The sequence below is a fragment of the Bufo bufo genome, chromosome 6 (genome assembly GCF_905171765.1).
Source record: "Bufo bufo chromosome 6, aBufBuf1.1, whole genome shotgun sequence".
Lineage (NCBI taxonomy): Eukaryota > Metazoa > Chordata > Amphibia > Anura > Bufonidae > Bufo > Bufo bufo.
The window spans coordinates 98,230,863-98,375,041 of record NC_053394.1 but is presented as its reverse complement, the minus strand read 5'-3'; the positions used below and the strand labels follow the sequence as shown (position 1 = coordinate 98,375,041).

The following is a 144,179-nucleotide window of genomic DNA, read 5'->3' as shown; positions in this document are numbered from 1 at the left end:
GGCGGACACAGACAGCAGAGGGCCCCTGTGCAAGGAATGTACAGTCGTGGCCAAAAGTTTTGAGAATTAGATAAATATTGGAAATTGGAAAAGTTGCTGCTTAAGTTTTTATAATAGCAATTTGCATATACGCCAGAATGTTATGAAGAGTGATCAGATGAATTGCATAGTCCTTCTTTGCCATGAAAATTAACTTAATCCCCAAAAAAACTTTCCACTGCATTTCATTGCTGTCATTAAAGGACCTGCTGAGGACAGCAAAGAAGCCACTTTTTTTCAAAAAAAACATCAGGGACAAATTTATCTTCTGCAGAAAGTATGGTGAATGGACTGCTGAGGACTGGGGCAAAGTCATATTCTCCGATGAAGCCTCTTTCCGATTGTTTGGGGCATCTGGAAAAAGGCTTGTCCGGAGAAGAAAAGGTGAGCGCTACCATCAGTCCTGTGTCATGCCAACAGTAAAGCATCCTGAGACCATTCATGTGTGGGGTTGCTTCTCATCCAAGGGAGTGGGCTCACTCACAATTTTGCCCAAAAAGCCATGAATAAAGAATGGTACCAAAACACCCTCCAACAGAAACTTCTTCCCACAATCTAACAACAGTTTGGTGAAGAACAATGCATTTTCCAGCACGATGGAGCACCGTGCCATAAGGCAAAAGTGATAACTAAGTGGCTCGGGGACCAAAACGTTGACATTTTGGGTCCATGGCCTGGAAACTCCCCAGATTTTAATCCCATTGAGAACTTGTGGTCAATCCTCAAGAGGTGGGTGGACAAACAAAAACCCACTAATTCTGACAAACTCCAAGAAGTGATTATGAAAGAATGGGTTGCTATCAGTCAGGAATTGGCCCAGAAGTTGATTGAGAGCATGCCCAGTCGAATTGCAGAGGTCCTGATAAAGAAGCGCCAACACTGCAAATACTGACTCTTTGCATAAATGTCATGTAATTGTCGATAAAAGCCTTTGAAACATATGAAGTGCGTGTAATTATATTTCACTACATCACAGAAACAACTGAAACAAAGATCTAAAAGCAGTTTAGCAGCAAACTTTGTGAAAACTAATATTTGTGTCATTCTCAAAACTTTTGGCCACGACTGTAGTTCTCCAATCTCTGGCCCTGACATACAGAAGTTATAATACAAATGTCACTAGTCACTGCAGAAACCCTCTATAGAAAAAATTATTGAAAATTATGGAAAAAATATATTTATTTTCAGTTATATTTCTCCAATCTCTGGCCCTGACACACAGAAAGTATTGGACAGATGTCACAAGTCACTGCTGACACCCTCTATAGAAAAATTATTGAAAAATATATTTATTTTCAGTTATATTTCTCCAATCTCTGGCACTGACACACAGAAGGTATTGGACAGATGTCACAAGTCACTGCTGATACCCTCCATATAAAAATTATTGAAAATGATTGAAAAAATATAGTAATTTTCAGTTATAGTTCTCCAATCTCTGTACCTGACACACAGAAGGTATAATACAGATGTCACTAGTCACTGTAGACACCCTTTATGAAATAAGTATTGAAAATGCTCGAAATACAAAACTGGTACTGTAGCTATAAAATACTGCCAGCCTGCCACCACACACACAATAGTCATTAAAAGGACTTTTGGGTCTTTGAAACGTTTTTCTACTGAATTGATTGCGATCAGACTCCCTACACTCTCTGTCCCTTCCGAAGCGCAACTCTCCCTGACTACAAATGAGCCGAACATGCATCATCGTGTTCTGGCCAGCCAATCACTGTAATGCCAGTAGCCAACATGGCTACTGGCATTACAGTGAGGGCAGTACTTACCTGCACATTTATTGGCTGCATAGCAGCCGCGAAATGTGCGAGGAGGAGACTCGAGCATGGCACTCGAGCACATTCGGTACTCGGCCGAGTATCGCCATGTGCCGAGCATAGCGATGCTCCAGCCGAACAGCAGTAATGACAGTTACACTTTAATTCTTTAAGCCTTGTTCACGTTTACTTTAATTTAGCTTTGATCATAACTATATTCAGTCATTTAAGTATGTTACTAGATGTATCGTCACCACTTGCACCACCTACATTTTTCTTCTTTTGTACACACACAGCTGAAAAACCCATTTAGTAGCTCAGCCTTTTCTTGATACCCAGTGACCATCTTTTTGTTAGCATTATTTAGGAAACTTTTTTTTTTTTTACATTTATATATTGAAAGAATTAGTAACACACCCTATTAATAAGGAGAATGATATATCCCAATTTCATTCATACATTTTCAGGAGAAATATCAGAAGAATGTCACAACATAGAATTCTAAGAAAAGATACTGAAGTTTTGCTCTTTCATGGGGAAATATCTTTCTTTTTACAGTGATATTTACACTTTGAAAAAGTTTGCTTTTTATATTTCTACTTTTTCTTAATCTAAGAATAGCATGCATTTCAGTGTGAATATTACTTAAAATGTAACCATATTTGTGTCTTCATAAAAGCCTAGAAACATATTCGCATGAACCCTCTCTCGCACTCATTAATGTTGGGGGTTGGGCACCAATAAATCTGTCATCAGTATATTGCCAATAATTGTATATAGGACCTTAAATTTCCAAAACCTTTTTCTGCGTATGGGATTCTGGCGTATGTTATATGAATAAGCAAGAAGACATTTGTTTTCAATGTTCAGGTGCATAAATCTAGATGACTCTGAAAAGTACATTATAGCTTTCAAAATCAACTGTACTCTGTGTGAGGTTGGAATTTAAATTCCAGTTTAATAATAGCTGTGCATTTTGGCCTGGGGTCAACTAGTATTATTTATACGAAAGTTTAGCAACCTTATCTGCACAAAAGAAATCTGAGAAATGCTGTAATATTTTAGCATTTTGCTTTTGGCAGTGTAGCTCCAGCAGACAAAAAAAAAAAGTTTAAACATTCATATTGTCACATGTGAAAGTATATTTCCTGTATCCACTTGTAGAGGCTGATGTATAATACAGAGGAAGGAAGATTGATACACTCGAAAGTCGCATTGCAGTATATCAGCCATTGCAAAATGTGCTTATGGGTCATCAGTATTAGTAGTAAGTGCATGCTGTATGTGATGTTCTACAATAACAAAGCTCCTTTTAGCTCAGGCAGTTAAATATGTAACAAATCATCATGCTTGTCAAGGAAATTTGTGCAACTGAAATAGATAACTCTTTGAAAACAGCTGTCTCTGTACATTTAGTAAAGACAAAGGGCTCATAGCATAAGACAGCAAAGGATAATAAATAGATTCAAGAGTAGCTCCTCCTAGGAGCAGCTTTAAATAGTGTATTAGGAAAGTATATAAACAGCATGCAGACCCATCAGAAGACACAGGCTGCAGTTTGCTTATTGGTCTGCAGGGCATCCATGGGGTGGTAAAAGTTCCTTATAGAGCATTGGCACACTCTTGCAATTAAAGACATAGGGGGCCACTTACTATACCGAAATACATCTAAATAAGGCATATTTCAGGCACAGATGGTGGCGCAATGGTTAGTTGCACCTCTATCTGTGACTTCGCCCTGCTCACTTTGTGTGTGCGTGGCACAGGCGGGGAAGGGGCAGGCCGGTAGGCCCATCTCATTTACCATTTTCTACGTCTAGTTTAGGCGTAGAAAATGGTCTAAATGTAAGACAGCTCGGAAGCTGTCTTACATTTAAAACTGACGCTACATGCGCCGTAGTTATGGAGAGGCTTGCGGATCCACCATCAACACAGGGCCTTTATTCAGACCGACGTCTAAAACGACAATCTTAATAAATGTGCCTGTCACAGCCACTATCTCTGGCTGTGACCTTCCGTCCTTGCTCGTTCGGCACTCCTCGCTGAAGTTTCGTTTCTGTGTGTTATTTGTGGTTCTGTATGGGTTAACTCCCCTGTGTTCCTATTAGGAGTTAATCCTCTGTCTGCTCCATGGGTGTGGCCTCTCTGCTGCACCCATGGAACCTGTATATAAGGCTGAGGTTTCCTCAGTTCTGGGTCAGCTCTCCTCGTGTGTGTTGTCTTGTCCTGCTCCTGGTTTGTACTCTCTCTCCCATGCTGCTGACCCATGGGATCCGTGTCTGTCTGTCTGTGCTCTGTGGGTTTCCCTACTTGTTCATTGACGTCCTCTTTCCTGTCTTTGTGTTATCTGTTCTGCCAGTTACTTTTTAGTTACCTTGTGTGTATTCGTGTCTCTGTTCAGCAAGCCCTTGCTGCACCTTTCTGTGCAGCAGAGTGTTATGCGCAAGGCCATGCAGTTTACTACTGGTGGAGCAAGTCCTTCTCTGCTCATTGCCACTCCTGCTCTCTTGCGTGAACTCCTGCTTGTATTTTTAGTTACCTTGTGTGTATTCATATGTCTCTGTTCAGCAAGCCCTTGCTGCAGCGCGCCTAGCTGCAGAGTGCTATGCGCAAGGCCACGCAGTATACTACTGGTGGAGCTAGTCCTTCTCTGCTCATTGTCACTCCTGTTTCCTTGCTATGTACTCCTGCTGTGTTATAAGTTGCCCTGTTTGTATTTGCCTGTCTGTTATGTATGCCTATGTGCCGTCGGTACCTTCTGGTACCTGTTGTCCATTCGTTCCTGCTGTCACTGTCTAGTTCACGCTCCAGAGTGGACCCTGGCAACTTCCTGCTGCAAAGTCTAACCCTACCATCTGGGGCCCTAGTGAATACCAGGAGTTGCTTAGTCACGCCCCTCTGGAGTATTACTAGACAGTGGCGCAGTGGGGGTTTTCTCCCACTGTGCTGACGGTACATAGAGCTCATGTTTTGTCTGTGCTGCCTTCCCTGGTTTTTGTTTGTGCAATAAACACCTGTGTGTCTGTACCTGATTTCCGTTTGTTTATTGCTTGACGACGCGGTGGTCTCTCCTGGGACCTCCTACTCGTGACAGTGCCTCTTAGTTTGCATCGGGTTAAGGGTCAACATTTGCCATATGCAGCAACCAATAGGGGGAGAACTGGGAGGAGAGGCAGTGATCGTAGTGGTAGCAGTTCACTGTGGCTGTCCTCACTCCAACGCTTCCTGGAGCCGTGCAGTGAATGGAGGGTGCAGCCTTTCATTCCTCAGGGCACATCCTGGACATTCTAGGGTTCCTGTCTGGTGTTAGGTGGGGTGCTCTTAATGTTAGGTAGATGGGTGCAAGGCAGGACTTCCTCATGGTGGCAGCAGTGCAGATGCTGGGTGAAATGCAATAAGGAGGCCAGTGTGAGGTAACAAGTCTAACAAGCTTTTTCGGGTAATGTTGGCAAATCACACTTGTAAGGAAAAGTTTAGTGCACCCATAATCCTACCAAGGTTGTATATATTAAAGCAGTCTGTATTAATAGCTATCTATGAGTCTCTGTAATGACCGGCGTCACGCACAGGGAGGGAAAAGGGAAAGCCCTGCCCAAGGGAGAGGGAAAGGTGGTGACCCCTGACTCACCTTGCGGCTGGCACCTGACTGCCCTGACGTCCCTAGACGGGTTCCTCACCCGTGCGGCGATCACGTGCCTAAACCCTGGCTTTCCCTAAAATGAGCCCTAGATAGTGAATGGGCTGGTGGGATCGCTAGTCCGCACCACTGACACTAAGAGAGAAACACCAAGGAGAGGACAGACAATGCAGACAAACATATAATCCCAGGTGGGCGACAACAGCAGACCACAAAGGCCCAACAGGGATCCGGAGGGTAGCGTTCTGGACCAACAACCAGAGAACGCAGCAACACAGCTCCAGAGGGTCAGAATAGAAGTCCAGGCAGGGAGCTCTATATCTGGCAACCAGAGAAGTGTGAGAGGGGAATATAAGGAGGTTGGGAGTGCTGGACACGGAACAGCTGAGGAGAAGGTGCTACGGATCCCCGAGTGAGCCAAAAAGGGTTGCAAAGCAAACCCAGAAAGCTACCATAAGGAAACAGCCCTATCTCACATAGAGCGCGCAGCCAACCGCTGCGACTTCCTGACCCCGGGTATAACGGAGTCAGGCGTGGTTCTTGACACCCTCGTGACAGTCTCTCTTTATTAAATCCAAACAACTCCACAAATTGACCAATTGTGCATAATTCCATTCTTATTAACTGTATGTCAATCTGGTGGGACCGCGCTGCTCCTCATTCACACAGAGCTTTTTTCCTCGAATGCAGGTATTCACTTAATCCGGCTCAAGACAGACACCTCTAGATTAAATCTCAGTATACTTCCACGCAGGTTGGAAAGCTCAGCATGTCATCTCTGTATGGTTCAGAACCGTCCACACCTCTATGCTGAGCCGCCGTGGGCTATCTGCAAGATGTCATAAACCGCACAATAGTGAGAGTACCACCAGCACAGTTAAAATCCTCCATTTTATTATACTCACAGAAAGAAAGTAATTTTTCAGCATGTCATTACAACAATGGTCTTTCGCACAGCCCGACCTGGGTTTCGCATGTAGCTTTGTCAGGGGCGAGAATCTGTAGTTCACAGTTGCAGGGTGCAGATCTTAGATCGAATGGCCAATCTGTCTCCAAAGTGTAGTAGGCATGAAAGCAATATACGTACCCTTTCCATAAACAGCAAAGTCCAAAACCATAGACTTGTGTTAACTTTGCTATCATGCACTGTCCTTTATCGTCCTAAACAGTCTGTGAATTTCTTTCTCTTTATCTCTAAAGTTTGTGATTTGTCATCAGCATATAGAGATGGAAAGTCAGAGGAGGCAGGTCCAGGTGATCTACTGCATCCCTTCACATGTACATAGGGAAATTTAAAGAGATTTTTATATTGATGGACTATCTTCAGGATAGGTCTTCAGTATCCAACTCCTTGCACCCCTACCGATAAACAGTTTGAAGAGACCACAGCACTCCGGTAAACATTATGACCCCTTCCTAAGCCTGTAACATCACATTTATCAGTCACATAACCAAGGTGCGGCTCAATCCCATTTAGGTTAATGGGGCAGATGTGGCGATATCAACCACAGCCTCTATCCACTCCATGCAGTGGTAATTGTCTGCCAGAATCCCAGCATAATTGCCGGGTAGTAGCTGGATCTCTGCCAGACCCCAGAGAGCTCTGGCAGGTTGTTTTCTGCAGTGTGAGCAAAACGCTTTCTTTAATTGACCCAGCTGTTAAAACCTTGTATCGAACAGGTCCAGCACTGGAACCATTCAATACACAGTGTGCACCAGTAAGTTCTCTTTAGAGATGAGTTACAATGCAACATGAATCAAATTTCCCAAAAGTTTCGGATTTCATTGAAGCCAAATAATGTATTAGGATTTGTCTGCTTAAAAAATGACAGCCATCATTTTACAGATCAGAGGAGAAATGACCATAGGCGGCAACTTGACAGATGTTATGGGCAGTGGGTGTGGACCCACTGTACCAAACAACCGGTTTAGCGTAGGGATTTTATAAAGCATAAAAAATCGGACAGTGCAGTATATTTTTAAACAGGCTGTTTGTTCCCAGTGGAAATCACCCGTTTACCCATAGGCATATATGTCAATGTCACTTTGACAACCTGAAAGTGGTTGGATACCATCCTAGAAAACTCCAGAGGGTCATACACAACTCTTCACAGCAATTAGGGCACTTTGAATTTGAAGCAAATTTATTTGTACTGAATCAAATCTGACAGCCAATTCAATCAAATTGGACCCCAAATAAATCTCAGGACATTTAGTCATCTCTAGTCCTCATATTTAAGAGGAACAAGCTTTACCTTCCCCTTGGCTGCAGAGTGACATTTTTTTTTACCTACTACAATTGCTACCTGGGTTCGGGGACAGCCAGAACCTCATAAATATGAGTACTCATTGGCGCACACTGTGAGTTGAACAGTCCCAGCGCTGGAACTGTTCATTACAAGATATTAGCAAAATGGCTGGCTCAGTTCAAGAAAATGACCCAGCATTTTGCTGAGGGCATCCGTCACTAATTTATGATGCCCTTAATTAGGGCAGCATAAAACTGCTGACAGTTTCCCTTTAAGATGAAACTGCTACAAAGCTACTGCACATTAACTCATCAGTGACAGACTGCGGACATCAGCGTGTCTGTCACTACTTTATGATGCCCTCAGAGAGGGCAGCATAACGGAGCTGACAGGTTCCCTTTCTAGAATTTGATGCTTGTCAGGCTAGTGCATAACTCTATAACTAGGGAATTATCTTGGAAAATCCACCTCTGACAATGTAGTCATTACAATGGATTCTATTGAACTAATAGATTCTACATTGTATCCATGTATAATATTTAATAACATAATAAAAACACTCATAAATTGATAAAACAACCCTTAACCATTCACATTGCTTGCCCCATCACCAAAAGATTATATATCATGCATCAAAATGACTGTGACAAACAGCAAACTCCAGTTTAATATTGATCTGTTGTCTGACTTTGCCACGTCAACTAAAAATGTAAGCATTGGAGTATTTTTGCACATTACATGTAATAGCACTAAGGCTGATTTCACATGAGAATAACGTAGTGGCATTTTCCCCTCTGCTATGACCCTAGATATCTATGAATCAGATACACTGGATGCAAACACCGAACTCATCGCAAACCAAAAATTACTACAAATGGTAAAACAGCAGCCTTAAAAATCAATGCAATAGCCTAACATTAAATATGTGTCTAGACAATAAGGGTTAAAAGACTTAAAAAAGGTTAGTAGTTAAAAAACAACAAAAAACTCTTAAAATATAAATTACTTTCTGCAATAGGAAACAGCCCTATGCACACGCACCACCAGGGAAACTATATTAAATGGAATGTGTGTCAAATGCATCTGTTTTATTGATGCTGTGCCAGGAGTGACAGCATTTAATGGTAAATGAGACCATTTTGCTAGGTGTTTATGTCCCTTTAAACCGCACGGCAATCACTGTGCATATAGAGTGCACACTGAGATGATGATGTGAGAACTGGCCCGAAATACTACATATTGAAGATTGTCAGCTGAGAGTAATTCATTCAATCTGTTCTCTCGATGAAACATGGGAAAACAAACCACATTTTACATTTCTAAGAGTAAAGAGAAAAAAAGCATGAATCCATCTAAAGCCTCATGGTAAAAAAAACAACCTAATTCTTATTGACAGAGATGAAATGTGAATCCAGAAATAGAAAATTTTTACTTCTTTTTTTAAAAATAATCAGCTCGTCTCCAGCATATTGTGCGCATTTACAAGCTATAATGTAGCAACAATGTGTTACATACATTTTTTAATCTTCAAAGAGCAGAAATATTATCTCTACCTGAAGGACACAGCTCTAGCTGGCGCACATACAATAAACTTCAGAAAGAGAAACACTTGATTCATAATTTGATTGTGAAGTGGGTGCCATAAATAGAGAACATCTTTGGTAGATGTACGATATTGTTTTTGGAGTGGCACATTTGAAAAAGAACATGATTAGCTCATATTCATCAAGATATGGTAAGCTCATATTTATCTGTCAATAATAAAATACAAATGTCTATCTTCCTGCAGAGCTTTAGGTAGTTTGCTGGTTATCGTCGGTACATAATGGCCTTAGAGGAACAGCTAATTTGGCCCATGCCTATAATAATGGGAACTTGTTGAGGTAGACTAAACAACTTTAGTCTAGCTATGGCAATATTAGAGAACCTGGATATCATAAAGGGGGTCTTATGCCCTCAACCCCCTCTATGAGACAGAATGAAGAACCTCTGTAATGGCAGCGCTCGCTCTGGCTGACCTGCTCTGTACATGCATTACATGGATGACAAATTATTTGAATGGGCACTAGTAATGTTGCATTTCCACTGCAGCTGTCTAGTACTAGCATTTCAGTCCTTAGGGTGGGTTTAAAAACAATGTTTTTTGGAAAAATACCATTGTGGTTTTTGATGCAGTTTATGTTGGCCAAAGTCAGAAGTGAATCCAGCAGGAAGGAGAAATAATCTTTTATATTTCCCATTCATTTTGAATGCACCTCTGTGTTTTCCTTTCCAACACAGGAGGAAAACGCTTTAGTTTTGGCCCCATTCATTGTCAAATGGGACAAAACTGAACAAACCGGAATGGAGAGCATCAGAATGCATTCCATTCTGGTTTGTTGCGTACCCATGCTGGACACAAAACTGCTGCAAGCAGCGTTTTTGTGTGTAGCATGGAAAACTCAAGATGATGGGTCCACGAGTCAGTGGTCTCAGATCCGTTTATTTTCCGGCATGTTCATTTTCGATATAATACAACCGGATATGTTCTGAACAGATGCAGACGGTTTTATTATACGTTTTGCTGTGGTTTTATGATATCAAAACCCGACAGCTAAAACGCATATGTGAAAGTAGCCTTACACAGCATGCCTGCCAATTTGAAGGTTTGTATTCATCCCCTGAATGTCATATTTTGTGGAGCCACCTGTTGCTGCAAGTACAGATGTAAACCAATTGAGGGTATGTCTCTATTAGCTTAACACATCTAGACACTGATTTTTGCCTTTTATTTCATGCAAAACCGGTAGATGGATGTTGCTCTACAGCAGTCTTCAAGTCATACCTCAGATTCTCAGTTGGAGTGAGGTCTGGATTTTGACTTGGCCATTTCAACTCATTTACATGTTTTCCCTAAAACCACTCTAGTTTGGCTTCCGACCCCACCACTCGACACAAACTGCCCTTACCAAAGTCACCAATAGAGATGGCTTCGCGGTTCGTCCGGCGGTCGTTTCGCGGTGAAGTTTGCTTGTTCGCAATTCGCCAAATAGGCGAACATATGGCGATGTCCGCCGCCGCCATATTCTTTTGCATTGTGCAAAAGTTTGACCCATGACACATCCATCAGGTGGGACAGGACAGCCAATTGAGACATTTCAGCACATGGACACACCCCCTACCCAATAAATAAACCCGATATGGCCACAATTTTACATTCAGTCTTTTGCCAGTGTAGGGAGAGGTTGCTGTGTCGAGCAGGGACAGACTGTTAGGGACACCAAACGCTAGCTAACAGGGCCACAAAATTCCTTTTAAGGACTGGTATAGATGTGCTATCGATAGGTGTGACATACAGAGGGGTGTGATATACTTATAATATACTTTCTAACATAGAAAGTATATTATACTACATTTATATTGTACAGCAGTTGTGTGCGGTTCTGTTGAGATACAGCAGCTATACAGAGGGACAAACGCTATTGGAGCAACTAATTGCAACTTATGTGATATGCCAGTTGCCCCCCAAAAAAACTGATTGAGGCAGGGATGTGATATACCTATAATATAATTTCTATATAGTGCATTTTTATTGTGCAGCAGTTGTGTGCGGTTCTGCTGAAATGCTGCAGCTATACAGAGGGACAAACGCTATTGGAACAACTAATTGCAATTGGTATGATATACCAGTTGCCCCCCCAAAAAACCGATTGAGGCAGGGGTGTGATATGCCTATAATATACTTTCTATATAGTACATTTGTATTGTGCAGCAGTTGTGTGCACGTCTGCTGAGATACCGCAGCTATATAGAGGGACAATCGCTATTGGAACAACTAATTGCAAATGGTGTGATATACCAGTTGCCCCCCCAAAAAACTGAGGTAGGGGTGTGATATGTCTATAATATACAGTCAGGTCCATAAATATTGGGACATCAACATAATTCTAACATTTTTGGCTCTATACACCACCACATGGATTTGAAATGAAACAAACAAGATGTGCTTTAACTGCAGACTGCCAGCTTTAATTTGAGGGTATTGACATCCAAATCAGGTGAACGGTGTACCAATTACAGCAGTTTGCATATATACCTCCCACTTGTTAAGTGACCAAAAGTAATGGGACAATTGGCTTCTCAGCTGTTCCGTGGACAGGTGTGTGTTATTCCCTCATTTTCCCAATTACAATGAGCAGATAAAAGGTCCAGAGTTCATTTCAAGTGTGCTATTTTCATTTGGAATCTGTTGCTGTCAACTCTCAAGATGAGATCCAAAGAGCTAGTATAAGGTTAATCCACGGCACTCCAATTCTTGTGCAATTTTTCTTTTGGACATTTTATTCTTTTTACAGATTATTATTAGATATATCAAGAGTGAATAATTAGTATATAGCCACATAATAGACATCCAGCGTCACACCTACTGCCCTGCCACTAAGACTCCGCTGAGGAAGGTCACACCAGACCGAAACGTCCAGGAATTATGATTTATGTGGCTATATACTAATTATTCACTCTGGATGTATAGAATAATAATCTGTAAACAGAATAAAATGTAAAAAATAAATTTGCATAAGAATTGGAGTGCCGTGGATTAACCTTATACTTTATCTACAACTCTCACGGGCACCCACATTGGATTCAAGGTGTGCGGAGTACACATTTCTTCAACGAGATGCAAAGAGCTTTCACTATCAGTGAAGCAAGCCATCATTAGGCTGAAAAAACAAAACAAACCCATCAGAGAGATAGCAAAAACATTAGGCGTGGCCAGAACAACTGTTTGGAACATTCTTAAAAAGAAGGAACGCAACTGTGAGCTCAGCAACACCAAAAGACCCGGAAGACCACGGAAAACAACTGTGGTGAATGATCGAATAATTATTTTCCTGGTGAAGAAAACACCCTTCACATGGCTAGATCAAGAACACTCTCCAGAAGGTAGGTGTATGTGTGTCAAAGTCAGCAATCAAGAGAAGACTTCCCCAGAGTAAATACAGAGGGTTCACCACAAGATGTAAACCATTGGTGAGCCTCAAAAACAGGAAGGCCAGATTAGAGTTTGCCAAACGACATCTAAAACAGCCTTCACAGTTCTAGAACAACATCCTATGGACAGATGAGACCAAGATGAACTTGTATCAGAGTGATGGGAAGAGAAGAGTATGGAGATGGAAAGGAACTGCTCATGATCCTAAGTATACCACCTCATCAGTGAAGCATGGTGGTGGTAGTGTCATGGCGTGGGCATGTATGGCTGCCAATGGAACTGGTTCTCTTGTATTTATTGATGATGTGACTGCTGACAAAAGCAGCAGGATGAATTCTGAAGTGTTTTGGGCAATATTATCTGCTCATATTCAGCCAAATGCTTCAGAACTCATTGGACGGCGCTTCACAGTGAAGATGGACAATGACCCAAAGCATACTGCAAAAGCAACCAAAGAGTTTTTTAAGGGAAAGAAGTGGAATGTTATGCAATGGCCAAGTCAATTACGTGACCTGAATCCGTTTGAGCATGCATTTCACTTGCTGAAGACAAAACTGAAGGTAAAATGCCCCAAGAACAAGCAGGAACTGAAGACAGTTGCAGTAGAGGCCTGGCAAAGCATCACCAGGGATGAAACCCATCGTCTGGTGATTCAGACCGGCGTTTCAGACTTCAGGCTGTAATTGACTGCAAAGGATTTGCAACCAAGTATTAAAAAGTGAAAGTTTGATTTATGATTATTATTCTGTCCCATTACTTTTGGTCCCTTAACAAGTGGGAGGTACATATACAAACTGTTGTAATTCCTACACCGTTCACCTGATTTGGATGTAAATACCCTCAAATTAAAGCTGACAGTCTGCAGTTAAAGCACATCTTGTTCGTTTCATTTCAAATCCATTGTGGTGGTGTATAGAGCCAAAAATGTTAGAATTGTGTCAATGTCCCAATATTTATGGACCTGACTGTAATTTCTATATAGTGCATTTGTATTGTGCAGCAGTTGTTTGAGGTTCTGCAACGATACCGCAGCTATACAGAGGGACAAACACTATTGGAACAACTAATTGCAACTGGTGTGATATACCAGTTGCCCCCCAAAAAAAATGATTGAGGCAGGAGTGTGATATACCTATAATATAATTTCTATATAGTGCATTTCTATTGTGCAGCAGTTTTGTGCAGTTTTGCTGAGATACCGCAGCTATGCAGAGGGACAAATGCTATTGGGACAACTAATTGCAAATGGTGTGATATACCAGTTGCTCCAAAAAAAACATTGAGGTAGGGGTGTGATATACCTATAATATACTTTCTATATAGTGCATTTGTATTGTGCAGCAGTTGTGTGCCGTTCTGCTGAGATACTGCAGCTATACAGAGAGACAAACGCTATTGGAACAACTAATTGCAACTGGTGTGATATACCTGTTGCCCCCCTAAAAAACTGATTGAGGCAGGGGTGTGATATACCTATAATATACTTTCTATATAGTGCATTTGTATTGTGCAGCAGTTGTGTGCCGTTCTGCTGAGATTGTGTGCCGTTCTGCTGCCCCCCCAAAAAACAGATTAAGGGGTTTGATATTGTCACAATCAGTGTGGGGAAAAAGCCCCACACTAAACACAGGAGGGAAGGATAACAGTAACTGGGCCTGGAAACTCGGAAGAAACAGGTCACCTCCTAAACAACCCTAATCCGGGCCCTAACCTCCTATCAATATGAATAGACCTTGAAGGTAGGAATATTAATATGCTGTATACCTAGGCCCTTATATCCCTATAAGGCCCTGGAATGAGGTTAGGACCAGAGATAACCCATTCCTCCCCAGATAGACAAATGGAAGTCTCTGTCTCAGGCCCATATACAAGCAAAAGGGAATATAACAAACACAAAACAATAAGAACAGACTAGACTTATCTGAAAGTAGAAAACTGGCAACTCCAGAAGCACCACAAAGTACAACCGACCAGCTAGTTAGAAGGCAGGAAGAAAATCTATACACCGCACCTCCAAAAGTGAGAAGCTGCTACTTATGGGAAAGGTAGTTTACAAACAAGCAACACCTGCAGCAAGGGGTGTGGCATTCATCAAAACACAGACACAATAAGATCCACAGTGAACTTGTCAATTTAACCCACAAGTTGCCAGTCTCTCCGATTTCCTGGTACCCGCCAAGGGAATTTCCGTGACAGTACCCCCCTTCTATCCGGGTGAGATCTATGAAAGGCATTCACTAAACGATTGGCATTAACGTCGGATATCGGCACCCACATCCTCTCCTCCGGTCCATAACCTCTCCAGTGGGCAAGATATTGAAGGGATCCACAGAGAATTCGAGAGTCAACTATTTTCGCGATCTCGAATTTCAAATTACTGTCCTCCATGACCCGAGCAGGTGGCAAGGAAGATGGCTGTAAAGGTTCCACATATTTTTTCAACAAAGACCTATGGAACACATTATGAATTTTCAGGGCCTGAGGAAGCTTAAGACGAAAAGCTACAGGGTTAATAATAGCCGTGATCTTATATGGGCCGATAAACCTTGGACCCAACTTCCAGGAAGGTACTTTCCACTTAATATTTCTTGTCGACAGCCACACAGAATCACCTACACTTAGGTCCAGACCATTCATACGTTCCCTATCAGCCACACGTTTATATTTGTTGCCCATATTTTTCAAGTTATTTAGAATTTTGTCGCCATATTGATGACAATGATGACGAAAAACGTTCTTCCTCAGGGATACCAAAAGTATTAGAACCAGAAAATGCACCAAACTGCGGGTGAAATAGGCCCCAGAAAACAGTGACTCACCAGTGGACTCTTGATTACGATTGTTTATGGCAAACTCTGCCAAAGACAAAAAGGAAGACCACTCCTCCTGGTTCTCAGATACAAAACATCTCAAGTAAGTCTCCAGACTCTGATTAGTGCGCTCCGTCTGTCCGTTCGACTGATGATGAAAAGCCGCAGAAAAAGAGAGTCGAATTCCCAGACGAGTACAGAACGCCTTCCAGAATCTGGAAACCAACTAAGTCCTATGATTTGAGACCACGTCAGAGGGAATGCTGTGAAGTTTCACAATGTTGTCAACAAATACCTGTGCAAGGGTTTTAGCATTAGGTAATAAAATGTACCATTTTACTATAGCGATCAACTACCACCAGAATAACTGTCTTCCCTGAAGAATTAGGTAGATCAGTGATAAAGTCCATGGTCTGGACAGAAAGGGTAATGGAAGTAAAGATCCAGAAGGTCGAGTATGTGTCACCTTGGCCAGTGTACAGGTAGTACAGGCTGACTCATAGTCCTTCACACACTTACGCCACCCTGGCCACCAGAATCTACGAGATATGAGGTTGGCAGTGGACCTACTCCCAGGATGTCCTGTAAGAACAGTACAATGATGTTCGTCCAACACCTTGTGACGCAATTCCGGTGGCACAAATAGTTTCCCAGAGGGACACGAGTCTGGTACGTCTCCCTGAGCCTCTAACACCTTCACCTTAATGTCAGGGTAGAGGGCAGATATCACCACCCCTTTAGACAGTATGGGACTCGGGTTTTCAAAATCACCACCTCCAGGGAAACTATGTGACATGGGGTCCGCCTTGACATTCTTAATCCCAGTACGATAGGTGATAGTGAAATTGAATCTGGTGAAAAACAGGGCCCATCTGGCTTGTCTTGGCCTCAGTCATTTCGCCGACTCCAGATAAGCCAGATTTTTGTGATCAGTGAATACCGTGATTGGATGAATCGCCCCTTCCAACCAATGACGCCATTCCTCAAAAGCCAATTTAATGGCCAGCAACTCTCTGTTACCCACATGACAATTTTTCTCAGTGGGGGATGTTTTTTTTTAGAGAAAAGTGCACATGGTCGCCATTTATCAGGTGATGGGCCCTGTGACAAAATTGGTCCTACCCCCATCTCGGATGCGTCCACTTCCACAATAAATGGTTGTGACACATCTGGCTGCACCAATATGGGAGCAGAAAAGAAGCATTCCTTAATTGCAGAAAAGGCTTGCTATGCCGAATCAGACCATACAAAGACATCCGTCCCTTTCTTAGTCATGTCTGTTAAGGGTTTAACTATTGTCAAATAATTTCTTAATAAATTTTCTGTAATAGTTGGTGAATCCTAAAAACCGCATAAGAGCCTTCAAATTTTCGGGTCGATCCCAGTCCAACACAGCATGGACTTTCTCAGGATCCATTCGAAAACCCGAAGATGACAGCACGTAGCCCAAGAACTGCACCTCGTGTACCGCAAAAACACATTTCTCTAATTTATTATCCCTTAGAATCTGCAACACCTGTCTCACATGATTCTGATGTGGTTCCATGGCAGGATAATAAATAAGAATGTCATCCAAATACACGATTACAAACCTCCCCACCAGGTGATGCAAGATGTCATTCACAAAATGTTGGTCAACCCGAAAGGCATGACCAGGTTCTCAAAGTGCCTCTCAGGAGTATTAAAAGCCGTCTTCCATTCATCCCCTTCCTTGATCTTAACCAGATTATATGCCCCCCTTAAGTCCTACTTGGAGAACCTTGGCACCAATAATTTGTTTAAACAAATTGTGAATTAAAGGAAGAGGGTAAGGATCATGGATAGTAATCTGATTGAGTTCACGGAAATACAGACATGGCTGAAGACCTTTTTTTTTTTTTTAAAAAGAACCCTGCAGCCACTGGTCTCAAGTGGGGATGGGGGCGGAGCTCCGACGCAGTTTGGCAGTTCGCGGTGAGAGGCCGCCGGACTAAAAAGTTGGACATACAGTACTTTTAGTCCGGCGGCCTTTCGCCGTGAACTCCCGTGCTGCACCGGAGCTCCGCCTCCGTCCCCATTATAGTCAATGGGGACGGAGCGGCGGTCCGGCAGCACGGCAAAATAGCAGCAGGACGGATCCGACAGGGTGAAGAGCCTGTCGGATCCATCCTGCCGCTAGTGTGAAAATAGCCTTAGCCCCGGGAATAAGATTGACAGGGCACTCTCAGAAAACACATTGGCAAACTCGGATATAAAAGAGGGTACAGCCTTAGTAATAACCACAGAAAAGGATGTATTGAGACAATTATCAATGCAATAGTCCCTCTGATATCATGCAAAACCTGCGACAAGCAACTCTGAGTAAGAGGGGCGAATAAATAGAAAATACAGGAATGTCTTTTTTTAATGTACTTTGTGATAACCCGTGCATGTGGACAAACTGGGCATCAATCAGGTTCACCACTGTCGATAAATACTTAAATTTCCACCGTTTTTACTCTAGCGCCACCTCCGCAGTCAGGAGAAATCAGGTACTACCAGCAAAGGACAAATGCACATTCTCTGACTCCCCACTCACACCTCCGAGTGGGCCCTTAGATCTCTCTCTCAGACATCTATCAATACATACAGCCAAAGACATAGCGGCTTCCAAAGACTCAGGATTCTCATGAAAGGCCAAAGCGTCCTTCAGCCTCTGAGATAATCCCTGACAAAACTGTCTACGGAGAGCTGGATCATTCCACTCAGTATCCGTAGTCCACCTCCTAAATCCGGAACAATAGAACTCCGCTGAACGCTCTCCCTGACGCAGGCCACGTAATTTAGTCTTGGCCAGGGAGGTTTGGTTCGTGTCATCATAGATGAGACCTAAAGCTCAGAAAAATGCATCTACTGATCGGAGAGACTGTGATCTGGTCAGCAGAGAAAAAGCCCATGACTGGGCGTCCCCTTTAAGCAACAAAATAATCACACCCACTCTCTGGCTCTCATCCCCAGATGAGTGTGGACGCTACTTAAAGTACCATTTGCACGCTTCCCCGAACCGAATAAAATTATCTCTCCACCCCGAGGGAGAGCAACTTTAGGTTCAGGACAAGTCAGGTAACCACTACTAGGATCAGCCAACAGTGGTCTCTGCATCTGTGAGACAGTCATGCGGAGGTCATCCACCTCCAGAGACAGCCTCTGCAGCTGTCCGGTCAGTGCAGCGAAAACATCCATGGCTGAACTGATACAGACAACAAAATGACGGTTATTCAGCGGTTTATAATGTCACAATCAGTGTGGGGGAAAAACTCCACACTAAACACAGGAGGGAAGGGGAACAGTAACTGGGCCTGGATACTAGGGAAGAAACAGGTCACCTGCTAAACAACCCTAATCCGGGCCCTAACTACCTATCAATATGAATAGACCTTGAAGGTAGGAAATTTTAATATGCTGTATGCCTAGGCCCTTATATCCCTATAAGGCCCTGGAATGAGGTTAGGACAAGAGACAACCCATTCCTCCCCAGATAGACAAATGAAAGTCTCTGTCTTAGGCCTAGATACAAACAAAAGGGAATATAACAAACACAAAACAATAAGAACAGACAAGACTTATCTGAAAGTAGAAAACTGGCAACTCCAGAAGCACCACAGAGTACAACCGACTAGCTAGTAGCAGGAAGAAAATCTATAAACCGCACCTCCAAGAGTGAGAAGCTGCTACTTATGGGAAAGGTAGTTTACCAACAAGCAGCGCCTAAAGCAAGGGGTGTGGCATTCACCAAAACACAGACACAATAAGATCCACCGTGAACTTGTCAATTTAACCCACGAGTTGGCAGTCTCTCCGATCTCCTGGTACCTGCCACAGGAACGTCCGTGACAGATATACCTGCTTCCAGCAAATAATCATTAAGGGGTTCTATATATCTTCTTCCACAAATACTACTCTTCTATAGGGACTTTGTCAAAGGTTCATTTTGAAAATGGCAGGCAGAGGAAGAGGCAGGCCATTCCGCAGGGGTGGTAGGGGTCGGGCAGGTGCACCAGGCCGGAACCTAAGTGGGAAGTTGGAGAAGGTGCGTGCGATTATGTCAAAGGACGCACCACAGTTGGTTGAGTGGCTTACTCAGCCTTCCGCTTCTACACCATCTTCATCCTCTGTATCAGCACCCTCCTCACTATCTGCTGTGTGCACCCCCAAAGACACAACCATCACCACCACCACCGTAGTCCCTCCACTCTAGTCAGAGGAATTATTTTCCTATCCATTCCCAGATCTTACCGATGCGCAGCCATTCTTGGCATCGGATCAGGAGGAGGAGGTAGCAACGGCCACCACCCAGCGGTCTGAGGACAGTACTCAGATTAGCCCAAGGAGGGTGGTCTCCGCTGTTGCTGCCTACTCCGAGATTTATAATGTCAGTGGTAGTGAAGGTGATGATGATGACGTGTCGATGGACATCATGTGGGTGCCCACAAGAGAGGAAGAGGAGGGGAGTTCAGAGGGAGAGACTGAGCAGCAGATAGGGAGGAGAAGGAGGAGAAGCAGGCAGAACTCGCAGTGCACAGGAGGCAAAAAGCAGACTGCAAATGAATCTGGAGCGAGCCATCCACCATGCAGGGTCACATCTGGCGCTCCCAGGACGCTGGCACATGGCTCCGCAATGTGGGCTTTTTTTTAACGTGTCAGCTGCTGACAATTGTGTTGCCATCTGCAGCCTGTGCTGTCAACGCATAAGTCGCGGTAAGCCCAACACTCACCTAGGGACGACCGCCTTAAGAAGGCACCTGGCATCCCATCACCGAGCCCAGTGGGAGCAACACCTTCAGAACCCACAAAGCCACACTCCGGGTAATCCACGTCCTGCCTCTTCTTCTCCTCTCTCATCCCATTTGTCCTCCACTCCACCTTCCACCGTGCAGTCTTCGCGTTTATCTGGCAAAAGGCAGGCTTCCGTGGCCCAAATGTTTGAACATAAAAAGTTGATGACGGTGGATAACCCTCTTGCCCAACGGCTGACTGCTGGCTTGTCGGAACTGCTAGCCCGCCAACTACTACCATATCAACTGGTGGACTGGGAGGCCTTTATAAAACTTGTGGCCATTGGCACACCGCAATGGAAGGTCTCCGGAAAGAAATATTTCTCCCAGAAGAGTATCCCAGAGCTATAAGGCCATGTTCAGCAGCAAGTGAAATGTATCTCCCAGGGAAGGTAAATAACTTTTACTGCCCACTGGGTGAACTTCCTGATGGCTGTCAAGCATGCAACCTTTGACACCCATGTGGATTTGGTGTTACTTCCACGGATTGCATGCAGGCCTGCCTCTTCTTCTCCTCATCCTACTCCATCCTCCGTCTCCTCCTCGGCTGACTCCTCCTTTTCTACTGCTACCGCCTCTTCCACTGCACCCCCCAAGCTCCCCAGAACCTATTCGACGTGCCAGGTGAGACGTTGTCATGCTGTGCTGGGGCTTTTTTGCCTGGAAGCCAAGAGCCACAACGGTCCTACACTCCTCTCAGCTCTGCGTTCACAGTCCGATCAGTGGCTAACCCCACTCAATTTGACAGTTGGTAAAGTGGTGTGCGACAATGGTGCCAATCTGCAGGAGCAGGAAGATGGGGAAGTCACAATGCTGAATGAATTCCCAGGGGAGGCTACTCCATCTGAGAAAAGTCAGCAGGAGTCTGAAGAGGAGTCAGAGGAGATGGTGCCTGGGTGTAGGAGGAAGAGGAGAAGCAAGAAGAGCAGGCTTTAAACTTTTCTGGGATCCCTGGTGTTGTCCGTGGATGGGGGGAGGAGACCCAGGATGACATTCTCCTGGGCGATGAGCAGGAGCCAGGGCACTCCACTGCTTCCAATTTAGTGCAAATGGGGGCCTTCATGGTCCAGTGTTTGAAGAGGGACCCCCGTATAAAAGCACAAAGGGCAAGGACCAGTACTGGATGGCAACGTACTTCCGGTACAAGCACAAAATGGCAGACATGTTACCAGCATCACAGAGGGCTGTCAGAATGCAGCATTTCCAGGCCTTGCTTCTAGAGATGCTGCATTCTGCTGTTGCGGGCGCTGGCAGAGGAATTTTCACCCACAGAGAAACAGTTGCGGGTACCAATCCTACAGCGCATGCAAGAAGAGGGCGGTTTGAAGATGTGTTGGTCACTTCGGATATGAGATCATTCTTGCAACCAACCCATCGACAGCCGCCCTCCGGATCCAGCCTCAGGGAATGCCTAGACTGACAGGTGTCTGACTACATCGGGTTAACAGCCAATGTATACTCTCTGAGAAGCGAGGAACCCCTTGACTACTGGGTGTTCAGGCTTGACCTGTCCAGAGCTGGCACAATTTGCCATGGAACTCTTGGCTTTCCCCTCGTCGAGTGTCCTGTACGAAAGGACGTTCAGCACAGCAGGGGGGATTGTGACCGATAAGCGCACTCGCCTAGCTCACGACAATGTGGACTACCACACATTTCTAAAAATGAATGAGCATGGATCTCGGAGGAATTTAACACCTGTGACAACCACGTTTAATTGAATTTACCTATTACCATTGTTTTTTTTTTCAAGAGGGGGGATTTCGTTAGCCATGTTTTTAATCCAATTTTATATTTTTAGTTATTTTAAACATATGTATTTGACATGTATTTGTACTGGCCTGCAGTAAAATTGATATCCAATTACCATCTAATATACCTCCAGCCACATAATCACTTGATGTTTTCTGTCCGGTGAATGTCTAATGTTTGGGGCCTGTACTCCACTGGCCTGCAGTAAAATTGAGATCCTATTACCGTCTAATATACCTCCAGCCACATAATCACTTGAGGTTTTCTGTCCGGTGAATGCCTAATGTTTGGGGCCTGTACTCCCGTGGCCTAAAATAAAATCTTTCTAGGCTCTAACAGGGCACATTTTTGAGAGTTTCCCTTTAAAACGCATAACATGGCCCCTGATTAAAATACATGTTTTTTGTGGGAATTTTTGCCATTGATCCCCCTCTCTGGTATGTCACTGTCCATGTGGTGGGACGATTTGTGCACTTCTAGTAAGTATTTGGTGGCTGAAAATATTACCTGAAGGTTTTTCAGGTTCGCCTGCCATTAAAGTGAATGGGGTCCGCCGCGAACTTGCGGTTCGCAAACATTTGATCACGTTCGCGCAATCGCGTTCGTGAATCATCCCGGCCAATTTTCATCCATCACTAGTCACCAATGACCTGCTAATGGCCAAAACCAAATAAACATTACTCTGTCCTCCTCCTCCTTGACCTGTCTTCCTCTGCACATTCCTCAACCAGTTGTCTGCAAAAATGCTTGCACATGCCCACATCATCTCCCGCCTAGACTACTATAAGATCCTCTTATGTTGCCTTCCATTTAGCACTCTCGCAGACCTCCAATCTATCCTCAACTCTGCTACCCTACTAATCCACCTCTCACCCCATTACTTCTCTGTCTCTCCCCTCTGCCAATCCCTTCACTGGCTCCCCATTGCCCAGCAAATTCCATGCTAACACATACATATAAAGCCGTCCACAAGCTGTCCCCTCTCTACATCTCTGAGCTACTTTCCCGATACATCCCCACGTAATTTCCAATCCTCACAAGACCTCCTTCTCTCCTCTCCTTTCCACTATACTCCGGAATTCTCTACCCCAACATATCAGACTCTCACCTAGAGTGGAAACCTTCAAAAGAAACCTGAAAACCCACCTCTTCAGATAAACCTACAACCTACATTGACCCTGCTGCTGCTATACTGCCATGACCAGCTTTAACATCACTTACTGTGTCCTTCCTCCACACCTTTAGTCTCTGGCCAGATAATCTCCCTTCATGTTTTTGAGAAGTCTGTCACATGCTATTTGGTGAACATGTTTTCTTGTGTTTTTCTTCAAGCAATGGCCTTGCCTCATCTGTGAGATTTGGTGGATGGCCTTCTCTTGTCAGGTTTGTAGTTGTACCATATTTTTTTCATTTTGTTATAATGGATTTAATGGTATTCAGCAAGATGTTCAAGGTTTGGGGAATGTAATATTTTTATTAAAACCCAACCCTGATCTATACTTCTCCACAACCTGGTATCTGACCTGTTTGGAGAGCTCTCTGCTCTTCTTATTACTTTCTTAGTAGTGTTATATATACACAAGGGCATTTATATTAGCACTATTATAGACACAGGAGCCTTTCAGAACAGGGGTATTTATACTCACATTATTCTTATGAGCACCATTATCTCTGCAATCGGTGGGGGTGCCAGGAGTTAGACTCCCACAAATCTAATATTTATGACCTATCATGGGGACATGTCATACATATCTGTGCACTGAATAATTATTTTGAATATGTAGTGTATTTAAAGGGATATTCCAAGTTATAGATACTGATGCCGGAACTGTCGGATGCCAACTGATTTCATGTTGATGACCTATGCAAGAAATCATTGTCTATAACCCGATGTCAAGGTTGCTACATCTGTAGAAGAAGGACAAACAAAACATAGGATACAATAGCTGTTTTAGTGGATTTGATAGCTGACAGGTAAAGGAAAACAAAGGCTATTGATAAACTGTTAATTTAGACATGTAGGTCTGTGATTTAACATCATTAAAAATCAATATTGTAAAGTTGTTTTGTATCTTGCTACTTAGGTATAATTCAATTAAGGGAACAAAACAGCACCGTGATATTGTAGCACATTAGACGGTCCCAGATGATCTAACAAAGATCTGTGCAATGAAGGGAATTAATGAAATTCTGTCAGGATTTGATGGCTGTTGTCCCGCACATAAACTAAATGTATCTTTCGATGTGCACATTGCATTTTTCTGTGATGTCGTCTTGCTTTGTTTATGTTTTTAGCTAAACATTTTGTACAAACAAATGCTCAAATTATATCCATTTATTTGAATTTGTCTGGGAAGTGAATGGCATATTAGATTTGTATTGTGGGCTACTTCCTATATACTTGAGAAACACTTACTGCATCTCTGGGAGAAGCCGAAATGATCAATTATCACAATAATGGTCATTACAGCTTTAGTCTTTCAATGTGACTTATTTTTAAAATGGCTCTTAATGCCTTTTATCAGCCCTGTTTTCTTTTCTTTTTTGGTTCTACATGAAAAATACAGAAGAGTGGCTGAGTGTTTATATGGTTTGAGGACCAGATGGAGAATTTTATTCTCCTTTCATACTTGTATATTTTATGCAGCAAGGGCCAGCAATCGTTAAACTAGCGATAAAGCCACAGTAAGTGGTTAATGGAACTGAGGGTACTATTGTGCCAGCATTATTTTTGCCCGCACAGACTATTACTTACTTTGTCACTATTCAAAATTATCTGCATATTGTCCATATCTACAGTAGATTTTATGAGGATGAAAATTTCCTGACTTTAAAATTCAGAGATGATTATTTATTAGAGAAAAGCAAAGTTTTTAAAATTTAGATTCAGCAACTTTGCCGAAGTTCATCAAGAAATTTGATTTGTTTTGAATTCATTTGTCACAAATCAATATAAACCAGGTATACCTAGGCCACTTTGCCTTAGGGAACGTCTGGAGCGGCTATGCTGCGGGAGGTTTGCATCCATGGTGTGGTGAAGAAACGTGGGGCCAATTAGCCCTCAGATGCCTTTCATTTAATAATGAAGACCGCACTGTATAGTAGGTCTTCATTGTTAATAGCCGCATGGCACCTTTAATGTACCTTTAATCAGGGGCTGTTGCTGCAGTGCTCCAGACTAAAAAAAATACCTAATAGTCATTGGCTCCTGAACTGAAATTTTTAGTTGCCAAATCAAAACCGAATCAAAATTTTGGTATCGTGACAACGCTACACCGATCAGATTGGCGTAGGGTTGTTTCGATACCAAAGTTTTGATTCGCTTTCGTCACCATAAAAAAGTATTGCGATACTCAATACCGTGCAAAAAAAAAATACACCAAAAAAAGCTGCGTGCATTTCGCATTTTATGAAACGTTCGGCCCATAATAGAACAGTCCTATCCTATTTTTTGGGGTGACAAGGTGACTAAAAATGGCGAATGCTCACCGCATAGGAGATATTTTTTAATAATTTAATAGTTTGGACTTTTCGGACACAGCGCTATGTAATATGTTTATTTATTGTTTATATATTTTATATGTAAAATTGGGAAAGGGGGGATTTAAACTTAATATTTTAGGGTACTTTCACACTAGCGTTTTTCATTTCCGGCATAGAGTTCCGTCACAGGGGCTCTATACTGGAAAAGATCTTTTTGACTGATCAGGCAAAAGAAAAAACCGCAGCATTCTACGGTTTTATCTCTGGCGAAAAAAACTGAAGATTTGCCTGAATGCCGGATTCGGCATTTTTCCCCATAGGAATGTATTAGTGCCGTATCCGGCATTCATCCATCCTTCCAGTTGAACTGTGCGATTTTCACGCATGGTTGCTAGGATGAAAGTCTAATTACTTTCCCTTATAACAACATGGTTATAAGGGAAAATAATAGCATTCTTTAATGCAGAATGCGTAGTAGAAGGTTAATATAATAAACATTATGTATACCCCAATATAATAAACATTGGTGGCGCAGTGCGCCCCCCCAACATAATAAACATTGGTGGCGCAGTGCGCCCCCCCTCCCTAGTATAATAAACATATAAACATTGGTGGCGAAGTGCGCCCCCCCAACACCCCAGTATAATAAACATTGGTGGCGCAGTGCCCCCCCCAACATAATAAACATTGGTGGCGCAGTGCGCCCCCCCTCCCTAGTATAATAAACATATAAACATTGGTGGCGCAGTGCACCCCCCTCCCTAGTATAATAAACATATAAACATTGGTGGCGCAGTGCGCCCCCCCTCCCTCCCTAGCATAATAAACATATAAACATTGGTGGCACAGTGCGCCCCCCCTCCCTAGTATAATAAACATATAAACATTGGTGGCGCAGTGCGCCCCCCCTCCCTCCCTAGCATAATAGGTGATGCTGAAATAAAAGTTTGAAGATTCCACCTGTGAAGTGCCGGTCTTCTGTTCCATATTGTAAGTGGGCTTTTCATACCCTGGACGCGTGCACCACGACTCTGCCAGAGGAGTGCCGACTGCTTTCCCCTTCCTAGCATAATAAACATATAAACATTGGTGACACAGTGCGCCCCCCCCTCCCTAGCATAATAAACATATAAACATTGGTGGGCAGTGCCAATGAGGGTTAAAAAAAAATAAAAAAATGAACTCACCTCCTCCAATTGATCGCGTAGCAGCCGGTCTCCTGTTCTTTCTTCAGGACCTGTCAAAGGACCTGAGGTGACATCACTGTGCTCATCACATGATACATCACATGATCCATCACCATGGTAATGGACCATGTGATGGAGCTCAGTGACGTCACCACAGGTCCTGAAGAAAGAACAGGAGACTGGCAGCTACGCGATCACAAAATTTCCAGCATTGAACAATTAAACCCCTAAAAGTTACTTTATTGGTATGCGTTAAAAGGATCCCATAAGGGTCCACTAGATACAAACTATTTAGTATACAAACAAATAATTAATTAAGTGACCAATAACCACATCCAGAATGAAAATGAACCTGGGGTATGGGAAAATATATCCCTAAATCTACCCCTATCCTAAAACCTCAGCCCAGGGAGGGCTCCTGGTGGTGGAGGCCCCCTGTCCACGTACCTACACTGCTACCCCTACCTGTGCCCTATGGGGGTGTCGCAGAGATGGCAGACAGTTATCCCAGGTGTGAGATATGGATAATAAAATGCCAACTATATGAGTAAACTGGATGGGAAAAGAAATAAAAAAGAAACACAAAACATGGTACAGACAAACACAAAAATACACTTAGTCAGGGATGACATTATAGTCATACGCCTCAGTCACCTCGACGCGTTTCACCCACGTGAATACTGTGGGATCATCAGGAGGTGTAGTTATATAGTTAATCTATACAATATTTTATATGTGACTCAATAGGTGCCGGTACAGAACCGGGTCAGATAGGAAAAGTGCTCCAAGATATATGCCGGCTGAAAAGCCAGATCGCACAATTGAGATGAACGCTCTACATATGGTTAAAATTGAAAGAGGGGGATATATTTATATCAAAGATACTTATACCTGCTTCGGACTCCATCCAGTACAGATAATGTTATCCACGTCCTATATAGGGCAGGAAACAATTATAAACCGCGGTCAATATCGATGTCAGACATCTAGATGTATATGAAATCACTGGTGAGTGCAGACTTACGGTTCAGTAGATAGGGTGGACCACAGTTAGTTAATTCTCTGTTATTCCCCTGCCATGATTATTTGACAGAACCTACACTGGAAATAAGGTACATCATCAGCTTTGAGCAATAGTACCAGCGCTCAGTGGACACATACAAATCAAGAGACCTCTGGTTAAAAAGGATGCTGTACTCACATGGTGGAGTCTCCCCCTATGTTCTATATCCCCCTGGTAGGCGATTCACTTACTAGTGTGCAGGCTGTATTTAAAAAGACCGCCGCATTACGCCACTGATGATTAATTAGATTCCACCTTAGTCCCATTTCCTGCTGTTGGAACGCATATGCGTTCCAACAACCGGAAATACTACATCCTCGGAGCAGGGCTATGCGATCAATGCCAGCGCCGCCCTTCCGAGTGCTGGAACGCACATGCGTTCCAAAGAGCGACTTCCGGCCTCCCTCAAGTTAAGTGAGGTGCGGTGCGCTCCATACGATGATCTCCTCCCTGACAACTATAACGATACCAGGCTGAGCCCATATCCTGTCCAAACAGAGACCTTTAGCTTAGTCAGGGTTATGATGTAATTGGCAAGCCTCGGATCCCCTGATATGCTGTAATGAGTATAATTATATATTGCCCACATCATTACTAGGATATATAAGAGGGCGGAGTGGAGCAGACACTAGGCACCAGGCTTATACAGTACCTTACAGTAACTGCAGCGGAATACATATAAATATGATGTTCTCATAATACGAGGGTTTCAAAATACGCATACCGGCATATTTCACAATTAATTTTGATGTATACATCCTTAAGGAGAATAACCAAGATGCATGGTTACCTCAGGACAGTGATCCGGTAATGAATCACTAGTGTCCAATCCGATACAGCATTATGTCTCATGCTTTACGCATGTGGTCTAATCTTCAGTACATTTCTTAAATCACTAGATGCTCGGCTTATAAAAACGGAATAGGGATATCACGGACAAAGTCGCTTCTCATAAAAAACAGCTGAATGTCAACCTTTCATTGATACCTGTGGGTGCCTGGGATCGAAATCTGTGTATCCACACACATTCCTTCTGCAGGATCTTGTTGTCCCAGTTCCCACCTCTGGGTGAGGGTGGTACGAGCTCCAAAACTGAGAATTTTAAACAGAGAGGATCTCCCCCATGCACATCATTGATATGAGAAGCTACTGGAGTGACTTTTTTATTGATGACATCATTGACATGTTTGCAAATTCTCCTACGTAGCTCCCTTATCGTCTTCCCTATATAATCTTTAGGGCAGGGACATTGGCAGATATATATAGCCCCTTTACTGCGACAGCTGCAGAAGTCCCTGATATCGAATACCTGGCCGGTGGCTGTGCATGTTATGGTTTTGGCCGTAGAGACGTATTTACATGCTTTACAGGACCCGCATTTAAACATCCCTAGGGGTTTACGGTCCAACCATGTGCCCTCCCTGGTAGGGGAAGTATGATGGCTATGGACCAAACGGTCTTTGAGGCTTTTGCCCCGTCTGTAACAGACACATCGTTTTTCCGTTAAAATATCTGATAGATCGTGGTCCATCCGCAATATGGGCCAGTACCTATTAAGCACCCTCATCACCTCTTGATTGGCCGAATCATAGGTAGAGACGATACGGGGTGGTTGCATTGTGTCTGCATCTCTCGGTTTCGGGACCAATAGTTTAGTGCGATCCTGTACCACTGCATGTTTAAATGATAGGTTCAGGGGTTTCTGTGGATAACCTCTTTCTTTAAACCTTGATTGTAAATTCCTAGCTTCGCTAAAAAAAGCTTGATTGTCTGAGCAGTTCCTCCGTGCACGGAGATATTGCCCTATCCCAGTGCAGGAGGGAGTTGGTAGCGGTCGTCTTTCTAAACATATTGGCAGTTAGCCTGTCACCTTCAATTGTAACACGCACATCCAAGAAAGCAATTGTTTTTGGGTCAATTTCTGATGTAAACCGAAGGCCCACATTGTTCACATTGATCTCAGTAATGAACCTACTGAACTCATCCGCAGCTACGCGATCAATTGGAGGAGGTGAGTTAATTTTTAAATTTATTTTTTAACCCTCATTGGCACTTCCCACTGCGCCACCAATGTTTATTATACTGGGGAGGGGCACACTCAATGTTTATTATACTGGGGGGGGCGCACTCAATGTTTATTATACTGGGGGGGCGCACTCAATGTTTATTATCCTGGGGGGGCGCACTCAATGTTTATTATACTAGGGTGTTGGGGGGAGGGGCACACTGCGCCACCAATGAAGATAACTGACCTGTTAATACAAATACAGGAGGCGGGTGCCGGAATCAAATAGCGGCACCCGACCTCTATGACAGGGAGCTGCAATCAGCGGCAGTTAACCCCTCAGGTGCCGCTCCCTGTCATAGAGGTCGGGTGCCGCTATTCTTCAATTAATCATTATCATCAACACTGTCCCTAGCGCATGAGCGCTTGCCACGTCTCTCCCTATGCTCCACTCACAGGACAATGGAGGATAAGAGTTTTATAGGTCTGTGACATCACAGGGGATGGCTATCTGTGAATTGTCTGGCTGCACGGCATTATGGGCAATCTTGTGTTCCTGGGCTTGTCTCCTCTCCTGTAACACGTGCAGCTTCGAATGCTTTGCTCAACACTATTATTTACTTAACACATGCAGAATTCTGCTACAGAATATGTTGGTGCTATATAAGCAAAAAAATACTGACATTTATCTATTCCAGTCCCTTGCTGGCACTTGCCTGGCAAATGTAGACATACTGGAAAAAAAGAAAGCTAACAGGAAATCAATAAGATCATGTTCTTTTCTACATTTCACTTGCAAGAACAGAAACAAGTAAAGGTGACCATAAACTTTACATAATGTTGATTGCCTCCATGCTCGCTATTTTGTCAGGATAAGGCAACTATTACACACAAACAGGGATAGTGCAGTCCTAAAACATTCCGGACCCGGGGTATAGTGATTGGCTTGACCCCACAGGTGCTTCATAGAAATTTTGGGACTAGCGGTAGCAGGAAAAAAAGCACCCCAAATTTTGTTACATTTTACACAGCTGCAATTTTTACATAGATATGGAATTTCCCAATATTTTGTGTCCAGGATGTTTCTGGTGAAAAGTTAGCTCTTTTATTATTATGTTGTGCTTCCTATTTTTAGAAACACCCTATATGTATTCCTATTCTATTGACTAAATGTATAACATGGCTCAGGACTCAGGAGTAAAAGAGCACCATGTGTTAATTTGAGGCCAATGTGACAACTGTAGAAGTGTAAATTTCTTATAGGGTTTTGTTTCCAAATTTGAATAAATATTTGGGGCTTTACACTATACTGGTACCTCAAGGGCTCAGCAAATTTGACATAGTACCCAAGAACCAGAGAAATCTTCCCTTCAAAAGACAAATGTGCTCCTGCCCTTCTGAGCCCTGCGGTGTGCCCAAACAGCAGATTATGACCATATATAGGGTGTTGCCATATTCAAAAGAAAATGGATAACCAGTTTTGGGGAGTTTTTTTTTTTCCTTTTTTCCCCCTGTGAAGATGAAAAATGTGGTACTAAATCCACATTTTATTGGATTATTTTTTTTCTAAATTCTATGAAACACCAGTGGGGTCAAAGGCTTACCATACCCTTTAATAAATTCCTTGAAGGGTGTAGTTTCCAAAATAGAGGCACTGTAGATGTACCTTAAAGTCTTTTCAAATGCGACATAGTGCCTGAAAAACATTGTGCCCTTGAATGCCCTAAAATGCCAAATCACACTTCTTCCCTTCTGAGCCCCCCATAGAGCAGTTAATGACCCCATATGAGGTGTTGCCATATTTAGGAAAAAATGCTTAAGAACTTGTGGGATGCTTTGTGAGGGGTGTCCCTTGTGAAAATGAAAAAAATTAGGGCTACAACAATATTTTATTGGAAGAAATTTTTTTTATTTTCAGAGTGTCCCTAAATTGTCTGAAACACATGTTGGGTGAAAGAGTTCACTACACAACTGAAAAAAAATCCTTGAGGGGTGTAGTCTTCAAAATGTTTTTGGAATGTTTTTAGCATAGGGCTACCTCAGGGTCTCTTCAAATGCAACATGACGCCCAAAAGGTATTCTGGCAACATCTTACCTCCAAAAACTGATGGAGGGGCACATGACCAGGCAAATCACCTCCATGTGATGTCTTCTCCATTTAGACACACTGCATCTTCACTAAACTCCCAACAGAACAAGTACAGGTGGCAAATGCAGTGTGTTTGAATGGAGGAGACATAAAAAAAAATTACATTAACTTAAGAAAGGGAAGAAATAGAACACCTACTGGGTTTCCTCCTTTTCATCTTTTTAGCTGCAGATTCACCACTTCCTGGGATCATCTTCTGCTATCCAAGATGGCTACACCACTTCTCATACTACCTGATGCACACTTTGCATTTGGTAGCCCAAGACACTTCCTGCTGTCCTCAGATTGGCCAGCAACACGTAAACAGTGCTGGCCAATCCAAAAGTGCAGGCCAACTAGGAAGTGTATTGGGCTATCAAATGCACAGTATGCATCAGATAGTCGGAGAAGAGGTGGGACCATCTTGGATGGCACAAGAGAAGCCCAGGAACTGGTGGATCTGCAACTAAAAAGTTGAAAAGGCATGCAGCAGGTAAGTGTTCTGTTCATTCCTTAGTTAATGTATTATTATTATTTTTTAACAGGAGGGTCACTTTAAGCCAGATATATCAGCTGACACTATTATAAATGTTACAAAAAATATCTCAATCCTATGCCAGGGGTGGGAAATGGATGTAATATCTCATGACTGAAGTTAGTTTTCAAGACATACCAAATTTATCAAACTTTATTCGACAATTTGATAAATTTGGTGCAGATTATCGCAACATAAACTCTGCAAAACTTGATTTATGATTTTAGCTCTAGTAAGGAATACAAATCTTCGTAGTTTTTGTCTATTTTATGATCACAAATGAAAATGACTGCTACATGAGGTCATCCTCATCATCTGACTGGGAGAAATCTCAGGCTATAATAGTGTGCTTGATAAAAGTAGTGCAAAAACTGGAATAATAAGTATTAAAATATTTAATAGACTGCTTACTGCAATGAAGATTTTACTAAGCTGCCTGAGGAAGAGGTTTTGAATGCCATAAGCCGGTTCTGCAGCAGTGACTGATTATCTGCTAGGAAATGCTAATTTGAAAGCATTTGAAGAAAGCTGTAATGAATAAGAATAGGAGGCAATGATACCACTTCATTTACTACACAAGTAAGTATTGTAAAAAATAATTAACCTTTCTGATTTCTACGGAGACAGTGTCAAATTGATTTTTCTCTACTATACAAATAATCATGTAAAACTGTGAAATGAATGCGGTCAACATCGGACAATTAATGTTTATATAAATGTATTCTGTACATGATGGTTATTTGTGTCTAAAAAATATCTGCCCAATGACCTTGCTCAGTGTGATGATACAATAAAATAAATTCAAAAGAAAAACTAAAGCTGGAATATTAATAAAAGTATAATTTACTAACAAGTCAGCATTGATTGAGCAGTGTATAAAAATATCATAATTATCTGAATCCATTTCTTGATGAAAACCTGGAATGAGATTCAAACAGTTTTATGGGCAGTTGTAATACGCATTCAGCATCATTTAATGTAACAGAAACAATTTTAGACAACACAGAAATTGACTTGTGCAAGGGGAATTATTTGAGGTAGAAATTTCCTAAATTTTAGCTTATCAAAATCGTTTAAATTAGTTGAATAAAAAATGAATATCCAGAATATATGCCACATACAAATATTTAATTTGCATGTGTGTGTGTGAAGGGGGGCATGGCTGGTTATAGCCGGATTCTGACGTGCTAATGGTCACATATGCATGACTGTATTATAACTCAGTACTACCTCTGGGTTGTAACATGGCACCCAGGAAATCAATAGGCTCAACAGTATCTTTTCATGCATTCAGTTTTGCACTGATGAGGGGCAATCACTCCGAAACAGCTTTCTGCAGATGAGGTGCTGGTTTATTTAACCCTTTACCGACTGCCCACTGGATATCTACGTTCTATCTGCACATACCCCGTGCAAATAGCATGTATATAAACGTGCAGGCAGCGCTTTAATCCCAGTGCTGATCAGCTCTGGGATTAAAGCTGTGCCTACAATCTAGCAGGAGCAGGTCGGTTCCTGGTTGTTAGACACAGCGGGGACCATGAGGAGAAGACAGGAGTGGTTTATTACCGCTTCTGGATTCTCCTGTGCCGGCAGGAGAGCGGTACCTGAGTGCAGGGGGAAGAGCAGGAAGCAACTGAGCTGCTTCCTCTGTTAGTCCCGATGGTCACATGACCGCCAGAGGTGTCTCGGGCAGGAGCAGAGCTGCAGGGTCTAAGGAGACCCTTATCAGCTCTTCCTGTGTGTAACGCCCCCACAGGGGGCTGTTTTCCCCTGTAACTGTGGCTCCTGTGGATAACCCAGTTACAGTGGAAACAGTAAAGTCTGTGTCCTCCAGAGGTCTTTAATGATCTCCTGGGGGACATATTATGTGCCAAAAATAAATAAAAGTATGAGTAAAAATAAAATAAAAATACTAATAATTTATTTTTTTAAATGGCGTCACTTAAAGAAACCATCACCATAGTCACCCCGTTCACTCAAACCTATACAGGTTATATATATCAAAACAATTGTCACAAAGTAGGGAACCCATTTTAATAATACATTTTTTTTTCAGTTTTTCACTTTAATATTTAGGAAATAAAAAGCTATAATTAAAAAACGAATTACTTTTTAATAAGATTTAGCAGTTTTCCTCCAAATTAAACGTAAAAAAAGGAAAACAAATGTGTAACAAAAACCATGCTAATAAAAAGTCCTAAGTGTCAGGTAAAATACATTGCAAAAGTTAGGGTCACCAAACCACCATGTACACAAAATCACTAAAATGTTGCCTTTTTTAGGCCCGGTCTTGAAAGGGTTAATATCCAAGTCATTTCTCAAGACCTATTTAAAGGGTTGAACATTGACTTACATGATAGCTGCCTTATATCTGGTGGCATTAGAGGCATCAGAGCTTGTTAACGGCTCATTTGCATCCCTTTCTTCCCAGAATTCCAGAGGAGCACGTATGGCCTATAAGTCTCCTCAGCCGATTAAGACGCTCTCACCCCAAAGAGAGATAGTACCCTGCCAATACATTTTTAAACATACAAAGGAATTGTCCTGTGTTCCATTGTGTTATCATTCAGTGCTAAATATGATACTGTGTTATGGTAACATTCTCCTCTGTTGTGTGTATGAGTCCAAATGGTGCCAACTCACAAGTCTACCGTTTAGTGTCCTGATCTGTATGAATTTAAAAGGGTACTACACTTAAAGGCCATCTTCAGCCTAGCCCACCATACAAGCATGACAGGTGTTCCTTGAGCAGTGTGATGCTCTTAGCAAAATTCTGTATAGGAAAGGTCCTACAGGAACAAGCAATTGACTTAATATGCCAAACATTGGATCTACTGAGTAGCATGCCCAATCATGTGGGATTATATGTCGCATCATATTCTAAGCACTATTTTGCAACCCACATAACATGGGGTAAGCAACTGGGTTTAATTCAGGTTATCAATATCACTACATTTATGGGACCTTTATTCCCAGCGTTCAATGTTTGCTTTATATCAAAGGCATGGCCTTTCTAGTTTTGTCCTTTGTTTCAGTCTTGTGAAACTTTTCAGCTATTATCTAGTAATTTTTTAAATAAACCATTATATTAAGTTGTAAAAATGTTTGATTATTGAGTGATAAATAAGTATTTGGCAGTATGTTTTGCTCATCTAACCCTTTTACTGGAATTTTTATATACATAGGAAAGTGATGAAAACATTCAATATTTGCTTTTCTTTAATCTCATTACATTTTATAGATAAGCAACTTCTACCTGTGATTGGAGTTTGTCCCAAGTACAATGAAATTGCTAGTGTCTCAAACAGGCTCTGCACCTTGATTTACCATTCTTTGTTATCATTGACTTCCTGCTCCTATCACAGTTGTTTGCACTCTTTTTTTCCTGGTATTGTAGTATATTACAGCTCAAAGTACACTGTTAGCATAATAAAAATTAATTTGCTTGATAAGTAATGTCATTATCACCTTTATGAATAGTAAAGTTCTTGATAACAAACCAACTTAAATTTAAAAGGAGCCACCTTTAAAAATCAACTTTATGGTATAGACGTAATCACCATGCTGAGTATGAAACAAGCTCTTGAAACAAAAACTTGCTAATTGCCATGTTTATGATTGCAGATATTGTAATTGCTAGAGGTTTATCAGCAATGCACTTTAATATGACTCCACACCAATTCACACCAATTTAATATATTTTACCTATGGTTGACTCACCATATCAGCTTATCCACAGCACCGCAGGCCCTAGAGTGAATGTAGCGGTGGTCATACATGAGCACTGCTGCCCCATTCATCTGTTGCTGAAGATAGCTGAGAGCTATACTTGTCTTGAGTTCAGCAGTCTCATAGTTTTAAATGCATTTGTAGCACGCATGTGTGACTGCTTCTACATTTTTGTGGCAGTTAACACTTCCATGCTGTCCAAAACTTCCTAATAAGCCCTGTGGCAGGGCTTAATAGAAATGGAGTGATCTTTCCATAGACTGCAATGGTAAACCATTGAAGCCTATGGTATAATCTATCTAATGATCATATGTTACAGTCCCCTAGGTGGACTAAAAATAAAGGCAAATAAAAAAATATATATATATATTAATTTGAAAGGCTCTTTTGACATTTGACAGATAAAAATAAATCAACAGTAAAAAATATATTTAATTGGTATTGCCCTAAATGGTGGCCCCCAACTGAGCGACAGTCAAGAGAATACTGTCAGAACTAAGGAAGAAACAAATGTAGAGGAGTATATCAAGCAGGGTCAAAACCAGGAGGAAATGTCAGAACCAGAATCAGCAGTTAAAGGTGAAGTCACTAACAGGCAGAAGGTTAGAAGTCCAGGAATCTACATGAAACACAAACGAATGCCTTTTGCACACGATCGTTGTGTGCCCGTGGCCGTATTGCGGCCCGCATACGGTGGGTTCGCAATAAATGGGCACTGGCCCGTGTGCACTCCGCAACATGGATGAGGACCCATTCACTTGAATGGGTCTGCAATTACGAGATGCGGAACAGAAGCATGGACTGGAACCCCATGGAAGCACTGCGGAGTAAATGGGTCTCGATCCGTCCCGGCCGCCGCACGGACATTGCCCATGCATTGGGGACCGCAAATTGCGGTCCCCAATGCATGGAACGGATGCACAATGTTTGTGTGCAAGAGGCCTAAATCTGTGAGGCAAGAATACCAAATCACAGGGAACTGTGGCCAAATGTTGCCAGTTCAATTACCCCGCCTTCAGGAACCAGGGCGAACATTGAGGCTCCCTGATAGGCAGACTAGCTCTACTGTCAGCAGGGCTGGTTGTCACAGTGATAGAGCAAGTAAGTACATGACAGCTGAGTTTAAAAAAATGCCTGAACTATTAAAATATAAAGGTATTCATGGTGAAAGATGTGATTAAAAAAACCTCAAAATGGCTAAATTGCCTTTTTTAGCTGCTTCATCTTCTGCAAACAAATTAAATGTATACATACCAAAATGGTATAAATAAAAACTACAGATTGCCCTGCACAAATGAGCCCTAACACAACCCCATAGACAGAAATATAAAAAGGTTATATATCAGAATGTGGCATTACAAAAAAATATGTTTTTCAGTATTAAAACATAAGAAAAAAAGTATACAAATTAGAGATGGGCGAATTAAAAAAATAAATTATTCGCTGGGTTGCCAAATTTTTTTCAGGAAAAATTAGGTACGATACGAATATATTTGCGGCGAATTGTGATAAAACGCCTATTTCCTGGCTGCTGAGAGCCTATATAGTGGTGTAGAACACTGTGCCTTGTAGTAACATGCATAGGGAGTCTGCTGTGGTAGTGAAATAATACTGTGAGTCAGTATGACATGCAGATGACAGGCGTCGCTCTTAGAATCACTGCATACTTCACTTATTAGGGAAGTCACAGGGCCAAAACTGACCAAATAACTCAAGCATAAACTCAGCAATACAGGTCGATGTTAGTGCCAAGAAGAAGTGCACTCCTTTTACACAGTCGCCAGCTGATTCCACGTAGATGTTATCAGAACCTGTTCTATTAAACACTTATACAAGCAGAGCCCCCCGACAGAGTGGAGACGGTGTCAGCAGTAGGTTTGTGTTGACGTCACTGATTAATTTGCCTTTCCTCTGATCCATCAGAACAATAACCCACAAAAAACGGATCCTGTCTGTGGAGCATCCGCCTTCACTTAGTCAGCATTTGCTCAATAATCCATCAGTATTGCTCATGCAAAAAAAAAAAAAAAAACAGGACAGGATCTAAAACAGATGACACGTGAATGGAATATTTGCATGTCTTCTGTGTTTTGTACCCACTTCTGGTTTTGGCTGCTAAATCATAAGCCAATTCTGATGGGACCATACAGGTCTTACAGCTTCTACACAGACAGGATCCGTTGTGCGTCAAATTTTTCCTTCCTTCTGACAGATCAGAAGAAGGGTCAAACAAATTATGATCTCAGCCAGGCCGAAAGGCAAAATAGTGGCCCAGTCATGAAGTGGGGAGGGTGGGAACAGCATCAGGAGGCCACATAGTGGCACAATGACAGAGTATGGAGGTGGCAGCAGTATGAGGAGGCCACCAAGTGTGGATGTCGCAGCAGCATGAGGAAGTCACAGAGTGGCACAATGACAGAGTGTGAAGGTGTCAGCAGTATGAGGAGGCCACCAAGTGGCACAATGACAGAGCCAGGAGTTGGCAGCAGCAGCAGTAGCAGCATCAGGAGAAGGCCACCGAGTGGCATAATGACAGAGTGTGGAGGTGGAAGCAGTAGGAGGAGGCCACCGAGTGTCAAAATGACAGAGTGTGGAGGTGGAAGCAGTATGAGGAGGTCAATGAGTGGAACAATGACGGAGTCTGGAGGTGGCGGCAGCAACAGCATCAGTAGGAGGCTACAGAGTGGCACAATGACAGAGTGTGGAGATGGCGGCGGCATCAGCATGAGGAGGAGGCCACAGGGTGGCACAATGACCGAGTGTGGAGATCGTGACAGCATCAGGAGACCACAGAGTGGCAAGGTGACATAGTGTGGAGGTGGCGGCAGCATCAGGAGGCCACAGAGTGGCAAGGTGACATAGTGTGGAGGTGGCAGCAGCATGAGGAGGCCACAGCATGAGGAGGCCACAAAGGCGAGTCGACAATAGATTGCGGAGATGGCAGCAGCGTGAGGGGGACACAGAGTGGCGCGACGATGAGAGATTGTGGAGGTGGCAGCAGCATGAGGAGGCCACAGTGTGGCCGCTTCGTCTATTCATTTATAGGGAATATGGGACAGAACAGAAGGTTAAAATTTCTCAACTTTCTAAAGTGTTGTTTAAAACACGATTTAATAATACACGTTCTCTGGCACAAAAGGCTTGGCAAATTGATTGTCTGTGAATTTCCCTCGAAGATTGGGATAATATATTGGCGAATTTAAGTTTACTTTCTTATAATTTTGATCAAGTTTTGGTTCAATTTAATATTCAATAATCCTGCCTAAGACAGGAGAGAATACGCCGTCTTCAGTTTTTTCGACTACGTGGTTGTGATGGAGAAAGTATTCGAAAAAACTATTTCTCTCCACCTGGAGACGAATCCTGTCAAGATTGATGCAAGTGCGGTATCGGCTGCTCATCGACCCAGATACTTCTGTGGGAACGTGCCTGGCATGAACAGGTCTATAGTAGCTACAGAGAAAAGAAAGAGTCAAGATAGCTTTGAGCCCAGAAGAGTTGCGAAGTTCATCAAGATACGTCACTAAAGATTTTACCGCATATAACCGCAGTGCTGACCGCTGAATAAATTTAGTCTACACTTATTCTTCAGGAGCAACAAGTGGATTTCTGATATTTAGTGGATCAAGACAAAGGAAGGACAAAGCCATTGTTGTAGGCTCTAGGCACCTTTGTAATTTGGTGAAGGACTTAATAGCTTCAGGCAGGCTCACCGTTATTCTGAAGACAGATAAGGATACTGTCATATCATATCATTTATATTTTTTTACGGCGTAATAGGAAAAATATTTTTATATTTTAAGTAGTTTAGGCATTTTGGGAAGCGGCGATACCTGTTATTATATATACAGTTGTGTTCATAAGTTTACATACCCTTGCAGAATTTATGATTTCTTAACCATTGTTCAGAGAATATGAATGATAACACAAAAACTTTTCTGTCACTCGTGGTTAGTGGTTGGCTGAAGCCATTTATTGTCAAACTACTGTGTTTACTCTTTTTAACTCATAATCACAACACCAACTACCCAAATGACCCTGATCAAAAGTTTACATACCCCAGTTCTTAATACCGTGTATTGCCCCCTTTAACATCAATGACAGCTTGAAGTCTTTTGTGGTAGTTGTGGATGAAGCTCTTTATCTTCTCAGATGGTAAAGCTGCTCATTCTTCCTGGCAAAAAGCCTCCAGTTCCCCTAAATTCTTGGGCTGTCTTGCATGAACTGCATGTTTGAGGTCTCCCCAGAGTGGCTCAATGATATTGAGGTCTGGAGACAATGTCCAAGTACATCCCATGCGCAACTTCCAGGATGATGAGTGCAAATTTTCCTCCAGTATCAGTTGATGCATTACTGCATTCATATTGCCATCAATTCTGACCAAATTTCCTGTGCCTTTGTAGCTCACATGTCCCCAAAACATCAGCGATCCACCACCATGTTTCACAGTAGGAATGGTTTACCTTTCATCATAGGCCTTGTTGACTCCTCTCCAAATGTAGCTTTTATGGTTGTGTCCAAAAAGTTAAATTTTAGTCTCATCACTCCAAATGCCTTTGTGCCAGAAGGTTTGAGGCTTGTCTCTGTGCTGTTTGGCATATTGTAAGCGGGATACTTTGTGGCATTTGCATAGTAATGGCTTTCTTCTGGCAACTCGGCCATGCAGCCCATCTTTCTTCAAGTGCCTCCTTATTGTACATCTTGAAACAGCCACACCACAATCTTTAAGAGAGTCCTGTATTTCACCTGAAGTTATTTGTGGGTTTACCTTGCATCCCGAACGATTTTTATGGCAGTTGTGGCTGAAAGTTTAGTTGGTCTACCTGAACTTGGTTTGGTTTTAACAGAACCCCTACTTTTCCACTTCTTAATTAGAGTTTGAACACTGCTGATTGGCATTCTCAAGTCTTTTGATATTTTCTTATATCCCTTTCCTGTTTTATACAGTTCAACTACCTTTTCCCACAGATCCTCTGACAGTTCTTTTGCTTTACCCATGACTTAGAATCCAAACACCATCAGTGCAGCACTGGATAACAGATGCAAGGGTCTGTCAGGAGTCAAGGAGTCAAGAAAGTAATTGACCTTTTATACACACCCACTAATTACAAGCAAACAGATCACAGGTAAAGATGGTTACCTTTAATAGCCATAGTAACCCTTTTGTTTCAAGTTGTGTGCATGTTGTGCGGCCAAATCACTAGGGTATGTAAACTTTTGATCAGGTTCATTTGGGTAGTTTTATTTGCGATTTAAAAAGAGTAAACACCATTGTTTGACAATTAATGGCTTCAGCCAACCACTAACCATGAGTGAAAGAAAAGTTTTTGTGTTATCATTCATATTCTCTGAACAATGGTTAAGAAATCATAAATTCTGCAAGGGCGTGTAAACTTATAAGCACAATTGTATATATATATATATATAATATATATATATATATATATATATATATATACACAGGGGCGTAACTACCATAGCGGCAGACCATGCGACTGCTATGGGGCCCAGGGCAAGAGGGGGCCCAGTCTTAGGACTCATGTACACGAACGTATTTTCTTTCCGTGTCCGTTCCATTTTTTTTGCGGACCGTATGTGGAATCTTTCATTTCAATGGGTCCGCAAATAAACGGAAGTTACTCCGTGTGCATTCCGTTTCTGTATGTCCGTATTTCCATTCCGCCAAAAAATAGAACATGTCCTATTATTGTCCGCATTACGGACAAGTATAGTACAGTTCTATTAGGGGCCAGCTGTTCGATTCAGCAAAATACGGAATGCACACGGATGTCATCCGCATTTTTTGCGGATCCGTTTTTTGTGGACCGCAAAATACATACGGTCGTGTGCATGAGCCCTTAGTTGGGATTATATGCTCTTCTACTGGAGGTGAAAACTTGGTCAGGACTCTTCCCTCTAAAGGAACAACTTATAGCAAATGAGGCAGTGGGGAAAAAAAAATCGCCCAAGGGTCATTGAAAAGAGTTTAGGCAGAAACCCACCTGTCCTGTGTGGAGGGCCTGGTTTGATCCTTGCTCTCGCTCTCTCTCTCTCTCTCTATATATATATATATACACTCACCTAAAGAATTATTAGGAACACCTGTTCTATTTCTCATTAATGCAATTATCTAGTCAACCAATCACATGGCAGTTTCTTCAATGCATTTAGGGGGGTGGTCCTGGTTAAGACAATCTCCTGAACTCCAAACTGAATGTCAGAATGGGAAAGAAAGGTGATTTAAGCAATTTTGAGCGTGGTATGGTTGTTGGTGCCAGACGGGCTGGTCTGAGTATTTCACAATCTGCTCAGTTACTGGGATTTTCACGCACAACCATTTCTAGGGTTTACAAAGAATGGTGTGAAAAGGGAAAATCATCCAGTATGCGGCAGTCCTGTGGGCAAAAATGCCTTGTGGATGCTAGAGGTCAGAGGAGAATGGGCCGACTGAAGCATTTGTGAAGCCACAACACGCACAACCTTGAGGCGGATGGGCTACAACAGCAGAAGACCCCACCGGGTACCACTCATCTCCACTACAAATAGGAAAAAGAGGCTACGATTTGCACGAGCTCACCAAAATTGGACTGTTGAAGACTGGAAAAATGTTGCGTTGTGATGAGTCTCGATTTCTGTTGAGACATTCAAATGGTAGAGTCCGAATTTGGCGCAAACAGAATGAGAACATGTATCCATCCTCTGATGGCTACTTCCAGCAGGATAATGCACCATGTCACAAAGCTCGAATCATTTCAAATTGGTTTCTTGAATATGACAATGAGTTCACTGTACTAAAATGGCCCCGACAGTCACCAGATCTCAACCCAATAGAGCATCTTTGGGATGTGGTGGAACGGGAGCTTCGTGCCCTGCATGTGCATCCCTCAAATCTCCATCAACTGCAAGATGCTATCCTATCAATATGGGCTAACATTTCTAAAGAATGCTATCAGCACCTTGTTGAATCAATGCCACGTAGAATTAAGGCAGTTCTGAAGGCAAAAGGGGGTCCAACACCGTATTAGTATGGTGTTCCTAATAATTCTTTAGGTGAGTGTATATATATACACAGTGAATATAAAAAGTCTACACACCCCTGTTAAAATGTCAGGTTTCTGTGATGTAAAAAAATGAGACAAAGATAAGTCATTTCAGAACTTTTTCCACCTTGTCACGGGGTTCCGAAGGTGCACTCGGTCCCCCATTGCCCGCAGAACTGTTGCTTAGCTTTTGGAATGAGGTTCTGTGTTTGACCTCATTCCCAGGGCGGCTTTACTAGCTGGGTGGCTCCCTGCTCCTAGTCTGCCTTGAGTGCCGAGCTGATCACTCGGTGCTCGACTGGTTGGTCTGTCGGTCATGTGATGCTGGCCACGTCACATGACCCTCACTCCCCACTATAAATACAGGCAGCCTGCTGGCTACAGGTTGCCTGTTAATTTCTAGGTTCCTGGCTATTTGTTGGACTGCTGAATACTTACCTGATCCTGTTCCTGACCATCCTTTTGCCTGCTCCTCTTGTACTGCGCTTCCGTCCTGGTATTGTGACCTCGGCTCCCACCTGACTACTCTCTTAGGACTCCTCTTGTACTTCTCTGCTCTCCTGGTATTTATGACCCCGGCTTCTCCTGACAATTCTCTGCTTGCTCCATTTGTACTTTGCAGCTTTCCTGGTATTGACTCGGTCCGTTCACGTCCTGTTGTTTGTCTGTCTGTCATCCCTGCACTTACTCCAAGTTAGGGATTGCCGTCCAGTTGTCCCCTGTCATTAGGACTCGCGAGGCAAGTAGGCAGGGCCAGGGGTAAGGGTGGAGCGCAGTGGTCACTTCCCTCCCCCCTGTGTGTGTGTGTACGCGACCGTTACACACCTTTAATATAAAAATAAAATAACATGGTTGCATAAGTATACACACCCTTAAACTAATACTTTGTTGAAGCACCGTTTGATTTTTTTTATTACAGCACTCAGTCTTTTTGGGTATGAGTCTATCAGCATAGCACATTTTGACATGGCGAGATTTGCCCACTCTTTTTTGCAAAAACACTCCAAATCTGTCAGATTGCGAGGAGATCTCCCGTGCACAGGCCTCTTCAGATCACCCCACAGATTTTCAATCGGATTCAGGTCTGGGCTCTGGCTGGGCCATTCCAAAACTTTAATCTTCTTCTGGTGAAGCCATTCCTTTGTTGATTTGGATGTATGCTGTGGGTCGTTCTCATCAGCTTTCTAGCAGAAGCCTGAAGGTTTTGTGCCAATTTGGAACTGTTCATAATTCCCTCTAGCTTAACTAAGGCCCCAGTTCCAGCTGAAGAAAAACAGCCCCAAAGCATGATACTGCCACCCCCATGCTTCACTGTGAGTATGGTGTTCTTTTGGTGATGTGCAGTGTTGTTTTTGCGCCAAACATATCTTTTGGAATTATGGCCAAAAAGTTCAACCTTGGTTTCATCAGACCATAACACCTTTTCCCACATGCTTTTGGGAGACTTCAGATGTGTTTTTGCAAAATGTAGCCTGGCTTGGATGTTTTTCTTCGTAAGAAAAGTCTTTCGTCTTGCCACTCTACACCATAACCCAGACATATGAAAAATACGGGAGATTGTTGTCACATGTACCACACAGCCAGTACTTGCCAGATATTCCTGCAGCTCTTTTAATGTTGCTGTAGGCCTCTTGGTAGCCTCCCAGACCAGTTTTCTTCTCGTCTTTTTATAAATTTTGGAGGGACGTCCAGCTCTTGGTAATGTCACTGTTGTGCCATATTTTCTCCACTTGATGGTGACTGTCTTCACTGTGCTCCATGGTATATCTAATGCCTTCGAAATTCTTTTGTACCCTTCTCCTGACTGATACCTTTTAACAATGAGATCCCTCTGATGTTTTGGAAGCTCTCTGTGGACCATGGCTTTTGTTGTGGGATGCGACTAAGAAAATTTCAGGAAAGACCAACTAGAGCAGCTGAACTTTATTTGGGGTTAATCAGAGGTACTTTAAATGATGTCAGGTGTATGCTGACTCCTATTTAACATGTTTTTGAATGTGATTGCTTAATTCTGAACACAGCTATATCCCCAGTTATAGGAGGGTGTGCACACTTATGCAACCACACTATTTTAATTTTGTTTTTGTTTTCTTCCCTCCACCTAAAGGATTTCAGTTTGTTTTTCAATTGAGTGGTGCAGTTCATAGGTCACATTAAAGGTGGAAAAAGTTCTGAAATGATTTATCTTTGTCTCAACATTCTTATATCACAGAAACCTGACATTTTAACAGTGGTGTGTAGACTTTTTATATCCCCTGTGTATATATATATATATATATATATCTTTTAGCCTCCTTAAGGGAATAGAACTTCATATAAACCTATAGGTGAATGGGTGTCTGCTACTCTACCTGCTGAGCTTTGCCTCATGCACAACTTAGCAGGCAGATTACCATGACAGACCTGGGAAGCTTCAGCAGGCCAGAGGGCGTCATGGTAAATTTCACTGCGGGGGCTCCGATTGGTAAGAAGCGGGAGCCGTATCCCTCTGTCTAACGTAACAGATGCTGTGATTGCTATTGAATGCGACATCTGAGGGGTTGAATAACCAGTTTTGCCATCATCGCCGATCCCAGTCATTGCAGTCAGGGGCCTATTGTATTATACAGCCAATACCTACCATGTATGGAGAAGGATTAGCACAGCAGCCTGCTCCATACATTCCCTCTGCTATGTCTTGGTGGCTAAAGGGGTAAAAGGAGTTGTCTCATCATACCATTACTAACGTGAGATGAGACGCAGTCCTGACCACCAGCTGGCTGAGAGACAGTGGAGAACTTTGGTGCTCGCTGTCTCTGTGGCTCCCATTGTGGTGCATGGGAGCTACAGAAACAGCGCAGCATAGCAAGCCAGGCAGTTTCACCTAAATCATAAACTGCATAGCTTATTGTGTTACGCTGTTTCTGTAGCTCCCATACACCACAATGGGAGCTAATGAGACAGCAAGCAACAGAGTGCTCCACTGTTCCATGGATGGCTGGTGGTTGGGACTATGTCTAATCTTGCCTCAGTAATGGTGAGATGAGACAACCCTTTAAGGAATGAATTCTTCATCCTTTCATATTAAAAGGGAAGTTGGTTCAAGCATACTAATTATTCTTAGCTATTTATAGTGTAGAAAATATCTGCAAGGACTAAGAGAATTTGCCTCATAAATTTCAAATGGTTGTAAATGTTACTTAAGAAGGACAAAGTTTATACTGAAGAACACAACAAAAAAATGTGATGATGTGGGGTTTATATTTCTCAGTGCAATAATTAGAGATAAGCGAATCGAAGTTGAGTAAGTGGAATTCGATCCGAATTTGAGGAAAAATTTGATTTGCACCGAAGCCAAATTTCTTCACGCTTCATGATAACGAATCACATTTTTCCCTAAAATGGCTGCTGCACGTGTGAGGACATGGAGAAAGGAATTCTGGGAAGGCAGGATCACCCATACTTAGTGCAGGGAGATACATCAGCAGGCGCTAGGGACAGTGTTAGAAAAAACTTCATTGTGTTAAAAAAAAAATTTAGAAAGTGCAGGGAAAGATTATTCAAGGTGTAGGGAAAGTATAGGAAGGAATCCTTCCACAGCATTTATGTTGAACGGGGTTCAGTATGGGAGGTTACAGTATGGGTAATAGGAACAATCCAATTACACCTTGCTGCAGTGACTGGGGATCCAAATGACCATTATACAGTTCTGTAATTCCAGAAAACCGTTCTTATTAGGGTGCAAGTGCTGTTTGAAAGAGGCATTAATAGGGTTTATTACAAGGAAATATTTATGCGCTTTATTTGCCCTTGTGCGGTGCAGTTATATGTTCTAAAGCATTTTTAGCTTTTATTAGTGGGAAAAAAAGGCTTATTAGCCATTGTGTGGTGAAGTGCTAAAATTACAACCTTTTTTGTTGTGTATTAGTGGCAAAAGTAAAATATATTTGCTGCTCAGCGGTGCAGTTATCTGTTGTAAAGCCTTTTGTGGCGTGTATTAGCGGAAAAAGAAAAAATATATTTGCCGATCAGCAGTGCAGTTATCTGTCGTAAAGCCTTTTGTGACGTGTATTAGCAGAAACAGAAAAAATATATTTGCTGCTCAGCGGTGCAGTTATCTGTTGTAAAGCCTTTTGTGATGTGTATTAGCGGAAAAAGAAAAAATACATTTGTCGCTCAGCGGTGCAGTTATCTGTTGTAAAGCCTTTTGTGGCATGTATTAGTGGAAAAAATGGGCTTATTAGCCGTTGTGTGGTGAAGTGAGAAAATTACAGACTTTTTTAGGGTGTTTTAATTTGCTTTTTATTTTTTTTATTTGATGTAACAGTATGTCAGCCAGAGAAGTGCCAGGCCCTGCACAGGGGAGTGGCAGAGGCGTAAATGTTTCAGGCGGAGGAAGAGGTTGCAGCAGAGTAAGGGGCCATGGCAGCAGGGGTCACTTCGAGAGCCCTGAGCTTCCAGTGTCAGCTAGCGGTCGTGTCATGAGCAGCAACCCAGCGGTTCTTAAGTGGTAGCGTCGATCTTCGACTTTGTCGCAAGTGACATCAGACACCCCCAGCCAAGAGTCAGTGGGTTCGTCAGACACAACCATTAGTTGACATGTCCTGGGAGCAGGCCCTGTGCACTCACCTGTCCACAACCTTCCTCTGTCCTTTTCTGTTCCCAGAGCCAGAGAAGTATTGTATGCTGTGGGCTCAGCTCCACTATACAGTGAGGACGAGCTACTAGAAGACAGTCAGCAGCTAATGGCCAGCCAAGATGTGGAGGAGAAATCCGCCGCTTCCTCCACTAGGCGGGCATATAGTAATGAGGAGAGTGGCGTGGGAGCTGGTGTTTCGAGTGGTCAGGCTCCTGACCATGAGACGGTGAGGAGGACATCAGTGACGTGCAGACAGTACTCGATGATTATGATGTAGCTGATCGCACTTGGGAGCCGGGTGACGAAGGGGCTTCATTATTTTTTTTCTTTATATAATAATGTAATATTATAAAATCTGGTGTCTCCATAATAAATCTGCAGAGTGGGGGCCCCGTGTGGCTTCTACACACTTTCAAAATAATCCTTCAGTGGGGCGAATAGATGCCGGATGACCGAGACGCTCTATGACCTTCCCAGGAGCTTCTGTCGGGAGCAGCGGTTCATTTCTGAGATGTCCGTATAGTGCGGGGGTAATACGAATATCCTCTCCATCTCCGTGCACCACAGGATGTCCTCCTTCCCATTCATGATGACTGGGAACTCGTGATGTTTTCCCTAATGAAGAGACCAGGGACTGGTAGTATGGTTTGAATCTTGATGAACTTTGCAACTCTTCCGGGCTCCAAGCAATCTTGAAGCTTTGTCTTCTCATTGTCTGTAGCTACTAGAGGCATGTTCATGCCAGGCAGGTTACCCCAGAAGTATCTGGGTCGATGAGCAGTGGATACCGCACTTGCATCAATCTTGACAGGATTCGTCTCCAGGAGAAGAGAAATTGTTTTTTGGAATGCTTTCTCCATCGCAACAACGTTCTCGAATAGCAAGAAGACTGGCCGATTCTCTCCTGTAGGCAACACTTTATTGAGTAATCGTGGAAAGTAAAAAAAACTGTTGTCCACTGCCCCCATAAAGGCCTTTCCGATGCGGGTAAATCACAGATAAGTTCTTACCAGGACTACCGCCAATTATCAGATCGAATTGTACCCATTCTTCAATCTGTTTCCTGGTTATATTCTGTATGTCGCCCATATCTGCCCTGGATGGCGTACCTGTCCTATCGTGATGGCGCCCTCACACACCTCTATTGCCATATATTTTTTCAATGTTGATTCTAAGCTTTTTGAGAACCATTAATCCTGTCTGTCCTTTCTAACACAACCGACACACTACTGAAATACTCTGTGCTGCTGGGGATCCTTCTCTTTCCACCTTGTAACTCTTAGTCCACAATCTTCAACAAGATCTGCACACTCCTCTCCTGAAATACTCTGCACTGCTGAGGAACCCTGCTCCTTTCACTCTGTGTGTGATATGCTACTGATCTTTTTTATTTTTTTATTTAAAATTTTATTAGAAATGCAAACAATACAATTCATGAAAAACAAAACATTATTATATTCTTTTTCCCCTAATAAACCCTACCCCCCTGTTCATACCCAACCAACCATCTCCCTTGTGATGCTTCTACCGTCCCCCCTCCCCATCAATAAGCAAAAAAGGGGGGAATAATCAGGGAGTGTAGGCAGGAAAACCTTAAAACTTCCATTCTCCCCAAATTTTAATCCATTTTTCCTCAGTATTTCTCTGCTTATATAGAATGTTTTCATATCTCTTAAACTTATTAACCAGGCCCAGAGGTAGGGGTGTCCCAGGGTTCAGATAAAGAGGCTCGTGTCTTGCATAGTGCGGCAGGATAGGGCGGTCGGAGGGAGGAGCGACGTAGGAGCGTACTTCATCATGTCTTCACTCCCTTTGACAAAGGGGCTTCATCATCAGGAGAAAAGGAGGCAGCGGCGGAGCCAGCAAGTCGCTAGCGTGGCCGGGAGTCAGCAGGGTAACAGAAGTGGGAGGATGGTAGCCAAACGTGGAGCCTACCTGCCCGGGAAGTAGCAGTGCACGGGGTAACAGATGCAGCGATGGTAACAGTCAGTCAGTGTGGAGTGTTGGGGGTAAAATCAACTACTCGGCGGTGCGGCAGTTTTTTGTTAAGCCGCTGGAGGAGGTGAACATGGCCATATATAGAATCTGTGGGAAGAAGGTGAAGCATGGCCAGGATGCCAATGTTGGCACCACGGCCCTCCGTCAACATATGCAGCATCACCATAAAGTGGCCTTGGAGAACCGTGGCTCCTATGTGGTGGTCCAGCCTGCCGCAGCCACAGCTGCATCACCCAGTGGGACGCAGTCGATTTCAGGCAGTCAAGGCTCCACCTCCTCAGCCGAACCATCATCTGCTGGTCCTGATGCTCCTGCTCCTTGCCCTCCTACTCCTCGTCACTCATTCTCCTACTCATCGTCACTCATTCCATCAGCAATCGATCACTGGAGCGATTGCCAAGAGACAACAGTATGCATGCACTCATCCAACAGTGCAGAAGCTGAACGTGCTCCTGATCAAGTTACTGGTGCTGCAGTCCCTCCCTTTCAAAGTGGTGGACTCTGCACCTTTCAGAGAACTGATAACTTGTGCCAAGCCAAGGTGGAGAGTCCCAAGCCGTCATTTCTTTACCAAAAAGGTAGTACCAGCCCTGCATGTAGAACAGAAGGTGGGGTAGTCCTTAAGCCTGTCAGTGTCTGCCAAAGTGCACGGCAGCGCCAACGTGTAGAGCTGTAACTACGGTCAGTGACTATACAGGTGCTTTACGGCCCACTGGGTGAATGTGGTTCCTGCACAGCCACACCAGCAACTTGGCCAGGTGACGCCGCTTTCGCCTTCACATTTTCACGCCGTTGGTCCTGCGACAATGTCCGCCTCTGCCTCCTCATCCTCCACAGTGTCCTCAGCCTCCACTGTAGGGACAATTCACAGTGCCCCTCCACCATACCACATGTGCAGGGCATGGTGGTGTCACTGTTCTGCACCTCGTTTACCTGGGCGAATGGAGGCACACATGGGAGGAACTGCTGAGGGTCCTTCATCAAGAAATCGAATCCTGCCTTTTTCCGAGACAACTCAGAATCGGAACCATGGTGACCGACAATGGGAAGAACATGGTGTCGGTGCTGTGTTAAGGAGGGCTGAGCCATATGCCCTGCATGGCACATGTGTTCAATCTGGTTGTCAAGCGGTTCCTGAAGTCTTCCACCCATCTGCAAGACATCCTAAAAATGGCCAGGAAACTTTGCATGCACTTCAGCCACTCGTACACGGCAAAGCACACCCTCTTTGAGTTGCAGCGGCAGAACGGCATACCCCAACATAGGCTGATATGCGACGTTTCCATCTGTTGGAATTCCACCCTTCATATGTTGGACCAACTATACGAACAGAGAAGGGCCATAAACAATTTCTTGATGATCCACGCGGACAAGAGTACTCCCCTGTGTAAATTCGATGTCAGCTAGTGGCAGCTTATGCGTGACACCTGCCATTTGCTCAGGCCCTTTGACGAGGCCATGTTATTTGTCAGTCGCCAGGACTATGGGATTAACAACGTCATTCCACTGCTTCATGTCCTGGAACAGATGCTGGTAAATATGGCTGGCCAGGGGACTGGAGACGTGGTGCCCAGATCTTACGGCCACATGAGCCCTGTGGGGGCTGAACTGGAGGAGGAGGACATTGGAGCACAAGCAATGTGTAGCGAAATGGGTGGTTTTTCGACAGGAGAGGAGGAGCAGGAGCAGCCGGAGGAGCTACAGGACGATGAGGAAGACGAGGCAGAGGACCCAGACACACCGTGGCAGTATGCCGTGGAGATAGAGGCAGGGAGTACCTCTGAGTCACTTGCACAAATGGTCCAATGCATGCTCACTTGCTTGCGTAGTGACAGCCGAATTGTCAGCATTCGACAGAGGGATGACTTCTGGCTCTCCACCTTGTTAGATTCTCTCTACCGGTCCAAAATGGGGGCCTTTTTTACAACGGCTGAGAGGGAGGACAAACTGAACTACTATAGAGACATCCTATGTATTTAGTTGGCCGTTGCCTATCTGTGCCATCGTCCATCCTCTCGCAAGTCTGAGGAGGGGGCCCTCTGCTCTCACATTCCTCTGCCATGGCAGGGTGGGTTGGTAGGAGAAGTTCCAGCTCCATCAGCAGCAACTTGAGTCTAGAGTCAGTGATGAGTAGCTTTCTTCCCCCGCCTAGTGAAAAAACTACTCACCAGCAGCAGCAGCTAGATCTGGAGCAGGACCTAAACCAGCAGGTGATGGCATACTTGGACAGCACCCTGCCACCCCACATTGAAGATCCGCTGGACTACTGGGCAGCCAAACTGGATTTGTGGCCGCAACTGGCAGAATTTGCCCTGAAAAAGCTGTCCTGCCCGGCCAGTAGTGTGGCATCAGAGTAGGTGTTTAGTGCGGCTGGGGCCATAGTTACCCCAAGAAGAACTTGCCTGTCCACCCAAAATGTGGAGAGACTGACCTTTTTCAAGATGAAACAGGTGTGGATTAGCCAGTATTTCCACCCACCAATGCCTGATGCATCAGACTAGATCATCCAGGGTGCCACACCAACACTTTGACAAAAGAGACCGGTTTCTTCTGGCTACCTGCCTCAGCTACTATTCTGATGCTTCCACCAGTCTGATGCCACACATCTGATGCCAAGTGCTCCTTCTTTCACCCACCATCTTCAGCTGGTAATGGTATTGTCACCCACCTCCCCACTCTGTCACCGGGTCACTCTGTGGTCTCCTGATGCTGCTGCCACCTCACCACTCAGGTCCCTGATCCTGCTGCTGCCACCTCCACACTGTCATTGGAGCCACGGAATGTGATTTGCGGCCAAATATAGGACATGTTCTATCTTTGCAAGGAACGGAGATACGGAAACACGGAAACGGAATGCATACGGAGTACATTCAGTTTTTTTTGCGGACCCATTGAAATGAATGGTTCCGTATACGGACTGTATACGGAATGCAAAAAATGGAAAAAAAAAAATGGTAGTGTTAAAGAGGCCTTAGTATAAGGATGTATGCAGCCGATGTGAAGTCCCTCTACAAAGAGTGCCAGGTTTGAAAGGGATGAAGCCAAAAATGACCTGATGATCAGAACAAGAGATGAGCAAATTTTTCAAATATTCGATTCGCAGTTGCAGACAAGAATAGGACATGTTCTATATTTTTGGGGATTGGAATTGCGGACCCGGAAGTGCGGATCCGCAATTCCGGATACGGGCAGTACATCGTTCTGCACCATAGAAATGAATGGGTCTGCAATTCCGTTCTGCAAAATGCTAAGGGTCCATTCACACGTCCGCAATTTCGTTCTGCATTTTGCGGAACAGAATTGTGGACCCATTTATTTCTATGGGGCAGGACTTCCGGGTCCGCAATTCCGATCCCGAAAAATATAGAACATGCCCTATTCTTGTCCGCAATTGCGGACAAGTATAGGCATTTTCTATTAAGTGCCGGCGATGTGCGGTCCGCAAAATGCGGAACGCACATTGCCGATGTGCATGTATTGCGGATCCACGTATCCGTGGATCCGCAAAGCACACACGGAGGTGTGAATGGACATTAACTGTGAATGTTTTTTTTTATATGAATTTATACAATTTCAGATATAGTCCATGGAAACAAGTGGTGCTGTTTCTGGAAAAAGAGCAGACCCAACTCTCAAAATTCACTGAAACATTGCCATGCATTGACTATAAATCCAATTTTAATTAAAGCTTGTTCACTACTATGTAAGGCTGAGTTTACACTTTAGTTATTTGGTCAGTTTTGGCCACATAACTGCCCAAATAAGTGAAGTGTGCAGTGATTCTAAGAGCGACGCCTGTCATCTACATTTCATACTGACTCACAGTATTGTTTCACTACCACAGCCACTATGCGTGTTACTGCAAGGCACAGTGTTCTATACCACTATAAAAGCTCTCTGCAGCCAGGAAATAGCAGTTTTTAACACGATTCGCCACAAATACATTCGGATCAAACAGAATTTTTTCAGAAATTTCGGCGAGGTGGCCGAATCGAATTTTTAAGAAATTCGTTCATCTCTAGTATAACTGTCAAATTAAATGCAGAATGTCAAAGTAAACTAAAGTGGCCTGTCTGACCTATTAAGAAAAGCAGCAGTGTCTTAAAAAGATTAACATAGACAAATCACCGCGTCCAGATGGCATACAGCCCGTATCCTAAGAGAATTAAATAATGTAATACAGTGTTCCTCAACTCCAGTCCTCAGGGCCCACCTACCGATCATGATTTGAGAATATCCCACAGAATGAATACCTGTGGTAAGTCCTGATGCACTGATGCTAATTATATCACCTGCTCAATACTAAGGAAATCCTGAAAACATGACCGGTAGGTGGGCCCTGAGGACCGGAGTTGAGGAACCCTGATGTAATAGACAGACCCTTATTTCTGATATTTAAGGACTATATATTGACAGGGAATGTTCTACAGGATTGGCACTATATGGTGCCAATATTCAAAAAGGGGTCAAAAACAGAGCCTGGAGTTCAGCTTGGGCCCCCCTTCCCTCAGTGCTTTGTAGCACCTAGCCTTTCTGTTGCCTGAGGCAAAAATTTTAATTGCACCCCCCATGCCAAATTATCAACCTAACCCTTTCTCTCCAGCCTTACTGTTAGGCCTCATGCACACGGCAATTGTTGTGGTCCGCATCCGTTGTGGTCCGCGGCTCAGGTGCGGACCCATTCACTTCAATGGGGCCGCAAAATATGCGGACAGCACTCCGTGTGCTGTCCGCATCCGTTGCTCCGTTCCGTGGCCCCGCAAAAAAATATAGCATATCCTATTCTTCTCCATTTGAGGACAAGAATAGGCATTTCCACAATGGGCTGCCTGTTCCGTTCCGCAAATTGCGGAACGGTGGTGTGCATGAGGCCTAAAAGACATAATTGGAAAACATTACATACAGTGCTACAAAACCTACAGTGACGTCTCCTCTGATGTAGACATTCTCTTTCCTTGTCTTCTTCCTTCAGACAGACAGCCATTATGATTTCTTTCCGCCATCTTTTGTCTCTGCAGAGTTTGACCAACTGATATCTCAGTTTCCTATTTTTTTTTTATCATCCTTCTACCTTATAATGTGCTCCAGTACAAATAATACCCCCTTATAATGTGTGTCAGTGCAAAAAGTATTCCTTTATAATGGGCATAGTTCAAAAAATACCCCCTTATGATGTGTGCCAGTTCAAAAATACCCCATTACATATCTCTTTACCTTTCAGATCAGACAAGTAACACCAATAAAGAACGCACTCTACATATATAATTGTAAAAATGAAGATACTTTATTATGATGCACTAATACTAATATAAGGTATTGACACACATCTCAGATGAGGCACCAAACACGTGGTCATAAGTGACACAATGATAGCAGCAAGACACAAGTAATACAGACCCAGTATGGCGCCTCCAACCCCTGGAGGGGGTGAGTATGTGAGGGGAGGGGAGGTCAATTATGACCATGTATTTGGTGCCTTATCTGTGGTGTGTGTCAATATCTTATATTCATTTTTTAATCGTGCATTATAATAAAGTATCTTAATTTTTACAATTATATATGTACAGTGCGTTCTTTATTAGTGTCGCTAGTTTAGTGTATGCATCTGCATTGTTACCAATGGGCCCTATGTTTTTTGGGCTTTCAGATTAAACCCCCATATCAGACCTAAAATTAAAACCCTATATCACACCTCAAATCAGAACCCCATATCAGACCTCAAATCAGAACCCCATATCAGACTGCCATGCCATCTGAATGTTCAGTGAGTTAATGAAGAGAAGAGGGGGCAGGAGTGGAGATTAGTAAAAGTAGGAAGTGTCTTTCTCTGATGAGGTATATTATAATTTTTCTTATATTTGCCTATACTTATCATGTATAGAAAAAAAGTGAAAAAATAAGAAAAAAAAGTAAAAAGCAAGTAAAGAAATATACAAATGAAAAATACCCTGCATAAGTACAGTCACCATCAGATTGGATATTGTTAATTTTGGTATGTGTAGGAGACGGTTTAATATTTAAGAATTATTAATGATTAACCTGAAAAGCTTTTATCATTTTTCATTCAAATCATGCAGTGCAAAGGTATGTTCTCTGTATAGACTGTAGACTTGTGATGTTTGTACTGAATAGTTTCATTATTTCCTTTACTTGACATATTGCCTCTGTTCAAATATCACAATCATCTTGTATAAAATGTTGTTTCAAAGCTTAATAGCTTCTTTGCTACAGTTATCAGTTATTGTGTTCAATTCTCCTTTCAAGCTTTCAGTCTTTCTTGTCGTTTCATAGCTGATAAAGAGGACACTTTCTATACCATTTTCCATAGTTTTCTTTTATATTTCTGATCAATGATCTCACATCATTAAAAGTACATTTCCCTGTAGCATTTTTTCATAGGTGATTAACGTGAAGCTCTGTTCCCACCACCTTTGGCATTTATGCTGAGAAAATCTCACAACGTATATGTCATGCAAATGTACACATCGCCCATTGATTCCTATTGAAAAAAATGTTGTACATTATAATTTTTTTTATTTCAGTCTGTCCTTGTATTAACCCCTGAACAACCAGACTTTTTTTGTGATTTAGCAGACCTAACTTTTTTATATTTGTTGGGCAACCAAAATAATTTTTGCAGAATTATATGTGTGACATACAGGACTGTTTCTTAATATAGTTTTAGAGAATTTTTGTCGTAAGTTTTATATGGGTAATTTTTTCCCTGAACTCTATTCTTTAAATTTGCAAATTGACACAAAAATAAATTGTTAATATTGGCTTTCCATTTCTGTTTAAATATGTATAGTCTGACACAAACAGGGTGGCTATCAATTGTTGTTAACCTTTTTAATATTATTTTTTTACTTTTCTGTACTTGATTTTTTTATGCATTTTTGACACTTAATGTGTTATTTACATCAGTTTCAGATAAGCATGTTCATTTCAAGAAACACACTCTGTGAGTGAGTGGTATTGAACGCTGCTCCTGTGAAGTAAGCTTGCAACATTATAATGATTTATGAACTGTTATCAGATAGCACCTTGATAACAGTTCAGTAGATCAGTGCTCAACCTGCTCCTGCTAGATTGCAAGAGCAGGAGCTTAAAACCTGTTCCGTAAAGCTTAGCAGCCAAAAAGCTTTTTAATACAGAAAAAATGTTGGCTGGAGTATGTTGGACCATTTATGGAGTATGAACTTGTTTAGTATATACAGTACTTTAGGAGGTCTTATGCCCTATACAGCTAATGTACCTGCCTTCCAAAGTTCTTATATTTATAGAATGGATACTAGTAATACAATTCTGTAATACAATTAATACCGCTAATAAAACCATGCCAGTAATACAATCCATTCAAACAAAAGACCATTGGGTCATTCACCCTATTTACACAAAACACTTCTACATGTATATTGTGCCAATAATCACCACATAGAAATTAACATGTAGTCACTACTCATGTAGCTACTGGAATAAATGTGAAGCTTTAGTAACTTTTAACATGTGAGTGCAATATTTATGAGGTTATCAATTAACCAAGAAAATACTGTAGCAACCAAAATAAATATTTTATTAGTTAGTTTTATTGCTAGTGGTGAACATGACATAAAGAAAAGTTATATGGACCATGGAGGAGGATAAGGACTGGCAACATATTAACCACAACAATTTCCATTCATTTCACACAGTGTACCATTTAATTGATCTTGATTAGAGTTGAGCGGACACCTGGATGTTTGGGTTCGACGGGTTTGGCCGAACTTCACAAAAAAGTTCAAGTTCGGGACCCGACCTTGACCCCGAACCCAAACCCTATTGAAGTCAATGGGGACCTGAACTTTTGAGCACTAAAATGGCTGTAAGAAAGTCATGGAAAGGGCTAAAGGGCTGCAAATGGCAGCAAAATGTGGTTAAGAGCATGGCAAGTGCTCTGCAAACAAATGTGGATAGGGAAATGACTTAAAATAACATAAAATACGTAAAATTAGGGTACACCCCAAAACATTGGGAAATATAACCATGTGATAACCCCCTCCAGCCGTGCTAAACAAACGTTCAGACAATACACTGGCTGCAGGGCAGGCCAGCACCTCCAAGGCATAAAGGGCAAGCTCAGGCCATGTGCCCAATTTGGAGACCCAGAAGTTGAAGGGGGCAGACCCATCATTCAGTACGTGTAGGCGTGTGCACACATACTGCTCCACCATATCGCACGTCCCCGTGATGTCCACATTCCAATTGGATATCTGCTCTATCAACTTTCAATGTTCTTTTCTGCACCTACCATGTTGATCACGGTTAGCAGCGAATCAGGGTTCCATGCCGGAGAGGGAGCATGAGAAAGGGAGACCACATCCAAGGGAGGTCAATGGCTGCAATGTGATCAAGCTGAAATATGGGACAAGTTATTAAAGCGGAAGGATCAAATGAAAGAGCCAATTAAAGACGAATTTTACAAATTAAATTCCCTGTCACCTATGCAGAGCAGGGGTTTTTCATTGCCAGAAATGGGTTAATGTCACCCATCAATGGAACAGATGATTTTTTAAAAATTTCGGTCCCTGTCACCTATGCAGAGCAGGGGTTTATTCACGGCAAAAATTGTAAAATGTCACCCAAGAATGTAACAGAAAAATTAGTGAAATTTATTAACCTGTCTTCTAGGTAGAGCAGGGGTATATCACAGCCAAAAATTGGTGAATGTCACCCAACTATGTAACAGAAAAATTTGTGAAATGTATTAACCTGTCCACTAGGTAGAGCAGGGATATATCACAGCCAAAAATTGGTGAATGTCACCCAACTATGTAACAGAAAAATTTGTGAAATTTATTAACCTGTCCACTAGGTAGAGCAGTGGTATATCACCGCCAAAAATTGGTGAATTGGGTCACTGTCACTAGTGGGGTACCTCAGGGGTCAGTATTGGGCCCTATTCTCTTCATTATATTTATTAATGATCTTGTAGAAGGCTTGCATAGTAAAATATAAATTTTCACAGATGACACTAAACTGTGTAAAGTAATTAACACTGAAGAGGACAGTATACTACTACAGAGGGATCTGGATAGATTGGAGTCTTGGGCAGATAAGTGGCAGATGAGGTTTAACACTGACAATTATAAAGTTATGCACATGGGAAGGAATAATGCAAGTCACCAGTACATACTAAATGGTAAAACACTCGGTAACACTGACATGGAAAAGGGTCTAGGAATTTTAATAAACAGCAAACTAAGCTGCAAAAACCAGTGTCAGGCAGCTGCTGCCAAGGCCAATAAGATAATGGGTTGCATCAAAAGGGGCATAGATGCCCATGATAAGAACATAGTCCTACCACTTTACAAATCGCTAGTCAGACCACACATGGAGTACTGTGTACAGTTCTGGTCTCTTGTGAACAAGGCAGACATAGCAGAGCTGGAAAGGGTCCAGAGGAGGGCAACTAAAGTAATAACTGGAATGGAGCAACTACAGTACCCTGAAAGATTATCAAAATTAGGGTTATTCACTTTAGAAAAAAGACGACTGAGGGGAGAGCTAATTACTATGTATAAATATATCAGGGGTCAGTACAGAGATCTATCCCATCATCTATTTATCCCCAGGACTGTGACTGTGACGAGGGGACATCCTCTGCGTCTGGAGGAAAGAAGGTTTGCATACAAACATAGAAGAGGATTCTTTACGGTAAGAGCAGTGAGACTATGGAGCTCTCTGCCTGAGGAGGTGGTGATGGTGAGTACAATAAAGGAATTCAAGAGGGGCCTGGATGTATTTCTGGAGTGTAATAATATTACAGGCTATAGCTACTAGAGATAGGTCGTTGATCCAGGGAGTTATTCTGATTGCCTGATTGGAGTCGGGAAGGAATTTTTTATTCCCCTAAAGTGGGGAAAATTGGCTTCTACCTCACAGTTTTTTTTTGCCTTCCTCTGGATCAACTTGCAGGATGACAGGCCGAACTGGATGGACAAATGTCTTTTTTTGGCCTTATGTACTATGTTACTATGTAACAGAAAAATTTGTGAAATTATTTAACCTGTCAACTATGTAGAGCAGAAGTATATCACAGCCAAACATTGGTGAATGTCACCCGACAATGCAACAGAAAAATTTGTGAAATTTATTAACCTCTCTAATAGATAGAGCAGGGGTATATCACCGCCAAAAATTGGTGAATTTCACCTGAAAATTTAACTAAAAATTTAAATAAAATACGTACAAATTAAAAAAAATAATCTTGATATATGAGGTGGAGGTCCATATGGAGTAGGAGGTTGAGGAGGCAGTGGACGTAGCGGTGTATGTGGAAGTGGCGGTGGAGGAGGACGAGGTAGCCAACACTGGTTTTTGGTTTTAATTATTATTATTATATTTTTTTATTTATTAGGGTACATCCCAAAAGAGTGGGAAATATCAAAAATACAACAATGAGCAATTGCGCTGTAGTATAACAATGGCTGGGTAAGGCCGGTATAAATGTCTATTCTGCACAAGGTACGGACAAGTCCTATGGGATCCATGCCTGGTTCATTTTAATGAACGTGAGCTTGTCCACATTGGCTGTGGACAGGCGGCTACGCTTGTCTGTGATAACGCCCCCTGCCGTGCTAAACACATGTTCAGATAATACACTGGCTGCAAGGCAGGCCAGCACCTCCAAGGCGTAAAGGGCAAGCTCAGGCCATGTGACCAATTCTGAGACACAGAAGTTGAAGGAGGCAGACCCGTCATTCAGTACGTGTAGGAGTGTGCACACATACTGCTCCACCATGTTGCTGAAATGCTGCCTCCTGCTAAGACTTTCCATATCAGTTGGTGGTGCTGGTTGTTTTGGCATGCTGACAAAGCTTTTCAACATTTCGGCCATGCTAACCCTGCCTTCTGAGGTGCTGGTGGTGCGCCAGCTGCATTGGCGACCTCTTCCTCCTCCTCTGCCTTCGCCTTGTGCTTCCACTGTGCCCCCGCTGTCAGGTGGGATTGCCACCCGCAGTGCATCTACCAGTGTGCGCTTCTACTCGTGCATCTTACGATCACGCTCCAGTGATGGAATTAAGCACTGTAAGTTGTACTTGTAACGGGGATCCAGCAGCATGGCCACCCAGTAATCAAGTTAGAATGTGAGCAACTCGGCGGTCGTTGCGGAGACACTGCAGCATGTAATCGCTCATGTGTGCCAGGCTGCCCAGAGGCAACGAAAAGCTGTCCTGTGTGGTATGTGCATCGTCTGTGTCCTCTGTATCCCCCCAGCCACGCACCAGTGATGGCCATGAGCAGGTTTGGGTGCCACCCTGCTGTGAACACGGTTACTCCTCCTCATCCTCCACCTCCTCATCCTCCAGAACTGTGCCCTGGCTGGACAATTGTGTACCTGGCGTTTATGGGTGCAGGAACACACCCTCAGAGCCACTTGCGAATGACTGGCTGGAAACCCTATGAAATGATCCCTCTTCCTCCTCCTCCTGTGCCACATGCTCTTCCATCATCGCCAGAAGCGTTTTTTCAAGGAGGCATAGAAGTGGGATAGTAACACTGAGAACGGCGTTATCGGCACTGGTCATGTTGGTGGAGTACTCAAAACAGCGCAACAAGGAACACAGGTCTCGCATGGAGGCCCAGTCATTGGTGGTGAAGTGGTGCTGTTCCACAGAGCGACTCTGTCACGGATGGTGTACAGGAAACAAGACAATAATATAAACAATGACTCCACAACTAAGGAACAAAAGGGAGACCCCTGCAAGAGACCTGCCGCTCTCCCTTATTGCTCAGCCTATGCGACCACCCCAAAGGTGGATGGGCGCATATCCACGAACCTTGACTATCTTACACCTGAAGACCCTACAATAGTGAGGGGACACGACCACCGGCTCCCTACACAAGACATGGAGGGAGTCAGGGTCACCTGGATCCAGAAAACAGAAAATCATAAATACATAAACAGAACTTATCTTGCAGACGACTGGGGACTGTGGACTGTGGACTGGGAACAAGGAACAGCATGCACACACACTCCAGGAAGTTGTATAAGCCGCACACTACTGCATTCTGGGGAGGAACTTAAAGGGCAGCAATCAGTCCAACAGCATGACAGCTGAGATAGACTAACGAGATGAGAAACTAAACCAAAACAAAGAAATTCAAGGAGGAGGATCTGAAAGGCTCCTGTCAGAGCTTCTCAACTGTCTGGCTGTGACAGTACCCCTCCCTCTACGAGTGGACTCCGGACACTCAGAGCCCACCTTCTCAGGATGGGACCTATGGAAAGCCCTGATGAGACGAGATGCCTTAATGTCCGTCACTGGGACCCACATCCTCTCCTCAGGACCATAACCCTCCCAATGAACGAGGTACTGGAGGGAACCGCGGACAAGACGAGAATCCACAATCCTAGAGACCTGAAATTCAAGATTTCCATCAACCACAATCGGAGGAGGAGGCAAAGGCGAGGGCACAATAGGTTGAACATAAGGTTTCAATAAGGACTTATGAAAAACATTATGGATCTTCCAAGTCTGAGGAAGATCAAGACGGTAGGCAACAGGATTGATGACAGACAGGATCTTGTAAGGCCCAATAAACCTAGGACCCAACTTCCAGGAGGGAACCTTCAATCTGATATTCTTGGTAGACAACCACACCAGATCACCAACATTCAGGTCCGGACCAGGCACACGTCTCTTATCTGCCACACGCTTATATCTCTCACTCGTGCTCTTTAGATTATCCTGAATCTTTTGCCAAATAGATGACAAAGACGAGGAGAATCTGTCCTCATCAGGTAAACCAGAAGACCCCTCTCCCGAGAAAGTCCCAAACTGCGGATGAAACCCATATGCACCAAAAAATGGTGACTTATCAGAGGACTCCTGACGACGGTTATTTAAAGCAAACTCAGCAAGGGACAAAAAAGAACACCAATCCTCCTGATTCTCCGCTACAAAACAGCGCAGATATGTCTCCAGATTCTGATTGACGCGCTCTGTCTGGCCATTCGACTGCGGGTGGAAAGCAGAAGAGAATGACAACCGAACCCCCAAGCGAGAACAGAAAGCCTTCCAGAATCTGGAAACAAACTGCGTGCCCCTATCAGAGACTATGTCTGAAGGAATACCATGCAATTTGACAATGTGGTCAATAAATGCCTGCGCCAGCGTCTTAGCATTGGGCAAACCAGGAAAAGGGATGAAATGCACCATTTTGCTAAAACGGTCCACCACCACCAGAATCACAGTCTTCCCCGAGGAACGAGGCAAGTCCGTTATGAAGTCCATGGACAGATGTGTCCAAGGACAGGAAGGAATGGGTAAGGGAAGGAGAGGACCTGATGGCCGTGAATGAGGGACTTTGGCACGAGCGCAAGTCTCGCAAGCTGCCACAAAACCCTCAACCGACTTACGAAGCGCAGGCCACCAGAATCTCTGAGCGATGAGATCCAGTGTGGCTCTTGCCCCCGGGTGCCCAGCAAGGACCGTATCGTGGTGTTCCTTAAAAATCTTGTGTCTCAAAGCGAGAGGCACAAACAACCTCCCAGGAGGACAAAGATCAGGAGCTTCTGACTGGGCTGCCTGCACCTCTGCCTCCAATTCAGGAAAAAGAGCAGAGACCACCACACCTTCAGCCAAAATGGGACCCGGGTCTTCAAAATTCCCACCTCCCGGAAAACAACGTGACAGGGCATCTGCCTTCACATTCTTAACCCCAGGGCGGAACGTGACAACAAAATTAAACCTTGAAAAGAACAAAGACCATCTGGCCTGTCTCGGGTTCAGACGCTTGGCTGACTCCAAGTAGGCCAGATTTTTATGGTCAGTAAACACAGTAATAGGGTGTCTGGCTCCCTCTAGCCAATGGCGCCATTCTTCAAAAGCCAACTTGATGGCCAACAATTCCCTATCTCCCACATCATAATTTCTCTCTGCGGAGGAGAGTTTCTTTGAGAAAAAGGCACACGGTTGCCATTTGGCAGGAGAGGAACCCTGAGACAAGACCGCACCCACCCCTACCTCAGAAGCATCAACCTCAACTATGAAGGGTAACGAAATATCAGGTTGTACCAGGATGGGAGCGGAAGCAAAACTCTCCTTGATATTAGAAAAGGCCTTACGCGCCTCTACCGACCAGGAAGAAAAATCTACCCCCTTTCTGGTCATATCAGTGAGTGGTTTAACAACAGAGGAATAATTCAAAATAAATTTCCTGTAATAATTGGCAAAGCCCAAAAAACGCATCCGCGCCTTCTGATTCTCAGTCAGCTCCCACTCAAGCACAGCGCGGACCTTCTCGGGGTCCATGCGAAAACCAGAAGCGGAGAGAAGAAACCCCAGAAAATGAATTTCTGGAACCGCAAACACACATTTTTCCAGTTTCGCGTATAATTTATTCTCCCGCAGGATGAGCAAGACCTGACGTAAATGTTCCTTATGAGTCTTGAAATCAGGAGAAAAAATCAAAATGTCATCCAAATACACTAATACAAATTTTCCCATTAAATGATAAAAAATGCTGTTCACGAAATGCTGAAAAACGGCTGGGGCATTCATCAAACCAAAAGGCATAACCAAATTCTCAAAATGGCCCTCAGGGGTATTGAAAGCCGTCTTCCATTCGTCTCCTTCTCTGACCCTGACCAGGTTGTATGCCCCTCTTAGGTCTAATTTGGAAAAGACTTTAGCCCCAACAACCTGGTTAAACAGGTCCGGGATCAGAGGAAGCGGATAAGGATCACGAATAGTGATACTGTTCAGCTCCCTGAAATCCAGACAAGGTCTTAAAAAACCATCTTTTTTCTTAACAAAGAAAAAACCAGCGGCAACAGGTGACTTCGAGGGTCGTATGTGTCCTTTTCTCAGACTCTCAGAGATATAAGCACGCATAGCGACCCTCTCAGGTTGGGAAAGATTGTATAAACGAGATTTAGGCAGCTTGGCGCCTGGGATGAGATTAATAGGGCAATCGTACTCCCTGTGCGGGGGCAAATCCTGAACTCCACTCTCAGAGAAGACATCCGAAAATTCAGAGAGGAAAGGTGGTACAGTCTTAGTAGAAACCTCAGAAACAGATGTCATGAGGCAATTCTCTCTGCAAAAGTCACTCCAACCATTTATTTGCCTCGCTTGCCAATCAATGGTGGGGTTAGGTTTAGTGAGCCAGGGTAGCCCCAACACTAGAGGAGTAGGCAAACCGCTAAGGACGAAACATGACACATCCTCAACATGAGCATCACTCACAATTAAACGGATATTGTGAACTATGCCCTTTAATGATTTCTGAGAAAGTGGAGCGGAATCAATAGCAAAAACAGGAATATCCTTTCCCAAAGTGCATACCTGGAAACCATGAGTTATTGCAAATTGATTATCAATGAGGTTGACAGCTGCTCCACTATCCACAAAAATCTCACAAAAAATGCTTTTGCTCTCTAGCGCCACCCTAGCAGGCAGGACAAAACGGGAACTACAAGCAAACGGAAAACCTTCAATTTCCGCCTCAACCCTGCCAATAGTAACAGACGGAACATTTTTAAAAGATTTTTTCCTTTTAGTTTCTTTATTACTCCCAGAAAACTGCCTGAATCTCCTAGAGGGACAAACATTTGCCAAATGATTTATACCTCCACAACAAAAACAAACCCTCCCATGCGGGCTGAATCTTCTATTGTCAGAGGCAATCAACCCCAGCTGCATGGGCTCCTGCTCAGAAGGGGCTGACAGCGACTGAGACCCCTGCGCACAGAAAGAGACCGCTGCACTGTCCCGGGACTGAGTATGACAGGAAGGAGAGATCTCTCCTCTCTCTCTAAGACGCCTGTCAATACGAACGGCCTGAGACATAGCAGAATCCAAGGAGGTAGGTCTCTCATGAAAGGCAAATGCATCTTTCAATCTCTCTGAAAGACCATGGCAAAATTGACTTCGGAGTGCAGCATCATTCCAACCAGTATCAGCTGCCCATCTCCGAAATTCTGAGCAGTATATCTCTGCGGATTGTTTACCCTGGCATAACAGACGTAGTCTAGACTCAGCCAGAGCAATACGATCCAGATCATCATATATCTGACCCAGGGCTAAAAAGAATTCATCCACTGAACGGAGGGGCCGTGCCCCCTCCGGCAGCGAAAAGGCCCAGGATTGAGCGTTACCCCTGAGCAGTGATATAATGATCCCCACCCTCCGTTTTTCATCACCAGAGGAATTGGGAAGAAGGCGAAAATGGAGTTTGCAAGCCTCTCTAAAACGCACAAAATACTCACTACCCCCGGAGAATGTATCCGGGAGCGAGATCTTAGGCTCAGAACAAACTCCATGAACGCAAGCTGAACCGGTCACTTGAAACTGAGAAAAAGTCTTACGGAGATCAGCTACCTCCAATGAAAGACCCTGGAAACGCTCAGCCAAAAGTGAAACCGGATCCATGCTTGAGACAGTTTTGGCGGCTTATAATGTCACGGATGGTGTACAGGAAACAAGACAATAATATAAACAATGACTCACTGGATCCACAACTAAGGAACAAAAGGGAGACCCCTGCAAGAGACCTGCCGCTCTCCCTTATTGCTCAGCCTATGCGACCACCCCAAAGGTGGATGGGCGCATATCCACGAACCTCGACTATCTTACACCTGAAGACCCTACAATAGTGAGGGGACACGACCACCGGCTCCCTACACAAGACATGGAGGGAGTCAGGGTCACCTGGATCCAGAAAACAGAAAATCATAAATACATAAACAGAACTTATCTTGCAGACGACTGGGGACTGTGGACTGTGGACTGTGGAGTGTGGACTGGGAACAAGGAACAGCATGCACACACACTCCAGGAAGTTGTATAAGCCGCACACTACTGCATTCTGGGGAGGAACTTAAAGGGCAGCAATCAGTCCAACAGCATGACAGCTGAGATAGACTAACGAGATGAGAAACTAAACCAAAACAAAGAAATTCAAGGAGGAGGATCTGAAAGGCTCCTGTCAGAGCTTCTCAACTGTCTGGCTGTGACAGACTCACCCGTGCGTGCTGCAGCTGAAACTCCACTATCGCCTGCTGCTGCTCGCACAGTCTGGCCAGTATGTTCAAGGTGGAGTTCCACCTTGTGGGCACGTCGCATATGAGGCGGTGAGCGGGAAGGCCGAAGTTACGCTGCAGCGCTGACAGGCGAGCAGCAGCAGGGTGAGAACGCTGAAAGCGCTCACAGACGGCCCGCACTTTCTGCAGCAGCTCTGACATATTGGGGTCATTTTTAAGGAACCTCTGCACCACCAAAGTCAGCACATGCGCCAGGCAAGGATGTGCGTCAAACCGGCTAGTCCCAGAGCTACTATGAGATTTCGCCCATTATCGCACACCACTAGGCCGGGCTTGATGTTCACTGAAGGTGTTACGCTGACCGGATGAGGAGGCGGTAGAGGATGAGGAAGCGGAGTAGGAGGAGGAAGCAACAGGAGGCAAAGAGAAGTGCGCCAAACTGTTATCCACCTCAGTTCCAGCCGCCACTGCATTTACCCAGTGTGCTGTTAGGGAGATATAACGTCCCTGACCGTGCTTACTGGTCCATGTATGCGTAGTTAGGTGGACCTTGCCACAGATGGCGTTGCGCAGTGCACACCTGATTTTGTCCCCCAATTGGTTGTGCAGGGAAGGGATGGCTCGCCTGGAAAAGTAGTGGCGGCTGGGCAAGACGTACTGTGGGACAGCCATAAGACTTTTAAAACTCTCTGTCTCCACCAGACGGAATGACCAGTAATTTTGAAATGCTGGCATTCAGGGCCCGGGATCGCGGGTGGTAGGGGGGTACTTCCTCTTCCGCTCCAGTGTTTGGGAGATGGAGAGCTGAATGCTTCGGTGGGACATTGTGGAGATGCTTGGTGACCCAGTTGGTGGTGTTGCTGGCATATTCTCTGTTTGCGAGGTGGCAGGTGCCACTGTCACTCCAGAGGTGGATGAAGAGGCCGAGACTGCAGCAGAAGAGGAAGCAGGAGGTGCCAGAGACCTTTCTTTGTTTTTGAGGTGTCTACTCCACTGCAGCTCGTGCTTTGCACTTAGATGCCTGGTCATGCAGGTTGTGCTCAGGTTGAGAACATTTATGCCTCGCTTCAGGCTCTGATTGCACAGCGTGCAAACCACTTGTGTCTTGTTGTCAGCACATTGTCTGAAGAGCTGCCACGCCAGGGAACTCCTTGGAGCTGGCTTTAGTGTGCTCGGTCCCTTGCTGCGGTGTTCAGTAGCAGGGGTACTGTCTAGGGGACGGCCGCTCCGCTTTTGCACCCTGCTCCCTCTTCTGCTGTGCTGGTGGCTCTGTGCGACCACCGCCTCTTCCACTGAACTACACTGGTCACTCGCATGACCTTGATTCCATGTGGGGTCGAGGACCTCATCGTCCTTCACATCTTCCAACCGGTCTTCACCCCTGCCCTCCTTGTCGGTTTGCACACTTTCGAAAGCCACAGCAGTTGGCACCTGTGTTTCGTCATCAACCAAGACGTGCTTCGGTGGTCCTCCCATATACTCATCTTGAAACATAAGTGGTTGGGCATCGGTGCACTCAATCTCTTCCACTTCTGGGGCAGGGCTATGTGAATGGCCCTGGGAAACCCTGCTAAAAGAGTCATCAAAAAGCAGAAGAGACTGCTGCATGACTTGGGGCTCATACTGCTTGGGTGATTTGCAAGGGGTTGAGGTGAAAGACTGATGGACATCAGCTGCAGGTGCTAACTCTGATCTTTCAGCAGGAGACTGGGTGGGAGACAATGTGAAGGAACTGGAGGCACTGTCAGCAACCCGATCTACTATCGCTTGTACTTGTTCTGGCCTCACCATTCGTAGAGCCACATTAGCCCTGACCAAATAACGCTGAAGGTTCTGTCGCCTACTCGCACCTGAGGAAGGTGTTTCACTTGTGCATGTAGCTGGCACAGTTGGACCATGTCCTCTCCCTGCAACAGGAGCTCCACAAGCAGCACCACGACCGGGGCCACGTCCCTTATTCAACGCTCTCCTCATTCTCCGCAAATGTAGTATTTAGCCAAAAATGGGTGTTTTTTTAATAACAGAATATAACAGCAGTATCTAACACGTGTATTTCACACTGACAGATGCAGCAAACGCTGCAAATTTTGTATTTTGCCAAAAATGGGTGTTTTTTAAATAACAGAATATGACAGTTGCATCTAACGCTTGTATTTCACACTGACAGATGTAGCAAGGGCTGTAACATTTTGTATTTTGCCCAAAAAGTTTTTTTTTTGAAACCCAGAAAATTATTGCAGTATTTCAAGCTTCAATTTCACACTGACAAATGCTGCATAGGCCCCAGATGGAGGGTATTGCCAAAAATGGGTGCTTTTTCAAACCCAGAAAATTATTGCAGTATTTCAAGCTTGTATTTAACAATGACAGATGCAGCAAATGACTCAAATTGACTATTTTGCCCAAAATGGGTGTTTTTTTATAGCAGAATATGAGAGTAGTATCTAATGCTTGTATTTCACAATGACAGATGCAGCAAGGGCTGTAAAATTTTGTATTTTGCCCAAAAAGGGTGTTTTTTAAAACCCAGAAATTTATTGCAGTATTTTAAGCTTAAATTTAACGCTGACAAATGCTGCATAGGCCCCAGGTGGAGAGTATTGCCAAAAATTGGTGCTTTTTTAAACCCAGAAAATTATTGCAGTATTTCAAGCTTGTATTTAACCCTTTCATGACCAAAGGTGTCCAGGTCAAAATTTACAAATCTGACATGCCTCACTTTATGTGGTAATAACTTTGGAACGCTTTTACTTATCCAAGCCATTCTGAGATTGTTTTCTCGTGACACATTGTACTTCATGACAGTCATAAATTTGAGTCAATATATTTCACCTTTATTTATGAAAAAATCCCAAATTTACCAAAAAGTTAGAAAAATTCTCAATTTTCTAAATTTCTATTTCTCTGCTTCTAAAACAGAAAGTGATACCTCATAAAATATTTATTACTTAACATTCCCCATATGTATACTTTATGTTGGCATCATTTTGGAAATGTCATTTTATTTTTTTAGGACGTTAGAGGGCTTAGAAGTTTAGAAGCAATTCTTAAAATTTTTAAGAAAATTTCCAAAACCCACTTTTTCAGGTCTGAAGTCACTTTGTGGGGCTTACATAGGGGATACCCCCCATAAATTACCCCATTGTAGAAACTACACCCCTCAAGTTACTCAAAACTGATTTTACAAACTTTGTTAACCCTTTAGGTGTTCCACAAGAATTAAAGGAAAATGGAGATGAAATTTCACTTTTTTGGCAGATTTTCCATTTTATTAAATTTCTTTCTTTAACTCATTGAGGGTTAACAGCCAAACAAAACTCAATATTTATTTCCCTGATTCTGCGGTTTACAGAAACACCCCACATGTGGTCGTAAACTGATGTACGGGCACATGGCAGGGCGCAGAGGGAAAAGAACTCCACATGGTTTTTGGAAGGCAGATTTTGCTGGACTGGTTTTAGATGCCATGTCCCATTTAAATCCCCCCTGATGCACCCCTACAGTAGAAACTCCCAAAAAGTGACCCTATTTTGGAAACTAGGGGATAAGGTGACAGTTTTATTGGTACTATTTTGGGGTACATATGATTTTTAATTGCTCTATATTAAGTTTTTTGCGAGGCAAGGTAACAAAAAAATTGCTGTTTTGGCACCGTTTTGTCATCTTTAATTTTTTACAAGATTCATTCGACAGGGTAGATAATGTGCTATTTTTAAAGAGCAGGTTGTTACAGATGCAGTGATATAAAATATGTCTACTTTTTTTGACTTGTTTGTTTCAGTTTTATATAATAAGGCATTTTTGAAAAAGAAATTATGTTTTTGTGTGTCTATTTTCTAAACGCCATATGTTTTTTATTTTTCTACCGATCGTCTTGTGCAGTGGCTCGTTTTTTGCAGAAAGAGTTGAGGTTCTTATTGGTACCATTTTTGGGTATATAGGATTTTTTGATCATTCATTATTACACTTTATGGGGCAAGGTGACCAAAAAATTGGCTGTTTTGGAACAGTTTATTTTTTTTTATTACAGCTTTCAACGGAGGGGTTAGGTCATGTGACAGTTTTATAGAGCAGATCGTTACGGACGTGGCAATACCTAATATGTATACTTCTTCTTATTTGTTTAAGTTTTACACAATAATAGCCTTTCTGAAACCAAATAAAATATGTTTTAGTGTCTCCATAGTCTGAGAGCCATAGCTTTTAAATTTTTTGGGCGATTGTCTTAAATAGGGGCTCATTTTTTGCAGGATGAGGTAACGGTTTGATTGGTACTATTTTGGGGTGTATACGCCTTTTTGATCGCTTGGTGTTGCACTTTTTGTGATGTAAGGTGACAAAAATTGCTTTTTTTTTTACACAGTTTTTATTTTTTATTTTTTATGATGTTTATTGGACGGGGTTGATCATGTGATATATTTATAGAGATGGTCGTTACGGACGCGGTGATACCTAATATGTGTGGTTTTTGTTTGGTTTTTTTATTTTTTTTATAAGAAAAGGCAATCATTTTTTTTTACTTACATTTTTATTTATTTATTTTTACTTTTATTATTTTCACATTTTTTTATCAGTTCCCTCTTGGATCTTGAAGATCCAGTGGGGCTGATGGTTGTACTATACTTTGCAATGCTCTTGCATTGCAAAGTATAATACTACCATATTTCCTGTAGGTGGCAACACCTTTACAAAGTGTCCAGTTGCCATGGCAACCATCGGGCACTGCAATCGCAGCGCAGCAGCTCCGATGGTTGAGAGAGGGAGCCCCCTCCCTCTATTAACCCCATGGATGCCGCTGCCGTGGCATCTATGGGGTTACAGCAGAGTTTCAGCATAGAGCTGACACTCGCTGCTGATGGCGGCGGCTCAGGAATTGAGCCGCCGCCATCACACACAGCAGGGGGACCGCATCGGGGGCAGCGCTGGAAAAGGAAGGGGGGGTATACGGCCAGCATTTAGAAAGAACATATCGGGGCAGGATGAATATATTGGGCAGGGAGGGGGCGGACCGCATCAGGGGCATGCTACATGGATGGGGGGGCGGGGACCGATGGCAGAGGCAGGGCTCACGGTGGTAGTGGGGGTTGGAGGCGCACAGGAAGGGGGCACAGATCGGGGGGCTTCAAGACACATTACCTGATTTCAGGCTCTGATCTGCAGAGCGCAGATCAGAGCCTGAAACCGGTATTTTAACACTGCTGCGATCCGATTGGTTAGTCTGCACAGACTAACCAATCGGATCGATTGCCGGCAAGGGACCACTCTGATTGGTCCCTTGCCGGCATTACTAGACTGTATGCTGTCCGTGACAGCACCAGGGCAGGGGCAGAAGCCTTAATCCAAGCGCTTTGCAGCGCTTAGATTAAAGAACTGCCATGACGCAGGCGTGTGGCATCAGGTGGATGACAGCATCAGAATAGTGGCAGCAGCATGTGGGCAGAATTAACATTTAATTTGTCACAATGTTGCATAGTGACAGCACACTACAGTCAGATAATTACTGCCAAAATGATCTATTCTGTTGTATCAGGCACTGGTGTCTGGAAATCCTGGTTGATCCAGGCCTGATTCATCATTATAAGGGTTAGTCTCTCAACACTTTGTGTTGAAAGGCAAGTTCTCTTTGGGGTAACTATGCCACCCACCGCACTAAACATTTGCTCTAATGCCACACCACTGGACGGACAGAAAAGCTTGCCCAGGGCCAGTTGCAGCCACAATTCAGGTTTGGCCGCCTAGTAGTCTAGTCGGATCTTGGATCTGAGGTTACTGGGTGCAGTCCAAGTATGCCATCATCTGCTGGTTCAGGTTCTGCTCTATGTCCTGCGGCTGGGTTCTTTCATTAGGTGGATTAAGAAAGTGCTCATTAGAAATTTAAGTTGTTGCTGATGAAGCTGGGTGCTGCTCTTACCCCTCCAACCTCCTCCAGCAGTCATGGCAGTGGAGCGTGAACTCAGAGGGTCCCCCAGGTTAGAATTTCCTGCTGATGGGCGATGGTGCATGTAGGCAGTGAACAACCGACTACAAAGGATATCTCGATAGTAGTTGTGTTTTTCATCTCCACTGCATACTACCACAGCCTGTCAGGGTCATCTGCATTGTCTTTGTTATTGCACTTTAGCTCCTCCTGCTCCTCTCCTGTCACTTTGGCAGATAAGCAACCTAGTTCCATATAGAATCTTGGGCATATATGTCCTCCTCCTCCTCCTGTGCCAGTTCATCCTCCACAGGTATCAGGTGGCCGTGAAATGTAGGTGCCTGTCTCCTTGTCAGTCATATTTATCAGCATCCCCTCCAGGATGTGAATTAGTGGGATAACATCATTCATCCCATAGTCCTGGCGACTGACAAATAAAGTGGCCTCCTCACAGAGCCTGAACAAATGGCAGGTGTCACGCATGAGCTGCCATTGTTTAACGTCAAAGCTACACCAGGAAGTAGTCCTCTCGTTCGGCATCATCAAGAAATCGTCACAGGTTTCCTGTGCTCATACAGTCACTCCACATGTGGAGCATGGAGTTCCAACGCGTTGAAACGATGCACGTGAGGCGATGTAGGGGAACACCAGTCTGCCTTTGCAGCTCTAGGAGGGTGTGTTTTGCATGGTAAGAGTGGCTTAAGTGCATGCAAAGTGTCCTTGACATTTTCAAGACATCTTGCATTTGGGTGGAAGACTTCAGGAACCGGGTAAAAACCAGATTGAAAATCTGCGCCATGCAGGATGCATAGTTCAGCCCTCTGTGACACATCAGACAGAATGTTCTTCCCGTTATCGGTGACCATGGTTCCTATCTCCAGTTGTCAAGGAGACAGCCAGGATTCAATTTTAATCTGGTTGATGACAAGGAGCAGTTCCTCCTCTGTGTGACTCCGTTCACCCAGGGTGACCAGGTGCAGAACCACATGACAATGCCGTGATTTGCGTACGGTAGGTTGTATGCTGGAGGACCACTCTGAACTGTGCCTACAGTGATGGTTGAGGACAAGGTGGAGGTTGTGAAGGCAGAGGAGGACATTGGCGCTGAAATCTCACATTTACCTGGCCAAGTTGCTGGTGTGCCTGGGCTGGAACCGCATTTATCTAGTGGTCTGTAAAGGACATATATTGTCCTTAACCATAGTTACAGCTCCATACATCAGCTGTACCAGACTCTGACAGGCTCAAGAAGTGGCCCACCTTCTGCTCAACATATACTATATGTGCAGGACTGGTACAGCTTTTATAGGGAACTAATGATGGCTTGGGACTCTCAACCTTCGGTGGGCACAAGTCATCAGTTCTCTGAAATGTGTAGAGTCAACCACATGGAAAGGGAGGGATGTAGTCCCAGCTACTTGGCCAGGAGCACATTTAGCCTCTGCACTGTTTGATGAGTGCACACATACTGTTGTCTCTTTGCCATCGCCTCGGTGAATGATTGGTGGAGAAGCATGTGACGAGGAGTTGCATCAGGAGCTATAGATGGAGAGAAGGATTGACAGATTCCTTCTACTAAGGTTCAGGAACCCTGACTGCTGGAGAAGGCATGTGGGCTGCTAGGAGATGCAGCAGTTGCTGCATCAGGTTGTAGCACTATTAGCGCAATGGTTTTCCCAGGCCACTTTATGGTGACGCTCCATGTGTTGATGCAGGGCCATGGTGCCAACATTAGCACCCTGACCGTGCTTCTATTTTTCTATTTGAGTTGCGGAACCGCAAATTGCACTAACATTATGGTCGTGTGAATGCACTCTTATGAAGAGGAAGTAGCATTCGAATGGAGCACCACCTTCTCTTTAAATAGCTGTTCCCCAGGAGTGCCCAGTGTCGAACCCCTGCTGATCAGATATGGATGGCCTATCCCGAGCATAGATGATCAATATACACTGCCTGTCCAAAAAAAGGTCGCCACCTGGATTTAACTAAGCAAATAGTTATGAGCCTCCTATTTGATAATTACTGCATGGGCGATTATCTTTCAGCTGGCAACAAGTTATTTAACCCCAACTGGTGCAATGAGTTGCTTCTCATTTCTTAAACAACCATGTCGAAAGACACCTCTCGTGGTCGTGGAAAAGATGTTAGTCTGTTTGAGAAGGGTCAAATCATTGGCATGCATGAAGCAGAGAAAACATCTAAGGAGATTGCAGAAACAACTAAAATTGGGTTAAGAATAGAGATGTTGCGAACATAAAATTTTCCGTTCGCGAATGGCGAACACGAATTTACGCAAATGTTCACGAACGGGCGAACTGGGCAAACCGCCATAGACTTCAATAGGCAGGCGAATTTTAAAACCCACATGGACTCTTTCTGGCCACAATAGTGATGGAAAAGTTGTTTCAAGGGGACTAACACCTGGACTGTGGCATGCCGGAGGGGGATCCATGGCAAAACTCCCATGGAAAATTACGTAGTTGATGCAGAGTCGGGTTTTAATCCATAAAGGGCATAAATCACCTAACAATCCTAAATTGTTTGGAATAACGTGCTTTAAAGCATCCAGTGTGTGTATACGATCAGGTATGATGTTGTATCGATCAGGTAGTGTAAGGGTTACGCCCGCTTCACAGTGACAGACCAAACTCTGACAGACCAAACTCAGTTGTCAACAGTTGTCAATAGTTGACACACTCATGACATAAATTTTATTCCTCTATGCGTCAATCTTGGTGTAGTGATGACTGTGCTCGTGCGCACGTTCGGGAGATTGCAGGCGATGGCGGTTTTTCAAAGCCTATGGTCGTGCTGAGGTAGTTCAGTGACAGTTAAGTGACCCAGAAAACAATTATTCTGCAGTGTGGGCCCATTGTTGGCCTAGTAGGCTTTAATGATCACCTTAGACGATCACAAAGAATGTTTTTTCTATGAAAAATTATCCAGCCGATCGCTTTTGGTCTGTTCACAATGAAGCAACGACCTTATCATCTGGGGTGTGCCAACATTGCCAACACACTCATAGAGGTGATCGCTTCATTGTGATATGCAAGCCCCTTCACCACAACAAGGTAATGATCACGAAGGGGAATTGACACATGTATGTGCCTTTTTTTTGTTTTGTTTTTGCAGCCACAGTGCAGCACCAGAGGCCTGAAAAAATTGGTATTGTTGCAGCCGCTGCTGTAGCAGCAGCCAGAAAAATTGATGTTTTCCAGGCAGAAAGTGTACTAAAACATTGCGTCTTGAACCCTAGTTGGTGGTGGAGAAGTCACGCAAGTCATCCGGCATGCAGAGATTAAATACAGCAGCGTGGGGACCATTTTTAGCCCAAGGCATCTCATCAGGCCTTTTTTAGTCAAATGCATCCCCCACTGTCAGTCCCTTCGGGATCCATGCCTCATTCATCTTAATAAAGGTGAGGTAATCTAGACTTTTTTGACCTAGGCGACTTCTCTTCTCAGTGACAATACCTCCTGCTGCGCTGAAGGTTCTATCTGACAGGACACTTGAAGCGGGGCAGGCCAGAAGTGCTATTGCAAATTGGGATAGCTCAGGCCACAGGTCAAGCCTGCACACCCAGTAGTCAAGGGGTTCATCGCTCCTCAGAGTGTCGATATCTGCAGTTAAGGCGAGGTAGTCTGCTACCTGTCGGTCGAGTCGTTCTCTGAGGGTGGACCCCGAAGGGCTGTGGCGATGCGTAGGACTTAAAAAGCTCTGCATGTCCTCCATCAACAACACGTCTGTAAAGCGTCCTGTCCTTGCCGGCGTGGTCGTGGTAGGAGGATTACTTTCATCTCTTCCCCTGTTAGATTCCCGTTGTGCTGTGACATCACCCTTATACGCTGTGTAAAGCATACTTTTTAACTTGTTTTGGAACTGCTGCATCCTTTCTGACTTCCGGTAATTCGGTAACATTTCAGCCACTTTCTGCTTATACCGGGGGTCTAGTAGCGTGGCCACCCAGTACAGGTCGTTCTCCTTCAGCCTTTTTATACGAGGGTCCCTCAACAGGCACGACAGCATGAAAGACCCCATTTGCACAAGGTTGGATGCCGAGCTACTCATGTCCCGTTCCTCGTCCTCACTGATCTCATTGAAGGTCATTAAATGACTTTTTTATCTGCAAGGTACTGTGCCACCCTATATGAGTGGTAGCCAGTGGGCACAGTACAGTCAGTGGGCCTGACACTCACTGGCAGGCAACTGCAATTATATTACAGAGGAAAAATTTAATGAATTTTTTAACAGCAAGGTGCTGTTCCACCCTATATGAGTGGTGGGCAATGGGCACAGTAAGTCTGTGGGCCTGACACTCACTGGCAGGCAACTGCAATTATATTACAGAGGAAAAATTTTATGAATGTTTTAACAGCAAGATGCTGTGCCACCCTATTTGAGTGGTGGGCAGTGGGCACAGTACAGTCTGTGGGCCTGACACTCACTGGCAGGCAACTGCAATAATAATACAGAGGAAAAATTTAATTAATTTTTTAACAGCAAGATACTGTGCCACCCTATATGAGTGGTGGGCAGTGGGCACAGTACAGTCTGTGGGCCTGACACTCACTGGCAGGCAACTGCAAATATATTACAGAGAAATAATTAAATGACTTTTTTTTATCTGCAAGGTACTGTGCCACCCTATATGAGTGGTGGGCAGTGGGCACAGTACAGTCTGTGGGCCTGACACTCACTGGCAGGCAACTGCGATTATATTACAGAGGAAGAAATTAAATGACTTTTTTATCTGCAAGGTACTGTGCCACCCGATATGAGTGGTGGGCACTGGCAGTGGGCACAGTACAGTCAGTGGTCCTGACACTCACTGGCAGGCAACTGCAATAAATATATAGAAAAAATAAATAAAAGCAGACTGATGTACCAGCCCTAAAAAGGGCTTTTTGGGGGTGCTGTCAGGACGCTGTCCTTACAGCAGATGAGTCTTTGAGGACTGGAGTGGACACAGAACACTGGCCTAGCTAACGCTTTCCCTATTAATTCAGCAGCAGCACTCTCCCTGCTCTAACTAACACTGCAGCTTCAGAATGAATCTAAGAGGCCTGCCGTCCTTGCTTTTTTAGGAGGTGGGAGGGTCTGGGAGGGAGGGTATGCTGATTGGCTGGAATGTGTCTGCTGACTATAAGGTACAGGGTCAAAGTTTGCTCAATGATGACGTATAGGGGGCGGACCGAACATCGCATATGTTCGCCCGCCGTGGCGAACGCGAACAAGCGATGTTCACCGGGAACTGTTCGCCGGCGAATAGTTCGGGACATCTCTAGTTAAGAACTGTCCAACGCATCATTAAAAACTGGAAGGATAGTGGGGACCCATTGTATTCGAGGAAGAAATATGGTGGGAAAAAAATCCTGAATGATTGTGATCGGCAATCACTTAAACGTTTGGTGAAATCAAATCGAAGAAAAACAACAGTAGAACGCAGGGCTATGTTTAATAGTGAAAGTAAGAGAATTTCCACATGCACAATGCGAAGGAAACTCAAGGGGTTGAGACTGAACAGCTGTGTAGCCGTAAAAAAAAAACACTAATCAGTGAGGCAAACCAGAAAAAAAGGCTTCAATTTGCTAGGGAGCATAAAGATTGGACTGATGAGTCAAGATTTATCCTGTTCCAGAGTGAATGGCGCATCAGGGTAAGAAGAGAGGCAGATGAAGTGATGCACCCATCATGCCTAGTGCCTGTGAGGCAGCGCTATGATCTGGGGTTGCTGCAGTTGGTCAGGTCTAGGTTCAGCAACAGTATGTGCTCCAAGAATGAGGTCAGCTGACTACCTGAACATACTGAGTGACCAAGTTATTCCATCAATGGATTTTTTCTTCCCTGATGGCATGGGCATATTCCAAGATGACAATGCCAGGATTCATCGGGCTCAAATTGTGAAAGAGTGGTTCAGGGAGCATGAGACACATAGATTGGCCACCACAGAGTCCAGACCTTAACCCCATTGAGAATTTTTGGGATGTGCTGGAGAAGGCTTTGCGCAGCAGTCAGCCTCTACCATCATCAATGCAAGATCTTGGTGAAAAATGTATGCAACACTGGATGGAAATAAATCTTGTGACATTGCAGAAGCTTATCGAAACAATGCCACAGCGAATGCATGCCATAATCAAAGCTAAAGGCGGTCCAACGAAATATTAGAGTGTGTGACCTATTTTTTTGGTGGCGACTTTTTTGGGGGGACAGGCAGTGTACATTGCGGCACAACCCTTTTAAATCTAAAATGTTGCAAAACATTGCATTATATAATGAATGATTATTGATTAAGCATTCATTTAAAAAAAAAAATTGAAAAGTCCTTTAGGGTGCTTTCAAATGGTCATGTGTGGTCAGGTAAAAAAATGGTCCGTGTGATGGACACTATTCCCAGACCAACAAATAGTGCTCTATGATGCTGTGGGTTCCAGCCCGACCACGTATGAAATGTGGCTGCCACACTGAAAGTTTTTCCTAGACCACATAGCTATATGAAAGCAGACTATTTATTTAAATCTGACTATTAGGCCTATTGCACATGACCATATGGCTTTTATCAGTGTTTTGCGGTCCGTTTTTCACAGATCCGTTCCGTTTATTGTTTCCGTTGTTTTTCCGTTTCTGTTCCGTTTTTCCATATGGCATATACAGTATACAGTAATTTAATAGAAAAAAATTGGTCTGGGCATAAACAGAACGGATACGGAAGACATACGGATGCATTTCCGTATCTGTTCCGTTTTTTTTTTTGCAGGCCCATTGAATTGAATGGAGCCACGGAACGTGATTTGCGGGCAATAATAGGACATGTTCTATCTTTCAACGGAACGGAAAAACGGAAATACGGAAACGGAATGCATATGAAGTACATTCCTTTTTTTTTTGACCCATTAAAATAAATGGTTCCGTATACGGACCGTATACGGAACGCAAAAAACGGCCGGTAAACTAAAAAAAAAACACCTGTTGTGTGCATGAGGCCTTACTATTATGAAAAACAAGTTTTTGGCATTCAGGAATGTATGATGTAACAATTAATCAAGCTGCCGTGTACTGAAATAAGAGGCCAATTCAAGGACCTTCATTTAAAGGTAAAACATATTGAAACATTGTAAAATCAAAGTATTGCAATGTATTAAAACACTTCTACAAGTAGCTACTGTCTTTAGAATGAAGGTCTGATCCTTTAACGGTGACAACCATATTAGCATAAAGTCTCACACTCAGCCTAGAATTTCTTGATATACCTGGTTATTTCTTATAGCTATACACTTTGGAGCACATTTATTAAGACCGGTGTTTTAGACCCCTGTCTCACTAAAGCCCTAAGCTGGCTGTGGTTCCGCCGAACCACAGCCACCGCCGGCCTCTTCATAACTTCGGCGGATCCTCTGCCAGTTCTAATTGCAAGACAGCTTTCGAGCTGTCTTACATTTAGACCTTTTTTACACCTCAAACAGGCTTAGAAAAATTTAGACCTAGTGTGAGCGGGGAGAAGTTACAGATTGTGGCACAACTAGCTGTTGTACTGCAATCTGCACCTGAAATACGCCTAATTATCAAATTGATAAATGACTCCTTTATGCCTGCACCTTTTTTAGAGGCATAAAAAATTTTTTTAAGGAAAGAAAACATTTTGGGCTGTTAAACTATTTATTCATTTAGTTTGATCTGAATGGTTGAGCTGAGGAAACAACTAAATCTAAATGAAACAAAAACATGTAAAAAAATTTCACCTCCAAAACTATGGATTTGTTATGCAAATAAAAAAAGTGAGCGGGTAAACAGTGAAAAGAGTGCAGCGCTTATACAAACACTGAGTTTTCTTACTTTTTTAACAGCTGATTGGTGGGGTATGCCAGGAGTCAGACCCCCGGCAGTAGGATATTGATGACCTAACTAACCCCTTTAAGGAGGCCATAGACCTTCAATAGCTGCTAACCGATGGCTATATCTCCCAACTCCCCCAAACACATGCACTATGGACTATATGTAACTCCTCAATTTATGTGCAATATAGGAATGAGTAAGGAATGATGACCTCTGTCCAAATTGTGGAATGAATGGAGCAGATATGATTCTTCTCCTCTGGAGATACCTAACACCTCATACATGTTGAAGAACATCAAACAAGAATGCAATTGCTCATTATGGCTAAGACGCATGGACAGACAGGCCATAGACCCTTTAGGGAATTTCCCGCTGGGCGAATGCCCATAGGGCCACCTGAGCCCTCCCGGCCAGCTGCAGGCTGGGGACATGCTACTGGTGAAACAGTAGGGGTCATTTTTAGAGGAAGTCCACGCAGAGTGCTGAAGGTAGGGCAGTCTTGGTGTTGTAGCCTGCATGTCACCTTCTAAGCCTACTGCTTCATATCTATATTATAAACAATTGGAGGAAGACAGAACATAGCAGCTATTGATGTCCACCACAGAGAGACATCTTCAGGTGGGGGGGGGGGGGGGGGTGGTATTTTGTGCTTTACTGTGATATTTGGTTCTGTGGGATGGTATTCTGTTCTGCACTATGGTATTACTCACCCTGGCAAATTGCATTGGCCCCAACTACTTGTGTTGCCCCACCGCCTGTCAATTTATATCTATCTACAATATTGGGGGCCACTTTTAGTTTTTTTTCCAAGGCCACTTTCTGTTCCTAGTCTGCCTTGGCTAGGAAGGTCATTGCAAATAATTGGTTTTCAAAAGTGCCACCAAATTCAGAGAATTGGATTCAAATAGTAAATTTATGTTTCAAGTTGGACAGTCGATGTCCTATGTGTTGAAAGATAATAGTTGACACCAAAGAAAATGACAGCCATCTGTTAATGTTCTCTTCCTCTGGTTCCAAGATTATTAGATAATCTAGGATATATGAATTACTTTTTTGTGAGCAAGCTTTTTTAGGCAGCCAATTAATAGCATACAGTAATAATTCATACAATTGAAGGTTAAAATGTAAAATGAGATTACATGTATCTGTAATACAGTGGATAAACATAATTTAGGGCTCTTTCACACTTGCGTTCTTGTCTTCCGGCATAGAGTTCCGTCGTCGGGGCTCTATGCCGGAAGAATCCTGATCAGGATTATCCTAATGCATTCTGAATGGAGAGAAATCCGTTCAGGATGCATCAGGATGCATCAGGATGTCTTCAGTTCCGGAACGGAAAGTTTTTTGGCCGGAGAAAATACCGCAGCATGCTGCGCTTTTTGCTCCGGCCAAAAATCCGGAACACTTGCCGCAAGGCCGGATCCGGAATTAATGCCCATTGAAAGGCATTGATCCGGATCCGGCCTTAAGCTAAACGTCGTTTCGGCGTATTGCCGGATCCGACGTTTAGCTTTTTCAGAGTGGTTACCATGGCTGCCGGGACGCTAAAGTCCTGGCAGCCATGGTAAAGTGTAGCAGGGAGCGGGGGAGCAGTATACTTACCGTCCGTGCGGCTCCCCTGGCGCTCCAGAGTGACGTCAGGGCGCCCCAAGCGCATGGATCATGTGATCACATGGATCACGTCATCCATGCGCATGGGGCGCTCTGACGTCATTCTGGAGCGCCCCGGGAGCCGCACGGACTGTAAGTATACCGCTCCCCCGCTCCCCGCTCCTACTATGGCAACCAGGACTTTAATAGTCCTGGGTGCCATAGTAACACTGAACGCATTTGGAAGACGGTTCCATCTTCAAATGCTTTCAGTACACTTGCGTTTTTCCGGATCCGGAGTGTAATTCCGGCAAGTGGAGTACACGCCGGATCCGGACAACGCAAGTGTGAAAGAGGCCTAAGCAATCCAAAACAAACCAACAAACCAAAGTAGCAATACACAATGAAAGCTTTAATACTGATAAGCTAAAATCTGAGATTCTTAGGATAAGCCATCAATATCAGATCAGTGGGGGTCTAACTGTTGACACTTGCATTGATATGCTGGTGGAAGGGACCATGGCACTAGGGTGAATATTGCCACCTTTTCATTGTTTTCCAAGCACACTGCCATTTTGTACATTTTGTGCTTGGTACTGCTGTTTACTGCACCTCTACCCCATTCAGTTGAATTTGACTGCTACAGAATGTATGGACTTGTGCATGATTTTGAAAAGGTTTCAGCACTTGCTTAATTGTGGCAGATCCTTCAAATAGCTGATTGGGGTCGTAAGTCAGACCCACTCCAATCTTATATGAAAGATGGTAGTCACAGCAGCATATCCAGTGCGCCTTGAGTGCACACACAAACAAAGTACGACGTTTCGGCTACACAGTAGCCACTTGACAAAGGCTACTGTGTAGCCGAAACGTCGTACTTTGTTTGTGTGTGCACTCAAGGCTTCCAATAAATGACGCACTGGATATTCTGCTGTGACTACCATCTTTCATTGCTGTTCCTGGACTACTGTGGATCTGCGGTCCCATCGCGGCTGTTGCATTCCGGTTTTGGTCTAAAGGTCCGGTTGTGCTGCTCTTCCACTTTTTGTTTCCACTCCAATCTTATATTGATTACCTATCCTAAAGATAGACCATCAATCTTTAAGTCCCTGAACACTTTTTTAACAAAGGAGAAGATTCGCTATAAAGAGGGTCTTGAGGTAGCCGTTTAGGGATGGTTGCCCATTTAACAATAAAGCTTTACATGAGCAGCTGCATATACTGTATAACAGCTGACCCCCAGATGTTGAAGTGGCTAACTGCATTCCGAAAGAGGGCTGCACATTTGAGAGATCTTTTGCAGTATTTTGTGCACCATATATTATCCGTATTATCTTATGCATCTTTAGCTAAACTTGTATAGTCATTGACAGACCATAAGAATTTGCAATTGTATTCTAACCACATAGGGACACATTGATTAGGACCAGCGTTTTAGACGCCGGTCTTAATAAAGGCCCATAGCTGGCGGTGGATCTGCCAAAGTTATGAAGAGGTGCAGGCCTCTCCATAACTTTGACAGATCAAGCTCAGTTCTAAATGTAAAACAGCTTCTGAGCGGTCTTATATTTAGACCATTTTCTACGCCTAAAACAGGTGTAGAAAATGGTATATGAAATGGGCCATCCGGGCCGTCTGGGCCGTCCCCTTCCCCGCCCACACCATGCCCACAATTGTAGACCTGGAGTGAGCGGGGTAAAGTTGCAGATAGTGGCGCAACAAACCGTTGCGCCGGCATTCTGCTCCTGAAATATGCCTAATTTAGGCGTATTTCAGAATAGTAAATGACCCCCTTAGTATTTTGCACACAAGAGAATTTCTGTCCACTATAACTTTACTGTTTTGATACATGACATTTTCTTCATACTCAGGTGACATGTTTTAAAGCTCCCAACTACTGCACGTTAGCATAGAAAATGTAGCATTATTGAAGTTTTACAGAAAAGGATGCCTGATCCAATTTTTGTGTTTACAGCACATTACTAATCTCTGTCTACCAAGGACGCGAGTGACTGACATTGAGATTCACCCAAGGTTCGACTGCTTCAAAAGCAATGAAAATATCACAGTCACAGCTTATCTGCTATAGATTTTTTTATTTTATTTATGACCTATATTCTCCCATTAATCTCAGTTTAACACATAATGATTTAGCAAGACCACAGTTCACAGAGCGCTCAGATTTGCAATGCTCCTGCTGTGTTTCCATGTGTGATCAACACAAAATAACTCAATAATTGGTAACAGAAGAAGCTAGAAAAAAAATCTATAAATTTGTTCCTTGAGCTTGTTATGTAGCTGAAAGCTTTTTAATTCCCTTAAAGTATTGAAGGTTTTGAAATCTGTAAGAATATCTACTTTTGAATAAAGAACAGTAAATGTATATGAAATAAGACAGGAAAAAAGACTATCCCTTATGTTTTTTTAAATTGTATTTGCTACCTAGCAGCTGGCCACAGACTGCTGATTATTTAACTTGTGTAAAAATCATGTGCAGGTGCAAAACAGATCAACATCTGCACCCATCAAAATGCTGCATTTTGTAGACAGTTGCTTAGTAGGTTGTTGCAGGAAACATCTGCAAAAGAGTCCCTCTGCGCATGTGCCAGCTAAGACCTGTCCTAGGTTTCTTACATAGCTTATATGTTTATACAGCTAGACCTGCCAATAACCTTAATACATTTCCTATATTTGTGTGCTAAAGACAAAAGCAGAGTTATTTACAGTGACTTCATGTTTGGATGTCATATAACTGTTATATATATATTGGTTCACAGAAGCAGAAAAGATAATATGCCTTTAAGATTAATTATATGAATGTGAGGTAAGCTCAATGACACAGCAGAAACAGCAGAAAGCATAGAGTTAAACTGTTGTTGCTGGGCAGGAGTCTAAACCAATCACAGCCAGCCTCACACACAGCAGGAGTCTTGGCCAATCACAGCCAGCCTCACACACAACCTGTGTGGTAAATTCCCTAGCAGGAGCTGCTAGAAATTATTATTCATTAGAGAGAGGAGCTGAACAGACATTCACTCCACTAACAGCTGTGTTTTATGGAAGCAGAGAGGCCAAAATAGGTATTTAAAACAGTTATATAATTTTCCTACTGTTAATATAGTGATTAGAACTGTATACTGAACCAGTTATATGTGTGTTTACTTAAAGTTCCACTAATTGCATACAAACAAACTACTGAGCCATACAAATTCAATTGCAAACTACATAGTTCACAATCCAAATTCAAATTCAATATTGCAATACAGGGGATCAGACCTCCAATAGTTGCGGGAAAAATAAAAGTAAAAAAAAAGTTAAAATTAAGCTTTGCATAATAAAAAAATAAAAGTTTCAAGTAAAAAAAAAAATCGTTCTTTTACAATAATTAAGTAATAATAAAATTGTAAAAAATAGGAATAAAAAATATACATATTAGGTATCGCCGTGTCCATATCGACCGGCTCTATAAAAATATCACATGATCCACCCTGTCAGGTAAACGCAGTAAAAATAAAAAAAATGCCAAAACAGCAATTTTTTGGTCACCTTCCCTAACAAAAAGTGTAATATCAAGCGATCAAAAAGGCAAATGTACACCAAAATGGTACCAATCAAACCGTCATTTCATCCTGCAAAAAATAATACCCTACCCTTTGACAATCTCCCAAAACATTAAAAAAATATGTCTCTCAGAAAATGGCAACACAAAAACAAGATTTTATTCTGTTCAAAAATGCTTTTACTGTGTAAAATGTAACAAAAATTAAAATGATAGACACATTGGGTATCGCCACATCTGTAACAACCTGCTCTATAAAAACAGCCTTTTTTTCACCTTACCTCACAAAAAGTGTAATGCCAAGTGATCAAAAAGTCTTATCTACCCCAAAATGGTACCAATGAAAACATCACCTAATCCCGCAAAAAATTAACTAATTTCAGAGCTGTTTCCAAATTCCGTAAAACGCTTAACCCTTAATATATTCTTCGAAAGGGTGTAGTTTACAAAATGGTAAATGGTCACTTTTTGAGGGTTTCCACTGTAGTGTTATGTCAGGGTCTCTTCAAATGCAAAAAGGTGCCTAAAAACCATTCTAGCATAATCTGCCTTTCGAAATCCATATGGCGCTCCTTTCCTTCTGACCACTGCCACATGCCCATAGAGCAGTTTATCACCACATATGAGGTATTTCTGTAAACTGTAGAATCAGAGTAATATATATTGAGATTTAGTTTGCTGTTAACCCTTGCTGTGTTGCAAGAAAGAAATTATTAACATGAAAAATCTGCATACAAAATTTTATTTTTCTTGAATTCTTGTGGAACACCTAAAGGGTTAACAAAGTTTGTAACATTAGTTTTGATTAATTTTAGGGGTGTAGTTTCTAAAATTGGGTCATTTTTGTGTGGTTTCCATTATGTAAGCTTTATATCTGAATTGGTGCTTAAAAAAATGGTTTTGGAAATTTTGTTGAAAATTAGAAAAATGGCTTCTAAACTTCTAAGCCTTCTAACATGCTAAAAAAAAAAAAGACATTTACAAACTTATGCCAACATAAAGTAGACATATAGGGAATGATGACTGATAACTATTTTATAAGGCATTACTAAGAGAAGTACAAATTTAGAAAATTGTATATTTTTTCAAACGTTTGGTAAATTTGGGATTTTTTTTATAAATAAAGGAAAAATATATTGACTCAAATTTACCACTGTCATGAAGTTCGATGTGTCACGAGAAAACAGAATGGCCTAGATAAGTAAAAGTGTTCCAAAGTTATTACCATATATAATGACACATCTCAGATTTGCAAAAAAATGGGGTAGAAAGGGTTAATTCCTGTGGAATATCTAAACATTTCTAAAATCAGTTTTGAATAGTTTGATGGGTGTAGTTTCAAAAATGTGGCATTTTATGGGTGGTTTCTATTATGTCAGTGCCTCAAAGTGACTTCAGAACTCAATTGGTCTATAAAAAATAGATTTTGGAAATATTCTTGAAAATTTCACAAATTGCTTTTTAAATTCTAAACCTTCTAACATCCTAAAAAATTAAATAACATTACCAAAATGATTCCAATATAAAGAAAACATATGGTGAATGCTAATGAATAAGTATTTTATGAGGTATCACTATCTGTCTTAAAAGCAGAGAAATTTCTGTAATTTTTGGTAAATTTGGGATCTTTTTAATAAATCAAGATAAATGATATTGACTCAAATTTACCATAACTTGTCACGAAAAAACATTCTCAAAACAGCTTGGATACGTAAAAGCATTTCAAAACTATTACCACATAAAGTGACAAATGTCAGATTTGCAAAATTAGGCTCGTTCAGGAAGGGGGTAAATGGCCTGGTCTGGAAGTGGTTTAGGTGTTGGACAAAGGTAGTGTGTTCCTTCTGTCAGTACAACATACCCCCACGCCACCATCGTGCAGTGTCAATTTTTGCAACAGGACCTGGGAGACCTAATAAAGGCCCCCAGGCATGCCCACATTATCTTCCTATTAGGCAATGGCTTAAAAAGTTGCCTGTCAGTGTATGTAATGCTTTGATATATGATGTAGTGATCACTTCTTCAAATCCTCCTGACAAATAGACACATAAATAAACCCCTTTTTTCATTAGAATTTTTTTTTCCATAGAAATACATATTTTTTACTGCCATAATTGTAACAACTCCCTGTGCCCTTGCTGATCAGTTGTTCATAGTAGCTCCAGTGCAGGAAGTCTTTGTTGGAACTACACAACTCTTACTTTGTGTAGTGGGTAGAGCTTGTAGCTGCAGCAGTAACCACATAATGGACAGAGCTGTGTAGTTCTGCCTCTGTCTTACAATGCTAGGGCTACTCTGAAACAGCTGAGGCTGAGTGGCTGGGATGCAAGGTGTCTACCCCCCAACGATCAGATGAGCTGTACACTGAGGATAGGCCATCAATATTAAAATCCTAGAATATTCTTTTAAGGAACTGCTCTGAGAAACAGAATTTTGTAAATGAGTATGAGTATAAAACATAGAAAAATGGCTATCGCAGAGGGGCTACAAACCCTTGATGTGGCTACCACATGTTCATAACCAGGAATATTTTAATCAGTGCATTTATGTATCCATTGCATGTTACTATGCCACTATGTACCTGCCTACCAACACCTTTCTGTAAGTGGTGGGGCAAATTATGTTTTTATGCCATGACTAAGGCTAGTTTCACACTAGTGTTAAAGAAACCCGGTAGACTGTACTGGCAGGGAATAGCCTGCCGAAGCTCTCTGGATACGGCATTGCCAAATGCTGCCTAAATTCCCCCCCAGGCCCATTAACAGCCTGCCGGATCTCATTAACATTAGTGTGAAACTACTCAAAATGGTAAATGTGGATTTTTCAGGAGGATGGGTAGCTGATCTATCTTTTGGCAGCCACAGAGAACAGTGGGTCATTTAACAGCTTACTTTACTTCACCAACACTGGCCTGATAAAGGCCTCCTGCACAAGACCGTATGGCTTTTTCAGTGTTTTGCGGTCCATTTTTCATGGATCCGTTGTTCCGTTTTTTGTTTCCGTTGTGTTTCCGTTTCTGTTCCGTTTTTTCCGTTCCATTTTTCTGTATGGCATATACAGTATACAGTAATTACATAGATAAAATTGGGCTGGGCATAAATTTTCAATAGATGGTTCCGCAAAAAACGGAAGACATACGGATGCATTTCCATATGTGTTCCGTTTTTTTGCGGACCCATTGACTTGAATGGAGCCACGGAACGTGATTTGCGGGCAATAATAGGACATGTTCTATCTTTAAGCGGAACGGAAAAACGGAAATACGGAAACGGAATGCAAACGGAGTACATTCCTTTTTTTTTTGCGGAACCATTGAAATGAATGGTTCCGTATACGGACCGTATACGGAACACAAAAAACGGCCAGTAAACGGGGGGGAAAAAATGTTCGTGTGCAGGAGGCCAAAGCCTGACTGTATCTAAAATTCTGAATATATACCTCAGGCCATGAGCTTTGACTCCCCAGGCCTAGTGATAATGATGAAAACCAGATAAGGAAATTAAACCTAGAAATCCAGTATAAAATCACAAGACTTGATATGTAAGAAAAGGAAATATAACACAAGACTAATCCCTGATCTTCAGCCAAAATGTAACTGGTTTCCATGCAATAGATGAGTAATATAGCACTGCAATGTACAAATATTAAACACAACTTTCTCAAGATCTTTTGAAGAACCTTTTCTAAATCTGTGCTGGCAGAGTGATATTGAACTATTTCCATAGATGTATTTGGAGATACTGTACATTCCATATTTAATGGAAAACAGCTTTATTCAATTATTGTACTTTGAATAGATTATATTTTATACAAGCAAATTCAAAAATGTGCCTCCAATATTTACTTGATAGCTATAATGTAGGTCAAATCATTTCTCATTTCCATTAAGTTTTGAGAGCATTGCATAGGCAAAAACCAAGACAAAATCTCACCTATGGCCCTAAATGAAGGTCTACAGCTGGTCATAGACATGAAATGTAAACTGAACTTTTGACTATTTTTGGCACAAAGACCAAATGTAATACGAAGAAAGAAAAGTAAAAACACCCTGTTATCAAGTCCTATGAGCTGTTAATAGGTCCATTTGCTATAAACTACAAATCACAGGGCCCTCCGAAATATCATATAACAAATATTCAGGGGTGAGAATAATCTTAAAAGTTGACAAAATTAAAATTTTAAGATAAATTAAGGCATATTCTAATATTATATTATATTAATTTATATTATATTCTACTACTACTTTTTGACTGGGTGAGTCAATAGGGCTTTGCAGCACCCACTCCAGAGTTACTGACAGGGTGAGCCACCATTTTCCTTCAAAATTAAAATTATGTCAAAAAATACAAACATGTAACTCCCCTCTGGTACCATCTTTCTAATTTCTCCTCAAAGACCACACCACATAGCAAATAAACAAAGGAGCTTTCTCAAGTGTAACTTCCAATGCCCCAAAATGTCTTCCGTATAAGGCACAGTAATCAGAATGGTTGCTTGTTGATAAAAGGCTTCCAAATCACTTTTAATCCATGGGTGCAGGACGTCCTGTTTCCCTAAAATACCTTGTTGGGAGAATTGACACAAAGGAACCTAACCACAGGGTCTCTGCCCTGATAAGGACAGCTAAATACAGCTATTTTTCCTTATTTTTTTCCTAAGAAAGGCAATATATACTGAATCTATTATTAACCGAAATGTTGTGCATGTTATAGATGATTTAGCTACACTTCCAGATGTGACGTTTCTTTTGTGAGAAAAAACGAAACATGTTAAACTTGTGGGAAATGATGCAAGAAAATTTGATTTGGCCGGTTTGCCAAATTTTTGGGAAGAATTCGCTTCGATCCGAATTTATTCGCAGAGAATGGCGTTAAAAAAGCTATTTCTGGGCTGCAGAAAGGCTTTGTAGGGGTGTAGAACACTGTGCCTTGCAGTAACACGCATAGGGAGTCTGCTGTGGTAGTGAAACAATACTGTGAGTCAATATTACATGTAGATGACATATGTCGCTCTTAGAATCACTGTATACTTCACTTATTTGGGCAGTCATGGAGCCAAAAGTGACCAAATAACTCAAGTATCAACCCAGCCTTACAGGTAGATGTTAGCGTCAAGAAGAAGCGCACTCCTTTTACACCGTTGTCAGCTGATTCCACATAGATGTCTACAGAAACTGTTCTATTAAATGCTTTGAAAAGTAGAGCCCCCCTCGAACAAAGTGGAGAGGGTGTCAGCAGTAAGTTTGTGTTGACGTCACTGATTATTTTGCCCTTCCTCTGATCCATCAATACAATAACTCCCAAAAAACAAATCCTGTCTGTGGAGCAACTGCCTTCACTCGGTCAGCATTTGGTCAGTAATACATCAGTATTGCTAAAGCCCAAAAAAACAGGAGTGGATGTAAAACAGAGATGACACGTGAACCAAATATTTGCATGTCTTCTGTGTTTTATACCCACTCCTGCTTTTGGCTACCATACCAATTCATAAGCCAATTCTGATGGGACCATACAGGCCTTAAAGCTGCTACACAGACAGGATCTGTTGTGCGTCTCATTTTTTCTTCCTTCTGACAGATCAGAAGAAGTGTCAAATAAATGATGATGTCAGCCAGGCCGAAAGCCAAAATAGTGGACCAGTCATGAAGTGGGGAAGGGTGGGAACAGCATGAGAAGTCCACAGAGTGGACCTATGACAGTGGTGAGGTGGAAGCAGGATGAGGAGGCCACTGAATGGCACAATGACTGAGTCTGGAGTTGGCGGCAGCATGAGGAGGCCACAGAGTTGCACAACGACAGAGTCTGGAGGTGTCAGCAGCATGAGTAGGCCCCAGAGTGGCACAACGACAGAGTCTGGAGGTGGCAGCAGCATGAGGAGGCCACAGAGGTGGCAGCAGTATGAGTAGGGCACAGAGTGGCACAACAACAGAGTCTGGAGGTGACAACAGCAGCATCAGGAGGAGACCACAGAGTAGCACAATGACAGAGTGTGAAGGTGGCAGCAGCATGAGGAAGCCACAGAATGGCACAATAACAGAGTGTCAACAGACAATGACAAGCCAAAGCGTCAAGATAGTTTTGTATATCTATATCACCAAAGATCTTACTGCATATAACCGCAGCGCTGACCGCAGAATAAATTTTGTATTTCAACCAAAATACTTCAATAAAGAATTCACTGCATATAACCGCAGCACTGACCATTGAATTAATTTAGTTTTTCGACCGACATACTTCAATAAAGATTTTACCACATATTACTACAGCGCTGAACGCTGAATAAAATTTGCTTTTCCACTGAAATACGTCACCAAAGATTTAATCACATATAACTGCAGCGCTGAACGCTGATTACAATTAGTTTTACCACCAAAATAAGTCACAAAAGATTTTACAGCATATAACTGCAGCGCTGAACGCTGAATACAATTGGTTTTTCCACCGAAATACATCAATAAAGATTTTACCGCATATAATGGAGCACGGAGATAGAGAGGGTGTTCGGTCACCCCCCCCCCCCAACTATACGGACATCTCAGAAATGAACCGCTGCTCCCAACAACAGCTCCTGGGAAGGTCATGGAGCGCCCCGATCATCAAGCTCCGCTGAAGGATGATTTTGAAAGTGTATAGAAGCCACACAGGGCCCCCACGCTGCAGATTTATCATGGAGACATCATGGAGATTTTACCGCATATAACTACAGCGCTGAACGCAGAATACATCACAAAAGATTTTACCACATATAACTGCATCGCTGAACAAAAAAAATGTTTCCACCGAAATACGTCCCAAAAGGTTTTAACACATAAAATTGCGACCGAAATACATCAATTAATATTTTACCACATATAACGGAGCATGGAGATGTAGAAGATGTTTGGATTTCCCCCCAATATACGGACATCTCAGAAATGAACCGCTGCTCCCGACAGCAGTTCTTTGGAAGGTCAGGGAGCATCCCGGTCATTCGGCATCTATTCACTCCAGTAAATGATGATTTTGAAAGTGTGTAGAAGCCACACGGGGCCCCCACGCTGCAAATTTATCATGTAGACATCATGGAGATTTTGCCGCATATAACCGCAGCGCTAACCGCTGAATAAATTTAGTTTTTCGACCGAAATACTTCAATAAAGATTTTACCAAATATAACCGCCGCACTGACTGACTGCTACAGCTGCTACTTCCGTGAACCCCTGCACCACTACTTCCCGGGTAGGTAGGCTGCTGCGAAGCAGGTGCTCTACCCCGGGCACGTTTGGCTCCCGACCTCCCACTGCTGCCACCCTGCTGACTCCCAGCCATGCTTTCAAAATATATAACCGCCGCCGACGTGAACTGAGAATGTATTTTTCTGTTTGTACTGAAATAGGCCACTAAACGCTTTCAACACATATAACCGCCGCCGACGTGAACTGAGAATATATTTTTCTGTTTGCACTGAAATAGGCCACTATACGCTTTCAACAGAATTAACTACAGAAATGCACTGAGAATATATTTTTCTTGTTTTACTGAAATACGCCCCTATACACTTTCACCAGAAATAACTGCAACAGTGCAGTGCGTATATATATTTCTTTTTTTTTACTGTAATACGCCCCTATACGCTTTCAACAGAAATAACTACAGAAGTGAACTGAGAATATGCACTGCTCAAAAAAATAAAGGGAACACTTAAACAACACAATGTAACTCCAAGTCAATCACACTTCTGTGAAATCAAACTGTCCACTTAGGAAGCAACACTGAGTGACAATCAATTTCATATGCTGTTGTGCAAATGGGATAGACAACAGGTGGAAATTATAGGCAATTAGCAAGACACCCCCAATAAAGGAGTGGTTCTGCAGGTGGTGACCACAGACCACTTCTCAGTTCCTATGCTTCCTGGCTGATGTTTTGGTCACTTTTGAATGCTGGCAGTGCTTTCACTCTAGTGGTAGCATGAGACGGAGTCTACAACCCACACAAGTGGCTCATGTAGTGCAGCTTATCCAGGATGGCACATCAATGCGAGCTGTGGCAAGAAGTTTTGCTGTGTCTGTCAGCGTAGTGTCCAGAGCATGGAGGCGCTACCAGGAGACAGGCCAGTACATCAGGAGACGTGGAGGAGGCCGTAGGAGGGCAACAACCCAGCAGCAGGACCGCTACCTCCGCCTTTGTGCAAGGAGGAACAGGAGGAGCACTGCCAGAGCCCTGCAAAATGACCTCCAGCAGGCCACAAATGTGCATGTGTCTGCTCAAATGGTCAGAAACAGACTCCATGAGGGTGATATGAGGGCCCGACGTCCACAGGTGGGGGTTGTACTTACAGCCCAACACCGTGCATGACGTTTGGTATTTGCCAGAGAACACCAAGATTGGCAAATTCGCCACCTGCGCCCTGTGCTCTTCACAGATGAAAGCAGGTTCACACTGAGCACATGTGACAGATGTAACAGAGTCTGGAGACGCCGTGGAGAACGTTCTGCTGCCTGCAACATCCTCCAGCATGACCGGTTTGGCATTGGGTCAGTAATGGTGTGGGGTGGCATTTCTTTGGAGGGCCGCATAGCCCTCCATGTGCTCGCCAGAGGCAGCCTGACTGCCATTAGGTACCGAGATGAGATCCTCAGACCCCTTGTGAGACCATATGCTGGTGCGGTTGGCCCTGGGTTCCTCCTAATGCAAGACAATGCTAGACCTCATGTGGCTGGAGTGTGTCAGCAGTTCCTGCAAGATGAAGGCATTGATGCTATGGACTGGCCCGCCCGTTCTCCAGACCAGAATCCAATTGAGCACATCTGGGACATCATGTCTCGCTCTATCCACCAACGTCCCGTTGCACCACAGACTGTCCAGGAGTTGGCAGATGCTTTAGTCCAGGTCTGGGAGGAGATCCCTCAGGAGACCGTCTGCCACCTCATCAGGAGCATGCACAGGCGTTGTAGGGAGGTCATACAGGCACGTGGAGGCCACACACACTACTGAGCCTCATTTTGACTTGTTTTAAGGACATTACATCAACGTTGGATCAGCCTGTAGTGTGTTTTTCCACTTTAATTTTGAGTGTGACTCCAAATCCAGTCCTCCATGGGTTGAAAAATTTGATTTCCATTTTTTAATTTTTGTGTGATTTTGTTGTCAGCACATTCAACTATGTAAAGAACAAAGTATTTCAGAAGAATATTTTATTAATTCAGATCTAGGATGTGTTATTTTTGTGTTCCCTTTATTTTTTTGAGCAGTGTATTTATCTTGTTGGACAGAAATAGGCCACTATACGCCTTTACCAGAAAAAACTGCTGAAGTGACATGAGAATATATTTTTCTTGTTGGACTGAAATAGGCCACTATACGCTTTGACCAGAAAACAATTAAAGAGTGAAGTGCGTATATATTTTTCTTGTAGTACTGAAATACGCCCCTATAGACTTTCACCAGAAATAACTGCAACAGTGCAGAGGTATATATTTTTCTTTTTTTACTGTAATACGCCCCTATACGCTTTCAACAGAAATAACTGCAGAAGTAAACTGAGGATATATTTTTCTTGTTGGACTGAAATAGGCCACTATACGCTTTCACCAGAATTAACTGCAGAAATGCACTGAGAATATATATTTTTTGTTTTACTGGAATACGACCCTATACGCTTTGATCAGAAAAACTTAACGAGTAAAGTGAGTTCACCAGAAATAACTGCAACAGTGCAGAGGTATATATTTTTCTTGTTTTACTGTAATACGCCCCTATACGCTTTCACCAGAAATAACTGCTGCAGTGTGCATATATTTTTCTTTTTGTACTGAAATACACCCCTGTACGCTTTCACCAGAAATAACTGAAACAGTGCAGTGCTTATATATTTAACTTGTTGTACTGAAATATGCCCCTATACGCTTTCAACAGAAATAACTGCAACAGTGCAGTGCATATATATTTTCCTTTTTTTACTGAAATATGCCCCTATAATCTTTCACCAGAAATAACTGCAACAGTGCAGTGCGTATATATATTTTTCTTGTTGTACTGAAATACGCCCCTATACGCTTTCACCAGAAATAACTGCTGAAGTGACATGAGAATATATTTTTCTTGTTGGACTGAAATAGGCCACTATATGCTTTGACCAGAAAACAATTAAAGAGTGAAGTGCGTATATAATTTTTTTGTAGTACTGAACTACGCCCCTATACGCTTTCACCAGAAATAACTGCAACAGTGCAGTGCGTATAGATTTTTATTTTTTTATTGAAAACGCTGCTATATGCTTTCACCAGAAATAACTGCAACAGTGCAGTGCATAACTATTTTTCTTGTTGTACTGAAATACTCCCCTATACGCTTTCAACAGAAATAACTGCAGAAGTGAACTGAGAATATATTTTCTTGTCGTACTGAATAAGATACTAAGATATAAGCCACTAAAGGCTTTTCAACATAACACTTGCAGCCCAATAACAAAAAGCTGGAATGATAGAGCTGTCTAATGACTATTTGGATCCCCAAATAATCGATCCCTGCACTTGTAAATCACTTTCCTATCAATGTCCCTAGTGCCTTCTGACATCTCTCCCTGCACTAAGATGCTGTGAAATGAATTATATCCTTTCCCTGCACTTATAAATCCTTTTTTCTGTCTTTTTTTCCCCACAATCGTTTTTCCACTTGCTCTCCCTAGCACCTTCACACATCTGTCCTTGCACTCTGAACGCTGGAAAATGGCAGAATCTAAAATGGCTGCCGTATTTATAGGGCTGTGACATCACAGGGCTGGCTGCTGATTGTCTGCATGCAGGCATGTCAATCGGGGTGATTCTGCCTTCCCAGAGTTTCTTGCCCCTGTCCTCAGTCCTCACATGTGTAGCCGCCACTTTAGGAAAATTGCAATTCGTTACCACGAAATTCGCATTCCTTGCAAATCAAATTTTTCCTGAAATTCGGATCGAATTCCACTTCATCAGCTTCGATTCGCTCATCTCTAAAAATAACTGACGGCAATCATTTTCTCTTTTTTTTCTTTTAAAAGACATCAACTGTACTGTGACAACTTCATTTATTATTGACAACCTCTCCAAGCCTGTTCACTCTGTGGCTACCAGCTTTCGTCAGAGATCTCTGTAAATGTCTGAAACCTTGGACCAGGGAACCATAGTTATGAAATTGTCCCACCATGACTAGCCTAAGAAACCTTAGGAACTTTGGAAAACTGTTTCAAATGTTTTTCATGTTCATTGAGAATTGCTGTATGACTGTTCAAATTTCAAGGGCTGGACTATTTTTTCAGCATGCATTTCATGTGTTATGAGTTTGTAGTTAGATGGCAAGCTCTAACCAGAATTTGCAATTTCATGTACGAACTCTCAGAGAAAGGGGAATTTAAATAAATTAAGCAATACCCAGTACTCTCTTCTGTTATATAATGACTCTGCATATAGAGAGGCAATTGGGGGGTACTCTGTAAATCTATATTAAAAGAAAGCTTCCTAGGTTGGAGTGTCCTCCCTGGATATTGCAATGGTCCATAATATGACTGTTTCTTCTACAAAAGTCTTACGACGCTATTGTGGATGACAAATAGTATGTAATATCAAGCCAAGCATGCATGTGTGTATATTTGGGTCAAGAGAAACAAACATTTGGCTGGCAGATATCTAAAGTGTATGGTCAGCTTAGGGCGGGTTCGTATTTGCGTTATGGAATCCGACAGGACTATTTTTTCCGTCATGTATAACGGAACCAAACGGAACCATTATGTGTCCCCATAGACATGTATTAGGACGTAGCAAAATGGAATGCCTTTTAAAGTCTTCTGTTTTGCATTTCATGCTAAAATTCCATTATGAAACCTATAACGGAATTCCATAACGCAAGTACAAACCCGCCCTTAAAGGGGTTTGCCACTCTGTTAGCACTTATTAAAACTGTAAAGAAAGGTGGGAGATATTACACTTACTAATATATCTCCTTAAAGGGGTTGTCCGAGTTCTGAAAAAAATAATATAGCACTGAAAATCTGATATATTACTGAGCTAAGCAAGTTTTATGCAAAAAAAAAAAAAATAATTTCCTCTGGCCCTTTGTTTACATGCAATAAAAACCATCTCTGCCCCTCCCCCTGCTAAGGGAGTGCATACAAGAGCTGCCCTGAGTGACATGTCTGCCTGCTGGGAGACTCTGAAGCATGTTGTATGTGTAGGACTACAAGTCCAAGCTGTATAATGACACTGCTAAGGGAGTGGATACAAGAGCTGCCCTGAGTGCTGGGAGAATCAACAGCAACTTGTAAGTGTAGAACTACAAGTCCAAGCTGTATAATGACACTGCTAATGCACATAGGATCTTCCCCCTACCTTCTTGTGCAATGCTCTCTCTAGTATGTCAGCTCCAGTGCCCAGCATTGTCTCCTCACTGCCTGCAGAGCTACCCAGTCTGTGCAGCTGAAGGGGTTAAGAATCCTAGCAGAGAGTAGACGGCAGTGAAGAGGGGGGGGGGGCGTGGCCAGCACAGTGATTGCTATTGGAAGCCAAACCCCCTCCTCTACTGCTCTCCCTCGTCCATCCCTGCACATGCCTCGTCCATCCATGCCTGAAGCCTGTGCTGCTGTCTGGGTCGTAGAAGCACCCTGCTTGGATCAGAGGTGCCTTCTGCCTCTCCTGGCTTTTCAAGGCTGGAGGGGCTTAGCAGGAAGGAATGTTAAAAGCAGAAATAAAGGAAATCTGCAGTAGGAAGGGAGACTGAGGAGAAGCTGTGATGCCAGCACTTAATACAGACTCCTTCCACTCTGTCTCCTCTACTGAGAGGATCCTGCTGTATGTAAGGATGTAGCAGTGCCAGGGAAGTGCTGTGGACCACAAACTGTGAGCAATCCAAGTGTCTGTCTTGTTTATGGCCCCTCTGCTTTTTGATCTTATCACAGACATGTGTATTACAGCCAGACCAACAGTTCAGGAGCTTTAACCCCCTCTGAGCTGTCAGTATGGCTGAGGTCAGTGATATCAGCAGCAGTCACTAATGTCACCATCTGTAAATGTGTGTCCTCTCTTTCCTACAGTACTGTACAGGGAGTGCAGAATTATTAGGCAAGTTGTATTTTTAAGGATTAATTTTATTATTGAACAACAACCATGTTCTCAATGAACCCAAAAAACTCATTAATATCAAAGCTGAATATTTTTGGAAGTAGTTTTTAGTTTGTTTTTAGTTTTAGCTATTTTAGGGGGATATCTGTGTGTGCAGGTGACTATTACTGTGCATAATTATTAGGCAACTTAACAAAAAACAAATATATACCCATTTCAATTATTTATTTTTACCAGTGAAACCAATATAACATCTCAACATTCACAAATATACATTTCTGACATTCAAAAACTAATCAGTGACCAATATAGCCACCTTTCTTTGCAAGGGCACTCAAAAGCCTGCCATCCATGGATTCTGTCAGTGTTTTGATCTGTTCACCATCAACATTGCGTGCAGCAGCAACCACAGCCTCCCAGACACTGTTCAGAGAGGTGTACTGTTTTCCCTCCTTGTAAATCTCACATTTGATGATGGACCACAGGTTCTCAATGGGGTTCAGATCAGGTGAACAAGGAGGCCATGTCATTAGATTTTCTTCTTTTATACCCTTTCTTGCCAGCCACGCTGTGGAGTACTTGGACGCATGTGATGGAGCATTGTCCTGCATGAAAATCATGTTTTTCTTGAAGGATGCAGACTTCTTCCTGTACCACTGCTTGAAGAAGGTGTCTTCCAGAAACTGGCAGTAGGACTGGGAGTTGAGCTTGACTCCATCCTTAACCCGAAAAGGCCCCACAAGCTCATCTTTGATGATACCAGCCCAAACCAGTACTCCACCTCCACCTTGCTGGCGTCTGAGTCGGACTGGAGCTCTCTTCCCTTTACCAATCCAGCCACGGGCCCATCCATCTGGCCCATCAAGACTCAGTCTCATTTCATCAGTCCATAAAACCTTAGAAAAATCAGTCTTGAGATATTTCTTGGCCCAGTCTTGACGTTTCAGCTTGTGTGTCTTGTTCAGTGGTGGTCGTCTTTCAGCCTTTCTTACCTTGGCCATGTCTCTAAGTATTGCACACCTTGTGCTTTTGGGCACTCCAGTGATGTTGCAGCTCTGAAATATGGCCAAACTGGTGGCAAGTGGCATCTTGGCAGCTGCACGCTTGACTTTTCTCAGTTCATGGGCAGTTATTTTGCGCCTTGGTTTTTCCACACGCTTCTTGCGACCCTGTTGACTATTTTGAATGAAACGCTTGATTGTTCGATGATCACTCTTCAGAAGCTTTGCAATTTTAAGAGTGCTGCATCCCTCTGCAAGATATCTCACTATTTTTGACTTTTCTGAGCCTGTCAAGTCCTTCTTTTGACCCATTTTGCCAAAGGAAAGGATGTCATTAGACCACACCCCTTCTCATTACAGAGATGCACATCACCTAATATGCTTAATTGGTAGTAGGCTTTCGAGCCTATACAGCTTGGAGTAAGACAACATGCATAAAGAGGATGATGTGGTCAAAATACTCATTTGCCTAATAATTCTGCACACAGTGTATATAGTGATATGTGACCCCCCCCCCATACAGTGATATGTGACCCCCACCACCGTGTACTGTATATAGAGATGTGTTACCCCCTGCACTGGAGGGTCACATTATTAGGGTCCATTCACACGCAGTGGCGGATCCAGAGCCTGGTCTCGGGAGGGGCACTTCCAGATTATTTTCTGTCCACCGCCATAAGACTACACAGTGTATGCTATATGTGTATAACAAACATTTTTCACATGAAAACTTACAATTACTTGGATTGGCCCTTGGGGATTTCGGACACCACTTCAACACTTTGGCCGGGGGCTCGGTGGAGCTGATGTTGTGTTTTATCCTAATGAGAAAGATTTCATAATAAGGATTTGGAGAAGGGGCAGAGGGATAGCAGAGCAGGGAGAGGCTGGTGCTGCTACTAAGGGGTCATACCATGGGGGAGTAATAAATCCCACCATAATGCCCACCCAGTAGTAATAATTCTCATTAGACAGTGCAAAATATGCCCCCTCGTAATTCCCCCAGTTGAGCTAATGTCCCCATAGTGCCCCCAAAATGTGCCAGTATAAAATAACCCTATATAGTGCCCCCAGTAAATGCCCCCATAGTGCTCCTCTCTCCCCTTCCTCCTAGTGCCCCCCATAATGTACCAGTATAAAATGCCCCATATATATTGCCCCAGTAGATGCCCTCAGTGTCCCTCATAATTTTCAAGTATAAAATACCCCTTCTTAGTGCTCCCCGTAGATGACCCCACAGTACTCCTCTCCCCCCTTCCCCACAGTAACAACCATAATGTGTCCCAGTATAAAATGCTACTGTACAGAGCGCCCCATATAAAAGACCCCTTCTTTGTGGCCTCAGTAGATGCCCCTACTGTATAGTGCCCACCAATAATGTGCCAGTAAGAAGTGCCCCCAATCATGTGCCAGTAAAATGTGCCCCCATAGATGCACCCCAATCATGTGCCAGTAACAAGAGCACCCCCATCACGTGCCAGTAACAAGAGCCTCCCCAATCATGTGCCAGTAACAAGAGGCCCACCCTAATGTGCCAGTAACAAGAGCCCCCCCAATCATGTGCCAGTAACAAGAGCCCCCCCAATCGTGGGCCAGTAACAAGAGCCCCCCCTAATGTGCCAGTAACAAGAGGCCCCCCTAATGTGCCAGTAACAAGAGGCCCCCCTAATGTGCCAGTAACAAGAGGACCCCGCTAATGTGCCAGTAACAAGAGGCCCCCCCCTAATGTGCCAGTAAAACTATTGTACATATAAAAAAAAACTAAAAAAAACAAAACACTTACCTCCATGTCAGCGATGCGATGCAGGCCTCTTCCGGCCTGTGTCCCGCGCTGTACGGCTCAGGTGGCGCGATGATGAACTATATACGAACCTCCCCAGCAGCTATTTTCTAAAGTTTATTGCAGTTATGAAAGAGAGAGCAGTGTCATTGCTGTGCTCTGTGCTTTGTTGTATTACATTAGATAGTTAACTTATATATATAATTCAGATAGTTAGTGGGAGATAGTCAGTGTAGGTTAGATCCTGATATAGTGTAGCTGATAGGTTCCAGTGCAGGGTGTTAGGCAGTGTAATAGGTTCTGCTGTCCATACATACATGCTACAGACATAGTACTGTGATGTCACAAGTTGCACGTATTGCAAAAAAAATATGCACATCATTAATTGCCGAAAATTCGCAAGCGCAAATATATTGGAGCACTCTATCTGCATATAAAGCTATTCAAATGTTCTGCTGTGCCAACCATTTTCTCCAGTCTCAGGAAACTTATACCAGCTTGAAAAATGTAGCATAAGTGACCCACGCCGGTATTTTGTGCGCATTACGCGAATAATACATTGCCGATTTTCGCAATCAAGAATATAATCTCGAATTTATATATGATGAATATTCTACAAATTATTCGTGAAATATTGTGAATTCGAATATTGCCCCTGCCGCTCATCACTAGTCATATATTCATAGATGATGTCTAGGCGGTCAGCTGGGAGTAAGGCTGCTTTCACACTAGCGTTTTTTGTGGATCTGTCATGGATCTGCAAAAACGCTTCAGTTATAATACTACAACCGCATGCATCAGTCATGAATGGATCCGGTTGTATTATGTCTTCTATAGCCATGAGAGATCTGTCATGAACACAGTTGAGAGTCAATGGGGGAGCATCTTGCTCCATACCACATTGCGGACAGAAAAACGCTGCTTTCAGCGTTATTCTGTTTGCGATGGGGACGCAACCAAACAGAATGGAATGCATTGTGGTGCACTCTGTTTCGTTCAGTTCAGTTTTGTTCCCATTGACAGTCAATGTCCTATGACGGATCTCAATAGCGGAATTGAAAACGCTAGGGTGAAAGTAGCCTAAGTTTTGTGTTGATAGACAGGAGGCTTCTCGCTTTGTGAGCAGAACAATTTCTACAAATTTATTGATCAGAGTGCAACAATGGTCTGCTCCCCCCACCCCTCTCAACAGGCTCTCCCTCCTCAAGCAGTCTGTGCACCTAAACAGAGATCTATGACTGCTCGGAGCTGCCATAGATTTCTGGCTTCATTAGAGTCAGAAAACTGGCGAAAATGAACATAAATTTGTTGTGGTGACTGGTCATGCCCCCCTCCCTGCCATTGTCACGCCCATTTTCCCCCCCAAAAAGACGCAGTTAAAAAGTTGCAAACAGATAGTTTTTGACTTTTTACTGCCACTTTTCAGGAACAAGGGAAATGATAAATCTCCATCTCTATTTACATCCAGTGGCACAACTAGAAATGACTGAGCCCCACAGCAAATTTATCAACAAGGTACCCCCCCAGTAACATCCCAGTAACATATGTATGATACAGTAGCATTTCATTCCTGTCTGGGACGGGTAATAACTGCTTTTTACTGCTAGGACTGGGGCATACTTTGTATTGCTATGTCTGCAGTTAGTTACTGATGACTGAGATGCTCTTGTCTCTATGGGAACACAGGTGGGGGATGTCATGTGACTGCTCCTCTGGACATGCTTGCTGCACTGCATGCTGGGGTATTTACTTTTACTTTGTAGCTGCTCCTCCCAAACAGCCTGCCTGAGGGAGCTCATCCAGGGAAGCATGTCATAGTGAACAGGTTGCAGAAATGATATATAGCCAGCACATGTCACATGATATAAATACTTCATAGTTTTGGTTATTGTCTGGGGCACTTTGGATTTTTGATACCTAGAATGGCCAGCCCCTTTAAACACTATCCATAGATAAGTATAGCTGAATGGCAGAAGGGCTCACTGTTGGGGTGTTATTAGTTTGCCTATAATAACAGCCATTTGAAAATATATACTGTAAACTTTTATTAAAATGAAATATTTGACCATCCAGCATCTCGAACAGAAAAAGAAAATCAATCTAAATCGAACCTAAAAGGCTTTTGGTCGCAGCAACTGTTCAGAGTTGTACCAAAGTCGTTAGCTATGTCAGAATTCAAAATATCTTAACAAACTGCTCACCAATCGATCGAAAGTAAGCTCTCATTAATGTGCTTTTCCTATCTTAGATTTTAACCCCTTCCCAACATATGTTATACTACTACGTCATAGTGGGAAGTGACTTCCCGCAAATTGGCGTAGCAGTACGTCATGATGATCGGGCAGGCCCAGGAGTAGTGCACGGCCAATCAATGTAAAAGCAGATGTCGGAGGATTTACCACTTATATTCCGAAAATTGGCTTCTACCTCACAGTTTTGTTTTTTTGCCTTACTCTGGATCAATTTGCAGGATAACAGGCCGAACTAGATGGACAGATGTCTTTTTTCGGCCTTATAACTATGCTACTATGTTACTAATTATATTTAAAGGGAATGTGCAACCATTTTTTTTCTGCCAATAAAAAACAACAAAACATCTCCTTTTTTTTGTAATCAGTTTTTATTCTCAGATTTTTTTATTCCATTTCCTGAACATGATTATGGGGGCAGCCATCTTTGATGAGCTGTTCTTTACGTCGTTTAGAAAGCATTAAGAAAATTGCTTTACTGCAGCCACATAGGCCATAGACACAATGGGGGACCTCATTGACTTCTATGGGAGAGTTTTTCTTTACAAGGAAAGAATAGATAAGCTTTGACAATCACCTATTGTGACCCTCTTTTATTTGCACACAGAGGTGCTATCTGTCATTCTAATCCTGCTTTTAATGATAAGGAGATCACTGCAGTAAAGTGATCTGTACAGACTGAAACGTTTTATTAGGTTTAGTGGCCAGTGTGAAAATTGCAGGATTTATGGGTTTGGTTTAAATATAGTTATTGACATGGAAAATTAAAAATAACATAGTCAAAAATTCTTTAAAATTTGTTTAACATAAAACATAATTTAAACAATAGGTCATTTTATGATGACACATTACCTTTAATATGTTGAAGACCTTACTGGGCACTGCTATATTATTGACACACACCTCAATGCTGCATTGTATTTATGGACAGTGCTTTAGGATGTGTGTTCTGCCACTGCAGATCCTGATTTGTGTGTATAATATTATTAATTAGCCCAATCTCTAACAGTAATGATATTACTCGGCTGACTACACACCATTGCTGAAAAGTGAGCTGGGGAAGTCAGGAAATGTCAGTCTAGTGTGAATGACCTAGTGGTAAATGTCAAAACTGGAATATGTCAGGATTTTTTTTACATGGGTACATGGGATTTTTTTTAAAAATTTGATTTTGTGATGATACATTCTCTTTAAAAATTATAAATGTGATTGAGCATGCTCTGCATCGAAATTCATACATTTCTAGTAGATTTCGAGACATGAAGCATTAATGCTCATAGATTTATAAGTATAATTAAGAACACCATAACAGGAGAACCATGCATTGTCTATATGGTTATTAATAGCAATGGATTCAAAAAGTAAAAACTGCATAAATAATAAAAGGATATTGCTATGTGGATGAGGGAGGTTAGAGGAGATATGCGCTGCTTCCAGAAATGTTAAAAGATAATCATATTAGATTTTATTTATTTTTAGTGCAAAGATTCTTTAGCTACATAAGTCTAGCATACATACATATATTTGCCTGATGACAGTAACAAAAAGTACAAACTGGGAAATAAATTGTAATAACTATAGGATTTATATTTTGGCGTTATTACAGTATACATTTGCAAATCTTGGTATTTTTATTTTTTATTTTGTGATGGATTGGTCCAATTAAACTTTGCTTTAGAAATTGTAATTTCTTTTTCATCTAAAATATCAAATGACACATTTTTGTATCAGTCATTAAGGGACCTTATTCTAGTGCCACATTTTAATGGCGCTCTAGAAAGACAGCTGCCTGGAAGGTTGTGCCTCTTCTGTTATAAAATAAATTTGCAGCATACAAAGAAAAGGTTCCACATGTATAGCTTGGAAGAAAGATGAGACAGATGGGATATGATAGAAACTTTTAAAAACATAAAGGGAATCAACAAGGTAAAAGAGGAGAGAATTTTTAAAAGAAAAAAAAACTGCTACAAAAGGACAAAGGTTTAAATTAGAGGGGCAAAGGTTTAAAAGTAATATCAGGAAGTATTACTTTACTGAGAGAGTAGTGGATGCAGGGAATAGCCTTCCTGCAGAAGTGGTAGCTCCAAATACAGAGAAGGAGTTTAAGCATGCATGGGATAGGCATAAGGCCATCCTTCATATAAGATAGGGCCAAGGGCTATTCATAGTATTCAGTATATTAGGCAGACTAGATGGGCCAAATGGTTCTTATCTGCCAACACATTCTATGTTTCTTTGTTTCTCTTTTAATAAAAGAAAAAATAAAGCAAAAAAAAAATAACGTATAGCCAAATGTCTGTGAATTCAGGCAGTCCGTAAAAAATGGGACCTTTGTTCAGCATCAGCAATATAAAATAGTTTTGTCAGTAACTTTTGAAACTGAAGATAATTTTTAGGCCTAATGCACACGACCGTTGGTCCGCATCCGAGACGCAGTTTTTGCGGCTCGAATGCGGACCCATTCACTTCAATGGGGCCGCAAAAGATGCGGACAGCACTCCGTGATATTTTGAAAGCTATGAAAAGAATGTTTTTGTTGTACAACCTCTTTAATGGAATATATTAACACATACTCTTCTTTGTAAGCTGTTTCTGTAGCGGTATCAACCGTTGGCGACGTCCTTCTCCCCTAGTAAGAGTGGCGCTGTAGAGTTGCTCCAGCGACTTCCAAGGCCGAGTTGTGATCCCCAGTATCTGTGCAGCTCTTACAAGAGCTAGTAGTAATATAGCTGTTCCCTACAACATGAGATGAGGCGGCGAGTTGACGGTAAGAAGATTCACCTTTATTGGTGCCAGACTTGGCCTTATATACAAGTCCCCATGCAAGGGGACCTCCCCTCTGGACCTAATGGGGAGCTGGGTGACAAACACACAGACCAATGGAAATAACCACACAATCCGGGACACTCCCACACAATGCCTCCCCTCTGCCTGGAAGATAATTAGGTCAGATACTGTATGTAACCCAATCATCTCCATACAGTAAAACCCCATTGTTTATAAAAACTCCCATACAGGACACACAATGCCTCCCCTCTGCCTGGGAGATAATTAGGTCAAAGCTGTATGTAACCCAATCATCTCAACAGACAGAGGGCTTCTGTTACAGTTTCATTTTCTAGTTGTAGTTGAGTCAGTAATTAACCAGATGAGTGGTTTTCAGTTCTTATTTCCCAAGGAGGAGTGGTCTTCATTGCTCTGATGCTATGTTGATTTTATAGTGTCAGCGCACTAAAGATCACTCCCCAGGGGAACAGCATCAATGTACAAAAGGTTGTAGGTTTAAAAGTTTGCACAGGTGACAGGTCACTTTAAAAACTCTAGGGGTCATTTAAGTCCGACGTTTTAGCTGGACTCTACATAACTTCGGCACATCCACTGCCAATCTAATTCTATGCCAGTTTCCCTGCTAGAGTAGATTTAGAACATATTCTATGCCTAAAACAGGCGTAGAAAATGATAAATGAGACGGGCCTGGGGGCTTGTCCCCTTCCCCACCAATCCCACACACCCTTTTTTAGACATGGCGTGACATGACCGGGCAAAAGTCGCAGATTGCAGCACAAATAACCTTTGCGCTGCAATCTGTGACAGATATCTGCCAGAAAACTGGTGTATATCAGTTATTAAATGACCCCCTATATTCTCCTATAGAAGCCACTTATCTAGAGAAGTATACCTCTATGTGTACGGAGTCTGATGGAGCAGGCCATGCTTTTTTTAAAATGTGAAAGTCGACAGTAAAAACTTCCGTACTTCCATATGAAAAATTGAGGCATGTGAAAGTACAGTAGAGGAGCTCAGTGGAAGCCTTATTCTGGCTCCTTACAAATCAGCATTTACCTGGAAAAGGAACTGGAAGTTACTCATGAATATTTACATTCTGATTGATTGCTCTTCAACTTTGAACATGAACGTCACATTATTTTAATTCTATGAATACAATATTGTGAACAGTTCTTTTAGGAATATTATAGAATTCCAGATTTAAGCCTTCCATTTTAAGTTGTATGCATATTTTTTTCCTTCTGAAGCTTTATAGATGTATTACAATTATAGCCTGTTTGATCTGAAAAAAAAAAACATCTTATGGATCTGTCTTTCATAATCATATGGGTGAAATTCCTCACATTCTTTTATATATGGATTCATGAGAAATGAGTTAAATGTCTTTGAAGTCTTTCTCCCTATGTTGAGCTTTTACTGAGTGCTCTTTAATCTTAAACTATTAACCAAGTATTTTGTGAACAATAATTCATAATTTAATTTTGTGACATCACGGCTGAAGAGCGAGCAGATCCAGGCTTATACTTCTCATGCCTGAATTTGTGTAAGTACCTCATTGTACTGGAATGTTCAAAGAAGAAATGTAAACAACTTAATTCTTTCCTCATCGCCACAAAACATCTGGCCAAGCTAAATTCTCAGCTCACTTTCATGCTCAGCTTTTATTTTTAAAGAAGAAACAACTACTCAACCTTCACAATGTAGATTTACATATTTTTTTTTTTACCTTGGATGACATAAAATAGTATTTTATTCCATGCATTATGCAGATATTGGCCTCTAGAAATATAAACAATGCAAACATTGTTATTACAGGGACACAAAATACAGAAAATGCACACAAAAATAAAAATGTACCTCAGCACGACCCCTTTATCACCTCCGGCTGATGAGTCAACTCAATGCTCCTCTGGGTTTCTGGGAAAAATATATTAAAATTAGCACATCTTACATCTGCTGGCATCAGATAGGCTTAGGTGACTTGAAAGCTAATTTGAATATCTTTACCAGAAACCCAGAGGAGCATTGCCTTGCTGCACTTCACACACATACTATGCATAATAAGAAATTATCATAATCATAATCTCTCTATCTTTCTTCAAAAATCTGAAATACATTTTTTTTTTAATTGGTTCATTTCTAATATATGTCATTGTATTGTAGTGAAAAGTCAGCCATGTTTACCCCTCCTCCTTATACTGCCTTGTGTCTGGGAGATAGACATCTAGCTGGAGCAGGAGTCTTCCTGCTGTGCCCTCTTTGTGGTAAGAGAGAAATGTCATTACCACATTTTTTTTTCTCGGGTCTATTAGAAAGGTACATTATGTAAACTGTAATGAATGTAATCTTTTTACTGGTGGCTGTATCATGTGAAAACACTCTATCTCTCCAACTGACATAGTGGGGAAAATTTATAAAAACTGGTGTAAAGAAAAAAATGGCTTAGTTGTACATACCAACCAATCGGATTCCACCTTTCATTTTCCAATGAAGGTCTACAAAATAAAAGGTAGAATCTGATTGGTTGAAAAATCTGCCCCAGTGTCTTATGTGTGAACATGAAGTCTGATTTTCTTTTTATTCATATGAGACCTATAATATGAGTTTCATATGAATGAGAAGAGAAACTGACATTGTGTCCACAGAGCAGACAATGAAGTTTAATATTTGAAATGCACACTTTTGGCACAATTTGAACCAAATAACTGCCAAACATAGTTTCCAGACCATTTCGTAATGTTTTAACGTTTTTCTCTACAAGGGAGAGTGGCTTAAGAGAAGGTTTGTGGCTTCAGATGAATAGACCACGAGTTAAATGTGATGCTGTGTGACAAAAAACATCAGTACATTTTTATGAGCATTTTAGGAGTAAACTAAGCCCACAATTAGGGGATGTAAATTTATAATAGAGAGTCCATAGGTATGAAGATTTATCACCCAGCATCAGCCACTATGATAAACCCAGTGCAATTTAAAACTAAGTCTATGCTGTCTTACTTTTAGACAGTATTAGTAAATTTCCCTTACTTTGGAAAACCAAAGTGTTAGTGACATGACAAAGCTGAAGACCAGAAGGGAGGGAATAACTCACAAATGCAGCTAGATTACCTTCACTACAATTTATATAATTTACTATGTTTTTGGAAAGTCTTCAGACCATTTCTTAACATTTTATAGGAAATAGTGTCTATAAAGTAATAACCTTCCAATTATCATTCAAAAGAGTTTTTCTTCACGGAGGAATAATAATACTAAGCTTCAAAAAAGCTGAATTTAGAACTAAGAGAACTAAGAGAGGCCATAGGCCTAACTAACTGAGACAAAGTCCTCAAAAATAAAAATACAGCCACAAAATTGAAAATTTTGAAAAGCATCCTAAAATCTAATTGTGAGAGGTACATACCTTATGGGAATAAAAGATTAAGGAACAAGAAGAAACCAATGTGGATAAATAGAACTGTAAAGAAAGCAATAAATGACAAAAAAAAAGCATTTAAATCACTAAAACAGGAGGGTAGCGAGGAAGTACGGAAAAACTATAAGGAAAAAAATAGAATACGTAAAAAACAAATAAAAGCAGCCAAACTAGAGACCAAGAGATTAATTGCCAAATAGAGCAGAACTAACCCTAAAATGTTCTTCAATTATATAAATGGTAAAAAGTATAAATCTGAAGGTGTCGGCCCTCTACAAAGTGATGAGGGGGAAGTTGCAGAGAGCAATAAGGAGAAATCAAAGCTATAAAAATGTGTTTCTCCACTGTATTCACTGAGGAAAACAAACTGTCAGATGAAATGCAGAATGTAAAAGTTCATTCCTCCTTAAAAGTGCCCTGTCTGACCCAGGAAGAAGTACTGCGGCCTCTTAAAAAGATTAAAATAGACAAATCCCCAGGATGGCATACATCCCTGTATCCTAAGAGAATTAAGTAATGTCCTAGCCAGACCCTTATTTATGCTATTTAAGGACTCTATACTGACAGGGAATGTCCCACAGGATTGGCGCATAGCAAATGTGGTGCCGATATTCAAAAAGGATCCAAAAACAGAGCCCGGAAAGTATAGGCCGGTAAGTTTAACATCTGTCATAGGAAAACTGTTTGAAAGTTTTCTAAGAGATGCTATCTCGGAGTACCTCAATTTAAAATAAGCAAATAACGCCATATCAGCATGGCTTCGTGAGGGATTGGTCATGTCAAACTAATTTAATCAGTTTCTATGAGGAGGTAAGTTCTAGACTTGACAGCGGCGAATCAATGGATGTCGTATATCTGGACTTCTCCAAAGTATTTGACACTGTACTGCATAAAAGGTTAGTATATAAAATGAGAAAACGTCTGTACGTGGGTAAGTAACTGGCTCAGTAACAGAAAACAGAGGGTGGTTATTAACGGTACAAACTCAGATTGGGTCACTGTCACTAGTGGAGTACCTCAGGGGTCAGTATTGGGCCCTATTCTCTTCAATATATTTATTAATGATCTTGTAGAAGGCTTGCACAGTAAAATATCAATTTTTGCAGATGACACTAAACTGTGTGTCACGAGTAGGAGGTCCCAGGAGAGACCACCGCGTCGTCAAGCAATTAACAAATGGAAATCAGGTACAGACACACAAGAGTTTATTGAACAAACAAAAACCAGGGAAGGCAGCATAGACAAAACATAAGCTCTATGTACCGTCAGCACAGTGGGAGCAAACCCCCACTGCACCACTGTCTAGTGATACTCCAGAGGGGCGTGACTAAGCAACTCCTGGTATTCACTAGGGCCCCAGATGGTAGGGTTAGACTTTGCAGCAGGACGTTGCCAGGGTCCACTCTGGAGCGTGAACTAGACAGTGACAGCAGGAACGAATGGACAACAGGTACCAGAAGGTACCAACGGCACATAGGCATACATAACAGACAGGCAAATACAAACAGGGCAACTAATAACACAAGCAGAGGTACATAGCAAGGAAACAGGAGTGACAATGAGCAGAGAAGGACTTGCTCCACCAGTGGTATACTGCGTGGCCTTGCGCATAGCACTCTGCAGCTAGGCGCACTGCAGCAAGGGCTTGCTGAACCGAGACATATGAATACACACAAGGTAACTAAAAATACAAGCAGGAGTTCACGCAAGGGAGCAGGAGTGGCAATGAGCAGAGAAGGACTTGCTCCACCAGTAGTAAACTGCATGGCCTTGCGCATGCCACTCTGCTGCAAAGAAAGGTGCAGCAAGGGCTTGCTGAACACAGACACATGAATACACACAAAGTAACTAAAACATAACTGGCAGAACAGATAACAGAAAGACAGGAAAGAGGATGGGAATGAACAAGTAGGAAACCCACAAAGCACAGACAGACAGACACGGATCCCATGGGTCAGCAGCATGGGAGAGTGAGTACAAACAAGGAGCAGGACAAGACAACACACACCAGGAGAGCTGACCCAGAACTGAGGAAACCTCAGCCTTATATACAGGTTCCATGGGTGCAGCAGAAAAGCCACACCCATGGAGCAGACAGAGGATTAACTCCAAATAGGCACACAGGGGAGTTAACCCATAAAGAACCACAAATAACACAGGAACGAAACTTTAGCGAGGAGCGCCGAACGAGCAAGGATGGAAGGTCACAGTCAGAGGTAACGACTGTGACACTGTGCAAAGTAATTAACATGGAAGTATGCTGCTATAGAGGGTTCTGGATAGATTGGAGGCTTGGGCAGAGAAATGGCAGATGAGGTTAAACACTGACAAATGTAAGGTTATGCACATAGGAAGGAATAATGTAAATCACCCGCACATACTAAATGGTAAAACACTGGGTAACTGTCATGGTCCCTCAGTTGACTGATGTCAGGAAAAGTCTCTACAGAAGTTAATTGTCGCGTTTGTTTGTGTTTGTTATATTCCCTGTTGTTTGTATCTGGGCCTGAGACAGAGACTTCCATTCGTCCATCTGGGGAGGAATGGGTTGTCTCTGGTCCTAACCTTTTCCAGGGCCTTATAGGGATATAAAGGCCTAGGTATACTGTATACTATCCTACCTTCAGGGTATATTCATATTGATAGATAGTTAGGGCCCGGATTAGGGTTGTCTAGGAGGTGACCTGTTTCTTCCCTAGGTTCCAGGCCCAGTTACTGTTCCCCTTCCCTTCTGTGTTCAGTGTGGAGTTTCCCCCTCACACTGATCGTGACAGTAACACTGACATGGAAAAGGACCTAGGAGTTTCAGTGAACAGCAGGTGCCAGGCAGCTGCTGCCAAGGCCAATAAGATAATGGATTGCATCAAAAGGGGCATAGATGCCCGTGATGAGAACATAGTCCTACCGCTTTACAAATTACTAGTCAGACCACACATGGAGTACTGTGTACAGTACTGGGCTCCTGTGAACAAGGCAGATATAGCAGAGCTGGAGAGGGTTCAGAGGAGGGCAACTAAAGTAATAACTGAAATGGGGGTACTACAGTACCCAGAAAGATTATTAAAATTGGGGTTATTCACTTTAGAAAAAAGACAACTGAGGGAGATCTAATAACTATGTATAAATATATCAGGGGTCAGTACAGAGATCACTCCCATCATCTATTTATCCCCAGGACTGTGACTGTGACAAAGGGACATCCTCTGCTTCTGGAGGAAAGAAGGTTTGTACACAAAAATAGAAGAGGATTCTTTACGGTAAGAGCAGTGAGATTATGGAGCTCTCTGCCTGAGGAGGTGGTGATGGTGAGTTCGCTAAAAGAGTTCAAGAGGGGCCTGGATGTATTTCTGGAGTGTAATAATATTATAAGCTTTAGCCACTAGAGATGGGTTGTTGATCCAGGGAGTTATTCTGATTGCCTGATTGGAGTCGGGAAATAATTTTTTTCCTCTTAAGTGGGGAAAATTAGCTTCTTCCTCAGTTTTTTTTTTTGCCTTCCTCTGGATCAACTTGCAGGATAACAGGCCGAACTGGATGGACAAATGTCTTTTTTCGGCCTGATATTCTATGTTACTATGGTATGTTGCGGCCTTGTGCTAAAATTAAAAAAAATATGTATTTTGTCCCCACATCATTCTGCACTTAATACCTCATAATGACAAAGTAAAAACAGAATGTTAAAAATCTTTGCTAAATTATTAAAAATCTAAAATATTGCATTGACATAAGTATTCAGATCCTTTACTCAGTACTTAGTTGAAGCACCTTTCGCAGCCATTACAGCATCCAGTTTTCTTGGCTATGATGTCACAAAATTTGCACAACTAGATTTAGGGATTTTCTGTCATTCTTCTCTGCAGATCCTCTCAAGCTGTGTCAGGTTGGATGGAGACTGTTGGTACAGAGCCATTTTCAGGTGTCTCCAGAGATGTTCGATTGGGTTCAGGTCAGAGTTCTGGCTGCGCCACTCAACAACATTCATAGAGTTGTCCTTAAGCCACTCCTGTGCTGTCTTTGTTATGTGCTCAGGGTCATTGTCTTTTTGGAAGGTGACTTTTGGCCCAGTCTGACTTCCAGAGCACTCTGGATCAGGTTTTCATTAAAAATATATCTGTACTTTGCTCCTTTAAACTTCCCCTCAAACCGGACCAGTCCCAGCTGTTAAAAAAAAAAACCACAGCATGATGTCCACGCCACAATGCTTCATGTAGGGATACTATTGGGCAGGTGAAGAGAAGTGCCTGTTTTCTTCCAGACATGATGCTTAGAATTGAGACCAAACAGTTGGTTTTATCATACCAGGGAATCTTTTTTCTTACAGTCTGAGAGCCCCTTAGATGATTTTTTGCAAACTCCAGGGGGGCTTCATCTACTTTTACCGAGGGGAAGCTTTTTTTCTGCCTATAAAGTCAGATTTGTGGAGTGGTGCAGTGATAGTTTATCTTCTGGAAGTTTCTTCCATCTGCACACAGGATCTTTTGAGCCAAGCCAGAGTGACCATTGGGTTCTTGGTCTCCTCTCTTACCAAGGCAGTTCTCCACTTATTAGTTTTCTGGGGTGACCAGCTCTAGGAAGAGTCCTGGTTATACCAAACTTCTTTGATTTAAGGATTATGGAGGCCATTGTGCTCTTAAGAACTTTCAGTGCAGGATAATATTTTTTGCTTCCATGCAATCCTGTCTCTGAGCTCTACAGACAGTTCTTATCTCCTCATGGGTTGTTTTCTGCTCTGATATGCCATGTCAGCTGTGAGACTATTATAGACAAGGTGTGTCTTTCCAAATCATGTCCAAACAGCTGAATTTACCACAGGTGGACTCCAATCAAGGTACAGAAACATCTCAAAGATTTTCTATAGAAATAGAAGGCCCCCACATCAAAATTTCAAAAGTCATAGCAAAGGGTATGAATACGTATGTCCATGTAAAATTTTAGTTTGTCCTTTTTAAAAAAAATTGCTAAAATTTCGAACAATTTGTTTTCACTTTCTCATTATAGGGTATTGAGTGCAGATTGATGGGGGGAAACTATATTTAGAAAAAAAAAAATGACTACAAGGCCACAACATACGTAACAATGTGAAAAGTGAAAGGGTCAAAAGACTTTCCAACTGCACTGTACCTTTTTAACGGCCAGAAAATCAAACATTTTTTGTGAAAGTGCTTCTTTAAGCTGCACATTTACTATGCTCCAGCTGAACATAGAAGAGATCAGTAGATGATTAACCTCTATGTTCTCTGCAGGAATTGTACCAGAATGGTGTATCAAGATCATGCAGAAATATGCTGCAGACTGACAAACCGTGAGAACAACTATATTTTTTGGGTTCACCTTTATGATTCATATCTAGGTTTAGTGTTCCTTTAAATATTATTTTCATTATAAATGTCTTGTTTCTGCGCACATATATTTATTTTCCGGTGATAAAACTGCTTAATGAAAAAGGCAGTCAGAAAACCAGTCACTGCGATAGAGCTATTTTAAAGGGGTACAAGGGTTCCCCATTGAAAAGCTAAGTACAAAGTGCACCTCTGTTGGCATCCATCTCTCCATAGTTTTATGGGTTTTGTTTTTACAAAGTTCCCTATGTGGTAAAACTAACCTGTTACCTTCATTCTGTGGGCCAGTACAATTACTGTAATACCACATTTATATAGTCTTTCTTGTGTTTTAATACACTACTCAACACTGAAATTGCAACATCAAGAAGAATAAATCATAGCCTTATGGAAATCGCAGGATCGATAGACATATTAATAATATGCAAATTATACAAAATTGGAAAAAAAAATAGTAAAACATCTCAAACATTTATTGAGTACTGAGTATGAGCGCCATCCTCAGAAATACACTTACAGTACTTACACCTTAGTATGGTATCAATGAGGTTAATAATGGTTGTCTGAGGAAAGTTCTGCCATGCTGAATGCTCTAGGACACGCAAATCATAAAGATCCACTGGTGGGAGCTACCTCCACTGCTGACTAATAATTCCCCAGATGTGCATGGCATACCAGAAATGCTGCAGGCCATGGTAGCACATTTATGGTAAAGGAAATTCTGGTCAGGCGCAAAATCACTGGTTCAAGTCAGTCTCTGAAGGTGAATCTTCTTTTATTTGCATAACAAACGTATATACACAGAACAACGCGTTTCGGGGCTCAAATTGTCCCCTTCATCAGGTTCATAGATAATCACAATGACTAGTAATAATCTCAGGTTTATATACATGTTAAAAAACCACCAAAAACGAATGACCTGGGGGCTTCCCTTAGGTAGGAGGGGCTAGCCCCAGGTATCATAGCATATAATGAAAAACAACCATTTATAGTCTTCAAAATGCATGTGGTTATATATTAAATTAGGTTTGTTCATAAATTCATTAAAACAATGGGGTAAATGTGTAAATCTAATAAAAGAAAAATCCGGCTAGAAGAGAAAGGTCACGTGACCGCCTCACTGCGGTCACGTGATTGGGGCGGGCCGGCTCGTGGGTTCACAGAGCGCTAGCGCATGCGCTCTGTAACCCTGTCTTCTCTCTAGAGGCAGCCCGGTCATGTGATCGCCGACCTTGAGATCACATGACTGGTCTTCCTGGCAACAATGCCGCTTATGTGCGTCTGAGCGGAGCGCACTGACTACGGCTGGGGGCCATTAGCTGTAATTAGCGTAATACAATGGTAGTGTGAAAAAGATGTTTATCTATATATTGCTGTTATTAGGGCAATTTAGAAAGGGTTACTTAATAACTCATATTTATCTATATGTCGCCGTTATTAGGGCAATTAAGAAGGGGCTTCTTGGAGATGCATGCCTGTAAAAATATATATATAAAAGTATACAGCAATCAGTGGCCGGCGCACATATATGAATATTGGATCTAAATAGACAAATAAAACAGTTTAAAAGTACTTGTGGAGATAAAACATTACTGTGGGGGTAATAGTACAATCACATAATATAGGAATAAAATATACATATATACATAAAAGAATATATATATAAAATATGTACAATATATAAAAAATATATTTATAAATCACATATAAATATTGTAGAAATATTATGACGATGAAAATATTGAGGTTATTACTAAATGTACATATGGAAAAAGGGGTAATAAATACATAAAATATCAAATATTCATTCTATCAAGACTTAAAAGTGTTAGATTCTATAAATTAATCTCAAATGCTTCGTTAAGACCATAGGGGTTCAAACTATTAAATTTAAAAATCCAGTACATTTCTCTACGTCTAATGTACTGGATATCCTTATATAAGTGACTTGGGATTTATTAAATTGGGGTCACATTAAACCCAGCTGAACTCCCCTCATGGTGTTCTGTCGCATGTCTAGATACACTGCGTTTCAGATATTTTTTATGTTTGTTAAGTGCAGGGCCGCTGATAGAAATCATGGGGCCCCGTACAGCATACATGACGGGGCCCCCTTCAGCTCCACCCCCTGATCTCTCCTTCAGCCACACCCCTGGCCCCGCCCTTGGCCCCTCCCCAGACGCCGCCTTGAAACAACATGCAGATTTGTCTACAAGTGATATTTATGGCGCTGGGGGGTCGTCTGTGAATGGCGCTGTTATGGAGGGGATCTGTGAATGGCACTGTTATGGAGGGGATCTGTGAATGGCACTTTTATGGAGGGGATCTGTGGATGGCACTGTTATGGAGGGGATCTGTGGATGGCACTGTTATGGAGGGGATCTGTGGATGGCACTGTTATGGAGGGGATCTGTGGATGGCACTGTTATGGAGGGGATCTGTGGATGGCACTGTTATGGAGAGGATCTGTGGATGGCACTGTTATGGAGGGGATCTGTGGATGGCACTGTTATGGGGGGATCTGTGGATGGCACTGTTATGGGGGGATCTGTGGATGGCACTGTTATAGAGGGGGATCTGTGGATGACACATACCGTATATAGCATCTTATGCTATGTGTCATCCACAGATACCCCTCCATAACAGTGCCATTCACAGATACCCTCCATAACAGTGCCATCCACAGATCCCCCCCATAACAGTCATCCACAGATCCCCCCATAACAGTGTCATCCACAGATCCCCCCCATAACAGTGTCATCCACAGATCCCCCTCCATAATGGTGCCATCCACAGATCCCCCCCATAAGTGTCATCCACAGACCCCCCGGCCCCCCCCATAAGTGTCATCCACATGACAGACCCCCCCCCCCATAACAGTGCCATCCACGGATCCCCCGCCCTCCCTATAACAGTGCCGTCATGACGTCATCCATATAGACCCCCCCCCGCCACTCACAGTAATATACATTAATAAATCGGTGCAGCCGTGCAGGCTGCAGACAGTAACTTTAATTTTAGCACAGGCACAGCGCTCATCTCTTTACTAAAATACTACCTTACATTCAGCTCCTGCCTCCTCCCTCCACCCTCCAGTAACAAGTGCGGGCGGCAGCGCTCACTCACTGACGTCACGCGCCTGCGCCGCCTAGTGGGAGGAGCAGGCGTGTGACGTCAGTGAGTGAGCGCCGCCCCCACACTGCCTGCTGTTACTGGAGCCAGCCCACTGACAGCAAAAAAATTAAAATGGCTCGGGAGTCGGCAGCCCGGGCCCCCCTGCCAGCCGGGCCCGGTACAACTGGGCCAGCTGTACTGGCCTATCAGCGGCCCTGGTTAAGTGTATTCCACAATGTTTGAATCGTGCGCCCCACATACTGTAAATGGCACGGACATTCCAAAAGGTATATAACATGATTGGATTCGCAGTTCAAACTGCTCAAAATAGGGAAGGACTCTCCACTCACTCAGCTATTGAAGGTGGATTTCTGACATTTACTTGAGCAGCATAAGCATCTTTTGTGTCCGCACCTTGAACTGCCTTTGGGGGTAGTGGTACCATGATTCTCAGTGTGATGTTCAACTGGATTTAGTTTACTAGGTGCGAGAATATTTTTTAAGGTACGCGCTCTTCTGTATGTAAGATTCAGGAGTTTAGGAATAATCTGATTTAGAATGGGGTCTCTTCTTAAGATATGCCAGTGATTTTTTAACATCGCTTTTATGGATATATGATTTTGATTGTAAGTAGTGATGAAATTGCAACCGTATTTATCGCTATTGTCATCTTTTTCTTTTTAGATACAGGAATCAGACATTCATCTTGAGTGAGTTTGGCGGCTTTCGTTCTTGCACCAGAAATAATATTAGACGGAGAGCCTTTTTGGCTGAACCTAGAGGCCAGAACATCACACTGTTGGGCGAAATCAACTTCAAGAGTACAGTTTCATCTTAATCTTTTGAACTGACTGAAAGGAATGTTTGACTTCCATAATGTGTACTCTTAAAGTCCAGGTAGCTGTTACTGTCAACCTTTTTGAAAAATGTACGTGTGTTTATTTTATTATCCTGAATAAAGATTTCTAGATCCTAAAACTCGATTTTGATGTTATCATATATTCCAGTAAAGGAGATTCCCCAATCGTTGGTATTAAGATGTGAAATAAAACTATCAATAGATGATGAATCCCTATTCCAAATATAAATAAAATCATCAATATACCTGCGAAAAAAAATAATATTGTTGTTCGCCCAAAAACTTGAATGGTAGATAAACTCCTCCTCAAATGCCCCCATAAATAAATTCGCGAAACTGAGCGCAAAACGCGTCCCCATTGCGGTCCCTCGCATCTGCTTGTAAATATCATTTTGGAACATGAACACATTGTGCGTGAGTATGAATTCAATGCCCTTCATGATAAACGTCTTTTGGATAGCAGGCATTTCATGATCATTATCTAAGAAACTCAATGTACACTTCATACCTAAGTCATGAGAGATATTTGAATATAGTGACGAAATGTCTGGAGTCACCCAATGGTAGCTATCTTGCCACACCATATCTTTCAATAGGGTGATAAGAGATGCAGAGTCCTTAAGATGGGATTTCAGGTTGAGGATGTGTCTCTGTAGATAGATATCGATATAGTGTGATAGGTTCCGGGTAAGAGAGGAGACCCCTGATATTATGGGTCTACCTGGCGGATTTTGGATATCTTTATGGATCTTAGGGAGGTGATAGAAAGTAGCTAATGTGGACTCCTTCACCATAATATATTCTTTCTCCTTCTTATTCAAAAAGAGATCTGCTGATTTGACTAATGCTTGAAACTCTTCTCTGTGTACTATGGAGGGGTCACAGTCAAGGGGTAGATAGTATTTTCTATTAGATAGAATGTTTAGAGCTTCCTTGACATAATCTTCTTGATTCTGGATGACAATTCCCCCCCCCCCCCTTTATCGGCATTCCTAATGACTATCTTCTCTGATTGTTTCATATTATGCCTTATTTCTGGTTCATAGTTAATTGCCCTAAAATCATTGGAGACAACAGAGTGGATTGGGTAAAAGGTCGATGGCGGTTTTAAACCTGAAGTTATAGCTACAATCTGTTTCTTATCGGGGGATGTAGTATTTATCTCTTTCTTAGGCCCAATATTAGAATTTTCCTGGATTTTAAAATGCCTTTTAAGGGTAAGCTTCTTGATATACCGGTTAAGATCGAGAAAGAGATCAAATTCTTTAATTTTACTAGTGGGACAAAAAGAGAGTCCTTTGGACAATACTGCAATCTCATTTGGTGTCAATACATGAGTGGACAGGTTAAAAATCCCATTGACAGTCAGACAGTCCATATCGTTGCATCATTAATATGGACTTGCATTTTATATGTCATTTACTTATCGGTATAACTTTTGGCCTGGTTTGATTATTGAGGCATTGTTGCACTAAAATTGACTGAAGGTTATATACCTGAATATATGGTGTGGTATACTTCAGTTTGGCCATAGTGTACTAGCAGGAGATGTGAGGGGGTCTATGGGTCTCCTACAATAATATTGAGACCTGCTCCATTCATTTACTTATTCATTATCTTCTTGCTAATATTAACTGTCTGGATCATTGTATCAAATTGATTGACCAGCACTTTCTAGCTATTGGCCTTTTTTATTACATGTTTCTAGATTTCTCGGAATATCTCTATAGAGAAATATATAAAATATATGAAAAAGAAAATAAATTTATATATGTTTAATAATAATTGTAGTATTTCACGGTGATAGGTACTGTTTGTCAAATATGTCCCCTGATGAGCCTGACACCAACCAGGCGAAACGCGTAGGGACGCTATTGGACAAGTGACTGTTTTGACTTATTATTTTTGTATATCACATTTGGTAATTGGGTGTCGTTATCACCTATTTTTGGTATCTTTATACATTTATTATTTTCTTTGGTGTAGATTAGCCCAGGCCTTCACTCAGGGTTCCCTACTAGATAGTAATATTTCCCGTTCCAGGGTCTATTAGGGACACCAGGAGGCACGATAGACGGGATCGCCCCTATCGGGGCGGCTATTCCATAATTAGGCAGGGCTACTACAATAGGGCTAGGACTAGGGCTACTGCCCCTAGCAGGTTTATTAACATCTACTAACCGGATTACTAACATTGCACTAGTTAACATCTTACCTGCCCCGAGGTTATTATTTTCTTTTCTTTTTCATCATTTACTATCTACCATATATGAAGGGTGTATTGATCTTATTATACGTTAATATTAAAAGTTATATTTTAGAATGATGATACTACTGTGAATTCTTAAAAATCCCATTGGAAAGGGGCGATGCAATTCGGTTGGGAATCAGTGCTGGTTGCGAGAGGTTGGAATCCTTCTTTTTGCGTTTGCCTGCTCTGCAACCTCTCCTTGGTTTTTTCTTTGTACTGATTTGTGGCCTAGTGGGTGAAAAAAATTCGCTATATTGGTGGTTTTTGGACTTTTTGGAATGGAATAGATGGCTGTAGGGTGAATCAGAGGGGGAAGATCTAAAAAAGAAACTATAGATATAGAAGGACCAGCTATAGATAATTCTACGACTGGTGTAGCATTGCGATGATTAGGGTTGGTGACATCTGGGGTCGTGGAAAAAGCACTGACATGTGTGTTGTAGTCATCTTGTGAGGGGACTGAGTCAACCAGCGAGGGGACCGATTGGGGGGTGAGTGGTGGAGATGTGCTCACATGGATGGTAAGGAGAGAATCAATCTCTAAATCAGAGGAAACAGAAGGAGTAGGGGAGCTAGATATAACTGAAACATTTGGATCCGGATAAATGGAAAACTCAGTTGGGGGTAAATTGAGTGGGCCACATGTGTTGAGTATTTCAGTGGAAAAAATTGAAGACGGAGACGTAAGTGTTAGTGTGGTAATAGTAGTAGGAGGGGCCGATACTCTACCAGGAGTGAGTATGGGCGTCTGAAACGCAGAGACAGGGGATTCTTGGATAGGTGTGTCCTTATATATTGTATTGTTGCAAACAGATCTACCACTAGGCGTATGATAGACATTACTAGAAATTGTTGATCAGGATCTATTATCAGCTAGTATTCTTTTGTGTACAGGTGTATAATGTTCCTGTGATCCTTGATGGTTATTGGATCTATTTGGATAAGAGTGTGATGTTTAGTGGTTATTGAGTCTATTTTGATTGGAATATGACACCCAGGGTTTACGAAATGTTTTGTATTTATGATCATGTTTGTGAGGAAAGGGAGGCTGTGTGTGAGCTCCACTGTAACTGTGGGGATGCGTGACTGGATTGTATTGGTGTTCCCTGCTGTGCTGGCCTCTGGGGTGATATTACCTGGGTGTGCACGTTTCTGCCAATACTTGATGTTATTAGTGGCAAAATCCTGTCTGTCTCTGGTGAGTTTATTACTTTTTTTGTATAGTGTGTCCTTTTTGACTGATAGAATCCTAGATGTAGTGAGCCGGTCGAATTTAGTAAAGGCAGTGTGAGATTTATATTTGGATATTTCATTGTGGCATTCTAAAATCTTCCTACCACATTCCAAGTATAGTGACCGCCTTTTGTCTATTAATCTAATCATAAGTCCTTTTGCACATTCAAGTAAATAATTGTCCCATTCTTTGCAAAAGTCAACATCCTCCTTAACCCCTTAAGGACTCAGCCCTATTTCACCTTAAGGACTTGGCCATTTTTTGCAAATCTGACCAGTGTCACTTTAAGTGCTGATAACTTTAAAACGCTTTGACTTATCCAGGCCATTCTGAGATTGTTTTTTCGTCACATATTGTACTTCATGACACTGGTAAAATAAAGTAAAAAAAAAAATTATTTATAAAAAAATATGAAATTTACCAAAAATTTGTAAAAAATAGCAAATTTCTAAGTTTCAATTTCTCTACTTCTATAATACATAGTAATACCTCCAAAAATAGTTATTACTTTACATTCTCCATATGTCTACTTCATGTTTGGATCAATTTGGGAATGATATTTTATTTATTTTTGGGGGATGTTACAAGGCTTAGAAGTTTAGAAGAAAATCTTGCGATTTTTCAGAAATTTTCAAAAACCCACTTTTTAGGGACCAGTTCAGGTCTGAAGTCACTTTGTGAGGCTTACATAATATTACATAATAGAAACCACCCAAAAATGACCCCATTCTAGAAACTACACCCCTCAAGGTATTCAAAACTGATTTTACAAACTTTGTTAACCCTTTAGGTGTTGCACAAGAGTTATTGGCAAATGGAGATGAAATTTGAGAATTAAAATTTTTGGGCAAATTTTCCATTTTAATCCCTTTTTTCCAGTAACAAAGTAAGGGTTAACAGCCAAACAAAATGGTTTATTTATTGCCCCGATTCTGTAGTTTGCAGAAACACCCCATATGTGGCCGCAAACTACTGTACGGGCACACAGTAGAGCGTAGAGGGAAAGGTGCGCCGTATGGTTTTTGGAAGGCAGATTTTGCTGGACAGTTCTTTTTGACACCATGTCCCATTTGAAGCCACCCTGATGCACCCCTAGAGTAGAAACTCCATAAAAGTGACCCCATCTAAGAAACTACACCCCTCAACGTATTCAAAACAGATTTTACAAACTCTGTTAACCCTTTAGGTGTTGCACAAGATTTAATGGAAAATAGAGATACAATTTCAAAATTTCACTTTTTTGGCAGATTTTCCATTTTAATATGTTTTTTCCAGTTACAAAGCAAGGGTTAACAGCCAAACAAAACTCATTATTTATGGGCCTGATACTGTAGTTTACATAAACACCCCGTATGTGGTCGTAAACTGCTGTACGGGCACACGGCAGGGCGCAGAAGGAAAGGAATGCCATACGCTTTTTGGAAGGCAGATTTTGCTAGATAGTTTTTTTGGACACCATGTCTCATTTGAAGCCCCCCTGATGCACCCCTAGAGTAGAAACTCCAAAAAAGTGACCCCATTTTAGAAACTACGGGATAGTTTTGTTGGTACTAGTTTAGGGTACATATGATTTTAGGTTGCTCTATATTACACTTTTTGTGAGGCAAGGTAACAAGAAATAGCTTTTTTGGCACCGTTTTTTTTTGTTGCTATTTACAACATTTATCTGACAGGTTAGATCATGTGGTATTTTTATAGAGCAGGTTGTCACGGACGCGGCAATACCTAATATGTATACAATTTTTTTTTATTTATGTAGGTTTTACACAATGATTTCATTTTTGAAACAAAAAAAATCATGTTTTAGTGTCTCCATAGTCTGAGAGCCATAGTTTTTTCAGTTTTTGGGCGATTATCTTAGGTAGGGTCTCATTTTTTGTAGGATGAGATGATTAACACTATGTTGGGGTGCATATGACTTTTTGATTGCTTGCTATTACACTTTTTGTGACGTAAGATGACAAAAAATGGCTTTTTTTACACCGTTTTTTTTTTTTTTTTTTTACAGTGTTCATCTGAGGGGTTAGGTCATGTGATATTTTTATAGAGCTGGTCGATACGGACGCTGAGATACCTAATATGTATACATTTTTTTTATTTATGTAAGTTTTACACAATGATTTAATTTTTGAAACAAAAAAAATCATGTTTTAGTGTTTCCATAGACTAAGAGCCATAGTTTTTTCAGTTTTTGGGCGATTATCTTGGGTAGGGTATGATTTTTGCGGGATGAGATGACGGTTTGATTGGTACTATTTTGGCGTACATGCGACTTTTTTGATCACTTTTATTACCTTTTTTGGGAAGTAAGGTGGGCAAAATTTCAATTTCCTCATAGTTTTTTTTACATTTTTTTGACCCAGACCCACTTAGTTCTTGAAGATCCAGTGGGTCTGATGTCTGTATAATACAGTACAGTACAGTATTTTACTTACACTTTGTCTGAACAAATCGATGCCTTTAGCACAGATCTGTTCAGCACCATGGACAGCAGGATGCCTGAGAAGGTGTCCTGTTGCCATGGGAACCTTCCCCGTCTGCTCAGTTGTGGCCACAACTGAGCAGACGGGGAAGGGTAAGGAGGGGGGCTCCCTCCCTCTGTGACCCCATCCTGTCGAGGGGCTGCAAAGGCACAGCAGCCCCTGAAGGGAGAGGGAGGGAGCCCCCTCTTACTATTAACCTTTTCCATTAAGCGGTCCATACAGACCGCGGTATGAAAAGGGTTAAACGGCTGACATCATAGCACAGATTTCAGCCGTTTATACCAGAGTGTCAGCAATGTGCTGACACTCTGGTATAACCACTGGACGCCAATGAATATGCAAGAGGAAGCGGGCGGGGGATCTCGATCCTGCCTGCCGCACCACCCGCCTCCCGCACCGCCCGCACCGCCTGCAACCCCCCCCCCCTGCACCACCCGCCGGCATAAAATCATTCAGGGGGGCAGGGGGGTGAAAAAAACGTTATTTGTGGCATTTTAAAGTTTGATGACCGCGGGGATCAGAATCTGCAGAAAGCGCAGCTAACCGCAGGTCTGAATTGACCTGCGGTTTGCTGCGATCGCCGATACGGGGGGGTCATATGACCCCCCCGGCGTTGTGACAGGATGCCCGCTGAATGATTTCAGCGGGCATCCTGTTCCGATTAACTCCCGCAGCGCCGCAATCTCGTTTTAAACTCATGACCTACCGGTACGTCATGGGTCCTTAAGGACTCGGGAAACATGCCGTACCGGTACGTCATGCGTCCCTAAGGGGTTAAAAGAATTCCCAAAATGTAGTCTCAAGCCACAAGGGACAATTTGTTCTTCTAAATAGATCTCAAGAAAATTGGCGTCTAATTGATGTTGTATTTCGTCCGACATAAGTTTTTCCAGGTCATGAAATAGAGTTAGTAAAGTTTTTTCATCAATACTTGCGTTTGTTTCCTGGTTCATATTGACGTGATGTTTGGTGGTGTTTCTTGTGCATTGAATAATCAAGCGTTCCCGCTGTTCCATTTTATTCAGAGCATACTCCATTGTGCTCCTTGCAGATTGGCCTATGTGCTGCACCTCAGGTCTGGATGATCCAGTAGTAGTCTTAAAAACCACGGGCGAATCTAATTTTTTTTGTTTCTATAGGGGAATAGAGAAGGTGGGGGCGCACAATAGGGTAGTACATTCAAAGCAAAGTAAATTGATTGAAAAGATAAAGGTGCTCACCTTTTAGGGTTGTGCTAATAATAGACACAACTCTATTGTAGACTTGTAGATACAGGGAGTGCAGAATTATTAGGCAAGTTGTATTTTTGAGGATTAATTTTATTATTGAACAACAACCATGTTCTCAATGAACCCAAAAAACTCATTAATATCAAAGCTGAATATTTTTGGAAGTAGTTTTTAGTTTGTTTTTAGTTTTAGCTATTTTAGGGGGATATCTGTGTGTGCAGGTGACTATTACTGTGCATAATTATTAGGCAACTTAACAAAAAACAAATATATACCCATTTCAATTATTTATTTTTACCAGTGAAACCAATATAACATCTCAACATTCACAAATATACATTTCTGACATTCAAAAACAAAACAAAAACAAATCAGTGACCAATATAGCCACCTTTCTTTGCAAGGACACTCAAAAGCCTGCCATCCATGGATTCTGTCAGTGTTTTGATCTGTTCACCATCAACATTGCGTGCAGCAGCAACCACAGCCTCCCAGACACTGTTCAGAGAGGTGTACTGTTTTCCCTCCTTGTAAATCTCACATTTGATGATGGACCACAGGTTCTCAATGGGGTTCAGATCAGGTGAACAAGGAGGCCATGTCATTAGATTTTCTTCTTTTATACCCTTTCTTGCCAGCCACGCTGTGGAGTACTTGGACGCGTGTGATGGAGCATTGTCCTGCATGAAAATCATGTTTTTCTTGAAGGATGCAGACTTCTTCCTGTACCACTGCTTGAAGAAGGTGTCTTCCAGAAACTGGCAGTAGGACTGGGAGTTGAGTTTGACTCCATCCTCAACCTGAAAAGGCCCCAAAAGCTCATCTTTGATGATACCAGCCCAAACCAGTACTCCACCTCCACCTTGCTGGCGTCTGAGTCGGACTGGAGCTCTCTGCCCTTTACCAATCCAGCCACGGGCCCATCCATCTGGCCCATCAAGACTCACTCTCATTTCATCAGTCCATAAAACCTTAGAAAAATCAGTCTTGAGATATTTCTTGGCCCAGTCTTGACGTTTCAGCTTGTGTGTCTTGTTCAGTGGTGGTCGTCTTTCAGCCTTTCTTACCTTGGCCATGTCTCTGAGTATTGCACACCTTGTGCTTTTGGGCACTCCAGTAATGTTGCAGCTCTGAAATATGGCCAAACTGGTGGCAAGTGGCATCTTGGCAGCTGCACGCTTGACTTTTCTCAGTTCATGGGCAGTTATTTTGCGCCTTGGTTTTTCCACACGCTTCTTGCGACCCTGTTGACTATTTTGAATGAAACGCTTGATTGTTCGATGATCATGCTTCAGAAGCTTTGCAATTTTAAGAGTGCTGCATCCCTCTGCAAGATATCTCACTATTTTTGACTTTTCTGAGCCTGTCAAGTCCTTCTTTTGACCCATTTTGCCAAAGGAAAGGAAGTTGCCTAATAATTATGCACACCTGATATAGGGTGTTGATGTCATTAGACCACACCCCTTCTCATTACAGAGATGCACATCACCTAATATGCTTAATTGGTAGTAGGCTTTCGAGCCTATACAGCTTGGAGTAAGACAACATGCATAAAGAGGATGATGTGGTCAAAATACTCATTTGCCTAATAATTCTGCACGTAGTGTATATATATAGACCTTTAAGATCCAGGAATGCAGCCGCAGAAGAAGTATCTTTGGGATCGGATGCCCAATCCCCTAAAGGATGCTTGTGGTAAAGGAAATTCTGGTCAGGTGCAAAATCACTTTTTCAAGTCGGTCTCTGAAGGTGAATCTTCTTTTATTTGCATAACAAACGTATATACACAGAACAACGCGTTTCGGGCTCAAATTGTCCTCTTCATCAGGTTCATAGATAATCACCCATGGTAGCACATTTAGGCCATGCAGGCTGCTCACAGTAGCAAAAACAACATGTGGCCTAGTGTTGTCCTGTTGAAAAAAGGCTCCTGAGACACTGTAGAGAAATGGCCATACCAGTTGTTTCACGACTATATGAATGTAACTGAGCTGTTACTTGAAATGAAGACTAAAGATGTCTGGCTACCATACATTATGCCACCCCACACCATAATCCCGGGAGTAGAAGAGCTGTGACATTACCATTTGAAGGCCTCTTCATGACCTTTACCACATGGTCTCCAGACTAGTCTCTAGCTATCATTGCATCTGAGACAAGTTCTGTCACTCTCAGTTTGTGACAAGTGGCTATAACTAGTTTGTTGTTGGGGTAGTCTCTCCTGTTGTTCATGTTAGGATCTGTATTGCAGATTAGTGTTTCTGTTTGGAATGTATTTAAGGGACAGTGAGAGTCAGTGGTATCTGGTGTTAGGGTTTTTTACACTTGCCGATTTTTCAGCAGACAATCACTAACAAGCGTTCATATGAATATTCGTTAGCGATCAGTGTAATACTGCCATCGATTGCCCTATGAACGAGCAAATTCTCGTTCATCAGGCAATTGTGATTTTTCAGCATGGTTAGAAATCGTTTGCCGGTGGAAGATCGTTTGGGTCTAGTTAGGATCTGCTGCTGGCAAACCACTAGGCAGCATGGGGATGAGCGATGGTATCGCGATCGCTCCTCCTGATGCTGTAAAGGAGATTGCTGCATATAATAGCAATGGTCTCCTCCGCTTGCTAGCAGGCAATTGCCAGGAGGAACGCTTCCCTCCCGACAATCGGTTTTGTTCAATCGGCCCCTGTAATATAGAGATTAGGGACAGATCTAGAAAAAGACTCAGAAAAAGCTAGAGTCACGGTTAGTGTTGGGCACGAATATTAGAATCGTAAATTTTAATCGCGAATATCGCCACTTCGAGAATTTGCGAATGTTTAGAATATAGTGCTATATATTTGTATTCTCAAATATTATATATTTTTGTTTTTCATCAGTAACCTCCCTTCTTGCTTGTGGGCCAATGAGAAGGCTGCAGTGTCTTTGTCTGAGCTTAGCAACATCCCTAGCAGCCAATAGGAAAGTTTCCTACCCCTTACTATATAATAACCTCCCCAGCAGCCATTTTCTGTAGTTTTATGGAGTTCTGAGAGAGACAGCAGTGTCATTGCTGTGCTATGTGCTTTACTGTTTAATTACATTAGTTAGTTAGTTAGTTAGTTAGCTTATATATATAATTCAGATAGTGGGAGATAGTCAGTGTAGGTTAGATTGTGATATAGTGTAGCTGATAGGTTCCACTGCAGGGTGTTATGTAGTGTGATACGCATATTATATTGCCGATTTTCGCAATCAAGAAAATAATCGCGAATTTTTGAATTTGCGAATATATGACGAATATTTGCCCAAATATTCGCGAATTCGAATATTGCCCCTGCCGCTCATCACTAGTCAGGGTCAGTTACTGCCTGTTAGCTCAATCAGCTGTTCACCATACTATCCTCATCATCCATTAATTTCATCATCTGACAATCATCGCCATCATCTATTTGTTCCACCATGTGATTACCATCTGCTATTGTTTTGACACTTACTTGATACATATTTGTTGTTTATTCAACTGTCTGGTTGTTGCATAATTCAGCCCTACTGTAAGTCATGGGGATAATTGATTAATTGTTAGTACCTAGGAAAGAGAATTTCTATAAGTGAAGTCCAGCTCTGTTGCATTGTGTCCAGTAATTTTTCTTAATGAGTTTGTTCATGTGTGCATAATTATAGGACAGATTTTTATTATGAGAAAATGGGCTAAATAGAGAGATCTGGCACCAACAATGACAAACACTGAAAAACATATACACTAATACTTTTCAAATTGCAAATCTGTTGACCACTGCACAAATGCTTTGCTGACCACCTCCGGACCGCCGTACGCAGCGACGCGTCCTGGAGGTGGTTGATTGATTCCGCCTGGACGCGCCGGCGCGTCCTCTCGCGAGACGCGAGATTTCCTGTGAACGCGTGCACACAGGCGCGCGCGTTCACAGGATCGGAAGGTAAGCGAGTGGATCTCTAGCCTGCCATCGGCGATCGTTCGCTGGCAGGCTGGAGATGTGATTTTTTTAACCCCTAACAGGTATATTAGACGCTGTTTTGATAACAGTGTCTAATATACCTGCTACCTGGTCCTCTGGTGGTCCCTTTTGTTTGGATCGACCACCAGAGGACACAGATAGCTCAGCAATATGTAGCACCAAGCACCACACTACACTACACCCCCCCCTGTCACTTATTAACCCCTTATTAGCCCCTGATCACCCCTGATCACCCCATATAGACTCCCTGATCACCCCCCTGTCATTGATTACCCCCCTGTCATTGATCACCCCCCTGTAAAGCTCCATTCAGACGTCCGCATGATTTTTACAGATCCACTGATAGATGGATCGGATCCGCAAAACGCATACGGACGTCTGAATGGAGCCTTACAGGGGCGTGATCAATGACTGTGGTGATCACCCCATATAGACTCCCTGATCACCCCTCTGTCATTGATCACCCCCCTGTCATTGATCACCCGCCTGTAAAGCTCCATTCAGACGTCCGCATGATTTTTATGGATCCACTGATAGATGGATCGGATCCGCAAAACGCATACGGACGTCTGAATGGAGCCTTACAGGGGCGTGATCAATGACTGTGGTGATCACCCCATATAGACTCCCTGATCACCCCCCTGTCATTGATCACCCCCCTGTCATTGATCACCCCCCTGTAAAGCTCCATTCAGTCGTCCGCATGATTTTTACGGATCCACTGATAGATGGATCGGATCCGCAAAACGCATACGGACGTCTGAATGGAGCCTTACAGGGGCGTGATCAATGACTGTGGTGATCACCCCATATAGACTCCCTGATCACCCCCCTGTCATTGATTACCCCCCTGTCATTGATCACCCCCCTGTAAAGCTCCATTTAGACGTCCGCATGATTTTTACGGATCCACTGATAGATGGATCGGATCCGCAAAACGCATACGGACGTCTGAATGGAGCCTTACAGGGGCGTGATCAATGACTGTGGTGATCACCCCCCCTGTCATTGATCACCCCCCTGTCATTGATCACCCCCCTGAAAAGCTCCATTTAGACGTCCGCATGATTTTTACGGATCCACTGATAGATGGATCGGATACGCAAAACGCATACGGACATCTGAATGGAGCCTTACAGGGGGGTGATCAATGACAGGGGGTGATCACCCCATATAGACTCCCTGATCACCCCCCTGTCATTGATCACCCCCCTGTCATTGATCACCCCCCTGTCAGTCTCCATTCAGACATTTGTTTGGCCCAAGTTAGCGGAAATTCTTTTTTTTTTTCTTACAAAGTCTCATATTCCACTAACTTGTGTCAAAAAATAAAATCTCACATGAACTCACCATACCCCTCACGGAATCCAAATGAGTAAAATTTTTTAGACATTTATATTCCAGACTTCTTCTCACGCTTTAGGGCCCCTAGAATGCCAGGGCAGTATAAATACCCCACATGTGACCCCATTTCGGAAAGAAGACACCCCAAGGTATTCCGTGAGGGGCATATTGAGTCCATGAAAGATTGAAATTTTTGTCCCAAGTTAGCGGAAAGGGAGACTTTGTGAGAAAAAAAAAAAAAATCAATTTCTGCTAACTTGTGCCAAAAAAAAAAAATTTCTATGAACTCGCCATGCCCCTCATTGAATACCTTGGGGTGTCTTCTTTCCAAAATGGGGTCACATGTGGGGTATTTATACTGCCCTGGCATTCTAGGGGCCCTAAAGCGTGAGAAGAAGTCTGGGATCCAAATGTCTAAAAATGCCCTCATAAAATGAATGTGGGCCCCTTTGCGCATCTAGGCTGCAAAAAGTGTCACACATGTGGTATCGCCGTACTCAGGAGAAGTTGGGCAATGTGTTTTGGGGTGTCATTTTACATATACCCATGCTGGGTGAGAGAAATATCTTGGTCAAATGCCAACTTTGTATAAAAAAATGGGAAAAGTTGTCTTTTGCCGAGATATTTCTCTCACCCAGCATGAGTATATGTAAAAAGACACCCCAAAACACATTGCCCAACTTCTCCTGAATACGGCGATACCACATGTGTGACACTTTTTTGCAGCCTAGGTGGGCAAAGGGGCCCACATTCCAAAGAGCACCTTTAGGATTTCACAGGTCATTTACCTACTTACCACACATTAGGGTCCCTGGAAAATGCCAGGGCAGTATAACTACCCCACAAGTGACCCCATTTTGGAAAGAAGACACCCCAAGGTATTCCGTGAGGGGCATGGCGAGTTCCTAGAATTTTATATTTTTTGTCACAAGTTAGCGGAAAATGATGATTTATTTTTTTTCTTACAAAGTCTCATATTCCACTAACTTGTGACAAACAATAAAAACTTCCATGAACTCACTATGCCCATCACGAAATACCTTAGGGTGTCTACTTTCCGAAATGGGGTCATTTGTGGGGTGTTTGTACTGTCTGGCCATTGTAGAACCTCAGGAAACATGACAGGTGCTCAGAAAGTCAGAGCTGCTTCAAAAAGCGGAAATTCACATTTTTGTACCATAGTTTGTAAACGCTATAACTTTTACCCAAACCATTTTTTTTTTACTTAAACATTTTTTTTATCAAAGACATGTAGAACAATAAATTTAGAGCAAAATTTATATATGGATGTCGTTTTTTTTGCAAAATTTTACAACTGAAAGTGAAAAATGTCATTTTTTTGCAAAAAAATCGTTAAATTTCGATTAATAACAAAAAAAGTAAAAATGTCAGCAGCAATGAAATACCACCAAATGAAAGCTCTATTAGTGAGAAGAAAAGGAGGTAAAATTCATTTGGGTGGTAAGTTGCATGACCGAGCAATAAACGGTGAAAGTAGTGTAGGTCAGAAGTGTAAAAAGTGGCCTGGTCTTTCAGGGTGTTTAAGCTATGGGGGCTGAGGTGGTTAACATCTGTAAGGCGACAAGAAACATGAAAGTAAAAGACATAAACTGACTGCAAAAATTGAAGAAACCCTCCAACAGGCTAAAACCGGGACATTGGAGAACCAGTGAACTCCCCAGTCAGCCACAGAATCAACTTGTGGGCCTCCTTATATTTAATACCTGCAGGTCTGTGCTTCAGTCAAAGAACCCTTCCCTGATTCCCTCCCCAAGTACAGTGTGGCAAACTCTTCACCATCAGGCTGTGTTCAGGCTTTATTCCTGTGGAAGGATATCTTAGTAATAGCTTCTAGTTTGCTAGTGTATGGCAAAGGAGTGCTTTTCTATGTTCATCTACCTGTGCACCAAATTCTTCCTGTTGCCCAAATTTGACCCTTTGCTGTTAACCTGACTTCCGACTGATCTCTGTCTTTACATTGAGCTGTGGGCCATGACCTCGATCTGTTTATCAGATCGCATAAATTTTGCCTGCCCTGCTTGGCTGAGACTACTTCAAGAGATAGCAGCTTGGTGGTTCCCCTGTAGTGAAGACCAGATCCATGAACAGGGGTTAAAAGGTGGATGCCAGGGGGGCCAGTTAGATAATTCCTTAGGAGTAACCCCATGGAGATCCATACCTGCTTCATAACAGAAGTATTGCAAAGTAAAGAGGACTAAAACATGACCCTTGCTCAAATGGGTTGTCTGGAACATAACTATTGATAATCTATCCTCAAGATAAGTCATTAATATCTGAAGTGGTGGTTTGGTTCCCAGCATCCCATCCCCTGACCTCAATTGGAATGGACTATGGCACTGTACCAATCAAATATTAATGATCTATCCTGAAGATAGGTCATCAATATTTAATACCCAGAAAACACCTTTAATAAGTATTACAAGCAGGAAGGAACATCGGGATTGTGCCTAGAAAAGTGTTATAACTGATTTCAATGATCTTATGGGTACTCTTGGTTTTGATGTTCTGCTTGTACACTGATTCTAATCCTTCCAGTCCCTCTGGACCTGATTTGTAGTTTTCGGCCCAAGTGCAAACACTTCTATTGCTGTGGTTCTGCCTTACCACAGCATTCATAATCTATTTCTCTGTCCCAACTCTTGGCTTAGTTATGATATTGATTGAAAGTATATCATCTCAGTGTATCCTCATTAGTATCACAAAAAGCCATTAGCAAGACTAGCAGAATGTTTCTATCCGCCAGTTGGTTGAGTGGACCATCATATACCTTCCTAAAATTTAATGGAAAAGACCTGTGTTCTAATTATGTGCTTCTCTAGGCACAAGATCTATATTTACCATTCCTATATTGTATTGTAAATGGAATGGGTTTTTTTCTCTCCTCTTCCTCTCTTCTCCACTCTTCTCTCAATATGAGGGATGAATCTAGATTTATTCTGAATTTGTTTATTTATTAATTTTTTAATTAATATTTGTAGTACGGTTTGAAAATAAAAGAAAACAAAAATAAATAAATGTGTGTCAGCAAAGTGTAGGTAGAGGTAGTTGTATGGACACAAGCATAAGGGTCCATTCACACGTCCGTATGTGTTTTGCAAACCACGGACACCGGCAATGTGCATTCCGCATTTTGCGGACCGCACATCGCCGGCACTCTCATAGAAAATGCCTTTTCTTGTCTACAATTGCGGATAAGAGTAGGAAATTTTTTTGCGGAAAGGAAGGGCGGATCCGGAAGTGCGGATCCGCAAATGCGGATGTGGACAGCACATTCCGGCCCGATTGAAAATAAATGGGTCCGCACCTTTTCCGCAAAATTGCGGAACGGATGTGGACCCATTTTGCGGAAGTGTGAATGGACCCTAACACTGAGCAATGTTGACCTTTATTAAACTACTTTGAAGGGGATAGTGCCTCTTTGTGTGCGTCAAAGTGCTCCATGCTCAATTGGCCAAAAAAGCTGACTGACCACCTTTCTTTTGGACATTTTTCAAGCATGAAATTTGATGTAAAAATAAATGACATCAAATGACATAAAACATAAGCATATTAACAGAACTGTATGAGCGGACAGGTCACCAAAAATGTCCTGCTGTTTATTGTCTTCAGACATTTAATACAGAGATATGTTTCTTCAACCAAAGGAAAATACATTTCTATTTTTGATCTTCTATCTAGATCTGATCTGGATCAGTTGTATGTACACATAATGTCAGCTATTCACTGTACATCATTTGCATAAGTCACACAATAATCTCTTTATATCAATGCCTATACTAGGTGTTAAAAAGAAATGTTGTATACAGTGGTACATTTTTCTCAGCTCAGAAATAGTCCTTACAACTATTTTTAAATGTGATTTCTTGCTGACAAAAAGACTGTTGTGAACTTGAGACTTTACCTAATTGCATGGAATATGTTTCCTCTGGGATAATGGTTTGCTTTTGCAGTATTATTCTGTGTTTTGCAGCCGGTGCTAGGTTAATGTTTAATGAATTACTAAGGGCATTTAATGTTTATACTTTCTTGATTACCTTTAGTGTCCTTGTAAATAATGTATAACATGGCTACAGTGTTCTGTATGATATAATAAAAGCAGATGTGAAAATACATTCTTTAGAGAACATATGACTTTTTTCATTGTTTTCTGCTTTCATTATTTCCCAGCCAAAGATATCAGGCAATATTTATATCAACAACATTGTGTACAAAGGGCATCCAAAACCTGTCTGAACCAGATACAGAATATTTAAAGCATTACTCTGCTGCTTATAACATATCCAGTTTCAGCCCAACCATTCATTTTTTGTTTCCCATGTTCTGCCAAGAATGTAGTTGAAACAAATTAGCAAAAACAACAGTTGCACATAATGGCATGTCCATAAAAGGTGCTATCCCAGGCAGTAGTACACGCTGAAGCTTCAGTATAATGTAGGCTTGCTATTTATATAGAGTCACTAACTAATACCCAACATTAATATAAAATACAACTCGTTCATGAAACTTCACTATAGATGCATTAACAATAGCATTACCTCATCCAAATGTTCCAGCTTTTTTTCTAGGTTGTAGTAGTAAATAAGATACAAAAAAACACAATCCAAGGGAATCATAGTGTAGTAATTTATTTTTCATACTTACAGGTTTGAACGTAAGTACTTTACAATGGAGAGATAAAACAATAAAAAGAGACAATTAACCTCATGATAATACACTGTAAAGGGAAAGGAGAGCACAATAAATCAAACATTCACTTAAACATACTGGAGCAGATTTACTATTGAAAATGTGTCAGTTTTTGGCACAGTTTGTGGCAGAAAACTGGCTTACCTGCATTGCACCACATTTAACAATGGTTTTACATGCTTTTATAACCATTTTATGCCTCGTCCAACAAGGGTGCTTGGTTTTGTGGAAAGGGGCATGGTCTCTTGGCAAAAAGGACGTCGCTTAATGCAACTCCATGATCCAAAAAAGGCACATTTTGATAAAAACTATGTCAGCCTGTAGGTGGTGTAAACTTAGGATAGACAGTTTAACCCCTTAGTGACCAGCCTGTTTTGGGCCTTACTGACCAAGCGTTTGTCTTCCTTTTTTCATCGTCCCATTCCAAGAGCTATAGCTTTTTTTATTTTTCCGTCTATATAGCTTTATGAGGGCTTGTTTTTTGCGGGACTTTGTCGTTTTTAATGGCACCATTTTGTGGTACACATAACTTTCTGATTAACTCTTATTAACTCTTTCTGGGAGGGAGATGGGAAAAACAGCAATACTGCCACTGCATTTTTACATTATAAATTTTAAGACGTTCATTTTTTGGTATAAATAACATAATATCTTTATTCTCTGAGTCAGTACAATTACAGTGATAACAAATACATATATATTTTTTTTATGTTTTACTACTTTAAAAAGCCCTTAGTAAAACCCCTTTTTAAAAAAAGAAAAAAATATATATTTTTGCATAGCCGCTTCCCAATACTCATTACTTTTTTATTTTTCTTTCTATGGAAATGTGTGAGTGCTTGATTTTTGCGTGATGACTTGTATTTTTCATTGGTGTCATATTGGAGTAAATGACGCTTTTTGATCGCTTGTTATACCTTTTTTTGGTGGCAACTAAGAATAAATTAGCAATTCTCTCTTTTTTTTTTTTTTAAACTGTTTTACGGCATTCACCGTAGGGGATAATTTATGTGATATTTATGTAGTCTGAGTCGTTATGGACGTGGCAATACCAAACATATGGGGGAGATTTTTTTTTACAATTTTTTTATTGAAAAGCGTACTTTCAATTGAAAAAAAAGCATAATTTTTTAATGGAATTTTTTATTGAATAAATGTGTTTTTTTTAAAAACTTTTTTTTACCGCTTAATAGTCCCACAAGGGGACTATAACAGACAGCTTTTTGATTGATTTTAAAATGCAGTGCAGTATAGTATAGAAATTACTCAAGGCTGGTCTGGGGCCTTCATAGACCCCAGCCAGCCTTCACACACATCGGCATCCAGCAATCGCATTTGCAGTGGGCCGATGGGTATACAGAGGGAGACTGCTCCCTCTGTCAGCACTTTACATGCAGCGGGCACCATTGCTCGCAGCATGTAAAGTGTTAAACAGCCTGGATCGGCACTCCTGCCGGTCCCGGCTGTTAGAAAAGGGCCGCGGCTCTCATGTGTAAAAAAGTGGTGGCCGGTATTTTCTCCGGCCAAAATTCTCGAACATTTGCCGGAATGCCGGCATTAATTCCCATTGAAATGTATTAATGCCGTATCCGGTACCAAGTGTTTTGGAAAACCAGATCCGGTCTCTCGGTCTGCGCATGCACAGACCTTTAAAAATGTGGAAAAAATAAATACGTGCGAAAGTTTAGTTATGAGTATGAGGTCAGGAGACCAGAGGTAAGGCTTCACATGAGCCATCAGCTGATGGAACTCAGGAGGGACAGTCTGAAAATAGACTAATTCTTTACTGCATATATAAAAAAAAACTGCTGAAACTTTTTGAGAAAGACCAAATGAAAAAAAAAAAGATTTTTAGTCCAAAACGGGTACAATGCAATCACTAAAGAAATTGCCCAAAAGATGTCCATAGCCTTTAAAGGGAACCTGTCACCAGTTTTATGGTGTCCTAACTAAGGGCAACATAAATAAGTGACTGATTCTCTTAGCAAAATGCTGTCTCACTTTCTTTAATTGACCCAGTCAATCTGCCAACATCTTGTATTGAAAAGCTTCAGCTCATAATGATGAGTCCTGAATATTTATGAGCTCCTGACTCTCCCCGCCTACCTGCTGCTGATTGACAGTTATTTTCCAAATGAATCAGCAGCAGGTGGGCAGGGGAGTGGCTATATCTCTGAATTAAATAAACGCTGGACTCACTGACATCACGCTGGACTCAAATCAGCTCATTAGCATGTGGCATGTTTGTGTGTATATTATGAGGTAACCATCTGTCACACCAGTAAGTGAATACATCTAAGGCACTTTTTAGTAGTTAATAATTGTATATAATTAGTTAGATTATAATCAAATATCCACATGACAGATTCCCTTTAAGCCTTCGCACATTGAATTGGAAGCACTGCTTTAGGAGTCCCTGCTCTCTGGTTGATTCCATATATGGATATAGCTGCCCTGCTTTCTTCCTGACTCCAAATATGGAGTTGATACTATGAGGATGAGTATTCCTATTGCTTGGTGATACCCCTGTATAGTTAACTTTTCTTCTGTCTCTACTTTTAAATGGTCTCTTTCAGGTCTTGAATAGAGTTGAGCGAACACCTGGATGTTCGGGTTCGAGAAGTTCGGCCGAACTTCCCGGAAATGTTCGGGTTCGGGATCCGAACCCGAACCGAACTTCGTCCCGAGCCCGAACCCCATTGAAGTCAATTAGGACCCAAACTTTTGGGCACTAAAAATGCTGTAAAACAGCCCAGGAAAGAGCTAGAGGGCTGCAAAAGGCAGCAACATGTAGGTAAATCCCCTGCAAACAAATGTGGATAGGGAAATAAATTAAAATAAAAATGACCCAATATCAATTGGACAGAGGTCCCATAGCAGAGAATCTGACTTCACGTCAGCAGAGAATCAGTCTCTTCATGCCATAGCAAAGAATCTGGCTTCATGTCAGCACAGAATCAGTCTCTTTATGCCATAGCAGAGAATCTGGCTTCATGTCAGCACAGAATCAATCTTCATGTCATAGCAGAGAATCAGGCTTCACGTCACCCACCACTGGAACAGGCCACTGTCATACATTTAGGCCCCGGCACCCAGACAGAAGAGAGCGGTCCCGTAACAGAGAATCTGGCCTTATGTCAGCGCAGAATCTGTCTTCATGTCATAGCAGAGAATCAGGCTTCACGTCACCCACCACTGGAACAGGCCACTGTCACACATTTAGGCCCCGGCACCCAGACAGAGGAGAGAGGTCCTGTAACAGAGAATCTGGCCTTATGTCAGCACAGAATCTGTCTTTATGTCATAGCAGAGAATCAGGCATCACGTCACCCACCACTGGAACAGGCCACTGTCACACATTTAGGCCCCGGCACCCAGACAGAGGAGAGAGGTCCTGTAACAGAGAATCTGGCCTTATGTCAGCACAGAATCTGTCTTCATGTCATAGCAGAGAATCAGGCATCACGTCACCCACCACTGGAACAGGCCACTGTCACACATTTAGGCCCAGGCACCCAGGCAGAGGAGAGAGGTCCCGTAACAGAGAATCTGGCCTTATGTCAGCGCAGAATCAGTCTTCATGTCATAGCAGAGAATCAGGCTTCACGTCACCCACCACTGGAACAGGCCACTGTCACACATTTAGGCCCAGGCACCCAGGCAGAGGAGAGAGGTCCCGTAACAGAGAATCTGGCCTTATGTCAGCACAGAATCTGTCTTCATGTCATAGCAGAGAATCAGGCATCACGTCACCCACCACTGGAACAGGCCACTGTCACACATTTAGGCCCAGGCACCCAGGCAGAGGAGAGAGGTCCCGTAACAGAGAATCTGGCCTTATGTCAGAGCAGAATCAGTCTTCATGTCATAGCAGAGAATCAGGCTTCACGTCACCCACCATTGGAACAGGCCACTGTCACACATTTAGGCCCAGGCACCCAGGCAGAGGAGAGAGGTCCCGTAACAGAGAATCTGGCCTTATGTCAGCGCAGAATCAGTCTTCATGTCATAGCAGAGAATCAGGCTTCACGTCACCCACCACTGGAACAGGCCACTGTCACACATTTAGGCCCAGGCACCCAGACAGAGGAGAGAGGTCCTGTAACAGAGAATTTGGCCTTATGTCAGCACAGAATCTGTCTTCATGTCATAGCAGAGAATCAGGCATCACGTCACCCACCACTGGAACAGGCCACTGTCACACATTTAGGCCCAGGCACCCAGGCAGAGGAGAGAGGTCCCGTAACAGAGAATCTGGCCTTATGTCAGCGCAGAATCAGTCTTCATGTCATAGCAGAGAATCAGGCTTCACGTCACCCACCACTGGAACAGGCCACTGTCACACATTTAGGCCCAGGCACCCAGGCAGAGGAGAGAGGTCCCGTAACAGAGAATCTGGCCTTATGTCAGCGCAGAATCTGTCTCCATGTCATAGCAGAGAATCAGGCTTCACGTCACCCACCACTGGAACAGGCCACTGTCACACATTTAGGCCCCGGCACCCAGACAGAGGAGAGAGGTCCTGTAACAGAGAATCTGGCCTTATGTCAGCACAGAATCTGTCTTCATGTCATAGCAGAGAATCAGGCTTCACGTCACCCACCACTGGAACAGGCCACTGTCACACATTTAGGCCCCGGCACCCAGACAGAGGAGAGCGGTCCCGTAACAGAGAATCTGGCCTTATGTCAGCGCAGAATCTGTCTTCATGTCATAGCAGAGAATCAGGCTTCACGTCACCCACCACTGGAACAGGCCACTGTCACACATTTAGGCCCCGGCACCCAGACAGAGGAGAGAGGTCCTGTAACAGAGAATCTGGCTGTCACAGCCAGACAGCTGAGAAGCTCTGACAGGAGCCTTTCAGATCCTCCTCCTTGAATTTCTTTGTTTTGGTTGAGTTCCTCATCTCGTTAGTCTATCTCAGCTGTCATGCAGTTGGACTGATTGCTGCCCTTTGAGCTCCTCCCCAGAATGCAGTAGTGTGCGGCTTATACAACTTCCTGGAGTGTGTGTGCATGCTGTTCCTAGTTCTCAGTCCACAGTCCCCAGTCGTCTGCAAGATAAGTGCTGTTTATGTATTTATGATTTTCTGTTTTCTGGATCCAGGTGACCCTGACTCCCTCCGTGTCTGTATAGGGAGCCGGTGGTCGTATCCCCTCACTATTGTAGGGTCTTCAGGTGTAAGATAGTCGAGGTACGTTGATATGCGCCCATCCACCTTTGGGGTGGTCGCATAGGCTGAGCAATAAGGGAGAGCGGCAGGTCTCATGCAGGGGTCTCCCTTTTGTTCCTTAGTTGTGGATCCAGTGAGTCATTGTTTATATTGTATTGCCTTGTTTCCTGTACACCATCCGTGACATTATAAGCCGCCAAAACCGTCTCAAGCATGGATCCGGTTTCACTTTTGGCTGAACGCCTCCAGGGTCTTTCATTGGAGGTAGCTGATCTCCGTAGGATTTTTTCTCAGTTTCAAGTGACCGGTTCAGCTTGCGTTCATGGAGTTTGTGCTGAGCCTAAGATCCCGCTCCCGGATACGTTCTCTGGGGGTAGTGAGAATTTTGTGCGTTTTAAAGAGGCTTGCAAACTCCATTTTCGCCTTCTTCCCCATTCCTCTGGTGATGAAGAACGGAGAGTGGGGATCATTGTATCGCTGCTCAGGGGTAACGCTCAGTCTTGGGCCTTTTCGCTACCAGAGGGGGCACGGCCCCTCCGTTCAGTGGATGAATTCTTTTTAGCCCTGGGTCAGATATATGATGATCCGGATCGTATTGCTCTGGCTGAGTCTATACTACGTCTGTTATGCCAGGGTAAACAATCCGCAGAGATATACTGCTCAGAATTTCGGAGATGGGCAGCTGATACTGGTTGGAATGATGCTGCACTCCGAAGTCAATTTTGCCAGGGTCTTTCAGAGGGATTGAAAGATGCATTTGCCTTTCATGAGAGGCCAATCTCCCTGGACTCTGCTATGTCTCAGGCCGTTCGTATTGACAGGCGTCTTAGTGAGAGAGGAGAGATCTCTCCTTCCTGTCATACTCAGTCCCGGGACAGTGCAGCGGTCTCATTCTGTGCGCAGGGGTCTCCGTCACTGTCAGCCCCTTCTGAGCAGGAACCCATGCAGCTGGGGTTGATTGCCTCAGACAATAGAAGATTCAGCCCGCATGGGAGGGTTTGTTTTTGTTGTGGAGGTATAAATCATTTGGCAAATGTTTGTCCCTCTAGGAGATTCAGGCAGTTTTCTGGGAGTAATAAAGAGACAAAAAGGAAAAAATCTTTTAAAAATGTTCCGTTTGTTACTATTGACAGGGTTGAGGCGGAAATTGAAGGTTTTCCGTTTGCTTGTAGTTCCCGTTTTGTCCTACCTGCTAGGGTGGCGCTAGAGAGCAAGAGCATTTTTTGTGAGATTTTTGTGGATAGTGGAGCAGCTGTCAATCTCATTGATAATCAATTTGCAATAACTCATGGTTTCCAGGTATGCACTTTGGGAAAGGATATTCCTGTTTTTGCTATTGATTCCGCTCCACTTTCTCAGAAATCATTAAAGGGCATAGTTCACAATATCCGTTTAATTGTGAGTGATGCTCATGTTGAGGATGTGTCATGTTTCGTCCTTAGCGGTTTGCCTACTCCTCTAGTGTTGGGACTACCCTGGCTCACTAAACATAACCCCACTATTGATTGGCAAGCGAGGCAAATAAATGGTTGGAGTGACTTTTGCAGAGAGAATTGCCTCATAACATCTGTTTCTGAGGTTTCTACTAAGACTGTACCACCTTTCCTCTCTGAATTTTTGGATGTCTTCTCTGAGAGTGGAGTTCAGGATTTGCCTCCGCACAGGGAGTATGATTGCCCTATTAATCTCATCCCAGGCGCCAAGCTGCCTAAATCTCGTTTATACAATCTCTCCCAACCTGAGAGGGTCGCTATGCGTGCTTATATCTCTGAGAGTCTGAGAAAAGGACACATACGACCCTCGAAGTCACCTGTTGCCGCTGGCTTTTTCTTTGTTAAGAAAAAAGATGGTTCTTTAAGACCTTGTCTGGATTTCAGGGAGCTGAACAGTATCACTATTCGTGATCCTTATCCGCTTCATCTGATCCCAGGCCTGTTTAATCAGGTTGTTGGGGCTAAAGTCTTTTCCAAATTAGACCTAAGAGGGGCATACAACCTGATCCGAAGGAGACGAATGGAAGATGGCTTTCAATACCCCTGAGGGCCATTTTGAGAATTTGGTTATGCCTTTTGGTTTGATGAATGCCCCAGCCGTTTTTCAGCATTTCGTGAACAGCATTTTTTATCATTTAAAGGGAAAATTTGTATTAGTGTATTTGGATGACATTTTGATTTTTTCTCCTGATTTCAAGACTCATAAGGAACACTTACGTCAGGTCTTGCTCATTCTGCGAGAGAATAAATTATACGCAAAACGGAAAAAATGTGTGTTTGCAGTTCCAGAAATTCAATTTCTGGGGTTTCTTCTCTCCGCTTCTGGTTTTCGCATGGACCCCGAGAAGGTCCGCGCTGTGCTTGAGTGGGAGCTTCCTGAGAATCAGAAGGCGCTGATGCGTTTTTTGGGCTTTGCCAATTATTACAGGAAATTTATT

At 42.6% G+C, this 144,179-nt stretch overlaps 1 long non-coding RNA gene across 1 annotated transcript; it reads left to right on the top strand.

The window, feature by feature from the left end:
* The first annotated feature begins 56,735 nt into the window (after positions 1-56,735).
* LOC121005359 lies at positions 56,736-119,320 on the top strand. The gene is made up of 4 exons (XR_005779926.1): positions 56,736-56,808; positions 108,788-108,888; positions 115,283-115,341; positions 119,177-119,320. It is a non-coding gene; the product is annotated as an uncharacterized LOC121005359 (long non-coding RNA).
* The last annotated feature ends 24,859 nt before the right edge of the window (positions 119,321-144,179 follow it).